Source organism: Molothrus aeneus, chromosome 1, assembly GCF_037042795.1.
Source record: "Molothrus aeneus isolate 106 chromosome 1, BPBGC_Maene_1.0, whole genome shotgun sequence".
Lineage (NCBI taxonomy): Eukaryota > Metazoa > Chordata > Aves > Passeriformes > Icteridae > Molothrus > Molothrus aeneus.
This window is the reverse complement of record NC_089646.1, coordinates 78,362,876-78,481,593: the sequence shown is the minus strand read 5'-3', so window position 1 is coordinate 78,481,593 and position 118,718 is coordinate 78,362,876. Positions and strand designations below refer to the sequence as shown.

At 39.7% G+C, this 118,718-nt stretch overlaps 2 protein-coding genes across 2 annotated transcripts; both read right to left on the bottom strand.

Moving 5' to 3' along the window:
• Window positions 1–44,853: 44,853 nt before the first annotated feature.
• ZNF622 (zinc finger protein 622) lies at window positions 44,854–52,970 on the bottom strand. Its single transcript, XM_066545622.1, has 8 exons — window positions 52,914–52,970; window positions 52,429–52,625; window positions 50,119–50,727; window positions 48,440–48,694; window positions 47,576–47,738; window positions 46,661–46,773; window positions 45,662–45,805; window positions 44,854–45,080 (listed from the first exon to the last, which is right to left on the bottom strand). The coding sequence occupies exons 3-8, from the start codon at window positions 50,723–50,725 to the stop codon at window positions 44,953–44,955; spliced, it is 1,410 nt and encodes a 469-aa protein (XP_066401719.1). The 5' UTR covers window positions 50,726–50,727; window positions 52,429–52,625; window positions 52,914–52,970; the 3' UTR covers window positions 44,854–44,952.
• Window positions 52,971–53,305: 335 nt separating this feature from the next.
• Window positions 53,306–118,343, bottom strand: RETREG1 (reticulophagy regulator 1). Its single transcript, XM_066559614.1, has 9 exons — window positions 118,108–118,343; window positions 104,202–104,308; window positions 102,466–102,496; window positions 67,360–67,486; window positions 65,423–65,507; window positions 64,095–64,232; window positions 62,195–62,259; window positions 60,947–61,073; window positions 53,306–58,135 (listed from the first exon to the last, which is right to left on the bottom strand). The coding sequence occupies exons 1-9, from the start codon at window positions 118,335–118,337 to the stop codon at window positions 57,624–57,626; spliced, it is 1,422 nt and encodes a 473-aa protein (XP_066415711.1). The 5' UTR covers window positions 118,338–118,343; the 3' UTR covers window positions 53,306–57,623.
• Between the last annotated feature and the right edge of the window lie 375 nt (window positions 118,344–118,718).

Below are 118,718 nucleotides of genomic sequence, written 5' to 3'. Positions count from 1 at the left end.
ACGGAGCGAGGGAGAGAGGGAGGCGAGGGTCCGGCGCCGGGCACCGCCGCCCCCGCACCGCTCCGGGAGAGCCGCCGCCCTCGCCAGCGCCCTGGCGCCTGCCCAGCGGGGCGGAATCCCTGCCCCTTTCCGGGACGAAAATCCCTGCCTGCTCTCCCGCCCGCCCCCGGCGTTCCTGCCCTCAGCACCGGCTTCCCCCGCACCCCGGCGGCCGCGGCCCCTGCCCCGCCCCGCGGGCACTGCCTTCCCTTCCCTGGCCTGCCCTTCGGGGCCACCTCTTGGCCCCACGCCCGGCGCCCTGTGCTCAGGGGGCTCCTTAACCACGGGCGCCAGCGCCGCGGGATGCGGCCCTTCAGGGGACACCTACGGATCTTTCTACTTTATCGGGGTTTTGGCTGCAGGAAGCTGCAGAACGAATATTCAACAGTTGTTCTTTAGGTGTGAAACAGTAGCTTTCCCAGTCTTCTGTGGCTGCCTTTTATTTTTTCCTTTAATTCATTACATCACCTCATTTTCAAAATTAAATCTGCTAAAAGCATAATGATCAAATACCTTCTAAAAAAAAATCCTCAGCAGTTGGAAATTCTTTAAAGTTTGGCTGGGGCTGCTGAAAGAAAGTAGGTGTGAATTTCAGCATCAAGTATGACACCAGTGCACATTTGATCTCGTGAAGATGACAGCAACTGTCTGTGCAGGGAAGGAGAGAGAAATAAAACCTAAAAAAAAAAAAAAAAAAACAACCAAAAACAATTGCCAAGCCATATGCTTTTCCATAGCCACATTTAGATCCAAAGAGTGATGAAATCACACGCCTTCCTCATTGGCCACTTATCTGTAGTCTCAAGACGAGGGAGTACCTGATGAGCTCAGCCAGTGCCTTCACTGGCTGTGTTGTGATCGTAGTGGCTTTCTTGGTGTAGATATTTTATCAGAAGACCGAAGCAGCACACAGAACCAAAGCAGCACTCCTCAGCCCACGATCTCATGGCATCGCGTGGCTCTCGAGCTCTTCAGAGAGGCTTGCAGAGTATATTCCAAACACCTGGTCCAACCTTTCGGCCTGGCTGGAGACAAGCTCAGCAATGTGCTGTTGGCAGAAAAGCATCAGACCCATATTGCAGGAGAGTGGCATTCAAACCAGTTGGGGCAAAGTGCTGTTAAAGCAATTTCAGTCCCCCTAGAGTCTGCATCTATTATGGAGGCCATGCAACAGATATATTAAGGACAAAAAACAACAATGCTATTTACAGTATTGCTCTAAAAAAATGCATATGCAGAGGTTGACTTCTCAAGAAGTATCATTATAACTTTTCTCATCAGCCACTAATTCTGATTCTCATGAAACTCTCTTTTTCTGGCAGTTCTACATCAGCCAAGTCAGTGGTGGCCATTTAGCTTGGCGTTAGAGCAAGATGCTTCAATCCTAAAATTACGTTTGTTCACAAGGTGGTTATTAAGTAGGTAAATAACATGGATTTGTCCAGATTTGATAATGTAAAGCCAAAAATAATGGCACATTGACAGAGACATTTTAATGAACCGCAGATGCTGTGGAGTTAGGAAGTTCTCTACATATAATTTTTTCATAGCAATGTAATACCTGAAGGAGTTGGCAGAGAGGCTAAGCAAAAGTGAAGACAGAACTAATCAAATAGATTAATTCTAAAGAAGGAAGTGGTAATCACAAAAAATGATGGGGGAAAAAAAAGGAAGTGTCATAACAAACAGATGAATCAAAAATACTGGATAGAAGGGAATTAAAGTAAAACCAGAAGGAGAAGACAGTGGAACTAAAGGAGTAAAATGAGAAATGAATGCTAAAAAGTTACTCAACCATATCGGAGTAATACAGCATGCCCTTGCCATTTGCTGTATGTGGAGGTTTATGACATTTTTCTTTCTCTTCCTTTTGTTTGTCAGCAAAAGTTCAGCAAGTGACATGGCTTTTGGAAAGGCTATAAAAAGAAGATAAAAATGTCAACACAGAAATGGAATGACTTCTTTGTGACAGAAAAAGAAAGAAAAATGCGACTGTAGAGAATAATAGAGTGCTTTAAGAAGGTCAGTCTTTTCTACCTAATCTTGCCTGAAATAAATGTATAACATGACTCTTAAAAGGAAATACATCTGACATGAATCAGAATAATTTTTTTTTCACACATATGTAATTATCTTGGAGAGCTGATTGTGAGTGGGTATTTCACAGACATGAGTTTTTAATACATCACCTATTTGCCTGTCTACCAACAGCTACTAGCACACTGGCTAAAACAGAATTACAAAGGCTATCGATCCCTGTGCTTCAGAGAGCATTGGAGTTGTTTGGCATGCTGAGGGTGGGAGGAGATGCCAACAAAAGAGCAGAAGGGGTGGAGAACATTCTGTAACACAGCCTCCAACCAAAGCAGCGTTCAGCCTTCTGCTGAGCGAGAGAGGAGGACCGGAGCCAAAATCAAAGATTGAAACAGAAAGAAGAAAAATTTAAAGCAAGAAAGGATAATTCACTTCATAACAGCAGTAGTGTAGGTGGTTGGGAGAAAGTAAAAAAAAGAGGAGCTGAAACCAGGAATAATTAATTTGTGATTAACACTAGAACTTATGGGATTTATATTGAAGCACATTTTGCTATAGATTTCTTGAAGAACCTTGAGCAAGTGATCTCAAGTGGGCTGAACGGAGGATCTGGTTGCCTAAAGACAGGCAGCTCTTTGCACTCCCAGACGTGCCGTGTCCAACAGCCTCCAGAGGACTGTGGCTGTCACTTCTGCCATCTCTTTTGGGAACAGTGGGACACACATTCAGACCAGCTTTAGACTCCCAGATGCAGGAACATCTCCCTTAGATTGGTTTTTTCTCTACATAAAACTGAAACAATAATGTTCACTTTCTGTTTTCTTGTTCCTACCTCTTCCACTTCAATATGCGACATTTTACTGGCAGAAAATGTGGCAGATTCAGGCCACATTTGTACAGTCTTGATCTTGGCAGAAGTATCTAGGTATTATAACAAGACAAATAATAAGGAACAGTGATATGGATAAAAATAACACCGAAGTAATAATAAGAGTGTGGGACAGTGAAATGAATTGCATTTCCAGCAGGCAATGGAACAGGCAGGAGAAGTACAACCCCTGAGGGAACAGGTACATTCTTTTCTCCACAACACTGGCTCAGCACTGTGCAATATTTTCCTCCAAATAAAATAATGGAAGCTCATACCAATTCTTTTACCTGAGGAGAATCAGCTGTAGGTTGAACATCCAGGAACAAAAAAAAAATGAGGAAGGTGTTTGAATGAATGGGGGAGAAATGTTCAGGGAATAAACAGAATCGGGGGTATTATTTGGTTGTTGTTTGGTTTTTTGTGGTTTTTTTGTTTGTTTTAATTGTATATCAAGATGAATACTTTATGCAAATCTTTATGTACAGAAGAGGTTACACTGGAATAAGGTGTGCAGGTAACAAACTACTCAGGGGATTATAGGAATGGAAGCACTGTGTTACCACATGCTGAAAAGCCAAACACTGCTCTTCTTTTTTTTCTCAAAAGATTTCCGTAACACATTGACCTGTACCATAAATAGAGGAACAAAACAGCTCAATAATGAGTTTCTTCCTTTTGGCTGCTTCCTGTACCTCTGAGGAAAACATGATGATACAGTCCTAAAATATTAATAAGGGAGCAAAGGGAGTAATTGCCAGTGTATTACATTCAAAACAAAATACTAATGAGACAGTAGAAAGTTAAATCTACTTAGATAATAATACAGGCACATCATTCTATTTGCTGAATACCACATGTATACCCCTTTCACAATGAAACTCAGATTGGTGGAGATCACCTGTAAACAAAAATGAGGTATTTTGTCTCTAAGAAGATGTTTAATTTTAAATAAATTTTGCATGTTTAATGCAACATAAAGTGCACTCCTGAGTAATAAGGCAGTTTGCCACATTTCCATGTCCAGCTTTATTATACTAAAAGATCCCTGCAGATGGTTAATAGCCCTGCTAGTGACAGTGGATTATTTGCTGGTTCACTGAGCATGCCTGATTTTTGTTATGACACACACATTCATCCTGTGGTGGAAGATTTTACAGTTATGTCAACTAATTCAAATCTCCTGCAGGCAGAAATCACTTGTCCAATGAAAATCTTTATTTTGACACTGCTCTCTTGCATTTTTGGAAATGCATACCTAGTTTCCTATCCAACCCAGTATTGCTCAACACTGATACATCCCTATATAGGCAGAAGCGTCCATTCTCAGCAGAAGACTGAGGCATTTCTCAAACTTCTGTACTTGTTGGGGCTCTGAGTGCATTTCCCCATCATGGAGGAAACATGGGAATTTTTGGAAATATGAAAACATCCCCTTCCTTCTGTGGCTGGGGATGCTGGGGAAGCCGCAGCCCCTTTTTGTGGGAGCTGCTTTTAAGATGAGCCTCTGCTGTTGGCCCTGACGTGAGCCACAGCTCCCACCATGCCTGGCCAGTGCCAGCCTCACCCCAGGGCTGTGGCTGCTCCAGTGCCCAAGGGATGCCCTGACAGCAGATCCTACCATCACACACCTGGGGACCTCTCAGAACTCCTGGAACAGGAGTGACCCCTCAGAACTCCTGAAACAGGTGCCCTGACAGATCTCTGTAGGGCTTTTTGTTTGCATTGTCTAAGAAATGGTGGTTGGCATTCTTTTTCTTTCCTTCCCTAATTATTTCAGCATGCTTTCAGATGCTTACATGGATGATGACATGAAAGTTCTGATTTTTCATTAAAATACATTTTTCTTCTTGAAATGCTATAAAACCATCCACAATTGCTATGTTTTTCTGCTGGAATTCCTGTCTTAATTGCCAGTATGCTGTTTTTTATCAAAGGTGCTGATTTTTTTTTTTAACTTTTGAAACTACCTATGATTAATTTTTCTCAACCATGATCTTCCTGGGACATATAACCTCCCTTTTGATCTTTAACTGTTCTAAACATTTTCTCTTATACCGGTTGATGAGGACAGAAAAAAGGTTTAGCATGTATTCCAGAATGAGGTAATCTTTGTTTGCAAATAAATTTAGTTACTTGGTTTATTTTGGAAATAGATCAGCTGTCACGAATTCTAGAGGGCGGCATTGTGAGTTCAGTTAATTGAAACAGAAATGACAGAATGTCAATTAGCTTTTCCATTAGATGTTATATGAGCAAAAGCTACTGTACAAGGCCAAAGTTAATTTATTTTAGTATCAGCTGGTCAGATCCTTTTATATATGTTTAAAAAAAACCCAAAAACCCACCTTAAAAAAAAAAAAACCAAAACATTTTCTTTGTATTTCCTTGTCTATAAGCGTCAGAATGACTGTAATATGCAGTACAGGCATCTATAATATGCAGTACAAATATCGAACCTTGAGAAGTAGTGGCAAGACATCAAAAATAATGTAACAGCTTCCCAAATCCTGATAGTTGTCCTTTAGTCCATTCAATATGCCTCCAGCCTATGTCTGACAATTTGGAAAACTGCAAACTGACCAATGTTTGCAGCAAGGCAGTGAAATGCAGCATATTCTATGGAAACACCTTCTGGGGGATCCCACCATGAGCTGAACCCTGGCGTGGTCAGCTCCTCAGTACACACACAGGGCAGGGTGAGAACTTCACAACAGAAACTTTGTGATGGTGGGGAACTGGAGCTTGTCATAATTTTACTGTGGTGTCAAAACTCAAGTCTAAATACCATTAAGTGAGGATGGAAATTTTTCTTGATAAACCAAACCACAAAGGGCAACTAAATAGGTATTTTGCTGACATACTTTACTGGTATTTACGTGGTGAAAGGAAAAGGACATCCACTCGGGTCTGAGATGTTCATTCCTGGTTGAAGAGCACTGCTTTGGTTATTTCTCACACCACAGGTAGGTCTGTTTTGTCTTCAAGGGATTAGTCTCAATTAAAAATTAAAAATACAAGCCCCTGTTATTTGAACAAAGGACCAAGTCCTCCACCCTTGATGCAGCAGCAGTTGTTGCAGCCTGTGTGATCTTAGCCACAGGACGTGCCACAGTTAAGATGAATCAGCACAACTTACAGAATTACCTAATCTAGCATTTTCTGAGAAACTGTGGCAGAAAAAATGCAAGCTGACAGATTTTGCTCTGGCTGGACTGAGAGTTTTCCAGCTCTGCCAGAAGTGACCTGAGGAAGTTGTCAGTTATCTGTTATTAAACTCCTAAAAAAGAGACCAGCTCCTCCAGATATGAGACTTTCCCTCCTAAAAATTCCAAAACATTAGTGAGATTCAATAGAAGAGCTGGAGATAGACATTATAATTTCAAAGTTGCAGCTTGAGCGTGTTTTTCTATGAAATAATTTCTTGTCCTCTTTATCTTTCTACCCACCAGCCCCCCAAAAAATTTTAAAAAAAGAAGAAAATTCTGTCTCATGAGATTGCAAGATTGCCCATGTGTATTGGGAGTCAAAGTTCTCCTTGTGATAAATTTGCAGGAAAATATGTAAAAGTCACTACGGGCCACATTGGATTAGATTGGGAAGGTGTTACATCACTGAAGAGGACCTAGTTCTTACAAGATCCACTGTATTTGCTAATTAAATGATCTTATTTCAGGAAGGCTTGTTTTGGAAAGTTATATAAACCAGAAGTTACATCTTTTGTGCTTCTTAAAGGGGAAACAGCATTTTCTTACTCCATTCTCACTGGTCCCAGATTCCTGCCAGATGAATGAGATGTTGGTTAAGTTGGTTATTTAGGGATTTTTTTAGTTCATTTTCTTCCCCTGAAGACCCTTGCAAAAATGCTAGGTAATGCAGGACTGTGTTATCTGGTGTGGGAAAGGAAAAGAAAATGGTTGGTGGAAGCTCATGAGTGTTAAATCAAGGTCTGAAATCTGTAGTAAAGGAAATGTGAGATTTTCTGTACCTTGTTAGGAGGTGATTCCTGGAGGTGGGAGTTGCGTGGGGGTTTATGCAACTCAAGGATAGTTTTTAGGAAAGTTTCTTTATTTATGGCTGTGATACTTTGCAAGCAAGGTAGGACAAGGCAGGAACAGAAAAGGAAACCATGGAAATTCCTACAGTGCAGTAAAATCCAGGGCTGGCCTGTGGCAAGGATCACTGTCTTTCATTGCCATGACATCCCAACACACCAAGTACACAAAGGGTTGAGCACAAATCCATGGGGTACCTGCTTCCTTTGCTGCGCACTCTGTTCACTACAGGAAGGCATGTCAGTGATGAGTGCTCTCACTGCCAAATGTAGCTTCACACTTAGAGCTTGCAAGGCCACTGAGCTCGCTGCAAACTTGAACCTGAACACTCAGTTGAATAAAATCTCCTGGAGAGATGAAGGCATGTGTTACTGACATGTGACCCTTTTGAAGAATGGCTGCAGGAAAAGGATAAACTGTGGGATTGTCTTGCAACCAGTTTGAATAGTCTCCAACTGTTAAAACTGCAAGATATAACTTGCCTGAGTTATTCTGGACAGTGTAGAGGCACTGGAGCAGGAGTGGCTTCAGCCTTGGTGGCAGACATTTCAGTGAAAATTTTAAGTTTGCTCATCTGAAATCTGTGTCCTCTGGATGCAAGCTATAATTGCATTCACACCGAGCTTGCAGATATGCCATAGGACCTGTAGGAAATCTGTGCCTTTTTAGGGTAGCATCTGGAGATGTGGAGATCAGACAGGGTACCTAAAGGCATTCAAAGTGGCACCAAATGTGTATGCAACTACATAAAAGCTTAACCAGTCACCTCAGAAATAGGACTGGGGCAAAGTCAGACTGCATTTAAGTGCATCTCAGCCTCTCACTTTTTCTCTAGACTTCTGAAGAACTAAAGCTTTACCACTCCCACTTCTGTTTTGTCACAATTCCTCTTCTACCTCCGTCATTTGGAGTGGTGATGGTGGAGAAAGAGATACATGGAAAATGCTAACTTGGATGAACAGATCCTGGATACAGTTTCAACATTTTCCTAGATTAGGCCTACTGCTAATCATGAATATAAAATTAGTGAATTTGACCCTTGTTCTCCTGGTAACAAACTCTTCTTTCTGGAACAATTGTTTAGAACAGCAAGCAATTACTTTCTTCTGTACATTTGATTACTAATTTCTTACGAGAACAATAAAAAACAAGTAACTTCTCTTCCAGTCCTCACATTATAATTTTATTCCTGCTGCCAAAGCATCCCTGGCTGCTGCTTTGTATATTTGATGTGCAGCTGTGGTAGGAAGCCACAAATAGCATGGCATCTTGAAGAGCTCTGCTGCCAAGGGTGAAAGGATCCTGCAGGGCATCTCTCCTCAAGGATCCATCCTATTTGGAAAATAGCAAGTCATGTTGTGGTGTGGAAGATGCAGAATCAACTAAAAAAAGTGTTCTTTTTCCAGCCTTCTCCATTGCAGGAAAGAAAGTGGCTTTTGGCCAGCACACTCTAAAGAAATGGGTACCCTTTCTCACTGGCTTGAAAGGCTGCCACCAGCTGCTGTGCCTGTGTTACATATTTATGGAGGCATGGCACAGGAGGGAAGTATTTTACTATAGATGGTTGTTTGGGTTTTTTCACCTGCTGGAGTAGATGAGGGATACTTACAAAGCAATCAATCTGTAGGATGCCTCAGGATCAACTAAATGCTTTTTTTCATCATTTATGGTAAGCATGTGCCTTTTACACTCAAGAGAGGAAGGGGAGCATCCTGAAATTGTGCAGACTATAAACTAATAAATTGCACACAGTATAAACTATATAACAGTATAAACATCCTGAAATTGTGCACAGTATAAACTAACCTTTTATTGAATTAAAATGCATGAATATGCATGGGTGGCTGTGTCTGTCTTCAGGTGAAATAGGGCAGTCTTTATAAAGCTTCCATGACTGGCTGTGAATTTTTCAAACTCTGCGTGTCCCAGAGACTCCTAGCTCTTTTTAGCCAAATGCTGGAAACATAGCACTACTTGAAAGATAAACCTGGGCGCTTAATTAAAATCTGAATAAAGATATTTGAATATGTTACCTTAAATTTCATCCCTGTATCTATTTTATTCTCATAGATGCTTTTCCTGATAGCATCACGTCTTTTGAAGTTGGTCTGTCCTTTATTTATAATACACATTCCCAGCTGTCTCTTGATAATATTGCAATGAATCATTCAGAGAGTGGGGTGAGTTAGATGATCTTGTCCAAAGTAAAAAGTAATAGTCGATGATTTTTATATTTTTATGTCTGGATCATGTTCCTCTGAATCACAGGGAAAAGGAGTTTTACCATCTTTAATAAGAAATGTTCCCTTGCAAAGCATACCCAATTTGCAATGTTACACAGCTGATGCACATATGAGAAGTTACCAGCTAACATTAATTAGCATTTTAAAGCTGTACGTCCTGGGAGCAAAGTTCAGCAGTCTAACTAACTGATCTTTCTGCCTATCTTCTCATGCCCATATACATTCACTAGCAACTTTGATATCAAGCAAACAAAAAAAAAAACGTGCATACATTCTTGTCCAATTGAATGCCGTTATTGATTTTTTATCAAATTTGACATTGTGTTCTGAATAAACATGAAACTGCAGCATAAAAATCCCTAGGGGATTCCGAGGCAAGAAGATGAACAGAAGCCTGTGGTAACTTCAGATGTTCATAGGAACATAGGTCTCACCAAGCCAGAAAAGATCACGAGTCTAAATGATGAAATGTCCTGCCTCCTGCAATGGTCTGTAATCAACTTTCAAAGAGAGTTCACATGGCCTATTTCCATGCTGAGTAAAGCTTACCTGAAATTTATGCTTCAAATCCTAGTTGCAGGGGTGTTCAGCTTGTGCCCTAAAGCATTTGATTTGCTTTCCTAAATCATTCTAGTATGAGTTTGCTCTTCTTATTGCCCCCACACACCGCTCCTTTAATCTCATCTTTGATACTTAGGAGAGACGTCAATCCAAAAAATGAGATTCCTTTAGCTAAGTGTTTCCATATTATTTCCCCATATTTTTTTTCTTTTCATTAATACACTGGTTTTGCTATAGGATATGAAAAATTTTAATGACAGAGAGCTTAATTTCTGTACTTTATCTCAAGGGATCTTCATTGTAATCTGTATCACTACTATTACTGCCTTAAGTAATAACTAAAAGAGGTCATGTTCTAGGTTAATAGCCTGCAGCTGCAATAGAGAGAAGTCTGCAGTACTAAATGCAGCTATCCAAATAAACTAGATGTAGCTAAAAGTGCTATGCAATGATAGGAAGTATTTTCACACAGATGTTGACATTAATCTGAAGTGCCAGTTCATTTCACTCTGCTTGAGTTTATTGTATTTGCAGCCACACTGAAAAAAAGAAATAGGCTTTGGAAACAAGTTGACCAAATAATTCTTTCAAGCTGAGGAGTTTCTGAAGGTGTTCAGCTGGAGAGAAAGGTGTCCAAAGCAATAATTTAGAGGGGGTTTCAGTCATCTTGCCAGTCTTCACTTCAGATGCTTTTATACTCACTGTCGAAACTGACTGTGTGAAGACTTCTTCACCTGTGTTTGATGGAAAATAAATCACAAATCCTACATTGACTTCAACAATACTTTCAGATTTTTAATAGGGACACTGACAGTGTCCAAAATTATGTTATGTTCAGTACTTGTAGAGTTCAGTAGTCAGCTTCAAGTCCCTTTCCTGTCAAACCTAATAGTCAAATTTCTGCATACTCAGCTATTCTCAGCTAGGAGGGGGCTTACAGTGAGAACTTGATGGATACAAGAGATTGTCCTCCTATATCTAACATCCTCAGTCCAAACAGTCTCACAATCCCTAGCTTGCACCTCCACAATTCATTACTATGACTCAAATACTGTTTGCAGCCAGCTAACAAGTCTGTCTTGCTCTTTTTATTTCCTTACAGAAATTATTTAAGAGACACAAAAATATGATTGTCTTTCACCAAAAAAATATATCGAAAATGATCCCAATTTTGAAATTGGCATTATCCCCTTTGGCAAATGTTGGTAAGGAGCAAACACTACAAGAGCCTGTTTTTGTGGCATGCTGAGTAATCAAGCAAGCAAGGATGGAGACAAACACAATAGATGAGATTTTATTCAAGTACAGATGAGCATTCCCATTGTCTGAGAAGATCAGAAATGCTGCAGAGAGAATAAGATATCAAGAGTATAATTTTCCTGGGCAAAGCACATACAATTGCATACAATAGTGGATTAAAATCATTTTATCTGGCACAGAAATTAACACATATGGCATTGCAAATGCCCCTTGCCCCCAAGATCCTAGTGTAATCTTATTTATGTGAGTACATTCTGGTTGTACAAATTAGTCTGTCAATCTCCAGGACTTTCACCATATGGAAAGAATCACTTAGAACTACAGATGTTGCACAGAGCACAGATGATGAGAACAGCAGAGTGCACAGTTTGAAAGTTAAAGGTGCAATGGTGGCATTTTCAAAGCACCCTCTGTTTGGTATGCCTCAGTCCATGGATAAATGAAACTCAGTGTGGCTCCATGGACCTTCTCCGTCCTCAGACAGCTGATTGACTTACCACCATTAATTAGCTTGGTTAGTGGAGTGGTCAGTGCCAAGGCAAGGATGGCACCTTTATGTCCTAGGACACATCTTCAACTGGCTGATGAAATTTCAGAGCTGTTAAAAATCACTTTTGACAATTTATGGATAATAGGTGGCACTTCATCCAATGGGAAGAGTAAACATGTTGAACACTTCAACAAGACAAGAAGAAAACATAACCAATCAGCAAAGCTTCTGTTTCTGGAAACAGAAGTAGTGGAACAAGTAATTATCAAACTACCTGCAGGATAACACACAGAGAGTAAAAAACCATGTGGGTGTTTGAGAATGGATTATATCAGAATAATCTACTTTTATTCTATAATGGATAACAGATGCTGCAGACAAAGGAAAAGCAATTGCTATTGTATTATTTTACTTTAGAAAGGCTGTTGTTGGTGGTGGTCATGACATTCATCTTAGCAAATTAGAGCACATGATGTAGATGAGTCTAGAAGAGAGCAGTCACAACCCACATCAGAAAGAGAGATAAAGAGATTGCTGGGGTGCACAGTCAGTGTGGGTGTTTGTTTGGAGTGGGTTCTACAAAGGTCCAGCAGTGTTCAAGTGGTACTCTGCAGCAAGATACTGCAAATCAATTCTCTGGAAAGTCTTTCCTGGTAAGGTTGAGAATAAAGATTCTAAAGGCTTCTCAGGCTAATGACATTCTCCTTAACTGAGTTTTTAAATAACAAACTAGGAAAAAAAAGCATGCTGAAAGTATACAGGTAAGACACTGACTATGGTAATCTCTCAAAATCCATTTTGAGTATCTGCTTTGATACTCACAGATGTGAACAAATACATCTCAGACACTCTTCAAGGTTCATTAACTCAATGCTCTGACTAACCATAAAAACAAGACAAATATAAACCAATGTGAAGTCCCTGCACATGCCTCTGTTTCAGTTTTCCAATTTCTATGAGCTGTTTAAGGTCTCTTTAAGGGTTTCTAGAGCTGACACCTTCTAATGCACTCATGGATTTTCCAAGGCTCTCATCAACCCATTTGCAGTCTTAAGCTGACACCAAGCAGAATTACTGAAATCTACAGTGTAGTCATGTGTAAAAAAGTATTTCTTTTTGCTTAATTTTAAACCTTTTGCCAATACTTTCACTGAAATAATTAAAACCTTCTCATACAGAGTGAGTAATAGAAGCATGACTTACCTCAGGCAGAGGCACTGGAGTTACTGTTACTTACCCAGACTGGCAAGGAGAGAACATCCTTCGTGTTGTTTTTGTTCAACCTTTCTAGAAACCCAAGTGCACACATGATGGCAAATGTCTCAGTATCAGCTAAAATTAGCCCTAAGTTTTCATTCTCACTGTTTGCATTTCTTACTTTTGTGTCTCACAGTTCTTGGTCCAGTGTTTGTTCAGATGAAGGAGTTACTGTTCTATGGTGCAGCTCCCTTCCTGCCTGCACTCCTGGGTCTTTGCAAAGGAAATCAGACATACAGGACAGGAAAGATATCACCCATGGCTCATCCTGATAGGGAATGGGGTTACTCCTGAGGAGTTCACCTTGTATACCTGCCCCACATTGTCAGCACCAGCCTTTGTGAGGTGATGTAAGCACTACTTGCCACGTGAGACAGCACAGTCTTTATGGCTGGAAGCCTTCTATCAGCTACAGAGAGCCGTATCTGCAGTGTAGCCAGAGCCATAGCTTTTGCTCTCAACACATAGGTTTGCCACATCTACCAGGATCTCTTTGCATGTTTTGTGCCTCGGCTTCATTGTACATCTAGATTAAACCATTGTGTCTCACAATGGCACAAATACTTCTGTACATCCCCTGGGAATGCCCTGCTTCACAATGCTGAGCTGGTGCACAAAGAGTGACTGTGCAGCTGCACATTATCATGTCTTGCAAGTAATTTCAGCAGAGCTGTACAATGGACTTTGGGCCGAGCCTCAGCCCAGTGTTTTGCTGCTGTGCCAGACTACGTGAGGCAGACATTCAATCAGTAATGCTTTGCCAGAAGCTGATATCACTCAATGTACTTTCATAAACCTTGAATTATGACAATACATGGCAGATGTAGGATTGGTCCTCTTTATATTTGCCATAACTTTTAGCTAAGTGCTAACAAGCCACCATCATAATATCAAAATTTTACATTCCAGAAATTCTTTCCTGCTTGTAGGAATATGGTGTCATAATAATTATAACAATATGCAATAATGCATAATAATATTTATTTCTTTTTAAAAAGCTAAATTTTGCCACTACTTAAATGAGTAGATGCTTGTCTAACAATGGTCCTCTTTGGCTTTATTTTTATGATTTTTTGTTAATACTGACAGAAAAAAAATATGACTCAACAAGCTTAGGAATATAAGATCACCTGGATCACTATAATTGGTAAGAAACCTAAGTTTATTGGAAAAACTATAATCAAGATTTGGTATTGATATAGAATTTCTCCAAGCTAATATACACTGACAATTTCAATGCTACTGACATTAAGAAAAATTACATCTTTCATTGTTGCTGCATCCTTAGACACTAGTTTTGTGAAAGGGTCCTTTATAGGTAGAAGAGATTTTTTCTGCACACATGTAACATGGCTGGGTGGAGTGCTGAAGATCCTGTGGTGTTGGATGGACACCCAACTCTTAGGCATTATGCCATAAAACCAGGTATTTCAGCCTAGCAGCATGAAATCATTAAAAAGACATTACATTACATTACATTACATTAGTTCAATTGTTTTGGGTCAGCTCTCCTTGTTAATCATCATCTGAGTAAACCAGGACTATCCATGTAAGAGTCTGCAGGATCTGCTTTACACAGCTCCTGCAGGACTAACCCTTTGAAGACTGCTGTTGTCAAATGGTGTTCCGAGACAACATGGAATAATTCAGGGGGAAATTATGGATGAATGCCAGATGACATAAACATGAAGTATCAATGTTTTTTTATTTCAGTATTTGAACCATGTGTTAATTGCAAAAAGATGTGTAAAACTGGTGAAAATATGGAAAATGCAGTCTGATGGGCTATTCTGTACACTGATAAAATCTATATAGAACTAAGACATGTGTCTCTGTTTAATCTTCTAATTGCCAAAGACAGTTCATAGACCCTATCCAATTCTCTTCACTCCTCTCCCAAAATTCATGGGCTGAAAAATTTGGCATGCTTTCTTTTCTGTCAGTTAGAGTATGACTTGTGGAACTTTCATGTTATGACTAGCAATATAATCTCACGTTACACCAAGCTACAACAGTTATTAATGCTAGAAGAATGTTCTACTGTCAAATTTTGTCCTAATTGAACTACAAATGTTGGTATGTCAAAGTGCAAGGATGAGTTCTCCCCATTTGACACATTTGTATCAGAAGACTTGGATTTAAAAGCTACCATTCTGGCCTGGCAGTATTTTACACAGGCATCAAGGACTGAGGTAAGCTGGATCTGTACTCTGCATTCATAAGTCTTTCACCTGGGAAGTTTTCTCCCAGTTTTAGGATAACTGGAAATTAATATGGTAATGAAGATAAAATCAGGTATCTAAGCCCAACCAGAGCAGAACAAGGTGCAAAGCAGGGAATATCTGTAGCAAAATCAAAAAAATTCTTTTTCTTCTCCATTTATTATTATCTCTTAATTATCTCATTGGAAAAGATCTTCTCACATCTGCAGGATTTTTTTATTTAAACCCCTGTACCAGTGACCCTTTGAAATCCGTGGTTGTTAAATATGGTTTCAGATGAGTATGAAGGATTTGCCTGGGCAAACACTGGGGGCTTTTTAATAAAAAATACTCCAAACCTTGCATCTCTCTCATCTTGTGATAAAGTTCTAAGACCTGCTTCCACCTTCTCTAGTGCTGCTTCTACAGCATGACCTACAAGTCTTTCTTTTCTCTGGCACTTGCTGCTTCCTTTAATACACTTTTGTAGTCAATATAGTGAAGAAATGGCCAGTCTGAAGGCAGTGAGCCCCAGGAGATCATAAAGCATTCAGACAGTGCTGTTTGGGAAGGTGTAGAGAAGTGGCATCTGAGCTCATGAAACCATCCACATGAGAAATAGTTCCCAGTAGTCCTTGTGGATAGGCTCTATCCAGTTCTTTTTGTCTCCCTTTAAAGCTGCTGACAGTAATTTTGACCTCTCACAGGCTCCTACACTTTTCATTTTCACTCCAAGAACCAGGTGATTTAGTGTCTGGAACACATAGATGTTCTTGCAGTCTTAGATCCTTCCCATTCTGCCTCCCTTGATGGGCCTTCAAGCACAATTCACTTGCTCAAATGATATGGAAACCAAGGGACTGTTTTGGAATCCTAACTATGACTCTGTCAGCCTGGCCTGGGATTCTCACTGAGTCACTGAATGGCTGAGGTTGGAAGGGTCCTCTGCAGGTCCTTTGATCATATCCCTGTTGCTCAAGCAAGTGACACACAGAGCTGGCTGCCCAGGACTATGTCCAGACAGCTTTTGAGTATCTCCAAGGATGGAGACTCCAGAACCTTCCAGTGCTTGGTCAGCTTCACAGTGAAAAAGTGTTTCTTGATTTTCGAGTGAAACTCCTGTATTTTAGTAGATGCCCATTGCCTCTGGATCTCTCTCTGGGCACTACTGAAGAGAGCCTGGCTCTGTCCTCTGTGTGCCCTCCCTCTGGATACTTACCACATTGATAAAATCCCCCTGAGCCTTCTCTTTTCCAGGCTGAACAGCCATAGCTCTCTCATCTTTTCCTTCTAGAGAGATAGTCCAGTCCCTCCGTCATATTTGTGGCCCTTCATTAGATTCTCCCCAGTATGTTTAGGGCTTCTTGCACTGGGGATCCACAGACCTGGAAGAGCCCACAAGGAGAGGCCTTCCCAGTGCTAAGCAGAGGGACAATCACTTCCCTGGACCTGCTGGCAGCACTTTTCCTGATGCAGCCCAGAATACCATTAGCTGCCCCAGTGGCAAGGACACACTGCTGGCTTGTGTTCAACCCAGGTCCTGTTCTGCAAAGCATCTTTTCAGCCAGGCATCCCCTAGCATACATTGGTGCCTGGGGCTGCTCTTTCCCAAATACAGGACTTTACACTTCCCCTTGCTGAACTTCATGATGTTCCCATCAACCCATTTCTCCAGCCTGCTCAGATCCCTCTGGATGGCAACACAACCCTCTGGGTGTGTCAGCCACTCTTCCCAGTTTGTGTCATCAGCAAACTGGCTGAGGGTGCACTCTTGAGAGCATGCCCTTCTGGGTACTCCTCACCTTATCCAGAGATGATAAAAGAAGATGTAAGATATCAGAGTCCTTGAAACTGCGTGCCGTTCCCTGGCGTACATGTAATTTTGCGGCTGCTTTGATCAGTAGTTATCCTTCCTCATATTACAGCTCATTCAATCCTGACCATGGTTCTTCAAATGGAGAAGGAAATTGGGTACTCTTTTATTACATTCTTTCATTCCCATCCAGTTTATTTAAAATGCAAAAAATACTTTTATCTACAAAAGTACAGACAGGAATCTATATCGATGTATCTGTCTAAAAACTCAGTATGTAAACATGCTCTCTGAAACATACAGGAGTAACTTCTAAAAGCTTAAGAAACAGTGTCAGGGCCTCTGCTAAAGCACTTTAATTTCAGCATGCAAGGTTAGAAGAATAACTGTAGTGATGGTGAAAATTAGTAAATCATATGACTATTCCTATGTATTTGCTATATGTCACCCTGCTTAATTCAGTCTAAGAGCAACATAAATACTTCTGTTAAGCACAGCTTAGCAGATGTCCAATATTTTTTCTCAGAGCAATGCTTTGTAGAGGGACTGTGTGTTCCAGAAAGGAAAATCAATATTATTAGTTTAAGATCTGTAACTCTCTCTGCTACCTGGCTTTAAATTGTCACAATTTACTGAAGAAATGAAAGCATGTGGGGCTTCCTCAGCTTTTCTTCCAAGTTTTCCTCACCCAGAGGGAGAGACCATCATCGTGATCAGTTTACCCACATCCCAAGACACGGCATCACCCTTCCAGGAAACAAACAATTTCACATTAATTATGACTGATCCCATAATTCAGATAATAAAATCTCAAGTACTTTTCTGCAACTACTCCAAGACCAATAGGAGGAAGTAGGAAACAGTGTAATGGACAGCTCTCTCTGGATGTGACCTCTGATGGAGCTGGTCACTCAAAGCTGTCCTCAAAGGTGGCTTTTTCATGGTTAGCAATGGGTGAAACACCCCCATAGGGAAACCAGTCACTTTGAGAGGATGAGTCTAAATTAATCTAGCTTGTAAGCATTAATTATAAATAATTTGCTCTGGTCAAACCATGGTTTTACTGGTGCCTTTTGTTAAATCTACTAGAATACTGAGTTGATTAGCGCAGCATAGAGAGGAAGCAATATGCCTGGTTTTGTTTGTAAAATAAATGCTTTCCAAAGCTCTGTATGTGAATCCTGGAAAAGAATGGTTTTGATTTTCCCTTGAGAAATGGGCTGATGCATTTTTGTCAATAGGCATCCTTTTCAAATATAAACCAAATTCATTATGTCCTTGCTGAATGGTTTCAGAGCCATATACCCTGGCACCAACAATACTGTCAGCTTTCTCTTATATTAAGTTCACACTTGAGGAGCTGTAGATGATGAATTTTAGATTTTGTTAATCCTTTATGCTGCTTTCAGGTTTTGAGCAAACTAATGCAAAATCTGCTTGCCAAAAAAATGAATAAAGAGTCTGTAAGTAAGGGTCTGAGCCTTGAGGTTGTACAGTGAAACATTTAAAAAAGTTACTTTTTTTTATATATGTATTTCAGAAATCCTGTAAGAGAGATGATATTAGGATCGATTAAATAAGCCAAGTAGAGATCAAGACAACTAAGGTATTGATATAAAATTAGTTATAACTGTAAATTTTAGAAAAACTGTGTCTTTCTCTAGTCTGGTATGTATTGATCTTGGGAGGTAAGGCGAGAGGCAGACAATTTTAGTGCTATGCATGTTTTTACAATATCATGAACATTTAAAGATGATGTGCCCATTCAAGATGCAAACATAATTGCTTTACACAGTGGCCTTGAGCTCTGCATTTAGTTTTATGGAGAGTGCATCAGAATGAAAATCAACAAACAGAGGCTTATGATACAAGTAGGAACTAGCATGGGAAGCACAGCATTTCTGGAAAGAGACAGAAAAGAAAAGAAGGGGCAATTCTGGAGGAAAAAAAAAAAGGCTCAAGTCCAGTTCAGAAAAAGATATTTCAGAGAACAACTGGCATCCTGTTTGATTTTTTTTTCTGGTGAGTATTGGCATGGCACTACTAGTCTGTACACAGCCTTTCTAGCTCAGCTCATACAAATACTCTCTCTTGAGTATTTCACTAGGATGTGAAAACAGATAATTCCATTCACCAAGTCAAACAGAAAGAAAAGACACATTGAGAACATATGGTTACTTTAGGTCCTGCTCAGCAACGTGTTTCTGTGTCCATTCTCAACACATGCCACAAGCTCTCCCAAACATTTACTATATGACTTCAGCTCATCTGTCCACAAGAGATTTTTTTAGAATGGAGCATTGCAATTCATTACTGGGGAACAAACTTCCCATCCTTGCCTCAACATAGGAACATAGCTGGATCTCAAGCAGGTTCTACCTAGATGTTTTACTTTCCTCCTTAGGCTTCTTTCTTTTCCTAGACCTGTACTCTGTTCCTGATTTACTGGATCCAGAATTTAGGCAGAGTACACTTTAAAGTCATTATGATGAATGGCAAAAAAAAATGGTAGGCTTCAGATTGCCAATTAAGTCTAAATTGGAAAGCCTTATAATAGCCACTATTTAATATGGCTTGTACAAGAGAAGATAAAAATAATTATGACAGCATCACTGCAGCATGATCGTGTAGAGAGTTATGATTTGTTTCAGTTTTGAGGAAATTAGACTCAGTGGGAGAAGAAAAAAGCATAAGAACCACCTGTAGCACTAAAACATAGACAATAATATTAAATCCTGATTTAAAAAATATCCTGAAGTATGTGGGGAAATGTTCCTTTGTCATTCAGTAAGGGAGAGTTCTACATCTTCATTTGTATATCAGGAACTCCTCTGAAACTAGCCATTTTGAATATGAAATAGGCAGAGTGGAATCTTCACATGATGTTCTGGACATCAGTCTGTATCTTTCCTTTTACCATACTCAGTCCAAGGTATGTTGCTACCTCCAGAGTCACAAATCCAACATGTATCTATCTACCTATTTTAGCCCTGACACCATAGAACCTGGCTCCTCACCAGGGTGTCAGAAATATCTGCAAGTACTGCTGGAACATACAATGATTATTTGTGTAACACATTAAAATGGAAAACATTGCAATTCACTCAGTAGAATGTAAAAAGTACATAGAGGAGACTTTCCTCAAAACATCAGATTCAGGTAACCCCAAGCTAACCCCAAGCACTGAAGAATGTCTTAAATGTGGTAGCAGCCAGGTTCTCTATACACCACAGGTGTAAATATGCAGAGAGTAGAATCAGGTAGTTGTGTACATGCTGCACTTACAAATCCAATAGAAGTCCTTCCCACACCCAATAAGGAAAAAGTTGAAGGGGAAAAGAAACCACAAAAGAAAAAACCACAACAGATTTCTGTACACTGAGATGGCCCCAAGCAGCACCAAATGTAGGGAACTTTAAAATTCATTTTCACACTTGAGTGCTCAGGTTTGTCACTGGTATTTTTATATTTGGACATCAAAATGATGAAAGAATTTCCTGTCACTGAAATAATTCTAGTTCATGGATGTTTGATGTATTCCTAAGAAGCAGTGACATATGGATACCCTGGACTAAACTGGTGAAATGCAGCATTCCAGGATCAGCCATCCCCACTGCACAGTGATAAAGAGTACAAACACATTGTAGCTCCTGCTGGGCATTTTACAACATGATCACTCACTCCCTCTTCTCAGCCTGTCTAGAGACAGACATGGAGCAGTATCAGGACAATACTAACACAACAGTTGGCTCTTGTTTTGTGGTTTTCTCCCTCTCCACATTTTAGCAATATGTGGCTGTTTCTATTATTTCCTGATCTGAGTCTTGTGTGTGTGTGGAGATTTTGCTAATGGCTAATTGTAGTCATGAAATTCTAGAAGGGAATCCATTTCAGCATGAAATACACTGTATATCCTGCATTTATTCTTAATCAGGAAGCTCAGCTTATAAGGAAGTGTGCTGATACATCTTCTCTATTTTTATGTCTGGCACCTTAAAAAAAAGGAAAAAAAAAAGAAAAGATTGGCAACACCACAATCTTTACTAGATTGAGGATTTAACTCCTTCAGAGCCTTGTGTTAAGGGAGGATGAATGAGTCTGAATAGGAGAGGCATCCTCATCCTTCATGCTGTACTTGTGGAGAAATCTGGTAGCTCTCTGGAGGTGGAATTTCAGAGTGATGTTATTCCTGATTTCAAATGCTAGCCGGAATTTGAAAATGCAGATAGCACCAGCCCACTCAAAACTGAAAGCCTGTATTGAAGGATTTTGTAATGTGCCAGCTAGATTCCTGATCACAGGAACGTCAGTTGCCACACTAAATTTGATCCAATCTCTACATCTCTTGGGGTAGAGTGATGCACATGAGAGAGATGCACATGAACTGAGAAAACCCACTTAACTGCCTTCTCAAGTCATTGAATCTTAAGAATTTCACCGAAGCTATGCCATCATATCCCGGTCTGGAGGCATCTGCTGAGAGGAGTGTTTCAATACCAGCAGATGTTGTTATGGATGATGATATTGCGTGTCATTGTTGCCTGGTAAATAACTTAAAAACAAGTGAAGAAATAGCCAAGCATGTACAAAAATGTACCCTCATCCAGAGTTAAAACAAACACTTAACTCATCCTGATCACAAAGAATGTTTCATCAGAGTGAATTTCTTAAGTATACTCTATTGCTTAACAAGTAACCAGTTACCAAAGAGGGGCCAAGAGGTAAAAATGTAAATTAGACTAGAGGGTCACAAATATTAGGCTGAAAAACCTGAAGAGTCTTGTTTATGTTTCTCAGAGAGGAAAATTCTCATTCCATAAAATAATGTACAGTAGCACGCAAAAGGGTTTTCAGGAAAAGGTACTAATAATATATACTAATTTTTAAGACTTTCTTTAAAAATTATGGAAAATACTCCTTTCAAAGCTTGTATACACTACATTTAAATTCCAAGCAAAATGGTTTGGGAGCAGTAACTTTCTGCAGAATGATGGAGACAACTCAGAAAATGGCCTAGTTTGGTCTATAGTTCAAACTGTAAATCAGACCTGGAATGTGTATGGGAATACATATGAAACTCTACATGTACACAGAACTGTATATAGTGCTGACTCAGAGATGCAAGCTGACTGAAAACCTCTAGGGACTGAAAAGGGGGAGCTGGAACATAGAGTGTTCCAGTGGAGCCACTTCCTCAGCTGACAAAATGCAAGAAGGACATCAAGGCTCTGTCTGCCCCAGAAAGACCTCACACAACTTATTACCCTGAGATCTTTCAACACTTAGAAGAAAATAATGGGAGATATAGGAACCAACAGCTACTTCCCTTCCACTCAATTATGGCAGGAGAATATCTGAGCTGTTCCCTTCTGACTACCCAACAGTGCCATTTCCACTGGGTGATTTGTCACGCTCCAGTAAAGCAATAACCTTGGCTGACAATGATGAAGCATTGTCACCAGCTTTTCTCAAGGCACAGATTTTGGGGTGGTAGGTGGGGGGAACATATAGACTGGACAAGTACCTGCACACAGTACAAACTGTTCTCATAGCTGCTTCTTAAAGACAAACACAGCTCAAGATAATCTATGCTTTGGCTGATAGTCTCAGTAGTATTTATGGGAATTGCTGTGTAAAGTTACACATGGTGTTCCTTGCCAAAGGATCAATTTAATGTTCTGCCCTGTAGGTGCATCAGTTGTCTGAATAGTTTCCTCTTTATGGATTTAGGCAATATGAGACTGCATTTTCAGACACTCCTGGCTGTGATCCAATCCACAATTCACAAATAACATTGCTTCAGAGAAGGAAATGAAGGAGATGGGGAGGAATGGGGGTACAGACCTTGATAGTCTGTGTCAGACAGACTGAATCACTCTTCTATTACCTGCATTGGAGGGATTGTATAACGCAAAGATTGGTTTAAGAAATGGCTGTGAATCACTGAGCTCTGTTTCTAAGTAACCAAGAAGCTTACATTTTTGTGATGTTCATTGACCTTTTCAAATTCTTCTTTAGAAACATGATTGTGTTTACTACTCACCAGATTAGCACTTGTCAAAGTGACTCTAGTATGGTATTGGAGCAGGCTCCTTTCTTCTCCCCATCCTACCCTTTCCAGGTATTGGTTTAATTCCTTAGTATTTTGGATCTGTTAATGTATTTGTAACTTCTTCCTCAGGATCTGGAATGCTGGTTTTTACAACTGGTCTACCTGAGGTGGTGCCAAGATTGTATGTCCCCACTGAAGCCAATTTACCATCTTCAGTTTTCCCCTGTAAGTCTTTATTCAGCTAAGGTTGGGATATCCAGTCTGATTTCCATCATTTGCACACAAAGCTGAAACAAGAACAACAAGAACAACAAAATTATTGACAAATTAATAAAAGGAGGAGATATGCTGTTATGTGCAAGATAGTGGCAGAAATGGGAGACAATTAAGAGGTGCTAGACCATAAACAAGTCCAATTAGGTGTTCTTAGAGGAAGACATGATTTTATCAGACTTGTTTATTCTTTCAGATAGAAATAATTTCTGCAGATTATTTCACTGGAATTTGTTAGGAATTCTGCTAGAAACCTGTCTAATTTCTCACTGTTCTCTTGCCCAGCTTCTGTCAGCCTCTTTGTCAGTAGGCATGGGAAGAATGGAAATGCCTGATTCTCAGTGTCCTGTGATCCAGAGTAAATTTTGTGTCCACAAATCTAGCTTTCCTCTCACAAAAGGAGCAGCAGCATTTAATGAAGGGATATTGATGATGTTCACCTCTGCACAGGACCACTCAGATTCACTGTGACTCAGATCCCCATCAGATGCAGAAAGTAATTCTCTCAGCTCAGTTCCCCACTGTCTCATGTCTAGCTCTTCAAAATGTGGGGAAAAAAGAAGAATTGGATGCCTTTGGCTTAGAAAGATGGGAATTCACAGCCAACCCACTCAAGAATTTTGTATTAGTAAGGGAGAAAAAAAGAAAAAAAATCCAACATGCCAGCTGTTGCGAAGTGGCATGGGGAAAAATGAAACTGTAAGACATGTTTGTGAGATGCAATTCAGCTATCTGTAATATATACCACACACTGCCTGACATGGTGTCAAGGTTTTAAGGAGTCCTCTGAAAAAGTAACATGATGCTTTTCTGTTTTCCTAATTCTTTTCTCACTATGTTTCATAGCAGATCAGGTGTCATAGCAGATCAGTTACTTAACTTTATCCACAGTATTTGTTCCCTTGCATCTACTTACTTCTGTGTTGATGTTGCTTCACTAAGAAAAGGCACCTTGCAGATGAACACGTGCATATTTCTTCTCTGAGTAACTGTTGTTTCCACCAGAGCAGTATATCCACCTTCTGGAAACTGAATTGTTTCCACTTTCTGGAAACTGAACTGTCATTAGATTTAATCTTATGGCACTTAATCTGCACTATGGCTTCTGGGAGGAAAGAAACAGCTGTAGGGTGGAAAGGAGAGTACAATGATAAATAAAAATACTTATAAACTCAAGATCTACCTTCAGCCAGATGAGCACAAAGCAGAAAGAAAGTGTTCCTCTTTCAGAAAATAAATTACAGAATCCTCTCTTTGAATGTGTTTGTTACATGTATCTGCCATTAACTGGAATTAGCAGAATGGGAAGAGTTACATAAATTCTGTGTACTGATTGCACAGCAGCCCAGAAGCCACTGGGGTGGAAAAGCTGGCAGGGGTGTGGGTGGAGCGTGGGGAAATGTGGTAAAGGAGAAAAAAAACTAGAAAAGTTATTCTTGATTAAAAAGTGTTCCTATCTGCCGTTGGAGGCTTCATTTCTGGCCTGTTGTTACTGAATTTCATGAATGTAAATGTGTACTTCCACATGTTGCTGAGTGTCCTGTCTGTCAGTCCAAAGGAACTGGTTCCCTCAGGGATGATGGGCAGTCTCAGGGAGACTGCAATACTTCTGTGCTAATCTCTTCAGTAAGTAATAAGCTCAACTCAAGACATTTGAAACCTATCTCTGAAACTGCCAATAATTTAGTGCTTCACTAACTTGGCCACATTGTCAGTGATAGTTCCATCCTCTAAAGTATCTGATAATATCTTCAGGGTGAGCAAACGCTTTCAGGTTTGTTTCAACTAGCAGCACTACTGCATGCAGAAATGCTTTCTGGGCTATTTTCCTATTCCAAGCCATCTGTTACAATGGCATCCAGGCAGCTTGGAAATCCTTTGGTTTGTTTCATTGATGCATACATGCCAATGTAATACTAATAACACACAGGCAGGCTGTCAAAATCGTTCAAGGGCCACTTCTGTTGAAAGTCTTAAGGAAAAGACTGCCAACCACCTGCTTTATTTCTCTGTAAGGCACTTTGGTACCATGGTGATGAATGCACACAGAGGATTAAACATTGCTTTGTTATCAGATGAGAAATCAGAATTCTTTAAAGAAGGGAAAATGAAAGTTCCATATTATTAAAACACTTATAAAGTGCAAGAACATCTTTTTATTGCACAGTCTGACTATGAAGCCCATTTACTCTTATTCCTTGTTTTATTTGCCAGATTAACTTCTCTAAAATCTATAGTTGCAGTAAAAAACCCACAAAACTCCTGCCAACACTCCTCTGCATGAGCAGGATATCAAGAACAATGATAACAGGAAAAGCATTTAATAAAAGTATCAGTCAAAGAGTACTTTTTATGTACTGTGTCAGTGAAATAAAATAAAACCTGTGCAGGTTAGGAACACTTAACAGTGGAAACACCTCTGTGTTTCCACCTAAACCAGAAAGCCTGCACAGAGCCCTTTATTCAAAGAGAGTCAGCTCTCATCACCTGGACATGAAAGACAATGGGTGGTCTGTGCTGGTTGTTTGTTAATTGTAGGACTGATAAAGATGCTCTTTCTTCACTCTCCTGCACACCTCGGGTCCGGTCAGGATTTTTAGAAATTTTTCCAGGAAGACCATTGTCACTGATGAGATTTGGCTTCCAGCTCATATTAGTGTTTTGCACCAAATGCAATCCATTGGTAAAGGGGAACTTCAAGAACAGGAGGAAGAAGGTGGTGGTAGTGGGTTTCTGACTGAAAACAAGCAGCTGGGTTTGTGGTGGCTGAGAGGGCAGCATGGACACCAAGGGCACCAAGGCAGTGAAGTTTGACACCAAGGGAGGGTACTTAAAGGTACCAGAATGAGACCCCAGGTGTGCAGGAATGCTGGCACCAAATGGTAGGAAGGGTAGGATGGTAAGCTTAAGATAAGGTCTGCTGTTAAGAATGAGACTGTAGTCCAAGACCTCTATCCTGACCTTTTCAGAATACTTCTAACTTCTTGTGAGAAACCATGGGAGCAAGTAGACATCCTGAGTGCCAGTAGGTGGATGAGTCTTTGGGTAGAAAGGAGGGATTTATGCCTGCTAAGACCAGGAGACAGGAATAATCTGTAAAGATTGGATGCAATATATGTTAACTGAAGCCAATACTTAAAAATGGTAATGTTCAAATGAGAACAAGAATGGCCATAGAGTAATTTGGGACAGCTGTAAACACGAAGCTAAGAGGGCAAAATGAGAACTAGAGGAGCATTTTGGGATGGATGCTTATGCTGACAGCAAGAATGTTATGTAAATACTCAAAGGCAGGAAGCAGTAGGAATTGTGAGATGGTTGGATAACCAAGGTGCAGAAAGGATATTCAGGAATAAAAAAATAATAGCAGAGAACTTCAATTAGATCTTTTCTTTTCTTTTTGCTGATGAGGATGATGGGGAGACATCTGCTCCTAGCCCAGTGGAAATGTGGCTGTGCAACATATCCCATAGCTTGGCCAGCAATGCTGTGACATCACAGCAGCACATACACAGTGCTGCCTGCCAGGGTTGGTCCCATCCCAAAGTACAGCTCAGAGGATGTTCTGGGAACCAGACTTGTGACCGTCCCTCCCACCCCTGGTAAGAAGGACTCTGCTTTATAAAATAAGTTTCTTGGAGCACAGGATGAACACAACCAGCTGGGAAAGAACCAGCAAAGCTTCCATAATTAATAAGCTTCCATAAAAATAAGCCTTCCAAGGAAAACCCTCCAGTCCAACCTTCTGGACATCTGTGTCCGAATGTGTCAATAAGCACATGAATATAGGAGATCCAGTCAGTCTCATTCACCTGGGTTTTCAAAAATTGTTTCATAATGTTCTATGTGGATGGTATTCAGGGGTGTCCTGAAGAAAAGCTCCTTCCTTGGATTTAAAGGCTAGAAAGCAGATGGTTGGCTTAATGGTGACTTCTTAGGATGTGGACTACTACAGGGCTCACCTAAGAAATGGTCCTAAGATCAGTAGTTTTCAATGTCTTCGTGAATTCCTTGGAAAAGGAACACTGAAATCTCCACAATGGTGGATGTAGTTGTAATCTTTCCAGCAGCAAAATGCCCACCTGATGTCAGGGAACTTGTAAAAATGTGTGTCTGTGTGGTGGAAGTGGGGACAGATGAGCTCCAGGATCAGAAAATATATGTTATGCATTTTGGAGGGAAAAAATCTAATCCTACATGTACATGATGCTGAAATTAGAACGTGCAGTTATAACTCAAGAGCTCAAGAAGGGTTTTGGAGTTACCACTGACAGCTCACTGAAACTGTTTTTCACTGACTGCTGCACATTTTGCCAGCAAGATGTGGGGAATCATCATGAAAGAACAAGACTTTTGGCCCTAAAAAGACTTTGCACAAACACAATGATCTTAAGTACTGTCTACAGGCCTGTTCGTTGCATTTAAAGAAAGGGAGTAAAGCTGGAGAAGGTTTAGTAAAAAGTCAATAAGAACCTGCCTTTGTAAGAAAGCATTGACAGAGCTGTGGCTTCACATTCTCTGAAAAAAATTCCTTTGCCAGGTTTTTTCTCCTGGGAAGCTGAGAAGCCTCAGAGAAAAGGAAAACAATTCTTATCTCATTTGCTTCTCCTGTGTTGCGCTTGTCTGGAATGTGTTTGGAGATTGTTTACCCAAAGGTGATTGCCTGATTGGATTCTGGTGTGAGTTGTTTCACTCTTTGGTCAGTCAGTGCCAAGCTGTGTCAGGATTCTGGAAAGAGTAATGAGTTTTCATTATTATCTTTTTAGCATTCGGTAAGTATCTTTTCTGTATTCTTTAGTATAGTATAGTATTCTTTAATGTAATATAGTACAATAGCATTCTGAGAACATGGAGTCAGATGCATCATTCCCGCCTTTGTTGGGGCATCCCTGCTAATACAATACAGAGCCTGGACCTTCAGTTTGGAGATGTGGAAGTTATTCCCAGGTAACCTCTGGAACTCACTACAGGCAGCTTTTGGAGGCATACAGTAGACTCAAGGACAAACTCATTGACCATGGAGAGATGATAAAGGAAATAAGCAGGAACGCATCTTCAGTGCTGCTATTAAAAGAGGCATGACTGCCCAGGATAGATGAGGAGGGATAATTGAAAATGGCCAAGTTTAGACTCCTGATAGTGTCTCCTTTTGCCTTTGCAGGCTCTATGGGCCATTTGTTCAAGTGGATTTTCCTCAGCATTGTGGCTGCTACTGGAAACAGGATATTAGACTAAATGCCTTTTCATAAGACCTGGTACAGATATTCTCATGCTCCTAGAGAGCTGGAAAATCAAGAAAAAACATGTAAAAGCCAGGTAAGACAGACTGGAACAAATCCAAGGGTTTCTTTCTGAGGATTCCCAGAAAGAAATGCTGTGGTTTACTGCTCTTAGAAGAGGAGCTGAAGAAAAAATCAGCAGAGGAGAATGTAGACTGTTTGTTTGTGAGACACTAATTCTACAGCCAACCTCATTGAGTAAAGCCAGGTTGGAGGGCAGACCCCAAAAAACCGGCAGTGGATAAAACAGTTGCCCCAGCTTTATGAAGACACCTGCAAAGAGTCAAACTCAACATGACCACAGTCAGACAATGGAGGATGTAACACCTGAATCCTCTGCCTAAGGCCATCATCATTATTCAGCTGCTTCTAATTCAGACTTTGGACACTGAGGTAAGGTGCTGAGGAAGGGAAAGTCACTCACAGGTCTGGTCTGCATTACAGAGTGTGAACTAAATGACTGCCTTTGCTGGAGTCTAAAACAGTAAGCAGGAGTCTAAAACAAGACACAACAGGAAGCAACACAGGGGCTGTAGTCTAGCACTAGCAGCTGGCCTTAGAAAACCAGCCTTAGAAGCCTCAAAAAAATTGTCCTTGGAAATGTAACCTGATCATAGGATACAGCCTAAACTTCTGGGCTGGGGGAAGGGAAATCTGTGCTGAGCAGCTACAGGGGAACTCACTTTCTTGAAAACAAAACAAGAAAAGTATATGAAGTACACTTAAGAAGATGAAGTCAAAGACAACTGGAGTCTAGTGATGCTCAAGGCTTGTGGGACACTAGGGAAGGAAGGCTGGTGAGGATCTGGCAATGCTAATATGGGAGTAGGATAAGGAGAAATGAGTCAAACTCATATACAAAGACTGAATGTTGTTTATACTAACAACTGCTCAGCTTTTTTGTGGTACCCATGGAGCAGTGCTGCCAGAGTTTAAAGACTTGAGGCTTTTAAAAGGTTTTCCATTAGTTCTGTTCTCTCCTTCAATGTCTTGTGGAGTCTGTCCTTACCTTACAGATTATGCCATTTCCAGTTATAAACTTTGGGACTGAGGAGGAAAGCTGGAAAAACTAATACAGTCAGCTGTTAGAGCTTTGGGAGGGCATGGGGGTAGGGAGAGAAGAGAACAGGGTCTGTTCCTTAGCTGCTCCTTAAAGCTGAAGATTCACGGACTGTTTCAGCACCAGGAAAACATCAGTATCTTCACAGAATCATAAAATACCAGGTTGGAAGGGATCTCAAGGATCATCTGGTCCAAACTTTCTTGGCAAAAGCAGAGTCAAGACAGCCCAGCAACCTGTCCAGCTGGATCTTAAAAGTGTCCAGTGCTGGGGAATCCACTGCTTTCCTGGGGGAATTATTCCAATGGTTGATTGTTCTCATCATGAAAAATGTTTGTGTCCAACTGGAATCTCCCAGGAGTGACTTGTACCCATTATCTCTTGTGTTTTCCATATGACTACTTGTAAAAAGAGAGTCTCAATCTTCTTTGTAGCCACCCTGTAAATACAGGAATATGGTGATAAAGTCTCCCCTGAGCCTTCTTTCCTCAGGGCTAAACAAACCCAACTCAGCCTTTCCTCACATGGCACACATGGCCCTTCTCTGGACCCTCTCCATGCTGTCCACAGCTTATTGCATAGTGAGGACCAAAACCAAGCAGTATTCCAAGTGTGGCCTGACAAGCACTGAGTAGAGTAGGACAATGACTTCTTTATCTCTGCTGGAGGTGTCCTTGTTGATGCAACCCAGCATCCCATGGGCTTGCTTTGCTTCAGCAGCACACTGCTCACTCATGCTGAACTTGTTCACCAGCACCCCCAGGTCCATTTGCACTGAGCTGCTCCCTAGCCAGGTAGATCCCAGCCTGTGCTGCACTCCTGGATTATGTTCTCCCAGGTGCAAGATCTTACTCTTGTCCTTGTTGAACGTCATAAGGGTCTTATCAGGCCACTCTTTCAGCCTATCCAGCTCTTCCTGCAGTGTTGTGGTGTGTTTTATGTTTGTTCGGTTTCCGCCCATTGTTCTCTCAGAAGGTCCTGCCCTGTTACCAGTTTGTGTCAATCCCCAAACTCCTCCCCAGTTGTCTTGGTTACTAAATGTATCTTTCTTGTTCCCCACCCCTGGCTGCCTGCCTGTCACTCGACACCCCTGCCTCTTTTTCTAGAAAGTTCGGGCCAGGGTGTCGGGTGATTGGGTTAGGGGCCAGGGTCCCCCCCACAACTGTGTTTGATTGGTTCTCCGATTATGCCAATCCTTAATGTATCCTTCTCTGATTTGCTATCTTTCACCCCTCCCACCCTCTTTAAAACCGGAGGCTTTTCCTGCCTCAGGGCTCTCAGCTTCTTCCTCTCTACCCTCCGCATCCCCTACCAATAAAACCTCCTACCCCGAAGAGACTGAGAGTCGCCTCTTCCTTTCGTCCTGCGACCTTGGAGAATCACAGCGGCCAACGTCCGCAAGGCTTGACATCGCCTTGGGCACAAGGCCCTGACTTCGTGTTGGGGTAGTGCCTTACTGGCTGGAGGTTGGCTGGACACTCATCTAGCCTGGGTTTTTTGCTTTTTATTCGGCCACCGCTCCACTGCAGTGTGGCTCTCTGGAAGTGTTCACTTCTCCTCTCAGTTTGATTTCATTGTCAGACTTCATCAGAAAATGCTTGATCCCATCTTCCAGATCACTTTCCAAGATATTAAACACTCTTGGGCCCAATATTGATCCCAATATGGGATCAATCTCCATGTGTGCCAGGTTGCCAGTCTGAAGAGAAGCTCTTTCCCACCCCCCTCTGTGAGCAGCCCATCAGAGGGTTCCCCACCACACAGCCCAGCACAGGAGGTGGCCGTGGGAAACTGTACTGAAAACTTTGGAAAAATCCAGGTAGACACATCCACCACTCAACCCACATCAACAGAGAAGGTTACTTGGGTAACCTGCAAGTCCAGCTCTGCAGTTATGTGTGCAGACAGATTAGTCCATTAAGACAAAAGCATGGAGTTCTTCCCACTAAAAGCAATCAAAACCTGAATTTTGGATGCATCATTCAAGCTGCAATACCAAAGCATGTTCAAGTGGATTCTAATAAGAAAATTATTATCTTTGGGCAGCAGGGAGTGAGGGACAGTTAATAAAAGCTCTTACTTCTCTGCAGAGAAGCTTAAAAATACAATTAATATGCTCCCTAGAAGTCCATACTGAGGAAGCATGTGAGGGTTGGGTTTGCCACTTTTTGCGGTAGGGGAGAGTTTGTTATTCCATACAGCAGAGACTGAGGTAAGACTCATAATTCCTATGAAAACCTGTTTCTGTGGCACTGGAGCCTCTTCTGTTCTTCATGGCTCTTTTCTTCAGTGTGTTGTAAAAGGAAAGAAGTTAATCCAACTATGCATGAAAATATTTTAAAGGGTTCGTGCAACTTTCTCCTAATTTACAAAATGGGATCTGGGGGTGTAGAAAGTGCTACAGAGCTGCTATTGCCAGTACACACCTTGAGCCTACTGCCACCAAGACAGGGAACTGCACCAGGCACACCTTTGGTCTGTGCAATATCAATGTTTATTAGTCTCCACAGTGATGTGAGGAAGATGAAAGCAATTTTTTGTAGTCTCTCTTTTGAAAGGATTGAATTTCTTCCAGTACTGCAGTGATGTTTTTCAAAACATACAAAGTTCAACAGGATGAATTAGTACATTAAGACAAGAGCATGGAGTTCTTCCCATTAAAAAGGAAAACAATCAAAACCTAAAGTTTGGACTCATCATTTAAGATGCATTACCAATGCACTTTAAAGTGGACTATAGCAAGAAAAATTATATTCCTCACCCTTGCAGTGACACACCTCCAATTGCATGGTGGACTTGTAAAAAACAGACTTTCCACAGAAATCCACATCACATGTAATTCACTTTGTGAGGCTGATTCTTTCAGGTAATTTAGCCCCATTGATCAATAACCATCTCTCTTGCCACTCCTCATTATCTGTTACTCTCCCAGGGATGTTTATCTGCCAAAGCAGACATCAGTGAGCAAAATACTGCTGAAATGCTGCAAAATGTCTTGGACTTTTTTTTCTTGAATTCAGCCCAGACCACAGAGGAGGAAATGTTTCAGTGGAGTTGAGGGGACTTCCTGTAGATACTAAGGACAAACAAGTCCTGTGTTGAATGGAGTAATTTCTCCAGTACTTCTTGGTTTCCACTCCCCAGAAAGAGTCCCCATACTGTCCTGCATCTCTAGGAATGATGCAGAGGAAAAGCTTAGGCAGTAGACAAAATTCTATAGCTGAGTATGGAGCTATGGAGCCTTCTTATCTGCTGAGGTAATGGAAGGTACGGTCAATAATAGCAAGCGCTGTACAAATGAAGTGGCACTGGCAAAAGGGAACACCTGAGCACTCAGTCAACAATATTCTGCTTATTCTATTCAGATACTTAGCACAATTCCCATTCACAAATAATACATGCTTATCAGCTGGATCAGCATCACTATTGATATTCTGCTTACTGCTCCTCCATTCAGTCATTAACTTCTTTAGGGTTGTTTAACCAAGCTAAGAATATGCAAAAAAGATTTTGATTAACAGGGCTATCTTTTCAATGCAGCCCATTTTAAGGTTCATGTTAACTTAAAGAATGTGGCTCCAAGTGAAATAAAAAGTCCAGGTCATGAATACTGTAAATAGAGCTCTGTATGCTGATGAGTTTGCTCCTGCCATTAGGAGCCAAATAAAACCCAGGCCTAGGTAAATTAGCATATGCTGTACTACTGAGCTATCTACATCTCACACAGTGACACTATGGAACCCCATTTAATCAGAGAAGATGACTATTAAAGGAGATAAAAAAGTGAAAAGGGAAGCTGTGAGCTGGCATCAAATTTAGAAGCAGTTGGGAGGCTGGAAAGGTGTGCTGGACAGAGGCTGCCATTTTCTTTAAGATTACACAGAATTTATGACTATTGAATTAGAACCACAAGGCCCGGTTTGTTATTTCTCCGACCCTGCATGCAGGTCTGCTTGGAATGCAAAGGTAACCCTTGTTTTCTCTTGGCTGGAAACCCTGGCGGCTTGCCACGGAGCTGGGGCTGAAGTGTGGCTGTGGATGGGCCATAGGGCAGAAGTGGAGTGGGGCAGATGGAGACATGGTGCCTGAAAGCAGGAGAGTGCAGGGGCAGCAGTGGGGAGAGCTTCATGGCTGTGGAAGGTTCCATAGAGCAGGTGCCAGAGGGAACACAGGAGCCACCTAAGGCATGTTCCTCCAGGTCCCAGCAGGAAGACTCCACATTCCCACCCATATGGTGCCTGAGCTAACATTAGAAGCATTCAGCTTGAGTGAAGTACCAGCTCATGGAAAGGCAACAAGGCTGCTCCTAACAAATGTGAAACTCTTCATCCACATGCCCCCACATGCCATCTGCCCACTTCATCACCCAAGCAAGGGAAAGCTGGAAGAACTTCCAGGGTGAATAGCCTAGTGAAAGCAGAGGGAACAGAGGGCAGACTGTGTCTTCAGGAGTCCTGCCAGCACTGTTTGCCATGGTGCCTGTATTTTCTGGAACACCCATAGTGACACTATTTATCGAAGACTGGTTTTCTGTTATGGTGGCAAATAGTTTGGTCTGTAAGTGGAGCTACAACAGGTAGTGCAAATGGACAGAAATCCTGGCTGTGTCTCTCTGCTAGGCAGAAATGCAATTGCCTTGGGTGAATAGGGTGAATAAAGGTGAAGTGGTCTTAACTCTTAACTGCAGTGCACAGACTTGTTATTTTCTGGCTGTGATTGTTTCTTTGCAACTTTTGCTCCATTCTTTTTTTTTTTTTTAACCTGCTTACCTCAGGGCTCTGAGGGAAAAATTTCCCTTCTTAAAATATTTGCTCATGACTGTCTTAGGTTGAAAATGGTGCGTGTATTCTACTCCTATCTGATGGGCCAGTTATCTTCTGTTAATTGGGCAGCTTTCTTTATCTCTTCCACAACCCATCCTCCCTCTGGAGAGATATCTTCTGTTAATGGGCCATTGAGTCTCACTGCATGACTGATAAAACTACATCACCCTATTGTGAGAAGTTCCGCCCAGAGGGAGGAGCCAAGCGTTCCTAACTGGATATAATCAGAGATTTAGAAGACCACAGCAGTCTTTCCATTGGATTCTCAGAGGAGCCAGCCTCTTCCCACCGGATTCTGAGGAAAACCAGGTCCATCTACACCACCACTTCAGAGGAAGACTACACCCTTCTACAGGACCACTGCTTCAACAGAACCACATCTGTCACTCCAGGAGGACTGCTGCCAGCACCCTGACCAACAGAGTGTCAGGTTGTATTCTGACTCTGTCAGTGTTGTTTTGTATTACTGCATTGGTGTTCTTTTGGGGTTTTTTGTGGGGTTTTTTTTGTTTGTTTTTTTTGTTTTGTTTTTTTGTTTTGGTTTTTTTTTGTTTTTGTTTTTTTGTTTGTTTGTTTTTTGTTGGTTTTTTTTTCTGGTTGTTTTTGTTGTTTTTGTTTTTTCTTCCCTAATAAAGAACTGTTTTTCCAGCTCCCATATCTTTGCCTTAATTATGAAAGCCCCCTTAATTATGAAATTATAACATTTCAGAGGGAGGGTTTTACATTTTTCATTTCAGGGGAGGCTGCTGCCTTCTGTAGCAGACACCTGTCTTTTCAAACCACGACAATGACTCAGTGCTGTCTCCAAGCACAGGTGCAGGGAAGTCAGTTCTGTTCTTTTCTCCTTTCAGCACAAAGAACTGAGACCAAACAGATTGAGTATTATGCCACAGCCTCGACTGGACTCTCAATGCACATGCCAGGTGGGAAGCAGAGGCGGGATTTCCTATGCAAGCCCCTTAATTCCACAGGATGCATCAGGTTTTCTCCAGGGCTATAGGAGACAGCATTTCCCCTCTCATTCAGACACTGCAGTGTAAGGGGCTCTGATGAATCTGGATTGTGGTGAAAGCTGTCAAGGTACAGCACAGGAGCCCTTACATTCCCAGTAGCTGGAGCCAGTTGCTTCCAGTCAGCTGGCTGAGGTTCACACTGTGGTGGTTTCCTTCTGGAGGCAACTTCTCCCTGCATCAGAAATAATTTTGCTTTTTAATGGATGTACTACAGCAACTGTATCACTAGAAGTAATTGCCTGCCCTGTCCTCTTGTGGCTAGTATGGGCTACATTTCACTCCAAGGCAATTTGTGCTTGCTATTGAATGTGGACAACAGTTTGCATTTCCAATCAGGCTGGTGTGCTATCTGTAAAATTCTACACCTCTGGTGAAGTCTGTAACAAACTCGTGGTGTAAGATAGCAAGTTCTGTCTCCAAAAACAGAAGAAACCACATCCAATGGTTTGTCCTGTTTGATTCTGAATCTGCTGGATCTTTGCAAAGATGAGTGTTTTCCACATCCAATGGTTTATCCTGTTTGATTCTGAATCTGCTGGGTCCTTGCAAAGATGAGTGTTTTCCACAAGTGACAGGATAGGAGACATTGCTGGAAGGAAGCTTAGAGATCCCTGCCTGGGGGGCTGATCTGATGACTGAATCAGCAGCATTTCTCTGTATTTTAGTCTCAAAATTCAGGACAAGCAGACATCAGACAGCAGGAAGAGGAAAGCAATGAAGTTAACACATCCCACATTAGCCAAAGAAACTGAACAACTAAAATCGTGTTTGTAAATAATGCAAATTATGTTATGCCAAAACCTCAGCTGGATTCAGAGCCCTTACAAAAAGCTGTTTTGCGGGAGAGCATCCCCAATGTTGTGTGGCTCTCCATAGAAGAGACCTTGGTGCCTACTGCAAGATTTCCTTTTCCTTCTGTCTGAATCTTTCTTGCTGTAACCTTGATCTGTATTTGTACTCCAGATAGGGCACATCACAGAGAAAGATGAACAGATGTGTAGGAATGCTGAGGCATTTTGCAATATCATCACCTTGGCCAAGGAGGAAGATGGCCTTTCAAAACCTGCTGGGTACTCATTCATAAATTGATGCTGTTGCATTAATGAAGGAATTCCAGTTCAGTCTTCAATGGATCCAAAAAATCATAAATTGTAGCACAGTACAGAGAAAAAAAGCAAAAGCTCTGTGTACATGACTAAAAATAAAATGAGAGGCAACAATGTTAAAATGGAACTAAATCAAATAAATTACATCTACCTGAGAACCAGTCACCTACTCCATATCTGGAAAATGCTGAAATGGCTATACTTCATATTTTTCTGAAGCATTTGGCTAGTTTATAAGAACAGCTCACCTACTTCTTCAATGGACTTTTAAAACATTAAGTAACTACTCTGCAAATACTATCCTCTAAAAGTCCATTGAGATTCCTTTATTGCAGGCTGCAAACTTTTACACATTCAGTATGCAGAGGTCTTGGACTGCACAAACCCTTTTCCCCTTATCATACTACTTTATTCTTTTCCTCCAAACCCTTTAAGCTGTGCTGCCGATTTCATTTTTTGCTCGGATAACCTTGACAGTTGCTGGTGGGTGACTAATGAATTAAAACAGGGAAGCTCAAGGTGCATATATTCAGAATTGTCAAGAGTTTGCCTCTGAGATAATATCTAATAGGAATGCATGCCTTGGTCACACCAGAAGACCCCACAAGCACTTAAGATATAACTGGTACATAGTAAAACCCTGGGAAGCAAAGATTTATTAAAGGTGTAAGGTCTGGAATGCTAAGGAGGGAAGAAAGACCATAAAATGCTCTCATAATGATTTTACACAAAAACACTGAGAGGGATCTGATTAAATACATCAAGGCAACCAGTTATGACATTTTGTGTGTGTGTGTGAAGGTTTGAAAGGCCTATGGTAAAACTGCTCATAAGAGCTACTGACCATATGGGCAGATGGGGCACAGTTTACTTGGATGCTCCTGATACATGACTCAATGCATTTGTATGACCTTCAGTCCAAGGCACGGCTTCTTCTTGCACTTGCCACTGGACATCAAACCATCCCCTAGCCAGTCAGAAGGGGATTATTTCCCCATAACCAGTGAGCCAGTAAAATATTAGACAGAATAAGAGAGGATTTATTTATTTATTCTCTCTGCTTGACTGATTTGCTGTTAATATCTGCTGCTGTCACAGATAGGCATATAAATGGGCTTGGAAGTTCAGGAGCCTTCATACTGGAATACCTTGCTTAGGTGAGCATGGGAGCTGTGATCTGCTCCTGCTGACACAAACTGCAGGAAGAATAAAATGTAAAACATTATTTTGCTGTCACAGTTCCTTTGGTTGTTTGCTAGTTACCAAGCAGCTTCTTTTGCTTTACTCAGAGCTCAAATTCCTAATTGAGAGCTGATGTAAAGGAACAAAGCACGGATTTGGGGCTACTCTACTGAGTAGAGCTCCCAGCCAGCTTGAGGCGACTCAGGAACAAGAGGAACAGCAGCAAAACAAGGACACAGTGCAAGGGTATCTAACCATGGAAAGAACAGGTGGATTTCCAAATGATTCAATGCTTTGTGACCTTCTGAGTCTGGGAGATCTCACAGCTGGGACATGATAAATGTTTAAGGTGGGCTGACTGCAGTTTCTGGCACTGATTCCTGACCCTGAGTAACTTCAGAGCACACGTACAGCTTTGGCTGTAATCCTGCCCAAAGTACCTCAGCTATTCTTAATGGCTGTGCTGGGATTGCTTCCTGGAGCCATGCCACAGTACAGAAAAAAAATGGATGATTCATGGGGCCAAAAGACCAAGTCATTTAATATAAAACTTCAAAGGCATCTGGCTGATTTCTATATTTAGCTGCTTAGTAATGAGAATTTGAACAGCTGGCCTATTAATTAAGAAGAGGGCACCCTCCTGCAAGCACTTAAACCTTTAAGTCAGTCCTGGTCAGCTATCTGAAAAGCATCTGCCCTCAGGAGAAGACTCTCTGCTTCAGATTACAACTCAAGACAAGGGGGAAGGCAAGATGTTGCATTAGATCCTGCTGATTAATTCCTCATAGCTCCTTGCTAGAGAACTGTGTGGGCACAGCAGAGCCACCTAATCCTCTCTGTGCTCTGTAAATGGCTATGAGACTGTGCCATGATTGTACTGCTCCTCTCCTCTTCTATAAAAGGCCATTCTTCTGTCAGGAACTGTGTTGCAGGAAGAACCACGATGGCTTTCGGTGGAAAAGAGTCAAGGACAAACCTAAGCACAATGTGTTCTCTCATGCAGCTATGTTAGGCATAGCTGAGTTCAATAGACAAGGAAGGAAACCAGGACAGACTCTATGATGAATTATGGGGCTTCTACTGACACCTGTTGGCAAAACTCTCAAATATCCAAGGGTGATGGACACAGCTCCACACCTCACAGGTCACTCTTCCCTTCTCTGTGGGTCAATGAACCTTCCACTGGCAGGAAAGCAGAGGCAACTGCCACATCCTGTACTGAAGATGAAGAAAGACAATGCCATTTACTAGTCATTTACTTGGATGTGGGATCAATTATTAGAGCAAAACTAAGTCTGGATTTATTGTTGGTCTATGGCCATTTTTAAGGTAATATCAGTTGGTAATGCTCAGCACTTAGTGGGAAAAACCCCTTGAAACAATTCTTCATTTTGAAATGCCATATTTTGAAAGCCTGCACAGTATAGTTAAGTTAATATATGGCAACTTGAATGGCAGGATCTACTGAAACACCGTGATTGCAAGGAATTAAGTAAACTAGGTATGACTGCTCCTATGAAAGATGTCAGAAAATATCTGGATTTTGGAAAACTTCAGTGAATATTTTATCAAGATTTCAGTGTATATATCATGAACAAACACAAAGCTGCCCCACCTGTTAAGGCATTAATGTTAGTGCAGCAGAACAGGGAAAGACCAAATGCAGATCTTGCCTAGGAAAGCCAGGCTGCTTTCATGTCTGTAAAGTGCAGAAATTTAAGGGTGGAAAGCTACCCAAGCCAGAAAATGAGAAGCCAACATATCTGTAGATGGCTGCATAAACCTTGCAAACCATTAACAGGCATTGGCAGGGGTAGGAAATGTGAAATTGTTTTTGCATGGGGGGATTTGGTTGAGGTGCAGCAATGCAAGGCAAATTGGCCCTGAGGTTTACAAGCATGCCCTCTTTTCTAGCTTAAAAGAAACACAAATAACAGAGGAAGCTGAGGCAGAGACAGCACACTCTGGCTTCAGCTGGTGTTGAGGGCTGCACCTCCATGTGCTGCAGGGCCTGATGTGAGTGTGCTGCAGAGGCCAAAGGCTCTGGAGCACTGCAGCCCATGTGACACAGGGAGAATGCTCAGGAAGACTCCTTCCACCTCAACTTGCTGGAAAATATCATCAAAGCTGGGTAACAAGTTATCCTGCTGCACTGCTCTTACACATCTGAAGTCCTTGGTTTACCCATTTGTTGCAGAAATGCAACTTCTGTTGGTCTTGTGACTATTTACTGAGCCACTCAGTTTTGCAAACTTCTCTCTGGGTCTTCCTGGCATGCTTTAAATATTAAAGTTCTCATTGAGCTGGCAGCATAAACAAAGAAGTATTCCAAGGAGAAGTGTATCTTGCTACAAATTTCATTTTGTAAAACATCAGGTTATTCTTTGTGGTCTCTTGAGCGCATACAAAATGTAAAGATTTTCCTTTTCCCCTTCTGTAATCAATAGCATTTGCTGCTGCTAAGTCTGTTATTTGGCTTATTGATTGCCAGTCATTCCTACCCAGACCTGTTTCCTGAAGATCCTTCAGGAAAGGAATATTAAGATATGAGGTTACCTGATGTGAACATGCAGTTCCCTCTGAGTCCTGGTCCACATTCCATTTTGCTTATTAACAGGATGCAGGAGGAGCAAGCCTCTTCCACATGAAACATTATGGAATTTATCACTATAAATTGCTGGCAAATATTGAATATATAAATACAGTAAAGTAAAAAACAAATAAGATTCCAAGACAACAAATATAAGAAATAACAATAAATATGTCTCAATGTTAGACAGCTCTTTTCCTCACATCAGAGGATGAAAACATACATGCTTGGTAATGTCATTATTAAAAAACCTGCTTACAGATCACTTTTGCTTTTGGGAAGAGTCATCTAACTTTACACTGTGAAGAACTTTCAGAGTGATTGTGATTCTCTTCCTGGCCCAGCTAGAATTTATCACTCTGCCTTTTAGTCTGGTACACTAGATGTGCAGAAATCCTTAACACAAAACCAGTTACAGGTGTCCTGCCACCACTTCTACAGCTCCTGAAATGCCTGGCTGCTGCATCTTACACAGTTTGGAATGCAGTGGGAGACAACAGAAATTTCCTTTGGGTCAGAAGTGCCTTTAGATGGCCATTTTAAACATCCAAGCTCTGCCAGCTGCTGAGGATTTGATGATAATCTGGTGACTGCTATTCTGCAACTGCAGCATGGTAGACTGTTGGATTAAAGCAATTAAACATTAAGACTCAAGGAGTTAAAGATGTATTTTTAATTTTCAGTCAGATGTGTCCTAAAGCTTATTTATAACCTTCCATCCATTGTGGTCATGATAGTATAAACCCACTCGAGTCCCTGCAGTGCAGTGTTCCACCAGCAGCACTGAGCTGATAGTGTGGAGGAGGATGACCAAGGCCCATAAGCACAGGATGCCACAGTTTTAATACATCAAAACTTTTAAGAGCTGCAGTGGAGAATCTCCCTGAGATGCCCCCCTCAGCATCAGCTGTCAGCTGGGTAACAGTCCAACACCTTCACATTTCAGGCCATTTGCACTGAAGAAATCAATCAGGGATCAGCAGTGGACTCTTAAAGGGGCTGCTTACTTTAAATACTTGTTAACTTGCAGCTTCAGCATAATTAGCTGTTAATTTGTGTTACATTTGTGTCCCCTGTGTCTCTGCCACACTAAATCTATATGCTTCTCTCTCATTCTTAGCTCCTTCCTTCCAGACGACAGGTACATGCTTTTCCCTCTACTAGCATTTTGTTGTTTTTAGGTAACTAAAGTGTACAAAACAGAAGTACTACTTCCAAAAGGAGATGTCAGATGTACAGACGTGCTCCACCAGCTTCACCAGTTCTTTCATTCTTCTGCTTCATTCTGCAGAGTCAGATGCAGCACAGGAATCACTTCAATACCCAGGTGTTAATGGACAGGCAGGAAGAACCCCAACCTTGTCCAAAATGAGGTACCTTTGCTATGCTTATTACCAGCCTTTCCTACCATGAATGCCCTCCCTGAGAAGGGGTGATCTCCTGCTCTGGGAACAGCATGGCCACTGAATTACAATCATACCAGGACATTCTTGCTCCCGAGTACCCACTGTACTCTGACACAGTCTCAAATCTACTGATTGTAGGAGCCAGAAAATGCAAGGTTAGAGCAGGGGAGCACAGGCTGGATCATAGCTGGAAACACAGCTCCCTGGTAGGAACAAATGTAATTTGGAATTCTCTTTGGAAACAAAAAATTGCCCTCAGCTATCCTTTGTACAGGGAGGTAAAAGACTAAACACTGAGAAGTGTGTTTAATAAAAATACTCTCAAATACTTTGACATAGCTGGAATTACCTACAAGTTGTGCAGATTGTAGCATTGTTGCTGACAATCCCCATGTACTTGCTCCAGCCATCCTGTGCCAGCAATGCTCTCCCAGGACCTACATAAAGATATTAATAGCAATTCATCTCACAGAAGCCTGGTAGTGGTGAGCTTTGCAGTCTCACCCTACCTCTGCACTGCATGAATGCACTCTTACTCGGCTTTATTTATTTTCATAGTAAACACAACTCCAGGAAAAGCTTTCCTACGCCCTCTGCTGGTTTTCCAAGACAGCCATTTTCACCCGAGTATTACAACTCTTCCTGTAAAATACCAGTAGGTTCCCATACCTCTCTTCCATTTTCTTCTGACTAAACTTCATTAAGATGTATAGGACAGACTCATAGGTGCAAATTATACCAATTACTTCCTCCTGCTTCCCTGTGACCTGCAAAATGACTACCAATTTTCATAATTACTTACCAGCATTTTTTCTGAACTAGACTGTTCAGGAAATTCAGGCAATCCCCATCTCCTCATAAACAGCAGGCTTCCCAGAGCAAGTCAGCACAGAGGACAGGAGCTGCCTTTGGCTCCCTTTCATGCTGAGGAGAGTGGCAAACTCCATGCACCTTCATCCTGAACCTTATGACCACAAAGTAATTTGTCAGTGGATCAATTACCTCCTTGTATTTCTGCCTTCACTGCCAAGCCTCCTTAAACACCTAACCACTAAGATAGAAGCAATTTTACTAGGTTATTCTCAAAACTCTTCCAGAATGATTCTTTAGTCTTTAGTGTAAGTTTTGTATATTCCATGAATGTTTACCAAAAGCTCAAGACTGCATACTGCTCTGATTCTCACTGGTGATTTAATTCTGGTATTCAAAGCCAGCTCTGCAGGTTTCAATACTTGCTCAGGTTAGTAAGTCTTAACGCTTCTACTTCTGTATTTTTGTGTATTTATGTATAAAGACAATCTAACTTACCCATAAACCTAAGACCCTTTGATAGTAATTCTCGAAAGAAAAAGTCACGACCAGCTCCCAATGGCCAGATGGTGAGACTTGTCAAATACAAGCAGGGTATATCCTCTGCCAGAAATCCATACATAATCACAGGCTGGGCCAGGTCATGACTGTAATATGGGATATGGTGCCTGATGATTCACACAGCTTGAGTCACATAGCTGAGACCAGGTGTCTTACCTCTGACTTTGAGTGAATAACCCAGAGTGAACCCTCTACAATAAATTCAAATGTGCACCAGATCCAGCTAGGGATATACAATGGCATTAACTCTATCTTGTCAGGAAAAAGGAGGTACTCATTAATCAATCCAACTTTAGTTTAAGGTTTTGGATGTGAACACAGCCTTTCTTGAAAATTCTCTCTGCTTCAGTTTTCCTTTCACTCTAATTTAGTCCTTTCTAAATGCATTAGCCAGTTTACTTACTAAATGTTGTGCAAACCTGTAGCCTCCATTACTGCTCAAGCTCTTTGCTCTTGGTAAATCCAGGAACAGCAAAAAAAATTTCCAAGGCAGTAGAATTTTCACTAAAGAAACAAAAAACCACTAATGAGCAAAACATCACAGACAAATCCCCAAAACCAAAACCCCCACACAGCATTCACCTCCACTATGAAATTATCCCTTTCCTAGGAATCCCATAAATACACTGCTCTCTCAGAAGTGCTGACATGATGGTGCTGCTTCTTCAGAACTTACCTCTTAGGGAGACTAGGGAACTACTTTAAGTCAAAATACAGCATTAACAGACAAATCTCTCTCTGTTATTCTCAGTGATATCACGCACACACCATTCACAAGACAGAAAGAAAACTTTTATCAAAACCACATAGTGAAAGCCACTCCTTGGGAACCCAGAGCAATCCTAAATGCAGAAGTGACACCTGGCTGTAGCCAGCTGCCTTCCCAATGAACTGATAGGCAAGGAAACAGCCATGTTTCCGTAGCACACGCTCAGTGTCCAGCACACTACAGCTTGGGGCATCAGGAGCCAGCTCATGACTTTGAAGGTGCCTGCCTCCTTAAAGGAAGGTCAAAACTGGTAAAGTCATGGAAATATTTAACATCTCCACCAGCAGGACCACCACAGCACTGCTGCCTCAGCTCTAACATGCAGGTTTTCTCTGCACCAGCCTGCAACAGTTCACCTGCTTAAGTGGGAGAGCCTACCTGTTCCACCCAATACATGTCTTAGGTCACTGCATGATAACCAAACACCAGTACTGAGTGGGAACAACAAACACTGTCATCCATAGTATCTTCAGAGTTTCAAGCAGGAAATGCAAAATTTTGACTGACATTCATCTAAATGTTAGGATAATGTTGAGCAGTTTTCAGGAAATGAAAATTCATTACATGCAATGTAAAACAACTATGCTGCATATTATTACTCCAGCCCTGAGCTGGAGCATTAGGCAGGTACAGTCAGCTTCTGAGGACAGTATTAATCCTGGAGTTATGTTTTCCATCAGTGCATTTCTTCAAACAATTATTACTTAACCTTCCATGAAACTTTGCTCTCAAATTTTCACCTCAATAGTGTCAGCTAGAACTCCAAAATGCCCAGCTGATATGTTTGGCACGACAACTGAAAACATTCAATACACTCCATCTTAAGCATTTAGATCTAGGATCTTCTTTTGGCTTCAACCAGTTAGTAGAATTGGAAACTGAAGATATTCACACAAATGACAATGTCAACTGGCCCCTAGAAATGGGCTGCACAAAGATGGGCAGCAAGACTATGCATGTACCTTCAGTCATAGCCATGACTACTCTGCCACATGTTCCACTGAAGATATTTTACTTATAAGTTAAGCCCAGCATTATTTCAGAAGAGACAAGTTCTCTGCCGTTCTTCTTTTTAGCAGGGGAAGACACACCAGCAAACACATCAGCATTTGATAGGTACTGAGTCCATTTTAATAGGAGAATCCACAACCCAGAAACCATTAAATCCCCCTTCCCATAACCAGCTGTAGGGAGTTCTCTTTGGAACTCAGAATCTGACTTGCATCCGGAAATGCATCTGCTTTGTAGCATTGTTACTCATTCCTGTCTTCAGCATCCATTTTGCCTTCATCCTCTGCAGGTATTGCATGTCACGCTGCTGGGCAGAGATGGCCCCTGCAGGGAGAGAGAAGCAAGAGAGATGGATCAATGTCTGCCACCTTACTTACGACTTGTATGCAAACCAGCTGACCTGCCCACGTACTTCAGCAGTTACCTACAGGTTTCCTGCCCATACTGGTATATTTCTTTCCCCTTTTCTCTGGAGAAAGCCCAGTTCCCTCTACAAATACCACGACTGTGATTAAGGCAAAAGGTTGTTTTGCATTCCAAGCGCGATTCTTGTATTTCAAAAGTGGATATAGACCACAACTCTGTTACCCTACTGGAAAAGCATTCTGTCAAAGCATGACTTATATTATTAAATAGCAAGAGTAGTGACTTGGACAGGCAGAAACCAAGAAATCTCAGAAGTCACCAAGCATCGCAAAGAATGGAGTGAAAAGCCTGTACAGAAGCTGCACTGGAGTTTAGAAACAAACTTCTGTATCTGCTTGGATGTCAGGAATCAAAATGAACTGAGTGGAAGACAAACTACTGCATAAACCCCACATGTAAAGCAAAGTCAGCCTCTGGAACTGTAGAGTAATGCCATCCCAGAGCCTCCTTCTCTGCAAAGCCCTCCCACTGTCACTCACCTGCCTGCCCTGTCCAGCCCAAGGCTCGGTACTGCTGCAGCACCCGGCCCACGGCTTTCCTGTTCTTCACAACAGCCACGTCTCTTGTCACACCAAAACGCTGCCTGTAGTACCTCATCAAGGAACGGTGACCCACCCTGGCACCTGCTCACAGGAGGGGACATCTTATTGGTCATCATGAAACAGCTTCTGAAGTGGAGTACTCAAGCACATTGTGAGAACTATGGAAAACCCTTCTGCTGAGAAATGGTATTAAAGGGTCCAGAACCTTAAAAATTTTAGGATTATTAGGGAACTCAATGTAATTACTCTAAGAGTTTGAACAAAAAATACATAATGTACTGCTATTCAAGAGGGCCTTAGCTCAGATAATAAACACATGGTTATCAGAAAAGAAAATCTTAATTAGTGCAATGAGCAGAGAGGCAATGCTGTTTCAAGTAAACAGTGAAGCCACTTGCTGACATTCAGGAAAACTTGTGCAACTGAAGAGTTCGCAGCACTTTTCAGAATTAAAGGGCTGAGGTCCCCTCATACAAAACCACCAAACAAAAAAAAGAAGTGAGAGTGCCAAATGCCAAACTAGAGAAAGGCTATTTAATAATTTAATTTACTGAACTAGTTTACTGAGTCAGGTCGGAGCTGGCTGTCTACAAAAAACTCCTACATTAGATAAGTTAAGTTATAGCCTCTCCAAGCTGCACTCAAACAAATATGGAAACTCTTGTTGGAGTAAACCATAAGAGTCACATGATAATGAAGATGTAAAATGGGCAAAGCAACCCACTGCCCCAGTCCAATATCCATCAGTGCTGGAGAAGCTGAACTACTTGGCAATGAAAATAATGGAAGGTGAGGACATATCCCCAAAGATACTTAAATGCTAAACTACCTTCTCCCTTCCTAGAGGAAAACACAACAGTGGCCTGTGCTGCAGGTACTGGAGGCAGATACGGGAAGTGCAGAGAAAGTAAGCGGTGACACAAACCCTGTGCCCACCTGAAGGAAGGATGAGCTCCATGGTGTCATCATCATAATCCAACTCTTTCTCTGCTGAGTGCTTTCCAAGACCCTCCACATCTTTCCCATCCTCGTGATCAGGATAACTGCTCCTGTGGAAGAGCACAATACATGGTTTAAACATGGGGAGCAGCCACAACTATCCAGACCCACTCTACAAAAGAACCACAATGCACAGCTACAGCAAGGCACAAACATTGTCATGTTTCACCTGCCTTACTCTGAGAGGTCCTAACAGCAGAACTTGGTCCTGAACAGAGCCTGGAGACAAGGAACCCTTTTCCTCCACCTTGTTCTGCACCTCAGCACAGTTCTGCTGCTGCACACTTAACAGTGACTTATGGTGAAAAGCCACCACAGTGCAGATCACCAGTTCTGCACAGCTGCTGAACAAGTGCTCCCAGAAGCTGCATCTGTCACCATAATATGAGGTATTTCTGACCAAAATGAACACAGCTTAGGATTTGTTGCAGGAAGTTCAACAAGAGGCCTCTAAATCACAGCAGTCCTGATCAACTCCAGCTACACAATGAAACTTATGTGAGAAACCCACAGTAGATCTTAAGTCCACAATCTGTTTAAAAGGTACTGGGAAAGTTATGACCTTTTTATGGCCTTTGCTGGTGCGCTGAAATCTCAATTCAGTAACAGCAAACATACAAAACAGAATTCAAAATGTACTTTGATGTAGGACTGGTAATCATGGTCACAGAAGAAGACAACCAATCTTGTTGTTACCATTATCTAAAAGAGTGGGGAACCAACAATGCAAAATAAGTACTGGAACCCGAAACATCATCAAATTTTAAGAATTAATAATAGTTTCTAATGTAATATTTAACTGTTCTTTTGTCTGTCCCCACCTGTGTCCCACTCAAAGACAAATGACCTCACCTAAAATCATAGAAATCTGCAAATTCCAGGGCAGCATCTCCATCTGTGAAGAGTTTGCAGTGGCTTTTATCATTCATGTGAGCCTGGACTGCTTCCGTAGAGTAGAAGGATTTCCCCTTTTCATTGCACCAGATGCAGATTTTCCCAACGCCAACTTTCTCTCCTGCAGAAAACATTGGCATTTCTAATGGTCTGAACAAAATCTCCCTAGCCAGTAATTAACACTTCTGTGACAAAGCCTTCCCAGCTTGCAGGCAGAGAGACCTAAGAGGAGCCTCAAGACCCTAATTTCCAGGACAGCCCTGCTGTTCCTATGCCTTGACCATATGGCCCCCCCAGAGACAAGTCTGGCCATTTAAAGATTTCTTGTGACAAGGTATGGGTCATTTAGAATTCTCAATAACAAACTTCACACTTCCAATATGTTTTTCTATCCAATACTCCAAAATTATTTTATTCTCATCATTATTTTTAGACTTGAAGGATTATAGAGTTTTTCCTTTTAGCTCTCTCACAAGCATTGTAAGCCAAATAGAGAAATACTTGTGACTCACTGGTAGGACAACACAGTTCATATGCACACTTTAGCAACAGAATTCTGTCCCAAATTTCGCGTTATCTAAACAACTTACTCAAAATCAGAAAACTATGTGAGACCTGCAGGGTACATGACCATTTTTGCTCATCAAAATTTTCTCTCATTCTCCCTGGAAAGCCTGTGGTCCTGCTCATGATCAAAATACTGACAGCACTCAGACAAAAAAGCAACTCAAACCAAAACATTTGGTGTCATATCCAAACAAAAATAAGCACTATCAGAATATAATTATTCTTACAAAAAGATTAGAGAGCATTCAGTCATACCAAGATACTTGATTAGTCCTCTGAGATCCACAAGGTACTCTATGTCTGGAATGAAGAAGCTGTGGATTTTTGTCATATGTGCCACATTTTTTGTGAGAGATCTTGAGTGATGGGAACAGAACAAGCAGTCTGTGACTGGTATGGCCCCAACAGCAGGAATGCTTTCAGCCTCTGCCTGCTGTTCCTCTTCTTCTTCCACACTTTCCATCTCTTCATCAGAGCCAATGTCTTCATCAGAATCCATATCTTCCCAGTCTTTTAAAGGAAGTTGAAAAAAAAAGTATTTATTTTATACTTTTCCCAAGCAAAATAAGTCCCAAATAAGTTAGAAAAAGCCATCGTAGAACACATTGCATTTTTTGTTCTTACAGCTAAGTGCCACACAGTCACTTCCAGGTGCAAGAATTTACCATCACCAGTAAAAGATATTTCTTTTTAAGAGGCACAGCAAAGCACAAGGTCACTCATAAAAACCACTGGCAGATCTGATACTTCCCCCCTCCATTTTCTCAACTATTAACACTTTACTGCTGTTTCTAGGCCTTAAATTTAATTCACCACAGTGCAAGAACACAAGCATGGCTCATTGAAAACAAGACAACTCTGGTGACATCAGGAAAATACTCATTTCCAGCAGTCAGGAAAACACACTCCTGTTCACACACTTAAAAGAACAGTTAACATTCAGAAACCTACTAAGATTTTTGCAATACAATCTATGACTAACACATTAACACCAGACAGGGGCAAGCTAGCTTCTTCGTTAGCTGTTACAATGTATGTTCAATGTTTCTTCTCACCCAGAGCAGATTCACTGAACTGCAACTGAAATTTCAAGAGCACAAAACTGCTGTAACAGATGCAGTAACGTGACACGGGAGTTTCAGAAATGAAGTTCCACCTCATTCATTCCTGTCCCCTTACTACAGCTCAATCATCCCATTCAGCTGTTCTAATAGATGTGTTTGGAGCTGCACTGTCAACTACAGCACTGAAAGCATCCAGGTTAAAAATGACTCTTTTCTGGAAATTCTGAAGCTCTGATCTTTTCAGCTGTCTGCTTTCCAGGCTGACCTCCAACACAGACCTGCATTCATAGGAAAAGGCCACTAGGGTGGCAACTCTTGAACCCATTTTAACACAGACATCAAAATCCTGACAGATGATGTTACACTGTCAGGCTAAAGAGCAAAGTTTCTCCTCCGGTCTTGGTGGGCAGAGGGCAACAAAACCAACTATAGCCCCACCTCCCTTCAACAGATCAGGAAATGAGTTGGGACAATAGCAAATAATCATAACTGGATTCCTGTTAATTTATTTTTTCAGAAGTAGTTTTAGGGTAACCTGTTACATTAGCGTTCTTTAAAGGAAACTTCCTTTGACACTTTATGTGGGAAATAGTGCTCTATTACATGGATATACTGGTGACTATTTACAGTCAATTTTTACATGCATTAGTGTCTGTCTGTAAGTTGAACAGCTGGCAGTTCAGACACTATCACAGAGTCCTTGGCTGCAAACATGGGCCAACTTTAACTCCTTTGTTAAACTGAAAATTTAAACAACAGCAAGACCTTCTGTGATGAAAAAAGCTGCACTGATACAGAAGCAGAAGGAAGCTTTTGCTCAAACCATAGCTCACCCCAAGATATTTTCTATCAGTGTGTTTACTGCCTTACCTTCCTCATTATCCCCTTCTTCCTCTGCTTGTTGCTTGGCCAGTTTCCTTGCTTGCTGTTCAAACCACTGCAGCCGTGGAGGAATTTCTGGTCGTTCTCTGCTCTGGGACAAGCTGGCACTTTCCCTGGACACTGGAGAGCCACTCGCATTACTGGGAGGTAGAGGTGTCTTCTTTGGAGATGAAGATGGCTGGGCTCTGATGGCTTGCTGAATAGCTGTGTTCATTTCATCCTTATTTACACTCTCTGGGGCCAGCCCTTTTTCCAGATTCTTCTCATTTAATATTTTCACCTTCTTGCTGACAGCTTGGACAGCTTTCTTCTCCAGCTCCAGGTGCTTCTTGGACTTGAGGTGATTCTCATAGGCATTGAAGGTGGAGAACCTCTTGCTGCACACTGTGCAGTAAGTGGCAGTGATTTTGTTCTGCTCCTCTGCTACTGCTCTCTGTGCCAGGACTCTCTCTTGGAAATTCTCAGCAGTAACAGGAGGCATGTCAGCAACCTTACGCTTCAGGTTGTACCTGTGCCAGTCGGTTTTGTAATGGGCACGCTGAATGTCACCATCCTTGAAAGCCACACGGCAAGTGATGCAAGTGTAGGTGGCCATTACTAGAAAATGGAAAAAAAATAAAATTATGTTAAAAAAAAATTAAGTAACAGACACAAAAAAGCCCCAACACCTTCATCTTGACAACCTTCTCTTAAGGCAATGTTCTTGCACAGAATTAAATTTATTAAACACCAGCATCAGCAATGAGTGCAGTATTCATGGGCAGCAGCAAGAGAGGAAACTTATAAATAAAAGACTTTGAGACCTTGAGTTTACTTGTAGCACAACAGCAGTTGAGCATCCCAGCTCTGGATGCAGAACCTGCTGTGCCTGTTGGGATTGGGATGCATGAGAGGGCCCCCAGTCACAGCACCAGTATTTCAAAAGTTCCACACTTTTCACTGAAGATCAGTGACTAGAGGTTCTGAACAAGCTCATCTTCTGCCAGCTGTAAGACTTTGAGGAGACGAGTGATTCCTCAGAAACAAGGTTAAAAAGGGAAAACCTGCTGACAGGCCTATTTCGTATCTTCCACAGCTTTAATAAATGGCAAAGAAAAAAAAATGGTACTGCCTTTAAAAATAAAGCCTTCTTAGCTGCTTTGGAGCAGCATGTGTAGTGCTGACAACACTTTACCCTGCAGAGCTGTTCACCTGGAGATGCAATCAGTCATGGCTAGATCTAGGCATTGACCACTAACAAACCCTGGTCTCCCTTCACTTCCCACCACCCAGCCAACCCATGTTACTAGGGCTGGGACAGGACAACTGCAGAGCAGTGACCTCCCACTCATGCTGTCCTTTCCAAATCCATACATTTCCTTCCTTCTCAGTGCTTAATGAAACTTTGCTTTTCCTTTTTTTTTTTTTTTTAACTAAGTTGATGCAATCTCTTGAATGCTGCAAAAGCAAAGAGCAAAAAAAGTGTCATCTGGAGATCACAGAAAGCACCTTCATTGTTTAACTGATTTAGAAAAACTATGGCTTAATCTGGAGAAAAAAGAAATAATACATCAGGATGAGGGGGTCTGAAAGCAGGGAGAGGAAGAGCAGCCCCTCCCTGAAGTTACTAACAGGGAGAAGCAGTGGTAGAAGTCAAAACAAGTTATGAAATGCTCATTTCCTGGAACCACTGGGATCCTTACTTATTATTGCTTGTCCTATCTACAGTGTGATAGTGACAGGGGGGATGCAGCAAATGAAGGCCATATCATCTGGAGTACTATAAGCATCTACTCAGTATAACAGCAGCTTTTCTTTTTTTGTTTCAGAGAAAAACGTGGTCTCTGCCCACTGAGAGATCCACTGAGTATTCCCTGAGGCGTTCCCCTGCCACCTGCAGAGCTCCCTGCCCTTCTCCCCGCCCGGGCACCAACCTTTGCCATGAAACACTGACTCAGAGTCACGCTGGCTGTTAGTGATACACGGCTTGCAGCACCCTGAGGCAGAACACTCTGCTCTGGTCCGTGACGGACAGACAGAAGCTACAGAGACAGAAGCTACATGCTACATTACCACGGAGCTATTTAAAAACACTCAACCTCCTCCCGCTCCGCCCCACCCAAAAGAAAGCAGCTCAGAGGTTTGTAACTAAGAGAAGCTAAAGCCATAAACCTTCACCTCTGGCTATTACGTGGAGATGCGTTTACAACACAAGCTGCACAAAACAGAGAAATCCCGTGTAGTTACACAACACCTTCCCACGAGCCGCCTGCATTTCCCTCCCGTTTTGAGCCCCAGGACCGAAGTCCCGAGTCCTACCTTGTGTGGGGCTCAGGAAAACCAAACCCCGGGCACTCGCAGCACAGCCGAGCCCTTCCAGGCAAACCGCGATCTCCCTGAGGGTCTTTAGTACTGTCAGGCTAAAGTACTAAAGCTGCCTTCGGCGTGATTTAAACTGAGGCCTAATCCTGGCACAAGGCAGGCGTCTATTACACGGACAAAAATTCGGGCAAAACCTAGAGATAAATAAATAATAATAAAAAAATTAACCCAAAACCCAAAAAACCCCCAAGAGATAAGGCGGGGCGCAGGCGGCAGCCGGAAGCCACCAGGCCAGGCGTGGAGCAGGCCGGGATCACAGGGAGCCGGCATCCCAAGGGAGCGCATCTGGCTTGGCCGGGCCACGCCGCCTGCCCCCGCTATCTTCGCTGGCTCGGGCCGGGCCGGGCCGAGCCGGTCCATCCAATTCAATTCCATTCCATCCCGTCCCGCCCCATCCCGTCCCTCATTCCCGGGACACGCACCTGCGGCCGGCGGAGCTGGCGATGCCGGGCGCGGGGCGGGGCGCGCGGGCAGGAAGCGGCCGCGCGGCGTCCGGCGGGAGCGGCCCGCGCGCGCCCCCTGGCGGCCGGAGGGCGCGGGGCAGGGGCGGCGCCCGGAAGGGACCCGGCGGCGGCGGCGGGAGCGGCGCTTCACGGGCCGTGCCTGCCCGTGGTGGGGGTGTGTTCGCCTTCGGTTGGTTGGGTTTGGTTTTGTTTCGTTTCTTTTTGTTTTGTTTGTTTTATTGTTTTCACGGAATCCGTCAGGTTGGGAAAGATGTCTCCGATCATCGAGTCCAACCTGTGGCCGAACAGCGCCGTGTCAACTCATGTCACTATTGCGCCGAGAATGACACAGGAACAGGCGGGAGGCGGAATTGTAGAAAGAACAAAAGGAAAGCTTTATTCAAGAGAACCGTGCGGTTTTTATAGAGTGATACAATAGATTATATTTGATTGGCTAGCTAATAAAAACACCTTCCTCATACACCGTCTTTGAGAAGAACAGAAAGACGAAGTAGAAAAACACCACCTGCAGATTGTTTATACTTAACAAGTTATCACATCCTTACAACACCCCAAAAATTCTCACAAGCTTCTGTAAAAAACGCTAGCCATTTCTCTCTCTCTGTCCCATGGCATCCACAAACTAGACCATGGCACTAAATGCCACGCCCCGTCCTTCCTGAAACACCTCCAGGGACGGTGATTCCGCCACTCCCTGGGCAGCCCATTCCAGTACCTTATCACCCTTTCCGTGAAGAAATCCTTCCCGATGTCCAACCTAAACCTCCCCGGTTCCAGCTTACGACTGTCTTCTTGTCCTGTCACTGGTTACCTGGGGGAAGAGGCCGAGCCCCACCTGGCTAGAACCTCCTTTCAGGAAGTTGTAGAGAGTGATAAGGTCACCCCGTTTGTTGTTATAGGGTTTATTTCCATTTCTTGGAGCAAAGACACAATGAGATGATTTAAGATAAAAACTAACACATATTTATTAAAACAATCAATATAATAGTTCCATGTTTACAAAACAGTGATCAGGCAGGTAAAGTGCTGCAGAATACTTAAATACGGACATTTTGTAATTCTCCAGTTTCTGGTTGCCCGCGTGGGGGTTACTCACAGACTGCGACGCTGCTCATGTGCTGAGAACAGACGTGGAGACTACAGGGATTTATTTGTTCAGAAGGCTGGGACAGCCTGGAAAAAGTGCAGAATGAACACAGAACAAATAGAACGAGTATCTCTTCAGATCCTGTTACTTTGGGTTACAATTATTTAACCTCCTCTGCATAGAATAGTATTTTTTTTCCACTAACAAACAGAAGAATAGTCAGTAGGGGCGTGGTACGTATGCATGGAAACCCCCTGTGCTGGGAACGGGTGGCTTTGCACTGGATTTGACACACTAAAGGCCACCAATCTGATGGTGATGCTGTCACTCATGTACTGACACAAGGGGAAATTTTCTGAGTACAAAAGAGTGACCTGCATCCCTGCCCTGACATATGTCCTTTTCTTAAATCAGGATGCATGAAGAAGCCACTGCAAGGCACAAGAGGGTGAGCCCTTTGCTGCCAGGTACGAGCACACACACACAACAGAAGCAGCACCAGTCCCAGGGCAGGATCACACACTCTTACCCCATGGCACTGGCTCACACTATGCCCTCTATGCTGCCTGTGTGCCTTCTGACTGGAAATGACATGCAAGGAAGCTTTCCATGGAAAAGCTGTATGTTTCAAAGCTATGTATTGCCTTATACCCCCTTGCCTGTCTTCCTGCCCTGGCATTCCATTTGAAGGATGGGAAGGTGACAACAGTGCTCAATAGAAAAGACGCTGTAGACCATTGTGACAGGCATTTTTAAGGAACTGCTATTTCTTGGCTGCTGCTATAATACAGTAAAATGTAGTTTTCTCAAGGGATTTCCAGCTGAGGGCGGTGTGGAAAGGATCCACAAAGGAGAGAAACATTTTCTCTGTGTTTTGCTGGCGAACTGCTGCCAGTGGAATGTATTGTGTCCATGCAAAGTGTTTCTTATATGTGGTTGTGTGGAAGAGAAGAGATAATTTCTTGCAGAAAATTAGACATCTTTTTTACTACCTGAGGAAGAATATTAAATGTTACAGAATTACATCCTTCCCATTACAAAGTATTTAGGGGCTTGAATGTAATTGACTATCATGACAGCAGGAAAAAAAATTAGAATTTTTTTTCTCTAAAGAGTCTCAGATAAGCAACTATGTCCCTAACTTTAAAGATTTACTCATTCAAGTTTTGGTTGGTTTTTTCTTTCTGAAAAAGAAATAAATGAGGGTCTTACTGGAGAAAAATCAATGTATTTACCTATCTTGAAACCAGAAAATGGGTAATTTACAAAAAGTCTGAGAAACTCCTCCAACTGCTTTTCTTTCTGATCTAATCTATTATTCTAGAAGAGTGCCTCTGTGTTACATACTTTCATAACCACAAGTATTTTCCATAAAACTACAATAAAGTGCACGCTGTTACAATGCCACCATTGACAGCCAGCTAGCCTGTCCTGCCAATCTGCTCCAGAACAGCCTGTGAAGGACTGCTCCCTCCCTGCCGCCTCTCCTGTCCCACAGCCTGTTTCCCCTTCTGGCACCAGTAACCCTGGACAAGGGAGCACACAGTTGTTTGGCATCCTACAAAGCTTCATCAGCAACTTGGATTTGTACTCTTTTAACTCTACAGATTATCCTAAACTGGCGACAAGGATGAGGCTTTTAAGTCTTCTGAGAACTTTTTAAACTCACTGATTTTCCAACAAAAGCTTTTTTTAATTTTGGTTGGGTATTTGATCTTTTTTTAATTTGTTTTTGCCAAATGAGAGGAACAACCTGGTGAAAGCTAAAGAAGAAACTTAGCAACTAATGCTGTGGATGTGATGTGGGCCATGTTTTCTAATGATTTCCAGAAACTCAGGTATTGAGATATTGTAATTTGAAAGCTGCGTCTTGTGGGATCTATATCCAGCATCCACTTATTTCATAATGTATTTGATAATGAAGGCACAGGCTTACCCTTGTACTGGTAAAGGACAGCAAACACAGTCAATATGCATTACTGACACAAAAAGCACAAGCAACAATAAAGCTAGTGTCAAAACATCTCGGCATCCTTCCTTTTGCTGAACTCTTTTTGGCTATCTGCCTATTCTTCCACCTCAAAAGGAAAAAAAATACAAAATGTAGTTAATTTCAAACACAGGTTTACCTACACATATATGTTAGTGGAAGATTTTTATCATCTGTTGCTGTACTTTTTGAGGGTCCTAGATGACAGTATTTACCTCTTCAAATGCCAGCAAATGGAACTTTACTTGAGTAGTAGTAGCAGCTGACATGGTCCCTCAACTTTGCTAATGGTTTACATCACATTAAAAAAACTAGCTTTATTTCTTCCTATTTCTTGGATTACTATTGCTTGGTATTGCAATGCAGTTTTGTCACAGGTGAACAAAAAAGCCCTAGAAAAATAAGTTATCTGCTTGAGATCCCATGCCACTCACTCAGCATGTGTGGACTTTAAACTGGCAAATAATTTAAACAAGTTCTTTTTTTGTTTTAAATTATATGCCAAGAAGAAGATTCTGAGTGTCTTCTCTAGCAACTGACCTCACCAAATGCTTCTAAGTATATTAAAATCATCACATTGCAACACAACTTTTGTTGCAAGTGGAAGCAGCTATCATGGGAAAAAAAGCCAAACCAAAACCTACAGAATCTCAAATTAAGGAAGTGGCACCTAAAAAGCCTTTTTGCTTTTTTTTTTTTTTTAATCTCTAATCTCTACTCCAAACAATAACTACCCTCACCTGCTCCCAAACAGGTTATTCAGTTTACACAATATTAACTTTTAAACATAAAGATTTATTGGCTGACTTCACATGGGCAACACTGCCAAGGACTAGACTCCATCAAGGAACACAGCAGGTGGTCAGTCATATAACATGCCACTTCACAACTCTACAAGCCTATAACAGCAAAAAACTTGGAAATGCATTACCATATCCAAAATAATTCAAAGGTTTTAAGTATGAAATCTAGGGGGTTTTATAGTGTTGCACACATAATTAAACTTGAGTTGTGCCAGTTCATGTGTTTCATATACAGTAGGTGCACTACACATAATGCTAACTGCAGGGATCCATACTTTTTGGTAGGATTGAAGGAGGTGAGATGCAGTTAATCTCACCATAGCCCTCTGATAACTTGCCCTCACAATATGAGTCATTAATTGTATTACATGATTGGAAAACTAGAGTAAATAGACTGCCAGTATTGGAAATTTGGCTCAGGACCCCAAAATAGATGGTTGGCAAAAAGGTAAAAGAAACCTTGCCCCCAACTATTTTGAACAACTGACTTTCACCACGCATCTGCAACCAAACAGTGGATAGAGAATTCATCTCCATGCTATTACATTGAGGTATAACTACCAGAAACATTAAACTATCAGTATTAGCTGATACTTATCCAGTTAATTCACTTTGCATAAGGGAAATTTTTACAACACATCTAAAGGGATAGTTAAAGCTTACAGCTCAGAATTTTCTTCTTTTTTTTCTCTTTTTTTTTTTTTTGTTTCTTTTGTAGTATTTGATGGGTTTTTTTTTTTTGTGTTTTATGTTTAGTTTCTTCTGTGTTGCCAGCTGTAACTTCAAGGTTAATGACTTCCAAGCAGATTTGAAAGGAAGCCTGAAGACTTTTTCTTTTCCTGGGATTCTGTTTCTTGACCTTGTGAAAGTCCCAATTCTTTCTCAATCTGCTCTAGCTCAGACTGGTCAAGCAGTTCAAAATCATCAGCTTCCTCTGTGTCTGTCTCCTCACTCAAGCTGGGCGCTGCCTGTGAGGGAACTTGCTGTAGGGACTGCAGCTGGTCTTTGATGGCAGCAGACACTGCAGCTGTGATGACATCGCCAGCAATTCCACTCATTAAATTAAAGGTTTGGTCACTGGTCAAAGGCAAGGACAGCCCTGCAGTGGATGGTCTCTCTTTACCCTGTCTGGAAGCGTGATCCACCTTGACATCAGTTTGCTCTTTCCTTCGTTTTTGCTGGGTGGGCAAACCGATGCTGGAGTCATCGTCATCGTTTGTGCCGGCACCATTTTCTAAAGAGGGAAACTCTAAAAGATCTCGAGCAAAAGCTTCTTCATGATCACTAGGTCGGTCAAAATCTATTACAGGGTTAACAGAAGAAAACAGTGTTAGCACTCACAAAAGTTTTCCCAAAAAGGCAGCCAGATGTAACAATGCGAGTAGCAAGTGTTCCTCTGAATACATTTACTAATCCCTACTCCAGTAGTTCTCTACTGGAAGGAGATTTCTGTGACATCTAAAACAAAATAGTTTTGAAGTCATAATTCTAGTGCCACAAATCAGCTGGTATCAACCTAACTATTTGAAGAAAATAACTTTTTAAAGCTAACTAGCTAACTTTTTTAGGTATGTATCTGTTATGAAACAACCCATACAAATCCTCAGCACAGCTATTTCAAAATATACCAACCACATGAAGTCCTAAAATTTATTTCTCTTCACAATATATACAAACTACAAATATGTAAACATGGAAGGATGTGTTACAAATTTTTAACATGCATATGGAGTAATAAAAAGAATGTTTATCTGTTTAAAGAAAAAAGATATAAAACCAATGTAAAAACTAATTTCTTTTTCCTTTATTGGCCAATGCTTCTATTAAAAAGGAAACAGAAAATGGAAATTCTGCAGATGATCAGAATTTTTTCATGTCAAGAGGATAAAAAGCAAGATTTAATCAACATTAGATTTGAATGGCTGCATTAGTGAATGACACAATATTTGTTATTATAAATGTGTAAAACATACCATGGAATACATGGCTTGTGGAAGAGGCCTAAATCAGCACAAGTGAATACTTTCATCAAGTATTTGAATGAGAAGGTAAAAAGTTTGAACTTACTTTCTATGAAAACAAGCAATAGAAGCTTGTTGTAGGAGCATTCATAAAGGTTAAGGAAAAAAATTCTAAAAATGACTCATAGGTCATTTTCTCCATTTTCTTTAGGAAAGACAGGCTGGGAAGGTGAGGAGGAAGGGTTGTACTGCATGCAGAGTGGTGGCTTGAATGCACAGAGCTTTGACAGGAGATGAGCCAGTCCTTGAATGCATCCCATTAGGTCTTGTACTTCTGTGTGTGTCCCATTTGCTGAAATGCTCCATGGAGAAGAAGAGCTGATGTTATTTTTCACTTAGCAAGGCTATGAATAGAGTTTCCCACATGATCCTTACAGCCAAGCTGATGAGCAAACAGGGTAAGGGAACTGTAAGGTGGGTGGAAAAGTGGCGAGACTGCTGGGGTCAAAGGCTTCATCAGTGACACAAGGTGCAGCTGGAGGCTGGTTATTGGTGTCTGTCACAGGGACTGGAACCAGCACTGTTCAAGGGTTTTATTAATGACTTGGATGACAGGCTAGAGTGCACTCTGCAAGTTCATGGGCAGAAAGGAATTGCTGCAGGACAGGTGTATTTGATATTCTGGAGGTGAGGATGCCTTCAGAGGGACCTCAATAGGCTGGAGAAAGGAACAGGCTGAAAAGGAACATCATGACATTCAACAAAACCAAATGTGAAGTCTTGCATCTAGGATGAAATACCCTGTGCAGCAGTACAGGCCAAGGGCAACAGAAAAAGATCTGTGGGCAGCAGGTCAGTGGTATGCCCTTGCAGCAAGGAAGGCCAACCACACACTGAGCCATAGTAGCAAAATTGAAGGCAGAAAGTCAGTGGAAGGGATTTTTCTCCTCTATTCAGCAACTGAGAGTACCCAATGAAGTACTTTGCCTGGTTTTGACCTCTCCAGTCCTAGACAGACAATGGCATACAGGACTGAACCCCCTGGAGGGCCAGCATGATTATTTAGGGGGCTAGAGAAAGGATGTATATAGATGCTGAGAGAATGGGCCTTGTTTGGCCCAAGAGAAGGTGGCAAAGAGGGATCAGTTTAACTACTGAATGGGAAGGTAGAGAGAAGATGGGCCTGACGCTTCTAGAAAGTGCACAGTGAAAGGATCAGAGTAAATTGACACAAACTGGAACATGGGAAATTTTGACTCAGTGTTAGAAAAAAACTTCTTCATCATGAGGGTAAGCAAATATTGAAAAAGGCTTCCCAGGGAAGTTGCTGAATCTCTACCACTAGAGATGTTCAGAATTCAAGAGGTCACAGCCCTGAGAAACTTCATAAAGCTTTAATGAAGAGCTTTGAACCTGCTTTAGATAGGAAGATAGATGAGATGAATGACAATTGCTTTTTACAACTTACGGTTCTGTGATCATACAATGCTATTTACAACTTAAAATATTAAGAAAATACTGAAATTATTAATTTGGCCTGTAGTATCATCCTGCTTGTCATTTACAGGGAGCTTTTCCTAGGAGAAATGCAAGATGAGCAGAATTCCAGCAAAGTGTTTACTGATAAAAAGTAAGAATTTTTTTCTGGTCAAGATCAAGCCAAGTGCTTGAGAATCTTTTCCTAGTCTAAGTCTTCATAGGGTCATTGCTGGCTGTCTTCATGTCTAGTAGTAAAACTTGATAGTACTTTCTTTAATTGGCTGTTTAACAAGTCAGTGTATTCACTGTTTCTTTCTCAGCTTTTATTTGCTTAGCTTACCCACAAAGGCATTAGTAGTAATTTTAAAAGGTTTACTTGCTTGAAAGGTTTGGCAGAAGAGAGTGCTACATCTAGCACTTATTGAATGTGTTGGTTTTACCCAGTACTACTTATTTATTTAGACCCTTGCTGATGTATTTTAACATTTTTAAGATGAGGACAGTTCTTACACAAGATGTATCCAAAACTACACAAAACACTAAGATTAACCTTAAATTAGTTTCAGAGAGAAAAGTAACAACGCCAAAACCTGTCCTCAAATTGTCTAATAATTTTGAGGTACCTTGCACATCTGGAGTCCAGTGATGATATAGATGAAGCTGTTACATACCATCAGATGTGTCTGTCTGTGGAGAATACCCCTCGGATAAGTTAAAGGTCCCATTATCGGTCCAGGATACTTCTGAGACATCTGTGTCAGACACTGACAGCTCTTTGGCAACAATTGCAGGACTAACCTACACAGAAAATAGTCCCATACATGGTATTATTATATTTTAAAAAAATCACACTGCAGAAAGCCAATGCTTAGAGACTGAAAAAAACCCCTCTTGTATGTCATAGCAACATAAATCACCTCCTATTTTAGCCTTAATTGAAGAAACATGAAAATACTATGCAGTGCTTATAAGTGAAACATGCCTCTTTGTAATAACTAAAGGCTGTATTATACTAAAGAAGCATAGAAAATTCCAGTTACTGTAATAAAAGCAAAATCAGCCTGCAAATACAAAATGTGCATAATGTAACAAAATGAGTAAACTTGGACCAGAAAAAACAGCCCAATATCTATAAGACCATCAAAAATTAGCTGAAAAAAACCCCTATTATCCATTACCAATTTATTGAACAGCATTTACTTATGTCAGATACAAATTTTTATCCCATGGGATATTTTTTTCCCAACACAAAATCCCCTCCAAAGCTATCCCTGTCAAAGTCAGGCTTTATACACCACTGATCAAATACTACATAATAATTCCTATTAAAATGATTTTTAAAATATCAACTGGTATTTTGATTATAGCAGAAAAACCTTTGCCATACAGTCATTTAGAATACTAGAAGAAAAATGAGAAATTTGAGTGTTCTCATACATATCTAGAAAGATTTTATATACTTATTTGCACCATCATTGAAAATAATTAGACAAGGGATTACAAAAATATCTGACAAATTACATAGAACCACAACAGTTTCCTATTCATGTTTCCCTTTTGTATTTTAATTTGATAAAAATCAACTGCAATTTCAGTGTTGGAAATAAAAGTAACCACCTTTGCTTTTAAATATTAACACAATCATTCTACAGCCAATACAAAATAAACACATTCTTAGCTCAGTAGGCCAATGAAACCATTACCTTGAAGGCCAGGAGTCACAAATGCAGTAGGTTGGTTAGTATAAGGCTAAAGGTGGAGACTATGAATCACTGCTAAAGCATACTGCTTAGTTCAGGAACACAGCCTCCTGGGGAGGGCAAAGTCTTCCACAGAAGAACAGAGACAGCAATCTAGATAGCCTCCCATTATCTATATAGATTCTAAAAGCAAGACAGGGCTGACTGAAAAAAAGTCACCTTAGGACACAGAGCTGATATGTCTAATTCACTGTCATCTTCTGTGGCTTTTGTTTTTGCTGTTTCTGAAAGAAAAAAGATATATTTTTTATCCTACTCATGACAATGGATTTCCAGGTTCAGTGTGTGTTCTCTGTCACACAGCTTGTGTACACAATAACTCTCCACCTGCTGACACAGTGCACCATTTATGTGCTATGCTACCAGGGAAACAAGCCTGACTGAGAGACTGGCTGCTTATCAAAATACAGCAACCACAGTGGGGGAAAGAATGTTATTCTGAATACATTCCAGTAGATCTATTTACCTGCACTGTACTTCCTTCAGGAGTCTCTGTTGCTCACTAGAAAGTCATCTGCCCTGGCAAATAGATATCTCTCTTTTAGACTACACTGCTGGTAAAATGCACAGGTGTAACATGTTGTTAGAACAGGCTGTGTAAATATCCAACCACATTACTTTTACATGAGAACGTGCAATTTTCTTGATAATTGCATGTAATCTTGATTTACAAACCCCTTCTTCTACCAACACCCAGCTACCCTGCATTCACAGTCATATGCAAATATGCATACAAAGCATCCTCTGAAGTCTGGTAGAATGTTGCTCTTTACAGATAAGCAGAGATAAAAATTTTGCCTCCTCTGTCTGAGAATCTTTTAAACCAATATAAAATGAAAAACACAGCCAAAGTGCCCTTGGTTGCTTCTTCCTGCAACTTGCTCTTTCCTCTCTTGTGCCAACACAAGGTTTGTGAGCCCATGCGGTGAACCCAAGAAGCAAAGCAAGGTAGGGAACTTGTCAGTGTTAAATTAAACTGGAGGATGAAATGCAGATAAGAACGCATCTAACCTCAACCATTTTCCCAGTGCTGGCTTATGAAGTTTATTAAACTATAGTCTGATCTTTATCTCTGCCAGTTTCACTTAAAAACTGAACAGGTAGAATAATGCATGAAAGAAAATTTCCAATGCATTATTCCTTATTTTCAATTACTATCACATTAAATGTAAGAGAAGGGGAAAAGACACACGGTGGTTCTCCTTGGGTCTAGGAACAGCACATTGTATAATGAATTGTATAATGGTTACAAGAAATGCACGTTTTAAAGCAGATAGTAAGTCTACTGATGTAGCACTAATTTAAAAGGGTAGAATACCTGCAAAGTAGTGTGACTACACTGCAAAGGTTTAATTACCAAAACTGGAGCATGCAGAAGAAACAAACTAGCACTGTTCATATACAGATTTTCCTTGAAATAGCTTTATTGCTTAAAATCTAAAAGTTTCCAGTATTACAAAGATATTGGGTGAGATAGGCAAGATTTTGTTTAAAAATGATTCCTCCCCTTTCCACATAGAAATTTGGATTAATTTGTAGCTGCTATCCTGTGGCAATTCTTATATGCTTTTGGAATATTTGGAGAAGAAAACAGGTTTTTTTTTTTGCTGGAAGGAGTGAAACCAAGGCAGATTTAGATAAAGGAACAGAGTTTTGTCTCTTACTGAAAATTCTGTTGTGTACTTATTTTGAGACTCTTGAATGACTCTCTCTGCTGGGAAAGTTTGCCTTATCTGAAGAGAGATAAGCATTGCAAGCTTACAGCAAGTTGTTTTTTTTTTTTCTGAAAACTTATAAGCAGTACATCTAATCACATAAAAAGAGCTTGCCTTGTTTCTTTCCATGAAGTAATAATTTCTTTATTATCAAACCCAGATATCTGACATACATTGTTACTCCTTATAAAGCTAATAACAGTAGCCAGGTTCAAAGCAAGAAATATCTCTACAGTTGGCTTCTCAGGACAAACCAAACTTTCTGCAAGGTGAATGAAATGCTCTGCATACAGAAACACAATAATATTATATAATAATATATGGGACTATAATTAACTACTCACCAGATCTCTCTTTTTTCTTCTGGTTGATATATTCCACTATTCCAAAATCTACTTTCATCAAAACAGCCTTTATTTTGCTGCACAGTTTCTGTCCAAATTCATTGCACTTAAGGAAGGGACATAAAAAGGCACACAATACTGTGATAAAAATGAAGACAGAGAAAAAAATGGTATTGAAATATTGCTGTACAAGAAGCTACTAAAAATTTAAACAATGCCTTTGCATAAGATAACTAGTAACTTTACATAATACAGTTAGTTTTACATAAAAATGCATTGTGGAATGCCCATGTCAGACACTTTTAAGGTAAAATCCAGTTTTGAGAAGCCATTCTTACTTATTACAGAAAATATCATTATATTCATACCAATTGACATATTTTTGACTATCAGTAAGACACAATTTGTGGTCATTATAACATCTATCATTACCTTAACTTAGTCTGATTTTGATATATCAACTTTGACAGAAGTGACTATGCAACATTGTGCCAGAATCAACACACTGAAAACACTTGTAAATTGACTTCTGAACGACAAAAAACTGCAAACAAATTCTTTCTTATATCTAACCTAAATTGACCCTCCTTCAGTTTAAAACCATCACCTCTTGTGCTATTGCAGCAGGCACTGCTCAGATGTTGGTCCTCAGCGTTCTTGAAAGCCCTCCTTAGGAACTGAAAGGCCTCTCCCCAGAGTGTTCTCTTCTCCAGGCTAAACATCCCCAGCTTGCTCACTTTTCACAGGACAGGTGCTAGGGCCCTCTGATAATCTCCATGTCCCCTCCTTTGGACTCAACAGGTCCATGTCCTTCCTGTGCTGGGGACCCCCAGGACTGCAGGTGGGGTGTCACCAGAGCAGAGTAGGGGGACAGAATCCCCTCCTTCCCTCCCCTGCTGCCCACGCTGCTTTGGATGGAGTCCAAGACATGTTTGGCTCTCTGGGCTGTGAGTGCTCATGGCTGGGTCATGTCCAGCCATTCCAGCACCCCCAAATCCTTCTGGGCAGAGCTGCTCTGGATTTGTTCATCCTCCAGCCTGGCTTGATACCAGGGTTTACCCTGATCCAGGAGCAGCACCTTGCACTTGGTCTAGCTAAACCTCATGAGGTTCTCATGGGCCCACTTCTTGAGCTTGTCGAGGTCCCTCTGGATGCCATCCTGTCTCTCAGACTTGTCAACTGCACCACAGAGATTGGTGTCTTCTGCAAACTTGCACGAGTGTGTAAACAGGTATATAAACAAATAAATAAACAGTCCCTACACAGAGACCAAATAATGAACAGTACACACATACACAAATCATGACTGGAAAAGAGACCATACTTACACAAGACATAGGAGAGGACAACTCCAGGAATGTAACTTCCCAAGACAGTGAAAAATGTACATATGCTGCAGACTAGTAGGCAAAACTGGCAAAAACATTAAAATACACCATTAATACTTTCACTGAAATGATTTGATCATTTTGCAAAAGGAAGATGTTGCATGCTAATTAAATCTAGAATGCAGTGCAAAATTGAAGTTTGTTTTTTAAAACTGGGAATTACCTTTAACACTTCTGGTGAAAATAAGCATCAAACAGTCAATTTTGGATAATTAGGGATGCATCCCCTCTTCTACCATAAAAACATGCTATTTTTATTCATTTACTGTAAAGCTTTAACAAGCTCATGTTTACTGATAATATTACTAGAAATTATACCTTCATTGCATGAAAATAGGCTGGACACTTTATATGCAGGAAAAAAACCCAACTCAGTAATTGCAATATTACAGTGCATGCTTGCTGCATGTTTACAAAAGCAAAACATCCTTCCTCCAGCTACAGCTCTCTCCCCTGTTGTGTTACTTTGTGAAACTGTTTTCTCTCATATGCTGGCAAGCAATCTCTTGATGCTTGTTGGCTGCTCTAATACCCCTGTTAACGACACGGCTGAGCCAAATTTTCACCATAAAATTTGAGATTTGGCCTTTATGGTGACTGAGACATAACAGTGCATTTTTCACCACTGCACAGTGCTCAACTAATCTGTTGAAAGTTTGCAGAAAGGATCCATTTGCTTTTGGAGCTGAATTGCAATAAAATGGTTAATTCAAAGAAATTTTGCACACAGCATTACTGTCTAATTTGCTTCTAATTATACCAGTAAAATAATGGCATGGCTTAGAGAATGAGGTCAGGGAAAAGAAGGAAAAACATGCTATCAACATTATAATTTCTAAATTAGTATTAGATATCTCTTAACATACAGTTACAGTCATGTCACCACAATACTGCTACCACATTTCTTTACTTCACTATGAACTTCTTTTAAATATAACTTTATTGTCCAGACATACAACTGCTCTTTATATAATTTATTAATTTTTTCTCCATAATTTTCATTCTTCTATAACTTTCTTTTTTTTCATCCAGTTGCTCCTCTGTATTTTCAATCTTAACTGCTAATATTTGAGTGTGGTACTACATACTTTCTATTTGCTAATTCTGAATGGCTTGTTTTTAGGAAAGACCTTCTGGCAACTAAGAGATTAAAAGAGGAGAAGAAATCCTGTAGTCTTCTTTTAACCTGTATTTAGCAATACAAATACAAAAATTTCATCTATTGTTATCATAATATAAATTTACTTATTTATATTTCTCTTTGGGAAAAAAACCTCTGCTTCACGTTTTACTAGAACGAAATAATGGTATACTTCCAACCTGGAGGAAAAAAAAGCCTTACTTTTGCTTGCCTCTTCATGAGCTGGGTTCTCCAGCTCAGTCTTTCTAGTAAAAAAAGGGAAAATCACCAACTATTAGTGTATAGATGAAAAATTGCCACAATAAAGTATGAGAAACTCTCTTCATGCAGCTATTCCTGGAAACTACAGTTATTTGAGTTAAAAAAAAAGTTTATTTTTAAGAACATGCCTATTTACTTTTTTGTTTTCTCAAGTTTTTAATAAATTGTAGCTAAATTGTGGTGTTTTAAATTTCCTTTAAAAAGTTCATGGAATAACTGGTGAAGTTCTAATAGCAGTAATGGGATGGACTGTATTGCTATAAAGTTTACTGTGAACAGCTTTTCCCACTGACTACCTACCCATGTTCTTCACAGAAAAAAAAAAAAGTTAGCAGAAACTCATGATTGAATGTGTCAGAATGTACATTTTTCTCTTTTGTTTTTTTTTTGCTTGTTCATTTGATTTTTTTTCTAAATCTATCTCACCTTTTTATTAAATCATATAGAACCATTAATCTTACTGGGGAGTGCTTACCTTGCCAGGGTTTTGTTCCTTAAAGTGGGACATTTCTTGAAGAAATACAAATAAACTCATCAGCGTTTCTGAAATGCACTGATTTATTCTGAGTCTGTAGTCTTGACTGGAATCGGTGACTTTCCAGCTGAGTAAAACAAAAAAACAAAAATACCCGAATTTGGTTACAGCTCATATGGAAGTTGAAACTGGTAGAAAACATCATGTAAAATGGCTGTTGCTATGCTAAAGACACCTGTGCTTGTTTCTTTGTATTTTATATTGAGCTAATTGGATCTTTTTAACTAAAAAATATTAATCTGTTCAGTAGTAGCAGTTTTCAGTCCGTAAAAAATTATTCATTCTTGTCATATGAAGACATTGAGTTGAAGGCACAGTTGTCATCCAAATCAAGCAACTGATCCCAAACCTGTTTTTAAATACTATTTTTTCTTTTAAAAAATACCACAGTACTTTTTATTGCCACAAGATGGCCACACATATTAATAAATTTCATTTTATATATTTAATCTTTGGGCTTTTTCTTTTCTATTTTTTACTTTGTTCTGCAAACTATGATGATGAAATTGCTACCCAACCTAGAGAAAAAGAAACTGCTCTTGGAGTCTTGATGTTTACATTAATTTTCCTATTGAATTTACATTTTTCTATTATACTGAAAGGACTGTTTCTAAAGCTATCTTATGACTGTTCAGTGCTTTTAATAAAATAACAATCCCCCCCCCCAAAAAAACCTGTACCAAAGAATTTTTGGAAAACCATGGGACAGAGGCATATGTGTCTATCACATTTGGGGCTGATCAGTTTATCCAATATTGAGCTTAAATGGCCACATCATATACCTTTGTGGAGTAAACAGAGCATCAACAACAAAGCTGGTTTATGAAACAACAAATAATAATAAAGACATGCACAGGCTAGTCAGTGTCAAGTCAAACTGGTACAAAGAATGGACAAACCACCGTGCAAACACTGAGAATCTGAAGTCAATTCTACACCAGCTTTACTAAGTTACTTTTCACATAACACACTGCTGAGTACACAGAGCTTTGATCACAGCGAATGCAAGCCAGCCATGAGCAACTCTGGTCATTTCACAGAGATAAATAACCCATTACATGACTAATGCATTAACAGTAAACATTTTGTCCCAGGTAGATCGAATTACAAGATAAATAATCTACATGATGAAAAAATGGCTGTACACGGGTCGGTGCACAGCCCTCGGGGGACACACAGACGGTCAGGTCAAACTCCCGACTCCTATCAGCTGCACACGGTCGCTTTTGTAAAAAGGCACGATTTCGGTCAAAAATGCTCCGCGGAGAGCCTTCCCTGCCTCCCGGCTGTCCTCGTTCGCCACGAGGTGGTGGCACAGCCGCGGGGACCAGCCAGGGACGGGAGGGGCGGAGGGGACACGGCGGGGACAGGACCACGCTGCCCGGGCACCGCCACCTGCGTGGAACTGCGGTTTCAGCCCCGGGGCAAAGCTCATTAAAGACGAACCTCAAAACTGGTGCCCTATTCCTGACTGCATTATAGTATTTATAGTGTTGTAGTGGTGAGATTTCCTCTTACATTACAAAATAGGCAGGGTGAGGGGTTTTTTCTCCCTTTTGAGGAAAACAAACATTGAACTATTTAAACAGCACACCTGAAATGCATAGGATAAGAGCCCTGTGTCTTGGACTAGGTGACTTTGACGATTTCCCAGCCATGCAAGGTATTGAATGCAGATATTTGTCTGTGACAGAGGATGCAAATAAAACCATAACATAACTCATAGAGATCACTGCAGGAACCCAGCTGGACGGATGAGCAATGTTACACAGAACTGTCTGCATCCCACCCACAGTAGAGATTTCATTTTCCATCATCTGTGATAATTAGTGGCTTCAGGAAAGTACTATACAAGCATTTTGGCCTACAGGAACTGCAATTCTTATGGATAGGCTACTTCCCCTAAAGAAACACTGCTTCCAATTTCTGTAAACCATTTTACAGCATTAATAATAAGTATTTTAAGAGCTGCCTATTTATTCCATTACTGAAAACTACTATTATGACACTGCTCTGAATAATAAAATCCTTACACAGACTTTTATTCCTACCCTTTATTTGAAATTGTTGACAATCAAAGTAGAACTTTGTGGAAGCACAAAGAAAAAATGAACAGGCCTGATGCCTGCTATCAAATTAGACCTTTGAAATACCTAGGACAACTGTAAATACCTAGGACAACTGTAGATAGTCAATTTAATAATTTAAAGCTGATAGTAAAAACAGAGGGGGGAAATACAAAAGCAGAAAGTACAATAAAAATGCAAACTATACCACTAATATAAAGACAATATAGATTAAAGAGAAGAAGCTATAACAAGTCACAATCATAACTAGTAACAATTCAAAAACAAAAATGCAAATTAAGACAAAAAAGTGCACATTTGCAGGGAAAGTTCTCTGCAGTAGCCTTGCTTGGTGATAGTGATGCTTTCTTTAGACAAGTTTTTGAAAGCATGAGCTGCAGTGCAGATAAAATATCTTGCTATATGCTTTGGCCCTGTGGTCCACATGTGGTGCATTGACAAGAAGACAAGCAAGAGGAGTGGATGAGTGGATGGTATAGGTGAAATTTGCTTCAAAACTTTGCAAACACACTACTGAACTCCACAAAAGAGTACTTGGCAGTCGCTTCTAGGCCACAAGAAATCGTAAGACAACACAATTTTCTATTTTACAAGGAACACCAGGGACTATTTGGAAGCCTTACTCTGATCTTAGGCAATTAGAGGTGTAAGAAAGTCAGCTTGCTGATCTTCGGTGTGACCACCAGATGCACATGCTGCCTCCAATTGTTCACACCTCCCAACAACCACCAGCCTTAGTGATATCTATCTTTCCTGTCTTTTTACCCTGAGCTGACTCAAATACTAGTGTTACACACAGTCCAGAGGCTGGAACAAAGGGGAAGCAACAGATCCTGGTGAAGGGGGAGTGAAAAAGAAAGGAGGTACATCATATAGTTGTATGTACAACATAAAATGTATGTACACAAAGACAGAGGGGTTATGTCATGGCCCTATAAAAACAAAGGGAACTATGAAGCCTGCATTAGATCAAAAGGAAACAAGCACACAATGATGCATACTCTAGAGAATTTAATTTTCCAATGGTCACATTTAAAGATAAAAAGGGAAAAAGAAGACACGTGAAGTGATGTAGATGATGAATGTGGAGTGCCTGACTATGACATAAGTCAACCAAGAATATAAATCTATTTCAGCATAATATTAGTACATTACTTAAATGTGAACCCTATACTTGCTGCCAAAACAGCTCTGGGGACTGCTGCCCAGGTGCTCCTTTGGGGGTAATCAGCCAAGTCTGAATACTTTCAAAGGCTTTTGTGGGTAATTTAGAAAGAATAATAGTTTATGCTCCCATCACTTATTATTAGTTTGATATGCAGTGCTACACTTCCATTCTAAAACTACCATCAATAGGGTTGAGGGTGTTCAGAAAAAATAAATTACTCACATCCTTCTGACTGCCTATTGCATCATTTCTATAACTGAGCAAATATATAAACTGTTGCCTAGTAATTGTTAAAAAAACCTACCCAAAACACTCTACCACCCAGACGCTCCCACTGATCACAGTCACAAACCCTGGCCAGAAGAGACAGTGGCATTATGTTTGCTAAAAATGACTGATGGTGTCATGCTCCCATTTCATAGCTAGACATCTGTTCAAGCAAAGCCCCATCACATTTCTCTCAGAAAGGTCAGCAGATCTCATGTTACTGGTTTAAAGATCTCTTCGTGATGTGCTGGATTGTTTTGAATATGTGCACACACTTTTCTATGTATCTTCATGCAGATACGCTACTCAGAACTGCAGCAGTGACAAGAGAACACCATAATGTGGTGGATCAGAAGGACTGCACCCACATAAACATAGAGTTTGTAATTATAGAGCTTCTAAACCCTCCTGATTTCCCAGCTGTAACCACACACATTTGAAGCCTGTGCACTCTGTAATTTTCGGGTAACTTGGAATGTAGTAGTCAAGGTGGAAGAACCAAAAGTTACATTCCCAAAGATATGTACATCAAAATATAGGTAATATGGCTATTTGGTAATTTTTAAAAAGGTAATATATAGAACCTATAGGATGGTGCAACTGTAAGGGATCTGGATATCAAAGGACAAACAGGCAACCAGGAGTTCATAATGAAACTCAAAGGAAATCCAGGCTGTAAACTGTTGGCAAACCCCAGTCAAGCAGGTCTACCTTTTCAGAGCTTTCACAGGTTTCTGCTGTAAGAAAGAAGTCACTGCAGTGCAAAAGGGAGTGATTATAATGGTACAGTTTTTCTCTGAAGCACACTTTATACCTGAAGACTTACACAAAAAAATTAGGTTTTAGGTTTTAAAATTTTTCTTCTAAATTATTAACGTACAGAGATAAGGGATTTAAAATAGTATCTAGACTAAAAAGTTTTGTGTAAATGTTTTATTTTACATAGCAATTTCAGGAGGACATATACTGAAAATGAAAAGAAACACCCCTTTTTCTTTCCAAAATATAAAATAGTGTTAAAAGGAAATTTCACAGTTAAGTATATTAAAGTACCAATGACAAAAGCTCTAAAAGCTACTATTGAACTTTGTTGGAACACAATGCACTATTGATTAGCTTTATGGACACAAAATGTAACACATTTGTGAATGTTATGTGCACTATGTGGAAAGACAGAATGGCAGCACTACTAAACTCACAGCACAGCATCCTAATGACCCATGTGGCTAATTTTAAAGGTGACTAGGTAGAACTGGGCTCTATCCTGTGCCACTTTTGGATCCTATGCAATCATTAAGTATACTAAAATAATTGTATTTGTGTCATGTGGCCATGACCAAGTTAACAAGACCTGCAATTTAAATGAATCACTGGGATACCATGTAAAATTGTCCTTGCATCAAAGACTTCCACAAAAAAAACCAAAAAAAACCCAAAAACAAACAAACAAAAAAAAACCCAAAAAACAAAACAAAACAAAACAAAAAAAAAAACAAAACCAGGATGCATCTACAAATACACTCCATTCTTAGACTTTGGGGAGAATTTTCATCTTCCACCTTTTTGCTCCAAATATTGCAAAGTTTTTCTAACAGAAACCTCTTCAGCTTGTAGATATCCATATGCACCCTATTTCCCATTGCCAATCCACAGGTGCTGCACAGATTTAGGCTCACTAACATGTGGTACTGTGGCTTACATCCTTTAACAGATCACACTTGACCATCCCTTCAATGTTGAGGCTTTGGCACCCTTTGAATCTCTTACGATATAGAGACAGATCTTGTTTTTAAATGGAAGCTGGAAAATGTAGTTATCCCCCTCAAAGAGTAGCTAACATTTCCCATCCAAAAATCACCTTTAATTATCATACCTCCAGTACTTCAAATACATTGTTTATAAGAACTAAATGAATTGTGTTACACTGTGTAACATTGCTTTTCAAACTCTTGAAGTCTTTTCTTCCCAGCCTCGTCTATTTGCATCTGACACTTACATTTTGTGCTTTTTATTAACAGTGCATCTGTCCAGTTTGCTGTTCCTGTTTTGGTTTTTTTCCCAAGGGAAGGTGGGGAATAAAAAACTAAAAAAAAATCTTATTTCACAGCTTTCCCCCTTTTATTTCTGACCAAGATGATTTTTTTGTAATATTACTGTAGAAGAAATATGTTTAAATCATCAGCATTTGATGAGGCTGGATGAGCCTTTCCCACTGGACTGCACAGCAGAATGGTGGGGCCATGTGACAGATAAGCAACCTTTCATCCCTAACTCTATATACTCCTTGCACAGAGTGTTAAACCAAAGCCATAATTATATTTTCTTCTCTTCAACTGACATGGGAACATTTTACTACTGATGTCCTGCTAAACAATATCAATCCAATAAATTAAAGTAGTTTTTTTGCTTATTTTACTAGTTGAGAATAAAGTTTTCCGAAAATGAAAACAAACTTACTCTTATAAAAATACACTGAAGTGTTCTGCAAAGAGACAGGGGGAATTCATCTTATCCAACAGATTGCTTAAATGAAAAAAAATGACCCATTACTAACAAGATTTTATTCTGGAGGGCATGTGTTCATCTCTTCTATTCAGGTATAATACATCAGTCATCTTAGGAAGTCTTAATAAGGAGCTGCATTGTATTTCTTCAGCTGACCAAAACCAAACTGGTTAATTCCAGCTTTTTTCGAAGGTGATTCCAGTATACGAGTTCCTCAATACAGTAGACAGTATTAAATGTTGTCACTTTTTGCTGGATGTCCTGCTAAGACAAACAAAATATAGTCCAGCTAAACTGGGGCATTTCAGGGCTGAGCTCCTGTGGGCAGACTCTGGTGAGCAGACTGGCAGCTCCTACAGGAAACCCTTCCTCTGACCTGTACTCCTCCTGCCCAGCCCCCCTGAGGAGAACACCAGCTACTACTGCAGCTCGAGGTCATTCAAAGCATCATCTGACAGTCAAGTGCCATTAGTCCAAATTCATGACTTCTGCCATTAAGATTTTTTTTAAATGTCTCTTTGCATGAGAATGGAGTATTATGTAAATACTATTACTGACTTGCTTTCTCTTTAGCAAAGACTATAATGCTGTTTACTATGTGCTGTTGCCCTTTTTACCAAGATGGTCCAAGGGCTGGGATCTTTCAGGTCAGGTTCCCATTTGTAACTGTTACAAACACAAAAGAGATATTTTAGTTCAGAAAAATAAGGAAACTCCTTACTAAGCAACAAGATCATTCTAAAGTTCCCTTTGCAGACCTTTAAACAGGTCTGCCCAGCTGTTGGAAGCAATTCTTTTGGAATTATTTTTCTCTTGCAAAGACAACTCTTTTAGTGCTTTTTCACAAAATCAATTTATTTTCCTCCTTCACAGCCTCCTCATTCTTCAGCTGGGATATTCCTAGCTCAAGGCCTTTCAAAGTCAAACAGCTAAGAAAGATGAGCTTAGTATTCCCTGAAGTGCAGAAAAACTGCACAAAAAAAAAAAAAGGAAAACTGTATTTTCAAGTGCCAAAGAATATTTTTTTAAATTACTTTATGTGTTACCTAACAAGATGACTGTAACTTTTTCTGTGCACAACTTCATTTTGACTCTTTTCCATGGGTTTTAATGTATTTTGTACAAGTAGACTATCACTTACTACTCTGATGCATTAGTGAGAGTTCCTAAAGCCATATATTTCCACCATTTCAGGACCAATGTTCACAATGTCTTTTATACATTCTTGACTATCATTAGATTCCTCACAAAATGTCAATTAAAAAAAAATATATACAGTCTTACACCAAAACTGCAGTTGACCTGATGATAAAGAATTCCTGAGGGAAAATATCTCCTTATGCTAAATTGTTTTAAATCCTCTACCTGTGGCCATGTATTTCCTCACTGTTCTTCATCTGCTACCAGCCATGATCATGTGCCAAAACACAACAGAAGATTCAAGTGGGTACCTGCTCTTCACAACTCTTCACTTTTTGGCTAGCCTTACTAAGAAGTATTTGTGCCTCTGTTCCTTTGCTTTTCGTTATAATTTGCATTATGACTAACAGAGGATTGACCAATGCCACATACTTAACTATGATGTAACCATGTTCATGAAATACACTTGTGACACAATATTACATATTTTCTGAAGTAGGACATGAACTTGGAGAGAGGATGTAAGGAGTATTTGCATCTGAGCAGGGCCTACAAGGAGGGCAGTGCACTGAAACCAATCAGGGATCAAAGCTCATTCTGCACCTTCCACAAAAATACTACTGCTCTCCTTCTCTAAATGCATACAAGCTGAAGCTTTGATTCAGTGTGCCCTTAAAATTACACCATTATCTGTTCATTTACATTACAATTTCTTCCTTTGCAATTCTAAGATTAATTGCTCCTGTACAGCACCCACAGCTCCTCCTTCTATTCCCTCTTGTTTAACTTGGACGAAAATATTCTGACCTCCACCAAGCCTCATTAGCACTTCTTCAGCAATGTTCTCCAGCTATATCCTATTTGTTATGACCGAGACAAAAAGGCAAATTAATTTCAGAAAAAGAAATTGGAAGACACAAAAGAATGAAGGATGAACATCAGGGTCAGTTAATTTAACGGCAGCTTCAAAAATGATAAATGGGCAGAGCGGGCTCTGTTATGTTTTTCCAGGTTACTGCTTTAGAAAAGCTCATCTTTTTTCTTCCAAAACAAAAACTCCCAACTTTGATAGAAAAAGAGGTCTTAGAGTCTTAGGCCTTCTGTTTAGCTGCCAAATTTTGCTGCAAGCCTTTATAGAGAAAGAATTATGAACAAAATAAATTAGATATTATTACAAAGCTGAAAACTTTTTTTAAAGGGTCACACATATTTCCAGTTTTCTTTATTGAAAAATAAACAATTGAACAAAGTGGAAATCTCATCAAACATTTTTTGAAGAGCAGCAATTAACGCTTTGGTGGTTATCAGTAATGAGTCAACATTTCCTTAAGAGAAGAAAAAACACCACCTGCCACTACAGTTAATTGTAATCTATGTCATATATATACAGGGCACAACCCAGATATCCCTGCAAACGGAAATGTGTAGGTGACCCCACCCCAGCAGAGACCCAGTTGTCCCTGGGGATCCATTCACCCACGCTCATCCAGTTTGGGGGCTATGCTTCAATGTGCTGCTCTACAACAGACAACCAGAACCATCTCCTGTGTTTCATCTTGCAACACACTGACAGACATACTGGAAAAACATCCACATAAATTTAAATTTTAGATTTAAATTTAAGAAGAAGAAATCAAACCCAAAGCCATAATGAAATGCCCAATTCTGATCCCTGTAGTTGCTTAATTTCTTAGATTTGCCTCTGTATTCTGGCATTTGTTCACTAACTTCTAAAAAAAATAAGCATCTCTTTCTACATACATGACAAATACTCTTTTTACAACATCAAATATTTCATTAACACCATTTTAGAGCCAACATTTTGATTCCCATCAAGACTATGGAAAAACCATGTGGACTTTAGGAAATCTAGATTATAAACTCTGCCATAGCCAAACATCAATAACATCTACTTTTCAAATACCTATTTTAAAAAGTATTTGGCTAAATTTAATTAGGGCATTTATTTCATAGGAATGTGCTGGATCATATTTGAGAAAAACAGTATTTTGAAAATTGTTATCAAGTTTTGTATCCAATAACTTTTTTTTTTGTCCTGACTGTTGGTTTTATCAGCTAATTAAAATAAAAGCTGAACTTCAGAAAGACAGGCACACCTCAAAGGGACCCAGTGCCCTATCTCACAGAAATGAGTTACTGTTCTGTCAGTAGCATGGCTCCAACTAAACTATTTCCATGCCTGACATATTGTGGCTTTGAAGGAAAAAGTGACCCAGTAGAAACTACACAGTATTTTCTTCCCTTCACCTTCAGTTTAAGAGGTGCTTCAGAGCTGCTCCATTTACCCTCTATCAGACATTAAGACTCACACTTCCCTCCTGAGAAGGTTAGCATGAGAGGCAAAGCCCCCAAGAAGCAGAAGATCGGTTACAATGCAGAGATAACTGATCTCAGGCTGAGCACCCAGGAGCACACACAGATTAATTACATGGAGCCTCAGTCCTTGCTGCACTGCACGGGAGGGCCAGCACAAGCAAAGTACAGTACCTGTCATCTTGTCCCAGATCCTCACTGTCTGGCATTTCAGATGTCAAAGGGAATTCTCAGTCTCTCTCTACCAATCTAGATAATCCAGGCAATGATCTTCTGGTCTGTTTTGTGTTTTAGGAGCCACCAGCCAGGCACCTGTGCTGCTCTCCGCCAGGAAGAATGCTCCTTGCTCAGAGAGCAAATGTTTACAAGACATCCTAAGAGCTGCTGGTCTTGAATGAAGTTCAGAGCAGTCGCCTTTGATTGGCCGTGGCTATAAATAAACAAGTCGTGACTCACCTCACACACTATGACAGGGTGTTTAGTAGCAAGCACGGTCAAAAGCCAAACAGTTTGTTTTCCTTCTGGTCATGTGAGGGAGAATCACCACCCATTTAGTACTTTTATTTTTCTGCTTCTACTGGAAATCTTCCTCAATATCTCCCATTTTTCTCAGGTGTAAGCAGCAACCCAAATGATGAGAAACTAAATCACTCAAACTTCAATAAAGTGAAAGGCTTGAAAATATGACAGCAAAGAGTTTATTCTTAAAACCATAAAAAATCCTTTTTTTCCTCCCTGCAAAGCATCAGTCACAAGCTGTCAGAAGAAGCCAAATTATTCTCCAATGACTACATTCACAGATGAAAAAAATCCACAAAAACTTAGTAATTCTTTTTAATAAGGAATAAGAAGACAAGTTTTCAACAATGATTAATTGCATTGCATTTAAGTTCTGATTCTAATCTCATCTGCCACAACTAATCTTAGACAGGAATACTAGAACATTGTGCTGAAAGAGTCCTCAAAAACTAAAGTATGCTGGCAGGAGGAAGCTTTCTGCCAAAATACTTTGATTGCTTCTGTGAAGGTGAATTGAATATGGATTTCCTCCTACGGCTTTTCCTCCTATTGCTGCATGCATGACAAGGATTCTGTCACTCCAGCTACACCAGCTACGTCTCTATTAATTTTCAACACCCCCGCAACCTTATCTATGCTGGTGAAGCTTTATCACACAGCCCAAGACTCCAAGGATCCCTATGTCTGTCATTCCGCACGTGGCTCAGCACTGCTCCTTCACACAGCTCCCTTCCTTCACTGAACAGGCTGACCTGTTGTTCTTAATATATTTTCAAATCCACATTATATCCAGAGACCTTCACGTAAGAAATCTCTTTTCCTAGGAAGGAACCCAGCAAGATTTACACCTGCCTGTCCTGCATGAGACAGTAAGAATTGTCCTGGGGATGTCACATCTTAAAAATAAATTAAAAAAAAAATAAAAGCAAAGCTGGAGCAAAGGTATGGCATGTTGCCATGTATCTTTGATTTGCTAAGCTATATATGGTACACTGTGAGTAATGCATAATTTCTGTAAAGCTGCTTAACTTTTAGAACGACAAAGGATTCTACCCTTTCTTCTTTTTTTCATATAAATTTCTTCAAAAGGACTAGTAAGATCTAAAAAAACCAGGAGTAAAGTTCTCTGACTAAATTATGTAATGCAATATATAAATAAGCATTAATAAATGTTATGCCTACAACCAAGACTTTCCATGGTCACCGATATCTCCATACTCCAATGTAATAATCTTTTCTTTTCTTTTCTTTTCTTTTCTTTTCTTTTCTTTTCTTTTCTTTTCTTTTCTTTTCTTTTCTTTTCTTTTCTTTTTTCTTTTCCTTTTCTTTTTTCTTTCCTTTTTTCTTTTCTTACTTCTGATAGTTATAGATGAAATAATTAAAAGTTGAATTTCTTCAAGTTTAATCTGAAACAATAGAGCTGCTAAATTCAAAAATCTTAATTAATGAAATGATTCTGTGTAACAGTTTCATCTTCAGATTGAAGTTGTGATGTCTTCTAATTAGAAAATGAAGCAAAAGAAGTAACTGAAATCTGCAAACACGAAGGAGCATCATTCAAAATTTAAATGTAGCATCAAAAATGAAAGCAAACAAATCTGAACCCCTTATGCAACTTGGGCTGCTTCAGTTTCCATGCACTGCAATATACTCTTACACAACCACCTAAATTTACTATGTCAAATGCCTTTTTATATATTCCATTTTAATGCTGATGATCACACTCAGAAGCTGAAAAGCTTTCAGTATCAAGTCTATCCCTGTATTTCAGCCTTAGAACTTGATGTACTTTAAACTCCTCAAGTGCAACTTTGGACTGTTCATTTCTTGGTCACACTCTGTACCCAGAACTTATTGCTACAGCAGAAAAACTGTTTACTTTTACAATTCCTTACAACTCTTTCCAGCTCACACTGAGGCAAGGAGGATAATATCACCTTATTTACTTATTCATAAGGAAGACCTGGAAAAATTAGGTTCAAAAATGTCTACTAAATGAGTACCTATATAAAATGTCAAGGACCTGTTAGGTTGGAATTAGAGCATTTATAAAACACTTCAGTACTCTAGAATTGAAGTGGTATTCTAGTGGTATCACTGCTCATCACTTTTGAAAATCATACTTGACAACAGCATGAGTGCATAATTAGTGGAACTGCAATCACACTGAAGTATTTTGCTTGATATCACAAAGACTATCTAGAAAAATCATCTCTTTTTTTTATCATTCTGAATTCTTCTGCACCCAAGGGAATTGGAGTTTGTATTGGCCCTTCTGGAGGTTTCCTGCAGAACAGGTTCCAGATTATTTCACAGCAGCATGAGATGGACTGACCTCTCCAAGAACACTTGGGTGGAAGCAGCAGGTAAACAGAAGTATTGTACTGAATCAGGCCAAAGGGCTTTGGCATCTTTTATTGTGTCCAAAAGGAACAGCCAAGGAAAAAATACATTGCTTCCTTCTACAGATAGTCTTCCAGACTCCAGCTTGTGGAGATTTGTGCCACCAGTGATGCCTATTTTTTAGCTCTAAGTGGATTTCTATCCTATGGTGACACCTACAACATCTTGTGGCAAGAGCATCTGCAGGTTAACTGCATACTATTTGGGAACAAAAAACCAGCAAACCCCCACCCAATACTGTTTGCTCTAGTCTAGCCACTTCAACTGGCTTCCAAGATGTTTTATACTGGAACATGCAGATGACAGTTAACTCTCTTCAGCTTTTCACAGTGACTTTTTGTTTTTGCAGACCATTATAGTTTTGGGGTTTTTTTGATGGGACTGCAAAATTGAAAGACAAAGCTGTTTAGAAAAGAGTTTACAATTTTTTATCATTGCTAAAAATCAGTTTTAAACTTCTCTAATATTGAAAACTCAGAGCAACTAGAAATGACAGAATGAGGAAGGAAAGTATTTTCCTACCCATGTTATTTTTCAAGGAGATCCTTATTTCCTTGCTTAGCTGCAGCTAAGCTGTGTATTAACTGCACTGGAATTGAGTCACTCTTCTCTGTCCTTCTAAGTTCCTTCTTGCCACTTTTGAGGCCTCAACTTACATGACTAATCTGTGCTTCTCTGAGCAACTTCTTTGTCTGAGCTGCTACATTCCAGCCTTGCCATGTCCCTCTCAGTTCTTGCAGCGTGTTCTGAAATTCTCCCTCCCCTTGGCTCTGATGGTTCTTCAACAGAAAGAACAACCCCTTCCACCTTACACTGAATTCCTCCTCCTTGTGCTATTACTTCTGAAAGGAAAATGGGAGCCCTTGGTATCGTAATCAAGAGGAAGAAGATTGTATCTACAATATCCTCCTCTTGGTCAGCTCATTCAGCTTTGAAAGCCCTATTTTGCTCACCTGTTTCATTCATGTAAGCTCTTGCATGCCCTCAGACATCCTCACTATTCTTTTGTAAATTCTTCCTGTGTTTACCATAACCAATTTAAGGTAGGAGAGACCAGAAATATAGCTATTCCCAGTGAGAGCATACTATTATTTACACATGTTGGCCTCTTTTCTAAGTTGTTCCTCATGCTCTGTTGGCTGTCATTACCACATTTTTACACAGAGCTTTCCAGAGTACCTGATCTTCTTTATGTTACTTCGATAACTTTAAGAATAAATTCTTCTTACTTCTGCTTCTCTCCATTATCCTGTTTTCCACTATGCTGACCTCATCTAGACCTTTCTGAAAACTTCCTTGAGAGCTGTTGAGTAACAGCTCTTTACTGTCAAATATGAAAACACCCCAAAAGATGTGCTGGTATGTAGATCAGATTGACAGTCTGCCTGAAATATTGCTTTACCAGGGAATCTTATCAGTTTTGCTTGTTGAGTACAGATTTGGACTGAACATGTACCATAATTATCAAGTAAAAGGCCTTTTCCCCAAATAGTATTGATATTTATGCAAAATTTTCCTTTTACCAGCAGGCACCAAAGATTGCACAAGTCTTCAGCAGAAGAAGGGAAATAAAACCTATATTCTTGCTAGAGACAAGGAAGCAGCCTCACTGAAAAGCTAAAAAGGATTGGAAATAGTGTCAGATACATTGTTTTACACACTCAAGATAGATACTGACGATGCTCAAGCGTTTTAGGAGGTAGGTGGTGTGTCCCACCGAGGCTGCAAGCTTTCAAAGGTTTTAATTAATCAGCCTGTGGCATACTTTAGCCAGACAACCAGCTCCAGAACTAGTCACAACCACTGCTGCCTTCTATGTCTCTCCTCATCTAAAACGAAACACAGTGCTTTCAATGTATAACCCTGTTCTAATTATTCAGCTATGAATGAGTCTCACTTCCAATAATGTGAATGAAAAAAAAAATTATATCTAATCTACATATATATATATATATATATAACCCCACTCCCAAAAGAACATCTAGTTTAGTTTGCATTTTCAGAAGTAATGGAAAAGTCTAGCATTTTATTTTTTTTTACTTTAAGTAGATGGTTTGTACTGATGTTATCTTCAGCAAAAGCATGGGTTTAAAAATAACCATTATTGTCAAATACATGTTTAGGATGAAAATTAAGGTGTAATGACTTTTAAGACTTTTAATGCTATTGAAAAAAAATCATATTATTAACATACATGAAGTCCCCCAAAATGGACTGTTTCCCCTCTTTTTCAATTTAGGAAACTGAATAAAATGATCATATTTGTGTGTGTGTGCAGGCATGCGTACACTTATATATTTATAAGCACACACATATGCAAGTATCTGTTTTACCATATTTCATCTTTTTGATGGGTGTGCCTGATTTTCCCATATTTTCAACCAAAATTTGCTAAAAGTTTCCTGTCCCGATTCTTCTATGTAAAGCTGAATTCAAACTGCAAATACTTATTATATTTACTTAACTTTGAGGTCTCTCCATACACTGTGAGATAAACAAAGGAAGCTGGTTTTAAAAGAGAAAGAACCTTTCATACAAGCATAAATTAAAAACCCTCAAACTGGACCTGCTGAACCCGCTCAGTTCTTTGCTGGGGTATTATACCAGGTGTAACCACAAGCAGTAAGCAGTGTGCTAAAAAAGATGAAGACACCTATTACACACAAAACATAGTCTGGCATTTAGCTGTACCAAGGCTCAAGATTGGAAAAAAAAAAAAAAGAAAAAAAACAACCTTTCAACAGTTGAAGACCAATAAAAACAAAGAATAAAAGTGCTCAGGAAAATTTTTCTTTCTTCATGGAATTCTGCATTTTGTGCAGGATTCTTATTTGTACCTGGTGAAATAATTCATTGTTAAACATTTTTAAGATCACAAGCTGCATTTTCAGAAAAAAACACCCCAAACAAAAAGCATTCCCTTTTGACAAAAAAAAAGTAGTGCGACATTCAAAAAGCTCAACAAGATACCACATGCAAGAAATATTCACTGGGCAGAACAAAGCACATGAATATGTATTTTTAGAGAATCATAAAAATTGAGTATGAAAGCAGACTGACTATCAACAGACACCAAAACCTGAGCAACAATGAATTGTCACTATGAGGTTTAAGTGTTTCTCACAAAGCACACATAATAATGCTCCCTGGTGCATGACAGTATTTCCAAGTTTCAAACACAAGCAGAAAAAGGAGTTAAAGGAAGTAAGAGACACTTCAACTGCAGTTTTAAAAGCAGATTATTACATTTTAGTCACATGAAGACAGCAAATCTTGCTGTTTACAAATATGACAGATCATGCTGGATTTGTGTGACAAACAGAAAGGAGCTGGAGACAGGAAGGTAGATCTTACCACTAAGGGTGAAAATCTCAACTGCTCTGTGACTTTTTGGCCATGGAATCTTGTTAAACAGCTATAAAAGAAACAAATATTTGGAGGGAAAAAAAAAAAAGACTAAACAAAAACCCTAAACCCGCATAGCAATGATCTCAACCATTTCTGAAGATAACGGAGTATTTTTTCAAAATTTTCAAGAAACCTTTCACATATTGTTTCATGAAATTATTTGCTTTATTATATTGCATTTCTACAAAGGTACTAGTTTTCTCCTAGTTCTCACGATCTGTAATTCAGTCAAGTCATATTAAAATGCATTTTTTTTTCCCTAGGCATACATGCTACTCAAGATTCTGAGTAGCCCTGCCCATCTCCCTGTCTCTTTGCTTGTAGCACTCTGAATCTGTTTCTTCTCAGCAGTTGTTTTCTTTTCCTACTGACAAAAAGAACTGTATGAAAGGCAGACCATACAGCAAGATACTCAGACCACATGCTGAGTGCACCTATGTCTAAAAGATGTTGCTGGTATGCTCACAATTTGCTTAGATGACACACCATTACTTCAATGCTGCAATCATCCTATGAACATGAGGAGAGGAGCCAGTTTTCCACCTAATTATATAATTTATTCTTTGGTGCAGCATAAGAAAATCTCTCCAGAGAGAGATTAGTGCAACTGCAAGCCATAACTAGATCCAAGTCCAGGTCACCAGTTCTGAATTAGACCTTAGAAGCTTAAGGATGAATAACTGCAGGACTTCAAGTACATTATAATGTAAGCACAGCACACAGTTATATATCATTCCTCATTTTCACTGACACCAACCCTATTCTCCCGTCCCAGCACAAAGAGCCAAAGTTTTGATTGATATTCAGAATTGCTAGCCAAACATTTTTATAGTAGGTATGATTCATTTTGATTCTTTAAGCTTCACAGCCTTTTTCAATGCCTGTATACTGGAAGTGAGACAGATGACTAAATGACTGCAAATTTATCAACTTACTAGCATCAACTTATCTATTTGTTTGCTTACTATGAGACCAGACATGAACTCTCCAGTGTTTACATGTCCGATGATAAAATTGCATTCATATTCTCTCCCTTTAAAAAGAGCTTTTTTCATTAGAATTGTCCTTCTTCAGTCTCAGTGAGATAGTTTATAAAACTGTGCAGCTGTGGCAAAAGAAAAGATTATTAGATTATCACTAACATGACTCAGTTTCGAGGCCATATTTTCACATGATGGAGAAACTGGTAATCTGAATGCTACATCTGTATGCTACTTTCCAACTCCCAACACTTGTAACAGCAGGTTAGCAAATCTGATATACTATATGAAAAACAGTAACATGCACATTTATATAAGCAAATTTTTAAGTATTTACAAACTAAAATCAGGGAGAAAATGTCAGAATGCATGCCACTTTAGAATGCACGTATTTGTGTATGCTGATGAATCGGCTGGTTTAAAAAAAAAATAGGACCCTGTCACCACAGTTCATATTACGTTTTTACCTCACATTATAGCCCTACCAGCTGAAGAGAGAAAACAGACATAAACTTCTTAAATGCTAACATCAAAACTTAAAGAAAATAGTTCTACCTAGTATCCCTTGTGACAACATAGAAGGGCAAGATAGGTAATAATGAGAAGCATCAGCAAGAAATACATTATATAAAGCCGCAGTATGTTTCACACGATGGCAATTTATACACATACACAATTAGAAGCTGGGTAAGATGGTAAATTCTGAGTGCACTGATTAAAACAAAGCTAACTTGATCCTGAAGTGACTGGGTAAACCAATTTCTTCACAGAGCTTCTCTAAAGTGAATACTTGTCAAGCCCAACCATTCTGCTCTTTTAATATCTAGCCCTCCATGAAACATGTGCAAATTTAAAGCAATGGGAGGCCAACGCAACACGACACAGCTCCATGGAAAAGGCAGAGAGGCAGCCAAGACTGCAAGAGAGAACTCAGCTCTCCCACAACCACACCCACCCCCAAAAAAACTACAGTCAAGTGGCGCCTGGGCTAGTAGAAGTCAAGAAGGGTTTAGAAGAGGGATGATGATTAATGAGGACCTGCAGCCTGACCCATTTGTCAGCAAGGGCACCTGCTGAGCTGTGGCTGAGAGGAATCCCCCGAGCTGGCCAGGCGAGCGCTGCCAGAGCGCTCAGCCAGAAGGGCAGAGCACCCGATAACCTTCACCCTGCCTGGAGAGGGTGCCAGGACCCAGGGCATTCTCCTCAGGGGCTGGAAGAACCCCTGGGAAGCCAAAACTCACTTCAGTTAGCTAGGCTTTTGTCCCAGAGACAAATTTGCCATTCCCTACTCCTTTACTATTAATTTTTATTTAAATTCAGGGCATTTCAGAAGGTGGTTTAGAACACAGGTATAGACCATTTGTATTATACAGCACGACAGCCGCTCCTGTCATTGCTAAAACTGCCTTTTCCCTCATCTTTAAAGGGACATCAAAAAATGTATAAAGAATCCTTTTTCATTAAGCTGTATGAAATACATTTTAAAAGTACAATTTGCTGCTAGAAGACTGAAAAATTAAGCTTTCAATTTAGAAGTTACTTATTTATAGATTTGTACATATCTATATAAATCTGTAAAACACATAATATTTTATCACAGCTTTTGCTTTTTCCTTGAGAATCTTGAATAAAAATCATTGAACCCATCTCCCTGGATGTTCTTATAGATGTTCCTATAAAGAAGAGAAGTAGGAGGATGGAAAAAACCCCTCTCAACTCAGATTTTTACTTTAATGCAGTGAGGTGATTTTTCATATCAAAAAACCCACCAAAAAAATGACAAAAAACCCCTTAAATAAAAACCAAAATAAAATAAACCCACCCAAAATATTTTATTTGGGAAACATTCAGAGCACTTTAAATACATAATTTTTCAACTGTTTTTCAGGTAACCTCCAGTCCTTTCAGTGACTAAGAAAGACTCAAAAGACTAATTTCCATCTGCTAAAAGTATTTGTTATACAAGAAAAGCACCTCTTCAGTATGTTTTGAGTTTGATTACTGATTGAAGAAGTAAGTATTCTCCAAGATACATCTGCAGGGATTTTGGTTAAAGTATTTGAAACTTTAACCAAAAAATTCTATTTATGTGTCATTTTCAGAAACTTCTGTTTCTGTGTATCATCATATTGAGTTTCTAGCTGAATTCCCACACTTTGAGACTTTGATTATTATAAAAAAATATCTGATTCAGCTAACCAGTTAGGACAGAAGTTGTCAAGGTACGCATTCTAAGAAAATTGTCTGCTTATGCTGAATACAATGGCAACACCTTGTACAGTCCTGACATGAGAACTTCATACATAATTGTTCAAACACATCTCAGTTTGTGTTCTAAGGCAAGCTATATGTGTTTAGAAGAGTACTTTTTTAAAGATCAGACATGCAAACCTCAGATTAATTGTTGCTCTGATTAATTATATTACTCTGATCTCGTGCCTAAATGTACAAAAGCGTGATGTTAAGGTACACATTGACCTTGCAACTTCCTTGGAATGTGATGGTAGCAACAGACAGTCCATCTAAAACTGAGCAACAGCTATCTCACGTGCCCTTCTCAGATTTCTCAGAGTTTAACATTTATATACAATTCATATACAAATGCAGATATAAATAGCTACATTTATTTCAGTCTTACTGTGTCACTTAACTGAATAAAAAGTCAATGTTTGGGTATTACCACGACCAGCTAGACTGGGCCTGCCAAAGGCCCATCTAGCCCTGTGCCCTGTCTTTAACCCTGGCCAAAACTGAATACTTGGGGACACCTAAGCAACAGAATAAAAGTATGGAATAATGCATAATGATAGCTCCATAAAATACAATAGAGCTTCCAACAATTTGCAGCTTGGGGACTTCCAAAGTCAGAGTCGTGATTTTCTATTTAAAAGCCTTCAGTTAATTTTCTTTTAAAAACTGTCCTGTAATTTATATTTAAAATCCATGTATAGTTCTAATATTCACAACAATCATATGTCAAGGATTTCTGAAACTTATTACATATTTTTAATTTTCCTCACCTTTCTGCCTGCTATTTTGATGCCTTCTCATTCCAGAAGTGAGAGAGAAAGCATGTTCTGTGCGGTATTTTGAGAGACCTCTATTGTATTTCTCTTTAATTATTCATTTTCTCTTTTTAAAAGACCTACCTTATTTACTTGTTCTTTATAAGGAAATAGTTCTGTGTATTTTTTCTACCTTGTTGCTGTGCTCTGGATTATTTTTTCTCCTGTACTGTTTTCTGAAAGGTAGGAGATCAGTCCCACACAGAGTATTAAGGATTTGGACATACAATAGGTTTATGAGAGTGGCATGTGACTGTCATTGCTTTTTCCCTTCATGTCTTTTTTACTGATACTTAACAGTAGATTTAGTCTGTTGACCAATGCTGGTTTTGTGTGACCACATCTTATTCATGAGTGGTTACAGTCACCTTCAGACACTATTATTTTATATGTGAATTTGGTACTGGTATTTCTGCAGAAGTTCACAGTTATCTACTGAATTTCAGACGCTATTTTACTGAGAAAGAATCCTGTAACGATCTTCTGAAATTCTTCATAATTGGTCCTTGTCTTAATTTTCTTGAATAATTTGGTACCTGGTCATCCCACTACTCACTGCTTTTTCAAATCCCTTATGAATACATTTGTCAGAATAGCTCCAGCACAAATAGCAGATTTTTTTTTCACTATGAAATTCTCTTTAGCATTACCTCTCACTATGAACTGACCTACAGTAACCTCAATGGCCACAACTACATCAGTGATCTATTAATCATACTACTAATCCAAGCACTCGGTAAAAAAAGGCTGAACTTCTGAAAGAGGAGCTAGGGAAAATCTAAGCCAGGGAAAGGAAATGTGTGTCATATGGTGCTGTGGCCATAACATACACGTTCTCCCACGGTTGACATGGGAGAACGTGGTTTTCTGCTACAGCAAATATTTATCTCTGAAAATTTTAATTAAACTGGCCACCTTAATATGTCTGATCATCTGTATTCATGGAGTGCCCTGCAGAATACGAGCATATGTTACTTTCTGTTTCCCTTAGTGTAAAAATAAAATATTTACAGCTGTCTAGAATTTATCTTCAGTGTTATTTAGACCCTAAAACATTTGGTATAATAATTTTAAAAGTGTTAAAAGCATGAATATATATTTAGTAGTAAATATGTAACATCTCTTATGTCAATAAGAAATAAGAGACGAAAAGGAGACTTGGAAGGAATATCGTGATGTTTGCTGAAAAACAGCTGAGCTGTTTTACTCAACTGTATGTTGAAACAACTAAAGGAGTATAATATGTTATTCTGCTGATAGGCTCACATGCTTCAACAAAACTGTGCCAGGACATTCCTTCCTAAATTAGTGACTAATCAGATGTTGGGCTGGGAAGCACACCCTCACATGTTACTACCACTCAGATGTCTGCAGCATTAAAAAAAAAAAAACAAAAAAAAACCCCAACTACAACTATATGTTCTTGCGTCCCCTATAAATAATTTCCATCATGCGTTTTGTAATCTAATGCTTGCATTTGGCAAACCAGATGCAATTAAAGGTCAAAACCTGACTACTATAGAAAGTACCTGACTACTCTACTACTTCTGATCTTTCTCATGACTATTACCATTCTAAATATTCTAAGCAAAGATGTCCTCCTCCCTCCATACCAATAACTAGTATATATTTCTAAATACTAGTATATATTTTTTGTTTCATTGATCACAAAAGTTTCTTGCTTCTTTTATCAAGTTCTCAAATTAATCAAAATTGCTTGCTTCTTTTTCTTTCTTATTACCCTCAGATTTCCATTGTCCTTTAAAAATTGTTTAGAATTTGAAAACTTGACAGAAATTAAGTCAATAGGCTTTTAGAAGACCAGCACTTTTTTTGTTGTTTTTGCGGAACAAACCCTACTCCTTAAAAAAAGTATGTATATAGCAAAAGCAGCATTTCTGCCTACAGGAAACAGTTAATACAGGGCAATATTAAAAGAGGATAAAAGCTACTTGTATTTTCAGGAGAAATACATTTTTTTCTCATGTTTAGCAGAAGACATTCCATTTGCTTTTCATGTAGTCTTTAATGATAATATAAAAGTACAGAATATGGTTAACCTTGCTACCTATTTTTATGGAGCTTTTAATCAACCATCATTAGCCTTACATTTAAGAGAAGCCATTCCAAAATGAAACAGTCCCATTTTCTTCTTAATCCTAAAGGAGTCTCTCTATTTAAGGTAACACTGGGGGCTCCCTAAATGCTATAGTTTATAAATACCCTTTAAGATGACAAGTCAAATGACTTCAGGATTGCAAGTTATCTCTCACAGTTGTTCAACTGTTAAAATGGAAAGTGGTAAGAATAGAATAAAAACACCGATGGCAAAAATATTACATGTGCAATGGAACAAACATAGCGCACAGGACATGACCATTTTAACATTACTCTTTTCACTTAAATTTACTCTCTACCCTTTGAAAAGGTCAGCTTTGTGAATTTCTCTCCCGATGAGCAATTTGAGGTCTGTCACTCCATTCACACTCATCAAAAATGCAATCATCCTTTATTTACGATCAGTCTGGTACTCGTTGCAACAATATTGTTCTAGTTTAAGTACTAAGTTGATGCAATCCACCTAATTCTATAATAATCTACATTTTAAAATACATAAAAAATGCAAAAAATAGCAACATTACATTTGCAAGCAAAATGAATCTCTGAGGCAGGCAAACACATCCAGCAGCTCTGTGGCAATCCAACAGGCTGCTTCCGGACTAGGCAGTAGTTACATTTATTTTATGGTGTAAGCCTACAAAGAGGTAGAAAAAGGATCTTTCAGCTGTTTGTCAGGTTATGTTCTCTTTTGCAATGCTTAGTACTAAAAAAGTACTATTGCCTGTTAACCAATTCAAACTTACAAACACAATGTGCAGCTAAGGTCTGACTGTCTAGACATCTAACTGTGTCTGCCTAAGCTCTTTGAAGTCTTTGAACTAGAAGAGAGAGCCTTGCTAACTCGGAGAATTGCCCTAGAAAACAGATGTCCTTAACAAGGAATTGACTTTTGCCAGTTTATGCTGTCTGCAAAGCCTTGGAGTACAGTATCTCCACTTGAAGACTGCACTCTGGTCAGTAATTTAGTGTCAGTTCTGCTGTATTGATATGAAGCTACTTCTGCATAATCACAAATTGCAAGACACATAAATTCCCACCAAAAATTAGAAAATCCCGGAACATGGAATATTTGTTCATAAATCTTTATGTATTAGGGATAAATATTGAGGGTGAGACCTGACAGAGGCAGTGACCAGTTGTTCTGTTCAAAATGATGTGACTGAATCCAAGTCATCTCCTTTCCCTGTCTGAGCTGGTTGGGAAGGCTGTTGCCACCCGTCAAGAGGCAGTTCTTGTAACTTGAACCTAGTAAGTTCAACACATGAGTTAAAGTACATGACATTACTTTTTGGCTGACATTTTGTAAGACTATGTCCAAGTCTCTTGGAGCCTTCAAATGGAAGGATCTTTACTTAAGATATGAGGGGTCTTTGTCACTTTCTACTGCATACACTCAATTCCAAGTTTCACTTTCTTATTGACAACATACCTGTCAATCACACCCCTGGACAGGTTCTCCTGTAATGCTACTTAGGCTGGCAACCAAATTAAGAGTGTATCCTTCTACACCCTGCGCTGAAGCATTCTATTTATATCAACAATTTGTAAATAGAAACCAAAACCCAAAGCAAAGTATTTATGCTGAAAGTGCAGTAATATTCACAACTGACAACAATATGTAAATGTGCCTGCCATACTGACAATTTCCAAGCAACTTTGAAAAAAAAAAAGGGGGAAAGAATAACAGATGCCATGGTTGGCATAAAAAAAGCTGACCTGCTCAAGAACAGCCAGAAAACAACATTTCATTAGATTCAGGAAGTAACCAGATATTGCCCTTTTAATTCATTTGATACTCTCTGTGGGGTGTTGCACTCCACAACAAGATTAATTGCTTGCTTCACAAGAAGTCACTGAAAACAGAAAAAGTAATCTGAGATGGATGGTACCAGCACAATTCCTCTGCAGTTTTTCAGATAGATTTTTCTCTACAGAGATGTTCACAGACTTAAGTCTGTGAAGTCCCATGAAGATGGGATAGGCAAGGATTTTAAGAGAAGCTTGTAGCTTTCAATGTATGACCAAAGTGTGGCCCACATCTCAAAACAGAAATGAGTATGGTTTATTTTCCCTGTAATTAAGATTTTTAAAGTTTTAGCTCAGTTGTAAAAAATACTGGTGTCAATATTGCTGTAGAAGTAAGAAATATGAAAGTATTAAAAAGTGAAGGACACCTCCAGACTCTCTTGCTGAAAGCTGGGAAAACTTGCCAAGCAGCAGGTGACCACAGCTGTTTGCAGACACAAGTCTGCAAATTCAAATGCAGCACTTGCCATCCTGGCTGTTGTCTAAGATGGAAGAGTAGATCTAAAGAGAGAAAGCGCAAAGCTGAGACAGGGACAAGTGGTATGGGGGAGCTTCAGAGTAGCACTAATTCTTTTAACAATTTTCTTCTTGTGAATCCCTTGTTTGTTTCTCCACTCACCTGCCTCTGTGCCATGTCCATTTTCTGTATTCACTTTATAACTTTCCTTTCAACTCCATCAATTTTAAGAAATTCTTTTACTTTCAAAGTGCTAGGAAAAAACTGAACTAAAAAAACCCTCAAATACCTTCAATTCTACGAATCTTCTACCTAATATTTGGTTAGTGCTGTGACCAAAATAAACATTCTATCATTACAATAAACACAGTGACAAAAAAAAAAAAAAAAGATGTGAGAAAGCTGAGATGATGGCAGGCAGCAGAGGGGAGGGTGCATTTTTTCCCCAGTGATGACAATATGGGTGGCACATGACATGCCAGTGAGTATGTCAGAACTGGGTCAGCTCAGAATTAGCAGCTCAGGTTGTCCACAATGGGCAAATCCACCTGCCTGTGCTCACAGATGCCTTTAACAGAACTGCATTTTAGACAAAGTGGATCCTGGAGCAAAACACTCACAAATAACTGAACAGTGACTGCAGCTCCATACTTAAAAATATCAAACATGGAATAGAGCTGGCTTTACTATATGTTGAAAATTGCTGAAGAAAAAATGCACTATGTTTAAACAAAAAAATGACGAACAAAGGCTGTGTATCCATCCTCCTCCCATCACCACAGGCTATGATCACATTTTCCAACTGAGTGTAGCAGTTCATTTTTACCAATGTGTAACAAAGGAAATTAACTACTGAGCCACTTTTGCACAGGTTGCAGCACACCATGCAGTTTGCACAGACTGCACTTATGTCAGGTATTTATTTCACACATCTAATCATGGATGCAGAATTATTATTTTGTAATACTTTCATGAACAAATTATTACAAAATTTAAAAAAAGAAGTATTTAAAACTTAACTTATTTAAGTATAGTAAAAATACACATCTCACAGTACCCAGATGAACTTTTTTCTCAGCATGGAGGCAAACTGGCAAAATCACAGAACCGTTTAGTTTGAAAAAGGCTTTCAAGATTATCCAGTCCAACCACAAAGCTAGATATAAGGATCTTTTGAAACCTCCACATAAAATTGCCTTATGTTTTTTCATGAAATTAATCCTTCTGGCTTAACAGAGGAATAATATTTGTTTATCCCTGAGAAGATACAACCAGAACACACACACACACCCCAAAAGGCTTTGAAACAATATGCTTAGAAATTATAACTGAAATCACCTGTTTGTGAGATTAGCAAGACCAAAAAACAACTGTCAAATCAGACTGTGTGAGGTGCTCTTTTGAAGCTTAAAATTTTAATTAAATATTTGTGTAAGAACACTTCTGTTACCAGAACAGAAGAAAAAAATTTCCCAGAAGGACACTACAATAGTCTTCCAAATGATTCCTTTGTATCTCAGTACTGGAACCCCAAAATAAACAATATGAAATGCTTTCAGAGCTCTCTACATAGAACTAAAAATTTAAAACAATTCTGAATAATTTTGCTTACAACTAGCCAGTGGGGGTACAGGAAAGGACAGGATTGTGGGACAAAGAAGTAGAGTAATAAATTTCTCTAGGAATTACAGTTTATGAAGTAAAACAACAAAAAAAGGGCTATCCGAGCAATTTTAGATCAACTGCTCTCACTTGGATATTAGAAAGACACTGAGCAAGTAAGTAACAAAGCTAAGAAGCTGTTAAAGCAGTCAAGGAGGATTATTCAGCATCCAAAAAAGTAAAAAGAATTTCTTTTTAAAAAGTACACAGCCTGTCTGGAAGATGAAAGCATACATCTCAACTGCTACAATGCTTTTGAAATTCTGCTATATGACACTTAAAAGCAAACTGGAAAAAAAACCACCATATATGCAAACCCCATAACTTCACATTTAATTGAAAAGTTATACCAAAGGGCAAGGGCAGGGTATTAGAAGTGCCTTGTTATTTGAGACTGGTATGTCCTTAACATTTTCATTCAGTATTTGCCTTAATCCTTCAGATGAGTGAGTTGCAGTAGCCCAGAAAGTGTGGCAGACACAGCAAAGGACAGAATCAGGGTTCAAAATATATAGCAGCTCAGATTGAGAAGTGGCATAAAATCAACTATCCTGACTCATCAGGAACTTGCTTTAGTTGACAAGGCAAGTGCATAAATGCAAAAGGGGAAACAACTTATTAAACAAGCAGTGCAGTGGAAAAGGACAATGTTTCTACTTGAGTTATTTACAAGTTCTTAGGAAAAAAAAACAACTACGCCTGAGATGCATTCACAAGACATTTACCATACACAGCACCAGTCATGTCTTTTACCTGATACTGCTAAGTGTTTACTGATGTTGCTCAGTTTGAGCATCATGCTCAGAGCAATACAGATACTGACACACGAATAATGCCATTTTCTGTAAATATAACTGGGTTAGAATATATTCTTGTATAAAACCAGTTAAAGTAGCTCCAGTACAATTCTGCTGGTCCTTTGTTTCTGCCCTTGCTTCTTCAGAAGTTGCACTTCTTGCAGCTAAGATAATGTTTTACCTTTATGTTTAACTAATAGGGACAGAAGATAAGCAAGGCTTACAGAAAGAGGAATGCAGTATTCTTTTTGTAATTGTAAAGAAACGTGACAATTCCAACACTTTCTCCTCTTCTGTGCATCCTCCATAATGAAAGGTGAGCTGAGCTTCTGGGGACAAGGAAGAGAGGAAAATGCCTCGTGATGGCTAAGACAGAATTGAGATACAACCAAATTACTAGAGAACCACAGAGAGTAGGCTTGACTTCAAAAGTTTGCAAACCACTCTATGTGAGAAGATGTTGGTTATGTGCACTACATATAATTTCTGGCAAATATAAGAAAAATAACAAACCCAACAAGCCAACTATATCTACCAGTGAGATACATGGCACCTATAAATGCTGTGAACATCCCTCATTTCCCCTCCCCTTAAAGAAAAAAAGAACCAACCAACCACCAAACTTTTCCTGCAATTGGATAGAAAAAGGTATTAAACAGTTTTCAGACTAAGTGTGACACTTTTGCCAAAGTTACAGCATTTCTACTGAATTATTGGTTTTTGCTCCTGTAAGAAAAACTTTACCAGTATGTTTATCATGTATCAATATAAAGCAAACAAACCCAGCAGAATACATTACTTGGAAAGGTAGCTAACAACTTGGAAATAACTAGCCAGAAAGAAGAAATAAGGTCACATAATCTTAAAAAAAAAAAAAAAAATGAAGCATCAAGAGGTTTTTGCAATGTAGACAATTCTTTCTGCAATCTGCAGAAGGTTTGATCATTCATGTGTAAAGTGCCTTTAGAAAAAACCCCCCAGACATACTGCTGCCTATGTGAGTTGTAGCAACAGATTCTATAAAACAAAGGACAATTACAATCTGGTATTTGAACAGTAAAGTGGTTACTGAAAAAGTATGGGTTTAGGCTGCAAATAAAACTCAATTTCCATTTGCTTTCCACAAGTATGTATTCACTTCCTGAAGGACTGCAACAGCTTTTATATATTAAGAACATTTGGGAGAACCATATTTGAAGCAGAATTGTTTGATGTATGTTATCCAGCCATCTATATCTTCCAACACAAACTCATACAAATATATGAGGCGAAATGAACAGAACAGCAACCACTATGTAATACCAAGGCTGGAAGTCTTTGAATACTCCAGATGCCTTCATACTACATTGAAATAACTGAAGAAGCAAATATTTGCTCTCTGGAGCCTATTTCTATCTATTTATCTGTTGGACTATATTCTGCCCTCTGCCTTGCTGTAGATCAACAGGAAGTATTTTCTTCAGTCTGTTACCAGATTGTGCAGTTGTGTAGGGCCATGTGAGGAATGGATCCTGTCTGGATGACCAAAGCAAGACAAAGAGACTGTGCAACAGAAACTGGAACTGATGGTGCTGTGCTTTGGTACTGACTGGCCCACATGACTGCCCTTGGCTCACATTACATTTTTTCCTATCTGTAACATCAAGGAAATGGATTAACAAGTGTATAACAGAAACACTTCTGCTACAGCCTTGATCTTGTTGGAGTTCCTAATGGAAAAAGACCTCTTATTTCCTAATCCACTCATCTGCAAAGAAATCTCTCTGCGACACCCTGAAGGACAGGACTTTTATTCTGAGATACAGTGAAGCAGCACATCCTTGGTGTCTCAAGAGTGATCTGAATACACAATCATACTGTGCCTGAGACTCATTTCAGAGAAACTCTACATACACAAAGAGGTAAATAAACCAAGTCCCCGTGCCCTGCAGTTATTAGCTGTGGATTGATATTCCTGTGTTTTGTACCAAGAGTGCAAGAGTCAGTTTCTTATTGTAGCCACAAGCAGCAGTCAATGGCATCTCCAAAACAGACAGGACTTCAGATCAACAGGGAACAATGACACAAGGGTTGTAAACACCCTTACTTGTCTCACCACCCTAGGCTTCCTGTCTATATTCAAGGGAAACAAACAGTCACCATTAAGACACAATATACCTGACCCACCTACAGACATTTGTTTGGGAAGAGGTAGATCAGGATATATATCTCAAGAAGTATTTCAAATGTTTCTCCATTGATCATGAAATCAGACTAAGCAGACTACGTCAGAAATATTTAGGCACATGACTTGTAGATTGTCTTAAGCAAACCCAGCAGGCAAAACATATGTAAATCAGAGGTATGTAAAGCCTCTGACATAATAAACAAAGCATGGTAATTAGATGAAAGGGGCAACTGTCTCATTTATATTTAGGGACAACACAAAGAGTTTTTTTCATTGCTCTCAGTGACATATTAGGAATAATTTTGCACAATTGCGTTATGGAGTTATTAGAGTTATGGAGTTATTAGATTCAGAAGATTATTTTTTCTTCTTCTTGGAAAAAAGCCCAATAGCCACACATTACATGAAATCTGTCAAGCTCTGAATGGTGCTAGCTCAGAATATTGTTCTTCAGAGCACACTGACCATTGTAATGCATACAAATGTCTATGAGCTGGGCTGATGCAAGTGTGAAACCAGTGTAGATCAAAAGATGAATTCAGATCTGGAAAAGCTATGACCTGAATTTGAAGTTGATCTGTCACATCAGCTGACCCAGAAATGGATGCTGTTACCTACCAAACAGTAACGCTCGCCTGCAAGTGGGCAGCAATTTTGATGGCTCTGGGAGTCCACAAGTATCACCACAGCTAACTCTCATAAAAGGAATCCACAAAGAAGGGACTGGAGGAGGGAGGAGGACTGGTGAGAAACAGGAATATCCTGGGCTTAGAAAATAACCTCTGTGTGTCAGTTTGAAACCTTCTATCAGTGAAGGCTATTATTTCAGAAATATCTCAGTCAGCTAACTACCGAGCTTCAGGAGCACTTCAATATTAACCATGGTTTTCAACATCAAGTCCTAAAGTGCTTCAATAAAGACAACTGCCCATTAAAATCTTCCACCAAGAAGTGTCCTTTTTCTCTTCCAAATGTTACTGTTTCTTCTTAGGGAATTCCAAATCTTCATTGACCCAAACACACGAGCAGCAGTGGATTAGACATGCTGTTCATGGTGCTGCACGCTTATTTTTTCCTCCTCTCGGGAACAGAGGAGAAAATGTGCTTTGGGAATAAAAAAAAAAACTTTATTTCAACCTACAGGGCCAGGAGAACCCTTTCAGGATTTATTTTCATAGTCTAAAGGATTATATCCACAACATTCAACGTTCAATAATACAGTAAGTACTACACACCTACAGCAGTCTGTGGCTGAAGTAGCCATTAGTGCAGTAGGGAGCTTAACACCATGACTGGTCAGGCAAGGCTCTTCCCAGAAGTCCCAGGTAGCTTTGATCTGAGAAAATGATAAAACATAACAGGGGACTGAAAACAAGCTATGCAGAGCTGCTTGTCTTCAGAGCATTAACTCCTTTTTTTCTGGCTTATTATTTTCAGTCACTCTCTGATGGCCTTTTAAAAGGACTGTTGCTCAGTCCCTTCTCAGGCTGCATCTAGGGTTTTTTAGGCTTGCTATAAAATAATAATTCTGCATTAATATTAATTTCATCTTCTTAAGTTTGACCACTCAAGAAATGAAGGTGTGCTATAATTCCTGTGGATATTCTAATACATCTACTGACTTAAACATAACACCGCACTGACTAGACAAGCTCCAGATTTCAAAGAAATCTCTCTAGGATAGGAAGAAATAAAACAGCTTTATAATAAGGAAGAGTAATTTAACAAGTGACCTTTTCCAGTGCTCCTTTAAAAGCTGTCACCCATTTTTAAAAAAGGCAAGATACCTTTACAGCAGTTCCTCAGAAACAGAACTAGATTTGGGGGAAAAAATGTGCTAAAATGCTACCATTCCTAAGGAAGGTTTAGCTTATCTTCAGTTTGAAATTTTAAAATTAAAATAGTACTAAATGACTCCATTAGAAATACAATCACAGGTCTTCTTACATAGACACATTTTACATGTGAGACAACAAGCATTCTGCATTTAAGTTATGGCCATGAAAAAAGTAATGCTATGCTTGTTTTGACTAGTCAGCAATGTTCAACAAAGATGAAGGAGGACCAAAAACAAGTGCCACAAATTAACAGCATTTTCATTGAAGTACTTCAGTCTCCGATACTTGGAATGTACATGCAGCAGACAAAATACACAATGCATGTGAATGTTGAAAAAATGCAAGTTTCAGAACAGTCACAATCATTAATTCACCCTCCACCTACCAAAAGTTTACCATTTCACTATAAAACTCATCAGAAATCAGTGCCACCATTTATGAAACATTCGACTATGCTGGTGATTGACTGATACTAATTTTCAAAACCAGAATGACACAACAAAAAGGTAGGGCAGGAAACGAGTCTGTTCTGATAATTTTGGTACCACCTACATCTGTTTCAATAAACCAAACTGAGTGTGGCAGTTCTGTCAGGCACTAGAATTGGTCAGTTCTGCAGTTAAACCATTAACATAGCTCTTAGCACATTTTTGGCGGATGCCAACTAGCACTTGCCAAAGCAATCCAGAGGAATTTCAAAGCTGGCACAGACTAGAAATTCTTTCCTGCCTGCACACAGCCATTCTGCATGGACCTTAAGGCAGTTACAAACTACAGATGCAGGGCTGTAGGGCCATCATGCCAAAGAAAAATCATGCACACATTTTATTTATTAGAATAGACATTTATTAAATAGGCATTGTCTCTCACTGAAAGTATCACAGATCTACCACATTTTTTTCTCTGCAAGTTATTTAAGAGCCAGTGATTCTTTGCTGGATATGGGGATATATTTGGCACATCTTGCTCATATATGATAACATGAAAACAGCTTTTCATATCCAATTTTGAGTAAAATGAAAAGGAACCATGCACCCAGCCTCAACATTTTACAGAGTTCTTTCAATTTCAATACAATCAACAGGCACATTTATAGCAGCATTCAGAAAAAGAAAAGCCCACCGACAGTGCAAACAAATGCAAAGTCATTTTGTGAAATTATAAAAGCTATAAATGAAAGGCTGGGTGCACCAGTTGAAATTTCATTTCGGTTAAACAGCGTCTCTTAAAGCTGCCTTAAGGCAGAGGACTGTGAAGTGTCTAAAGGAATATCTATTTATCTATTTTTAGGGAAGGCACACAAGAGCCAGAGAACTGCAAACCACTAAACACTCATCTCTGCTCTGTGCAAACTGTCAGGAAAACTAACAAAGGGCATGCATGCCTGTCCCAATGTAAGCTGTAAAGGACATCGTATCTCAAACCTTCCGTCCTTTCCAAAAGTGACCCTGCTTTTAGATGAACACTGATGTCCATAAAAAATTACCTGATTTCTGAGAAAGCTTTCAACAAGGTCTCTCATCAAATGCTTTTATGGAGCATAAGAAGCCATGACAAATGAGAGGAATTATTCTGGTAAGGACAGAGACCAGCTGCAAGGATTAGCAGAATTTAATCAAGTATCACATGATTTTCTTGCAAAAAGGCAGATGAAATGTGAAGAAATTAAAAGATAAAAAAACCCCATAACTCTTTAAGTCATATAGGCTTTAAGCTGATCTTTACTACTCAAGACATTACCTTGAGGTGATTATCCATGACAACATGGATCCATGAAAACACCTTTTCAGAGCTCAGCAGAGGTTAAAAAAAGCCCCAATCAAATGTTGGGATTTATTATGAAAATAAGAGAGGGACAATGTATAGTCCAAGGATCTCCCTGAATGCTATTTGTAATTCTGTCTCCCCAGCAAAAAGGGGCACAGAAATAGAAGAAAAATGCAGAAAAGCACAATGAAGACATCAAAACTCAGAGAATATCTATTTTAGAAACAATTAAGCAGTCATGAACTGAAGAGAACAGGTTGGGACAGAAGTTTATGGAAGTCACAGCTTGCTGGAGAATACTAATAGAGAGCAATTGCTCAATATTTCTTCCAACAGGAAAAAATGTAGGAAGAGCTTACAAACTATTGTAGGGCAGTAAACGAACAGAAGACTGTTCACAAAGCACGTGGTTCAGCTGTGGATCTCTGTGTACAGGGTGTTGCCAACAGCAAAAGTTTCTAAGAACAAAAGCAACGAGACAAATTCATGGTAGGTCCACCTAGAATAGCTTGGGAGGGGGGTAGGGGTAAGGTTCAACTGGAAGCTGCTGGGAAAGTACACCAAGAGAACCCTGCTTTAATGCAGGACATTACCCAAGGTCAAGTTTCTCCTGGCTGGATCCCTTCAGAGAGCAGAGTCTGGGCTCGATGGACACATACAATGCTTGTATTATATTACCCAAAGGCATGAGCTATGGTGAGCTCATCAAATTCTCTTTTTCGCTCCCTGCATTGTCTCCCCACAGAACAGCAAACCAAGTCCAGCATTCTGAACAAATGAAAACCTGAATCCAAGATATTTAAAGTACTATTTATAATATTTTAATTAAAATCAACTATTCTAGTTTGGTGACCTGATGAACTGAGTAAGAGAAGAAAAATTTATCAGACTGCAGAATTATTTATCAGGGAAACAAAAGGCAGCCAAAAACCTATGCTTCCTTTCACTTCACAAGCAATTTGGTTTTCTTTGCCTTCCTCTTCTTTAATGTAAACAGACAGGTAAAGTCAGATTCAAAACCCTGAAAGACAGCAAATTTTATGTAAATTTCTCTGGCAAATAACAGGAAGGAGAAATGAAATATAAATCATACTAATCTACTGTGCCACAGGAATAGCTTCTCAATTAAATTTTTTAAAGCATTGCCACTCTACACAGATACATGAAATAGCACTAGCTATGGTAAAAGCATTTTACTCTGCTCAGATTATAAACTAAGCTGTCACCAATTCCATATAGCTCCATTTTATGCTTATGAGATTTCATACCTGTGGAAGTTAAGAGGTATGAAACTGAACAGGGGCTGCACATCTGAACTGCCTTCTGTAATTGCTATGACATTGATATCTGTCTCTAGACAACAAAAAGAACAAAACCCAGCATCTTCCCTTTATCAACTCTGCATTACTGTTTCTTCAGTGTCACGCTATAATACAATAGTGTACTAATGGATATGCTTTCAAATTATGTCAGATATATAATAAATCCTGTGGTCTGTTTAGAAGAATAATGCCTTAAATATGCAGCCTTTTGTTCTGAAAATGGATTGTCTGCAAATCGTTTAGACATTGATTATACTGCTGTTCTGCTGAAGGAATGGTGTTCCCCAGGTCAGTGTTCCCACTGAAACACTCCAAACCACACACTCCCCATCACCCCTTCCCCTGTGGAGGGCTGGACAGGAGAACTGGAGACAAAAAAGGTAAAGATCACGGGTTGAAATAAGAACAATTTATGGGAACAGCAACGAGAAAGAACAATAAACAGTAACAGCGACAATATCAGTGTACGTGGGAGGTGAATGATTCACACACCAGGTGTAAACTCCCGACCACACCTGACCGTGCTGTCACACTATGGGACCTGGAAGGGACTCCTTCCCCCATCCCTGGAAAATGAGGAGAGGTGCTAGAGAATAAAAAGTCCTTTGAGTCCTGGCCACGCCCCTTCTGGCTACTGCAAAAATCTGTCTTGGCTGGAACCAGGACAACTGCCAACAAATTAAATAAATTATATACTCTACAGTAATATGACATAAACATTTTTCTAAGACAGGCAGGTCAACAGGCTTCAAAATTATTAATTTCTATTCATATGGATATCAACTGATATTTATTTGCATTTATAACAATCAATTACTTATGTTGACTTAAAGAGAAATCCCAGCCATCTTACCTACTTCTATTCAGCAGCACTGGTATAAGTTCTAAAATTTCTATAAGTTCTAAAAGTTACCTCCTTGACCAACACAGTATTATTCTGCTTTTCAAAGAAAGCACTGGTTCTCAGAAAACACAAAGCATGATAATCCCAGAGTAGCAAAAAGCATTTCTAGAGGTATTCTGATATGTTACTATATACTTTAATATAACTCAAATCAGAAGAAAGAATTTATTAGAAGTCATGAACAAGCACTAATAAACTTAGAAAATATTTTAAGATCAAAATAATTCAGCAATTTATTAGAAGAAAACAGACTTTAAAGAAAAAAATTCCAGGCCAACTATAAAAAAATAAAGTAATAAATAACCATGCATTAAAAATAAAATACCTACTTGCCAGTGATGGTCCTCCAAAGCTGCGCACCTGCAATTTTAAGAATGTAAGATGAAACACAATGCACTAAATCAGAAAGAATTTTATTATTTATTCATAGAACATATTCAGAATTGGGACAAAATGACTAAGGAGTTCTCTGTATCAGTCAAACAGGAAAGCTGTATCATCTTACAGTAACAGTTCTTGAATTGCTTTCTGTAAACTTAACATACAGTTAAAATCATTAACAGAAAAAGTCAGGATCCTCTATGGCTACATTTCCACATGGAAGGATGTCATGAAGATGATAACATAACTTTAACATGAACATACCTTCTACACACTGACAACCTCTCTGCATTCCTCATGAATCTGTAATAGTCTTGCCATCTAGTGGCTGGCTGGAAGCGGGAAGCAGCTACATGGACGTGATATATTGGGAAGAATTTTTTCTGCTCCTTGGAGTGGCATTTCATTGATTTCTATTCATTACCACAAGACTCCTGCAGTATTACTTCAAGGGCCTGATTTTTCTTGAACATTGTCCACAATGGCATCAAAGACAATAGTAGAATAAATTAATTTACTACGGTAAATAATTATTCTATAAGCTAGGAAGCAGGTCTTCCTAGCCTCACCTCTAAAATGAATCATTAAATAATCAGACAAACATGAGATTGGTACATCCTGAATTTGGTCATTACAAAAATATTATTTACAGGTATGAGTGAATTTACCTAAGTCATTGCCCTCCAACTAGCAAGTATTCAATGTTTGTGGAGACTTATACAGCACAGAGCTTAAAAAATCAAATTCTGCTTAGCTTTAAAAGTTGGCCTCTGGGCTTGCAATACTCAAGCAGGAAACAGAATGGTAACCAAGACTCCCAGAAAAGGGAATGATAGTAAATCATCCTTCAGAAAAGGTAGCAAATACCTGTTGTAACTAAGCAGGGAACAACTGGCTTTGGCAGTCAGAAATTAAGTGTTAGTACATCACAGAGGAATACCATGCTTCTCTGACATCTATTTCCTGCTTCTGTACTATGTTCAGATGTTTTTTCAAACACTTTGCATGGGCTTTAACAATAAATAAAAGGCAAAATAAGAATCTTGAAAAAAACAATCTTCATAATGCTATAATGAGCATTTTGTCCAAGAATTTTTAAGATGGTAATGAAGTACAGGACAGGAATTGAAAAAAAATTCCAAACCACCAGACCAGCCAACAAACTCAAAATCCCTTTCAAAATTGCTTGAATTCACATAAGACTTTATACACTCTGGAAAATATATGCTATACAAAGTAAAAAGAAAATACTGTTCACTTCTTATTTCAACTGTGCTAAGATAGGTAATTTCTCTGTCTATTTAAAAATTTCACTGATATATATTGGATGTCCCAAACTTTCCAAAAATTACATGATTAATGTTGGAAGAAGTACGAATGTCTAGGAAAACTTTGTATTTTAGAAAAGAATGCATTTTCAGACCTAGCAGTTAAGAAACAAGAATGACTGTCCACTCCTAACAATTACACTCATCTAAATGCTAAAACAAATCTCCTAAAGCCCTCCCTATAAAATATAGCAAAATTTAATTGAAAATGGCAACAGACCATCGCAGATCTACTACCACTCTCTAATATTAGCTGATACTTTTACAATAATCATAATATTGGCCTGGCTTTAGTAATGAATTAGCATGCTCCAAAGTGCAGGTGTTTAAGCACAGAATTCTATCAGTACACTTACCTTTTATTTTTGAGAATACCAAATCCTTCATTATCTGAAGAATTAACACTCCAAGTATTATAAGGGAAGTCAGATGATATACTCTCCAAGGGGTCAATGCAACAAACCTAGAATATCAAGAAGAAATAAATGTTGAATACTTCAAAACTCATTGGAAGCATGCAAAAACTAACAGCTGCTACTAATACTGAAAATAAATAGGAAGAAATAGACTCAGATTGCAATAATTAAGTTCAGTTTCTCCCCACAACCTTTCCATGAGAAGCAAATACTAAGCTCCAAGCATTGCATTTAAAGATACAAAGATTAAACACTGAGTTTGTAGTAGATTTTTGTCCATACTTTTACTTACGCACAGAGAAAATAAAGAAAAAAAAATAATTATTGCATAGAAAGCACTACTTTTAAATTAACTGTGGTTTCATTAAAACTGTCTTGGCACAATGCACAAAAAAGGTAACAATTTTTCTTTTACTTTCTCCAGAACCTATGTTTAAGCAAGATTTTTATACAAATCATTCTTTCAAACACAAAGATGAGGTAAATCTATATAATGGCATAACACTAAAAGTTGTCTTCATAACAAGATTTCATGAATTTTGTTTTTAATTACATAATTTTTTGGAACATGTCTAGTCAAGTCAAACAGACCTAGACTCAGAAAGTATGAATTACAATCTCATGCATTGCTGACTTTGCTATCCAGGTGTGTTTGGAGATACGCTCTTCTACCTGTTTTACTGGCAAATATCTTAACTCACAAAAAAGGGTGTGAAGTAAAAAGAATTAAAATTCAACTAAGTAAATTTAAAAAACGAAAGTATTTTAATAGTTAGTTTTGAGCACTTTAAATAAGTGATCTGAACAGAAACAGTGAACAAGTTAAGTTTTCAAAGTAAAAGCAATTAACTCTAAAAAGTTCAGGTTAGCCAAGACCAGTAAGAAGCCACTGTCCAAGGCACTGGATCAAATAAAAATACCAACAGAAACAAAATCATACAAAGCTGAGATGTGTTCAAGAAACCTCTTAGAGCTGAAAACAGGGCAGCTGGCTACTCAGCTTCTACCCAGTTTCTGCTGCAGAGCTTTTCTGCAAGAAAGAGGGGGAAGGGGAGTGAAAATAGTAGCAAACATGGCCACTGCAGGAAGCCAAGAGGTACCCTTTGAGCACACTGGATTTTTAGAAAGTAAACTGACTTCACAATGTTTCTAACAAGCTCAGGACACACTGTTGTAGTAGCAAACTGCTCCAGTATTCCTTGAAAATCTCAAAAAGAAAATCTCCATTAAGCCACTAATTTTCACATTTAACACAAACTCATAATACCAATCACCCTGAGCAGACCAGTATATGAATTCCAATACAAACACATAAGCTCACTCTTGTGGTTTTATCCAAATATAACGGGTTTTTATATCTGTAGAGAATTTGAATTATAAGATTATCCTATAAAATAAATGTATAAAGTCAGCACCTTTGTATAATTCAGCCAGCTCAAGAAAACCTACAGAGAAGTGTAGAGAAAAATTATTACAGGGCAGCCTCTATCAAAACTGCCCAATCATAGCTTGATAATGCAAAACTTGTAACAGCTTTGCATCATGTTGTCCTACTATTTTCCTTGGCAATATTATTCAGCATTAAAAATCTTTGATTGTGTTTAAGTGTTAAGTTCCACTGCACAGAAGACTTTGTTTAGCCTACTTACTTAATTTACTGATAACAGGCTGGGGGAGAGATATGATGCTGTATTAAAAAAATCAAATGAAGAATTTTTCATCCAACTTCTATGCAACAGAAGTTTATAACAAATGCAAACCTTCAAACTGTTTGGGCTTAATACCATGTCTATTTTACAGGGTCTTCATGGTGCTTGTGCATGAATGTTTATAGAATCACACAGAATGCTCTGACTTAGCAATTACCACTGGCCACTTTTTGACGGTCTCAAACACATGCATCAATACCAGAATTTATATACAAGTGCATGCATGTGTGTACATACACACACATCTTACTAGCTTTTCAAGGTAAGATCAGATGCTTACTAAGATGGCTAGTGTGTCTTTCAAAAAATGCACAGAACATGTTTGACCTACTTTATGCTCCCAACTAAACCACACTGTTAGTTTCACTGCAATCACAGCTGTCACCTGCTGTTAAAGACAATTGCTCTAATGAGGACTAGGATTAGCAAACAAGGATTAACAAGGTAGCATCCTCTCTGAAAGATTCTTCCAAGTCATGTCATTCCACCTTCTCAATACTGCAGTGTCCCTGCTCCAATGTTTGAGGGAAAAAAAACTGTAATCCAGTTGAAGCAGCTAATGTAGTCACCAAACAAGGACTCTTAACTTCTTTGGAGAACTTTGAATCATTCTGTCTGAACTTCCCATGTCTTAACATTATTAGCTTTTTATCTAGACCGTGATGTTTGCAAGAAAGACCATCCCTTGTGAATTCATTCAGCCAGCTTGTGTCAGCCCTCAGGTGCCAGAGCAACACAGATTAGAAAAACTATTTGTGAGCCATATGTCAGAGATCTGCGTCCTTGAAGCCCTTCCTAGTGGAAAGCTGATAAGGCCCCCTTGCACTCTTTTGGCGTATATCCATCAAATATAAGCTTATCAAACAGTTAGTTCAACATGCAGGGATCTGAAAACCACTTATTATGCTACTGCCACTGTTAGGATTCAGAATTATTCTAGGAATTACCCACATGATGTATAGCAACCAGACTCATAGTTTCTGTGGTACTTCTGCTTATTAATAAAAGTTAGGGCATTTTTGCCTCTTCTTTTTTTTAAAAAAAGTAAGAGATTGTACTCTTAAGCATTTCTGACACACACATATCTGACAAAAATGCAAGGCTCCAGAATGAAATCCTCATATACTGCACTCCTTCTGTATTGTAGAAGAATGCTATGTAAGAAAAGCTTACTGAACATGCTCTGTTTTTTAAGCAATAAACAAACCATGCTAAAGTTCAAATTGTTTAATTTCTTCTACAAGTGGTGCAGAAGTAAAAACCATTCCTGGAGACATAACCAAGATTTGTTCTCCCCTTGAATTCTGCAGTGTTTTGTGAATGTTTTTTGAGGGGAATGGAGGGGTTAAGAAACAATGTACAGAATAATGCATTCCAGATAACTACTTCAGCAGTTAATAGGACAGCTTGCACAACAAGGGGACAAAAAATTCTGCTGTAGGCAGTGCAGGACTGCAAAAAAACCCAGTCATGAGGTGCCCAAGACTCAGTCCCTGTCAGTGGCTGAAACAGGCACTCCCTGCACAGGAAAGGCCCTCACTCAGACACAGCCCCAGGGGTGGGATACAGCCACCTGGTTTGGAGGCTGCAAGAAGGAACAGTGGCCTCACTGTGAAGGATGTCCTCTGGTCCAGAGCACTCAAGTGAAAGAGCTAGTGGAGGTGCTAACCAGGTGGCAGACCACTGCAGAGTAGGCCTTTCCAAAGCTTAGCTGTGTGAGAACCTGAGCAATGTGCTCCAAGTGAGATCATTTGAGCAAGCCAGACCAGCTGACCTCCAGCGTTCTTCCATCCTATGTCCTTCTATGTAGGAAGAATGTAAGTGTGATGGAGCCAGCCTGCCACTCAACTCCACTGTGGAAGACTGAGAAACCATTTTTGTAAAATGAAATAGGAGCAATATCAATGGATAATTAAGCAGTGGCTGTCCACAAAGGTTGAGGAATTTCCAAACTTGATGACTATGAAGACAAAACCCTGAGCAATCTCATCTGAATTAAGTACTGATCTTATTTTGAGCTGCAAGCCATACTAGAGACCTCATGAAGCCCCTACCAACCTGAATGGTATTTTCATTCTGTGACTATTGTAGGCTATTAGAAGTGGTTGGCAAATATTTTTTGGTAAGATGCTGACCTTAGAACTCAAAGCCATAACAGTTTCTGTTTCTGGGCCTGGTTAAATTGCAGCTGCTCTGAATAATTCTAAACTGCACAAGTAAGAATCAAAACTCGACAACTTCCACAATTAAAAGTGGAAATTATTCAACTGCATGATGGTGGACCTAAAGATAGAAAAGTAGCCTAAGGTACTTTCTTCTTGTCTTTTCTCCAGTTGTTTAAAGTATGGATGGTCACTTGTCAATACTGTCAATTTGTTGTATCACAAAGCAGTATCTCACAGTACACCAAAATTGTCCCAGAGCACCTGGGACAATGAACTGCACAAAATGGATTGTACAAAGTTATTCAAGTGTCATGAGTCAGTGAAGAAATTTTGACGGTTAACAATATCATACAATATTGCAGTCAGTAAACATAATAAAACTTACAGGGCATGACAAGAGCTATTTTTAATTGTATCATGAGATACAGGGAAGGTGCAGACCTACCAAATTGTTTCAAATGTTAAATAAACCAATTTGATTATTTCATTTCAGCTGTTAAGGATTTGAGTTTTTTACAACACATTCTACAGCTATGAATGAGTTGCACTTTGTAAACACAAAACATAAGAAAACATTTAATAAAAAATTAAATTATTTAAGACTATCAGCAGCCAGTGCTAGTTATTTCTGGAAAGCCTTAGCAGGTACATTTTTAATAGCCATCTATCCCTAGATGAAATCCAGAGATAGTCACATAAATAAATGAAAGCTGTCAATGACACAAATGTGAGCATGGAGCTTTGCTTCACCATCAGCTTTTATGACACATTTATTGGCTGCATGAGTGACTTGTGGACTTCAGTTCTGTGTTCCACAAACTCATATTTACATCTTAAAACCAGAGGCCAAACTCTCCAGAGCAATTCCATGGAGTTCTAAGGAGTGAAGGTTGGTATATAACTGTTTCCTCATAAAATGTCTAGGTGAAAATCTACCGACACCTTTCAGCCCAAGCTTTCCATAGAACTGGTCTTCTTCTAATCAGGCACTGATAAGCAAGCATGGCCTATGACATAAACCACACAGAGAATGGCCCTCCCCTGTGGAGAGGAAATATTTCTAGTGCACTTTGAAAATACTGATCTGCTAATTTCAAAGCTACGTGTACTTTGCTCCTACAGGGGACCACCTAACGCTGTTTCAGACAAACATCTACAGTGAAGGCATCTGGGTAAGGAAAAGATGTGGTAGTGACTGTTTCCTGGTGGCAACTGCTTCCTGCTTGGAGCTGAATGTAGACCATTCTTCCACACTTACTGCTGGAGCAATCAACACCTGTGTGGTTGCAATAAATTCTGATGACTGTCTCAAGCAAGAATTTTGGGGAAGGGGAAGAGGGCTTGTTTTCTTCTAATTGCAGCATGAAGCACACTGTCTGAACAATATTTTTGAAATACATGGTAAAGGTAGTATCAGAAAACTTGTGCCCTTACTGATCAGAGGGTCAATCATTTTGTTTGCTCTCCTGTGAATCAAGAAGGAAAAATATATATTCAACACTATTTTATTTACAGGTAATTTGATGCTTAAACTCTCCTCACTGAAAAACCATCCCAAAGCAGGTTTGCAAATCCTGCTTTTTATGTCTAATAAATTTACAACTTTTATGTGAATTGTTCTTCTATAGAACTGATTTTCATACTAAGCCTCTGTAAATATCAAAATCCTTTATCTACATATACAGAAATCCAAGCCTCGAGTATTCAAAACACTGGAAGTCAGAACTCAATAATCCAGTATTTTTCCCATTGTTCCTTTAGTACATCTTGGTGTTGTGGTATAACACTAACTGACAATTAATGTTGCTCACTTTTCTCCTGCCCTGTTGAGATGGGAAGGAGAATGGAAAGAAGTAAAAGCCAGGGCTTAAGAACACTTTAATAATTGAAATAAAGTTCATAAGAGTAACAATAATAATAAATGAAATGTGATACAACAAAAAGAGAGAAAAATAAAGACCAGTGATGCATGGTGCCACTGCTCATCACCTGCTGACCAGTGCTCAGCCCAGCCTGATCAGTGATGGGCAGCTCCTGGCCAGCTCCTCCCACACTGTGGTTTGGAATTTCCCTTTGGCCAGTTCAGGTCAGCTGTCCTGGCTGTGCTCCTTCCTGGTTTCTTGCGCACCTGCTTGCTGGCAGAGCATGGAAAACTGGAAAGTCCTTGACTTAGGGTAAACACCGATCAGCAACAACTGAAATATCAGTTTGTTATCAACTTTGTTCTCATACTGAATCCAAAATACAGCACTGCAACACTGTATCAGGAAGAAAAATAATTCCATCCCAGCTGAAACCAAGACACCTGGTCTGAGCCAAAGTATTTAGGTAACTGTTCAAGAATTATAATGCAAAAATCCCTTCCCAATTCCTACACAAAAAGTGTAGATTTTCACTTAAGTCAGAGTAAGTTATGCACACTTTTTTGGTGGGATCTCTTTATAGAATATAATTTGGTAAAATATTATTATATTTATATGATATTTAGCTTGCATATCTGAAAAATACACAAAAACTGGAACAGCAGATTCCATATTGAAGAGAGGGAATTACATGTAAAAAACCACATCTGTATATGTTCTGTCAAAAATTTTAGAAAGAACAAAGGCTTATATTCTGTCTAAAAAACCTCCCTACCCTTCCAAAAAGCACAATTTGTTGACTAAAATAATTTCAAAAGCGTTTATTCCGCATCTAATGCTAATTAAAATTTAAAATATACATACTAGCGCTCTGGGTGTCTGGCATTTTGAACCTAGAAAACTGTATATCTGTTTAGCTGAAAACCTGTGAAATGTTGTAATGGAATGCTTCTTAAAAATAAGTACATTAAAAATGTTTTAGATCATGTCTAATTTAGTTGAGAAAAACCTTCCATAAAGACGTAAATTAGAAAGAAGCACCATTTTTCACTTCAAGTTTTTCTCTAAATAAGAGAGAAAATTAGGTACTTAAGATATTTCAAACAGAGTAAAATGAAGCATGGAAAAGCAGTTGATTTCTAACCTATGTGCCAGCTAGCAAAGAGTGTTCCATTGGATAGCACCCAGAAATCTAAAACTTCTAACACTAGGTACAGAAAAATAAACAAATAATTAAAAAAAAATAACCCTCAAGCAGAAAAGGCATGCTTATTATTCTAAAACTTGGATCATTTAAAAAAAATTCTTTCTTTGTTAAGACTAAGAAAACTCAAGCACAACTCTTTTATTCAAAGAGCTTATTTGTCAGGTTTCATTGAAAAGATTAGGATCATATTTATTCAGCCAGAAAGCACAGACCAAATCAGTTTTTCTTTAGAAAACCTTCTAGAACTTATTAGAATTCAAAAACTTTTGAATAATAAATAAACCTCTTGTCCTAAGAAACAGACTCCTAGAAATTTAAATTACTGTTACAGGCATCTGTAGAAGGGGTAGTTCTCTGGAAGGTCTGTGCACAGGTCTCAGGGCAAAAGCAAAGACAGATGGACAATGCTAACTTAACACACAGGATGGGAATTCAAATTGTGTATGTTCTCGACCCCAACTCAAGAAACTAGCTCTTAACCTTAAAATAAGTCTAAATAAAACCAAAAATACTCTAAGCCCCTAAGAAAAACCACTAGAAAAATTGTTCCAATGCTTTGCATTTAATCACTAAAGATAAAATTTGCTTATAAACTAGTACACTGGAAGTATAGTGGTGGTCTGGGAAATAGGATTAAGTTAATAATTTCACATTGCAAAATTATCTTGCACTGTTTGCAAGGAAACCTCTTGAGGAATGCAGCAGTTAGAATCAAGTTTCAATATCTGTGCTTTTGGATCAGATTTACTGCAACCTGTTGCATTCAGACAGGCACATAAAAATCATTTGAAAAGGAGAAAGTTTAAATGACCTGAACTACATACCTTCTGGGTCTACCATAACATCAAATTCTACTGTTATGTCAGTGAAAAGAGGGGATGATATGTCCATGGAAGTTAAAATTATTTTGATTTAAACACATAACATCAAATAACCTTGCTGCCTTTGTTTTTTCAGACAAATGCCCAGATGACCTTAATTAACCTGTGCTCTGGCAAAGTACAGAAGAAATCTTAATCCCATTTTCTCATACAGTAGCAGCAGTTTGAGCAGTAGCACCTCTACTGTGCTGCCCTAAATCTCCTTTTCTTTAATGCTCTCATTAGTCCTGTAACATCTACCATGGAGCAGAGCATATCCCCCTAAAACATCCATTGTTCTCAAAATTCTACTTACTATTTGAAAGGTCTCATTATTTTGAAGCCATACATGAAGAAATTATAATTTCTCTCTTGAAACAGCTGCTTTAGACACAGCAGATGTACGTTTCAGCAAGACAGAATAAACACAAGCCATGCTGCAATTAATTTCTCTTCTCCTTTGTTCTGGATTTCCATCTTCCATCATGTTCTCATCCTAGATTTGATCCTAAATTTTTCAGTAATGCTTGCTTTTCCTCAATTATGCCACTTCATTTCTTTTCTGACTGATCCTGATTTCATCTTATTGGTTGAAAAATGCCGTCAGCTGTCCAGGTTTTTATGTAACACTGTCTGGCTCTTAAACAATGTCAATTTTCATTCCTGTAAACTACTCTCTCAGCCAAAAGTATGAAAACTGTCACTAAAAAGCTGTTAATGGCTTTTAATAATTTTTGTTAAGTAAATCAAAAGAATTTAACTTTCTGTTCCACCCTTCTACCTCCAAAGCCTTCAAAAGTTTTCATAATTTGTATTGGAAAAGTGACTATAAGCCTAAAACTGCCTGGGTAAAAACAAGTAGACCCTAAAATTATATCACAACTTGTGCTGAAGTTGGAATTTTAGCTTTACTTGAGGAAGAGTATTTTGGCCTACCACCTTCTCAGAAGCAAAAAACAACAAACCACAAACATCAACAATTTGCTGTACTACAGCGAGGTGAAATAAAATAAATTCCAATACCAATAAGTTACAAAGACTTAGCAAAAGGGAGCAAATTAAATAAGTTAAGGAGTATCAGACTAGAAGAGACAAACTAGCAACCATATAAGAAACCCATTCATGTGAATGCACAGTGAATTTCAAAACTCCCTATGCCAGAATTTTTTTCTATTTTTTGATAATGAAGGTATTATCATTACAAAATAATAATGTCAATACTTAACCTACTCTCCTATTCCTACTTGAGTCATCAGAGACATAAACTCTTACTAGAATTTAAGGGAGGAGTATTCACTTGCGTGCTGTCCTGATACTTTGGATTTTGGGAAAGTAATCCCAAGACAGCTATGAATGTAGCTCTAAGATTTCCTGTAATAAACACAGCCAAAGACCAAAATTTCCCACATTCAAAACCATATTTAGCATCTGAGTGCTATAAGGAAAAATCCATACATGTTCTCCTGGCTTGGAAGATATTACAAATTTAATTAAGTGACCTGAAGACCAGCATACTACAAACTGGCCTCCAAATACCAATATCATGCCTTATTCCAACTCAGTTAATTTTCATGTATTTCCTTTATGTTTTGATTTCAAAGATTTCTTTTATTGACATTTATTTAATTTGACATTTTATCACCAAGAATGTCTGAGTAGGTCCCCTAGACTGTATTTCCAGTGATAGCCAGTCAGTGCCGACAGTGAACAAAAAACCTAAGTCCACAAACACAGAAAACAGGGCTGCTGCATGTCTTTCTTCTTGTAACAAAGAACAAAAAATGCAAGCATACATTGTGCATACACACTGCTCTCTAAATGGGCAGAAATCTTGATTTATAGACAAGTGAGGTATAGTAGTGGTAGCATTTACAAGTTATGTGCAAATACATGAAAGAAATGCTTAGCTTAGTACTGCTTTCTTACATTGAAAGAATTAATGAATGAAAAGTACTCTGAGATGTCTTCATGGTATACTTTTTCATTGACAAGCAGAGATTTCAAGTAAGAAACACTTTAGAACAAATGTTAAAGCAAACTGGATACTTTAAAACAAAACAAACACTTCAGTAACAACTCCTAAAACAAACTGGACACTTAAAAACAAAACACATCAAGCCGCTAAACTCTGAATGTGTGTTTTGTTACTAATATTTAAAGAGCAACTAGATTTTCTGTCAGGAAAACACACAATCTTTACCTGATGCAATGCACACAGACAATTCAGATATAAGCAGTACTGTTTTCTCTCTTGATTGTTTCTCTCAGACAATGGAAATATTCACTAGATCTGAGACCAAACAAACAAAAAGTATGAGTACGGATGGTGACACTAGACTATTTTTAATGAAAAATTAGGCCTGCACACCTGTCTTAATCAAGGACTGATACTTGTATTTTACACAGTTGGTCAGTTACTTTGTTGAGTCAGTACAATAACATCATGTAACATTTTAATATACCTTCTGAGTTCAGAAGGTATATTAAAATCCTCAAAGTAAAATGTGGATTTGGGCTGGTGAAGAGAATAGCAAATAGGGTAATGCAATAAATTTGTTCCACAAGATGGGAAAAGAGAAAAGATGTATTATATCTTACTTTTTCTGCTGCCTCCCTTCAAAAAATCGGGAAATTGGGCAATTGGTGAACAGATGCAACTGGTGTATATAGGGATGACCTTGCAGACATGAATGTACTTGAGTCTGAAACATTTATTTGCAGATAGAAAACATGTATTTGAAATAGATATCTGCAAACTACAAAACACATGGAACAGTACAGAATTACTGAAAATAAACTTCTCCCTCTGACCTTATAGAAATTTAAAATTACAGATTGGGAGAACAAAAAGCTGCCACTATCCCCTCTATTCCATACAAGCAGAGAATAATAATTAGGATAGAATTCTATCTTAAAAATCTAGGACTGAATGTTAACATTTGGATAAGATTAAACCCAAGACTGAAAGTTATCAGTCAACAGCCTAACACTCAGAACACCTGGAGTGAATTTCTGGCACCAGCACAGAGTTTCTCTGGTTTTGGCCCAATCACTCACTTTTTCAGTACAACAGGGGTAAAACAGGGGGGAAAAAAACAGCCTTGTTTTCCTGTGTTATTTTGACTTCAGTCTGCAAACAAGAATTCAAATTGTATTTCAGATGGTTAGGTGCAAAATAATATATATATTTATCCTCTCTTCATTTTAAAGATTTTTGGTCAGGTTCATTTGGGGCAAGAGGCTTAAAGCTGTTCACGGTGAAAAAATAATGGAGGTGGTAACTGAAAAATGCTTTTTCAGTAGCCAGATTGTGTCTACTGTCACTCTTCTCTCATTAAAGAGTCCACAAAAATTTGTCAGGAATATTAAGAAAATCAAGGAAATCAGAATGAAATTAAGTTAGTAAATTTCTTGTACTTACAAGAACAATATTTTAGTAGTGACCATCAAAACATGTATTTATATACAGTACAATGGCTAAGAGGTTTTTTTTAACACAAAAGAGGCTATAATGGAATATATAAAAAAAAAAAAAAAGAAAATCCTGTGACACCAGAGAAACAGTTCACTCTCAGCAGCTCCTACTGCGACAGTTTACACATGAAATATTTTGATGGGTGAACATACAAGAACTCAACTAACCATGAGGAAAACAGTCCCAATAAAATTAAATGGATGGGAGGAAGGACCTGGTGTTGCTTTTCCAAAATTCAGAAAACTGTAAAATTAAACCTCACCTCCCCTTTCTCCTTCTTCCACCAATTGCTGCTCTAGTGGGAGACGTCTCCCATCCAGCAATACAGACTTCTGAGCTCTGAGATATCCTGATTAGAGGCTGCATGCACTGGGGGTCCCCTATGGGGCACAGATACTTGTAGGCACATGACAAAGAAAGAAAAGGCACATGAGACAGCAACTAGGAAATGATCCTTCTACCTACAGGCTCCAGCCAGCACAAAGCTTGGGAGAGACCTCACAGGCAGCAGGGGTGGACACTTGTTCCCAGTCCTGAAGCAGTTTGTGACTGTGTGAGTCATCACAAACCGGGCTGACCAGCTGGATCTCAAACAGGAAAAGGAGAAGCAGCAAACACACTGTGCTGCAAACACTGACAATCCCAATACCAAAGCAGGGAAATGTGACCTCAGATTTAAATGACTGCCTAATTTTCAAAGTGTCAGATTTCATAGGTTTGTTACCGAGATCTTTCCTTATGTTCTCAAGCCACAGAAGTTTACTGGTCATCATTCCTGCTTCTACACATTTCCTTGTTTGTCTACACCTCTCAAAACTCCCTGGCACTAGGATAGTGAGCTTCCTTCTGAGGTACAATACCACCAAATTGAAATGAGCAATCTGTGCCCTGACTTTTGCTGTTCCAACTCATCCTGAAAGGAACACGGTAGAGTGAGCTATGAATTTTGGTAAAATAACTTCAAATACTGATCACCATAACAAGTTGCCAGTAAAACTACCAAAGGAGACTTCTTACAGGTATTGAATAGTGCAGGGATTTTATACCTTGCTTGGGTCAAATTTGGAGAAAAAAAATAGCCAATGGGTTGCCCAGCACCTACTACTCCTTAAGACATGGAAATGTATTCTGCTAGATGTTGTCTCTGAAATTTTTATCAGAGCCACACTGAAAAGAAATATAAGGCATTCTTACTCTTCCAAATAGCTGAAAGAACAGGTGACCTCTGAAGTATGCAGAAAATGAGAGCAAAACCACATAACTTACTCAATGAAAGGATTTACCATGGACACCTAAGAGCAAAACGGATAATAAAAGTCAACCTAAATTAGACGTCATGCACATTCTGCTTCTGGGATCAAAGAAGATAAAATGGTTTTGAAAATATTTGCTGAGATTTTCTTGTGCAGCACAAAGGTCCAGAAAGTCTTCTTTCTATGACTCGGATCTCATGTTAAAACATCACACTGTTAGGGTTATAGAGAATCAAGAGGAGTTTGATATTAATCCACTGCACTACTTGTTTACCTCTTACTTGCTTAAGAGGAAAGGAGGCAGTTCTAGCCACAGGAAAAGAAACACTATTCAGTCCTAAGAGCCTCTGCAGTATTATTAGGCAGTGCACTAATTTATAAATTGTTTTACATGATCAAGCAGGCATACAACAATATTGTAGATCAGAAAGCAAAAAAACATAGGCATTGGCAAAACCTAAGATCACGGGAAAGCCCTGAAGAAGTTTCACATAGACAACTTTTTTCCTACAGAAATTAACAAAAGAGACATGACAAACTCAACAATGAACATATCCCTATGTTAATCTCTGGGGCTTATTCAGCTAAACTGCCTCCAACTACAAAAAGCTTAGTCCGAAAAGAGAACTGGTGCACTGCAGTAACATTCCGGCTGTGCCCACTTACAAAGACTCCACTAAGTAGGCCACCAATTTGGAAAAGCACATATACCCAAAGTGAACTCTAAAGTACTGGACCAGGGCATCAGCACAGCACAACCGATGGGCTCGGGACCTGATTTCAGCAGGTTTCAAAACTCTGCACAGAAATGCGGGCCCGCGGCTCCTCTCGGCTGTGCCAAATGCGAGTTCTCGGCAGGGTGTCCTGCAGCCGCCCTGCTCAGATTCCACCTGAGACTCATCATCATCATCATGCTGTGGAATATGGGGGCAGAACGTGTGTGTGTGCGAGGCTGGGGCAGAAACCGAGGGTGAAAGAACCCGACCAGGCACTCAGCGTGAGGGCCGTGGCCAGCCCCGGAGCGGCGGCTGGGGCCAGGGAATGCCGGGGGCCAGGGAATGCCGGGGGGCAGGTGGAGCGCAGAGCAGGACCTCCCTTCGCTGGGGGCACGGGTCAGCTCCCCGCTGGGGCGTCGGGAGGGGAGGGCAGGGCACGGGGCAGACGCTCCTCCTGGAGGCCGGGGCAAATGCGGGGCGGGGGGAGGAAGCGCCCGCTGCGGGCGGGGCGGCCGGGCCGGGCGGAGGCTTTCCCATCCCGGGGGGCGGTCCCGACCCCGGCCTCGGCCCCGGCGCCCACCCCGGCCCGGCTGGCTCACCAGAAGAGCAGGTTGGCGCAGACGAAGCCGCCCAGGCTGCGGAGGGGCCGCTCCCAGCTGAGCGCCGCCGCGATGCAGCAGCCCACGGCCAGCCCGGTCTCTCCCAGCACCGCCGCCGCCCCGGCCCCGCCTGACACCTCCGCCGGCTCCGGCTCCCTGGGCGCCGCCGCGCCTCGCTCCTGCGGGGCCTCCGCTTCCTGGGGCTGCGCGGGGAGCGCCGCGCTCGCCATGGCTCAGTGCGGCCGCCGGGCTGCGGCTCGGCCGGGCGGAGCCGGGGCTGGGGCCGGGCCGGGCCGGGGCGGCAGGGGCGGGCCCGGGGCGGAGCGCGGCGCTGCCCCCGCGTTACCCCGCACCGCCTCCGCGCAGGTGCCGCGGGGCGGGCCCGGCCGGCGGGACGGGGGAGGCGCCGGGAGCGGGCGGGAGGGCCCGAGGCTGCCGCCCCTGGCGGGAGTGTCCCCGGCCTCCGGGAGAGACCGGTTCTCTACCTGGGGAAAGCCGTGCAACCCAGTTGCTTTCTAGATTTGGGAAGGTGAGGCCCGCTGGAAGGTGTTGCCAGTGTGACTCGTCCTTCCTTCATCTGCTCCTCGCGTGTGTGTGCCACGGGCAAGGAG

What these genes read in the sequence shown, in the direction of transcription:
- ZNF622 (XM_066545622.1), bottom strand. Translation starts at nt 50,725, where the DNA reads ATGGCCACCTACACTTGCATCACTTGCCGTGTGGCTTTCAAGGATGGT. An exon ending in GGAGCTCATCCTTCCTTCAG is followed by an intron (nt 45,806 to 46,660) that starts GTGGGCACAGGG and finishes TCCTGTGAGCAG; the next exon opens with GTGCCAGGGTGGGTCACCGT. An exon ending in GGGCTGGACAGGGCAGGCAG is followed by an intron (nt 45,081 to 45,661) that starts GTGAGTGACAGT and finishes CTCTCCCTGCAG; the next exon opens with GGGCCATCTCTGCCCAGCAG.
- RETREG1 (XM_066559614.1), bottom strand. Translation starts at nt 118,337, where the DNA reads ATGGCGAGCGCGGCGCTCCCCGCGCAGCCCCAGGAAGCGGAGGCCCCG. An exon ending in TGTCCTCTCCTATGTCTTGT is followed by an intron (nt 64,233 to 65,422) that starts GTAAGTATGGTC and finishes TTTTTATCACAG; the next exon opens with TATTGTGTGCCTTTTTATGT. An exon ending in TATCAGCTCTGTGTCCTAAG is followed by an intron (nt 61,074 to 62,194) that starts GTGACTTTTTTT and finishes TTTTCTGTGTAG; the next exon opens with GTTAGTCCTGCAATTGTTGC.